General features: G+C 40.9%; 6 protein-coding genes and 1 long non-coding RNA gene across 8 annotated transcripts in view; 5 read left to right on the top strand and 2 right to left on the bottom strand.

Moving 5' to 3' along the window:
• Positions 1-33,922: 33,922 nt before the first annotated feature.
• LOC120572932 (butyrophilin subfamily 2 member A2-like) lies at positions 33,923-40,668 on the bottom strand. The gene is made up of 3 exons (XM_039822462.1): positions 40,541-40,668; positions 35,191-35,538; positions 33,923-35,063 (listed from the first exon to the last, which is right to left on the bottom strand). Exons 1-3 carry the CDS (start codon positions 40,587-40,589, stop codon positions 34,966-34,968), a joined length of 495 nt encoding a protein of 164 aa, XP_039678396.1. The 5' UTR covers positions 40,590-40,668; the 3' UTR covers positions 33,923-34,965.
• A 21,350-nt stretch (positions 40,669-62,018) lies between these two features.
• LOC120573018 lies at positions 62,019-77,298 on the top strand. Its single transcript, XR_005641592.1, has 4 exons — positions 62,019-62,039; positions 67,022-67,117; positions 68,961-69,056; positions 76,590-77,298. It is a non-coding gene; the product is annotated as an uncharacterized LOC120573018 (long non-coding RNA).
• A 4,867-nt stretch (positions 77,299-82,165) lies between these two features.
• LOC120572618 lies at positions 82,166-84,094 on the bottom strand. Its single transcript, XM_039821939.1, has 3 exons — positions 83,645-84,094; positions 83,016-83,114; positions 82,166-82,831 (listed from the first exon to the last, which is right to left on the bottom strand). The coding sequence occupies exons 1-3, from the start codon at positions 84,032-84,034 to the stop codon at positions 82,166-82,168; spliced, it is 1,155 nt and encodes a 384-aa protein (XP_039677873.1). The 5' UTR covers positions 84,035-84,094.
• Positions 84,035-86,712, top strand: LOC120572617. The gene is made up of 6 exons (XM_039821938.1): positions 84,035-84,565; positions 84,752-84,836; positions 85,385-85,503; positions 85,606-86,019; positions 86,110-86,326; positions 86,528-86,712. The coding sequence occupies exons 2-6, from the start codon at positions 84,797-84,799 to the stop codon at positions 86,710-86,712; spliced, it is 975 nt and encodes a 324-aa protein (XP_039677872.1). The 5' UTR covers positions 84,035-84,565; positions 84,752-84,796.
• A 479-nt stretch (positions 86,713-87,191) lies between these two features.
• On the top strand, positions 87,192-88,860 carry LOC120572860. 2 transcript variants are annotated; one of them, XM_039822368.1, is made up of 4 exons: positions 87,192-87,398; positions 87,506-87,659; positions 87,739-87,848; positions 88,361-88,860. In XM_039822368.1, the coding sequence occupies exons 1-4, from the start codon at positions 87,201-87,203 to the stop codon at positions 88,460-88,462; spliced, it is 564 nt and encodes a 187-aa protein (XP_039678302.1). In that variant the 5' UTR covers positions 87,192-87,200; the 3' UTR covers positions 88,463-88,860. The 2 variants fall into 2 exon arrangements, with proteins under 2 accessions (XP_039678302.1, XP_039678301.1); XM_039822367.1 differs by having other exon boundaries at positions 88,357-88,860.
• Positions 88,861-102,124: 13,264 nt separating this feature from the next.
• Positions 102,125-105,133, top strand: LOC120572824 (low affinity immunoglobulin gamma Fc region receptor III-like). Its single transcript, XM_039822290.1, has 6 exons — positions 102,125-102,200; positions 102,512-102,547; positions 103,859-104,122; positions 104,202-104,444; positions 104,517-104,738; positions 104,845-105,133. Exons 1-6 carry the CDS (start codon positions 102,170-102,172, stop codon positions 104,955-104,957), a joined length of 909 nt encoding a protein of 302 aa, XP_039678224.1. The 5' UTR covers positions 102,125-102,169; the 3' UTR covers positions 104,958-105,133.
• A 4,277-nt stretch (positions 105,134-109,410) lies between these two features.
• LOC120572848 (high affinity immunoglobulin gamma Fc receptor I-like) overlaps positions 109,411-111,839 on the top strand; it is a 2,561-nt gene continuing 132 nt past the window's right edge. The window contains exons 1-5 of the mRNA XM_039822342.1: positions 109,411-109,605; positions 110,759-111,022; positions 111,102-111,344; positions 111,417-111,569; positions 111,676-111,839. The exon at positions 111,676-111,839 is cut by the window's right edge and continues 132 nt beyond it. Of these exons, the coding sequence (XP_039678276.1) occupies positions 109,575-109,605; positions 110,759-111,022; positions 111,102-111,344; positions 111,417-111,569; positions 111,676-111,788 (804 nt within the window). The 5' untranslated portion in view covers positions 109,411-109,574 and the 3' untranslated portion in view covers positions 111,789-111,839. The remainder of the gene's footprint in view (positions 109,606-110,758; positions 111,023-111,101; positions 111,345-111,416; positions 111,570-111,675) is intronic.

The raw sequence follows: 111,839 nt of genomic DNA, 5'->3' as shown, positions 1-111,839 counted from the left end.
TGAAGAGCCCACAGGCATTGCCATCTTTCTGTCTTGGGAGACCCTGAACATCAGAAATACAGTAAGACAGTGTACAACATTCAGCGCAGCTTATTCATGGAAAATAAACAACAAAATATGTAGAAACCCATTTACTTTGATGTCCTTGCTGTAGATCACAGTCCATTCTCCTGGGATAATCCTCTGCGCAAGATCACTGCAATTAAAGTACTAATCAGCATTTTAAGTTCCAAAATCAGATCTAACTAAATTTGTTGGGGCTATTGCAGTATTTAGGTGTATACTTTATTTCTAGCCCAACAAATTCCATATTTGACATTAAAGAGTCAGTTTTGAAACCCTTATACTGCAATATTCCCAAGTACATGAGGATCATTAAAAACCCAAGGTACCATCCCCAGAAAGCATTCATTCAAGGATTGGTAATGACCAGGCTGAGAACAAGGGTTTAGTAAATGGAACTGTAAATGTGATAAGGAACATACCACAGCAGCATGCTTATTGAACCACTTAATGTGGTCAGGAACAGACCAAAAGCACCTAGAATAACTTTAACAACTTTAAATCCAAAACGAATGTATTGAACATCTGAACTTTATGCCATTGAAACCTGCAAATCTGAATGTATCGTTGATCGCCAAAGCCAACTGAGGCTTCCGGTTGTTTATGGAATAAGGAGTCTAGGAAAAGAATGTGTCTCTCTTTCAGCTTCAAAACCTGTACACATATATTTTTAGGAATTTTAACGTAAAACAATGTAATATAATTTCTCAAATTAAAGATAAAAAGGTTTCTATAAAGAATAAATTAGTTTATAATAAATCAGTGCAAAAGTAATGGTAATAATAAAACTGCAGATGCACACAGAGCATGTAGTGTCTTGGTCAAAATCCTTGTTTGCCAAATCATTCTGAAAGACAAATCTTGAAGAAATAGAAAAGCAGAACAGATCTTATATTTAAAAAATAAATAATAATATATGTTAATAATAATAATTATAATAATATATTTACGGGGAAAGACATGGTATCCGGACAATGTGGTGGTAGCCATGTTGGTACCACATAGCAATCCACCGTATCCACGTCCTTTTGCTGATGGCACATATATAATTTAAATTAAACATGATTTGAAATTCAACTAAGTTTGAAAGACAACATTTATCATTGTATGCTGTATATCTCAAACTAATTAATTTACTTATGACTGTGCTATTTGGGTGACTATCTGAAAACAGCAATTTGCTATCTGTATGGAGCATAAAATAAACAAAATATAAACACAAGGCAAAAACAGTGTGCTATACCCAAATAACTTGTTAAAGTTGTGCTTACTGTGGCCTCCAACTCCTGTGCCAAGCCCAGAGTCAAAAAGTCTCTGCGTTGCAAGGTAACTTGCTGCTATTTAGTAAACTGGTTTCGTATAATTGTTTCATCTGGATTTTTTTTGGGGTCCAAGACATATTTCCGCTAGAAAACAGTAACACACACACACACACACACACACACACACACAAATGAACAGTAACACACACACACACACACACACACAGAGTACCAACTTTGTGTATGTACAGTATGAAATCAAACCTACCATATTGTTTTGTAGTGGACTAGGTTTCAAACCCCAGCATGATCTCTGTGGCTGTATGTCACACAGGGAAGTTTCCCTTTCGGGAGTTGGTCCTACAGGTTAAAGAAGTAAAACAAGATTATTTTTCAAGCCGAACAAACTGAAACAAACTGTATCTGAAATCTGTTTAAATGAGTCCTACCAGCAAGATTTCTTGTGGGTTCCAATGCAGTCTGTGAAGCTAAACAAAGCAATCAACAGTAGATCAAATACATCCTGGACTGGATTGTGACACTAGGCTACATTTTAAACTACTATTATACATATTATAAATGTTACCTGCCACTGCCTTCCCAAGTGTGTCCAGTGTGATACTGACATTCCTCACATTTCTTTTCATCTTCTCAATGGTTTGTCTCTCTTTTTTTTCATTGTGGTGATGAACAATGTTTCTCACCAGAAAAATGTGAGCTGAAGGCGACATATTGTTGATGAAATAATTGTTCTTCCGCATCTTTGCGAAGAACTGTTAAGCTACTTGGCTGTTTAGCTGACCTGCAAGCTCGGTACAAGTTCAATCCTCCTGAGCATGTCCTTCTCATCCTTGCTGTTACTTTCATGTAGCTTGTCACACAAGACATGATGTTGAGAGGATTTGGTAACCGGATGACTGTCATCTTCAAAGTTTTCAGTGTTTGGCTCCAAAAGCTACGGAAGGTGGATCTTCAGTGTTCGGTCCTTGGCGGCCTGTATGTTCTCAGGGGTTGGAGGTGCAAGACGGCCTTCATTTGGCTGGAATGGTGGATTTTCTGGCACTCTCACATTTGTGTGGTTTATATGACCTTGTGCAAAGTCATAGACTGATATATTGGGCATATGTTTCCACGACAGAAGCATATCTACAAAGTCTCTAGGGCCTTCTACTCTGATGTTAAACTTTAAGCTGTACAAAACACCGCAGGGACACATGATGGCAGCCAAACCACCTGGATGAATAGTAAAGGATTAAACCATTAGAAATAAGAAGTATATGAATGTAAAGTTAATATGTATTTACAGGAATGACCAGTGATAGCATAAAACTGACAAAGCCAGAAAAATGTAAAGCTGTCAACTGATTTGGGACGGGATGCACACAAATGGTAATAGAAAGGGAGAGGAGAGAGCCGCTCAGTGTGTCAAAGGAAGGAAGTCCCCCGGCAGTCTACAACTATACAGCGTAACTAAGAGAGACAGGTCATAAGGAGAGGTAGCCTGTTCGGGCTTGGAACTCTCCCCTGCCGGATCGGGGTGTGCTGGCCTGCCTCCCTCTGCTTTTATTATATTATTAATCTAACGACTATGAAGAGAAGCATGTGGGCCTGGTTTAGGCGGGCGCTGCAACTCCTCACTCCCTAACTATAAGCTTGATCAAATATGAGAGTCTTAAGTTCATTCTTAAATGTGGTGACAGTTTCTGCCCCCCGAACCCAGATTGGGAGCTAGTTCCACAGGAGAGGAGCCTGATAACTAAAGGCTCTGGCTCCCGTTCTACTTTTAGAGACTCTAGGTACCACAAGTAACTCTGCATTCTGGGAGCGCAGTGCTCTAGTGGGACAATTTATTAGGAGGTATTAGGAGGTATTAGGAGCTCTTCTAGATATGATGGTGCTTGACCATTTAGAGCTTTGTAGGTCAGGAGAAGGATTTTAAATTCAATCCTGGATTTTAATGTGGGGGTTGTAATGTTGTAGGTTTGTGTGTTGGGTGTTGGGGACTTCAAAGTGGACAGACCTGGTTAGGCTAAGGTCATAAACGGTGTGAGTGCAGATGGTGTAGTAAGTGTGTAATGTGATCCAGGCATGGCTGCAGACAAATGGAAATTTGAAGTGTATAACTTGAAATAAAATGTGACCTTTGTCATAAATGTTTTTTACTGTTTCTCTAATTTATGAACCTCTTATTTAACAGGTCATGCATTCACAGTGGCTCTGCGAGCCTCCTCTCACACCATGGGTCATCCTCACACCATCTGGACAAGTGTGTTCAGCCCACTGCACATGCATGGCTGGTGTTGCTGAATCATGCACCCATGTTGGAGCCCTGCTCTTTATGGTTGATGCCTGTGTCCGGTTGAAGGAAAAGGCCACAGTCAATGATGAACCAGCCAACTGGATGCTGCCAAGCAGCATCAACAAAGTCCATCCAGAGACACAGCATCGACTTCACATCTGCTGCTGCCACACGCAGGTCTCTAAATAGCAGCACTGATGGTAAGACCCACACCAGTCCTCCATTGAGAACACGTGCAGCCAAAACAACAAAAAAACACAGACACCAACACTGGAAGAGCTGGAAATATTCTACAGGGATCTCCATAACACAGGCACAAGATCAGCCATTTTGAGTGTGCTACCACAGTACTATGAGGAATTTAGAGACCCTATTCTGCCCATCAAAAGTTTACAGACCTGTCAGCGTTGCAGAAGCACTACCAGGCCATAAGTGTCATCGCTTATGTGTCAGAGGAACAGGCAGTGCAAATTGAGAGAAGGATGCGGGGACAGCACACCTCGTCACTTTGGTTTGCAGCACGGGCAGGCAGAATCACGGCCTCCTAAATGCATAGTGTTTATGCAACAGACATCAGCTCACCAGCTCTCTCCACCATAAAGAGGGTTTGTTACCCTATGCGCGGGCCCGGAATAGCAGCCACTAGTTGGGGTATCAAACATGAGGAGAGCGCGAGGAAGGCATACATCGACCAAACAAAAGAACAGCACATAAATCAACAAGACTGCAAACTTGGTGGGTTTTTGTCAACCCAGCCTTCCTACAAGTAGGAGCATCACCAGATGCCATTGTGAGTTGCACCTGTTGTGGGAAAGGCTGCATTGAAGTGAAATGCCCTGCAAAGTACAAGGACTGCACAATCCTTGAGGCATGTTCATTAGATGACAACAACTTCTGCCTGCATGTGGTTGATGGTCAGATGCACCTCAAGAAGAACCACTGGTACTACCCACCCTTCGGATATGAAAGAAATTACACCCTGGGGTGTAATGACAATTAGATATTTCATGGTGTGCGTGTTTATACTGAGAAAAAGTCTGTGCCCTTGCAAGTACATTTGAGGGTTTTTCGATAAAAACCTCAAAACAGTCCACAATGGCGGCCACATTTCTTCCGAACGATTCCATGAACTGGTGTGGCATACTGGCCAATAAACTTTCTCTGCTTGGCCAGTACACCAGTGGAGACAGCCGTGAGTACATCACACTGAGAGTAAGGTGAAAGGCATTACTGGCTGTTGTCCTGTGCACCCGACAGCCAAGGTGCTGTATTGGCAGGTCTAGTCTGAGATATGGCATGAGACTGAGTAGAAGTGTCTGAAACATTACATAAGTCGGATAAATATTTTAAATAGCACAAAACAACAAAATTGTGGTAGGCAGGGGTTAAATTGGGATTTGTTATGTGGGGCTCTCCCTAGGGTGGTCCACCAGAATAAAAAAATAAAAATAAACCATTAAATGGCACTTTCTGGAGAGTTTTGTGCTAAGAAATGGAGAAATTGAGTCTTACATGATATGTGCAAAACTGCAAGGTTAAGAGCCTATACTTTGTATTGTTGTAGTATCAACAGGTATTAGGGCATTTAGTATTTCCATTACTGTTAATCAGTCATCACTTGATTACACATTGTATTACCTTGTTATGATATAAGAAGTGACCCATACAATGTGCCAAACAAAATGTGCCACATGAAGAGACAGTGCAGCATCAGCTGAGAAGATCTGGGTCTGTGGTGACCAGGTCCACCTCACACAAACTTCCTTCTCCCAATCGCTCTCTTTACTACAACACACACACACACGGCACTGAGTGGGGCTCTCCGATGCTCAGAGGCGGGCCGTGGCCGGCTCGGAGCCCTGCTGCTGGAGGAGATGCGACAGCGAGAACCGGTTCAATGACTTGGTCAGCGACATCAACTTGTAGCGGCCGGTGGAGCTTCCGAGCACCGGGCTTCCACCGCTGCGAACGGGGTTTTTAGCTTTAGGAGAAGGCATTTTATCTGTTAATCCTACTGACGTAGACACTTTGGCGTTATCTGCAGCGCCACGTTACATCCCGCAACGCCCTGCTGCGATGGTCATACGCACAGAGTAGTCAGGATCCGGTATAGGAGACTGCACTACTCAGCATGACACGATGTGCCCTGCTATGACATGAACTTCCACGATGACCTTCGAAGTCACTGTTCCATTATCTTTAATGTGACTATTATCACCACTGTTCATCACACCCCCAGCCGGCCCATCAGACACCGCCTACCAAGAGTCTGGGTCTGCCGAGGTTTCTTCCTAAAAGGAAGTTTTTCCTTGCCACTGTCGCAATAGCCACTGCTAATGCTTGCTCTTGAGGGAATTAATGTAATTGTTGGGGTTTTGGAATTTATAGAGTGTGGTCTAGACCTACTCTATTTGTTAAGTGTCTCGAGATAACTCTGTTATGATTTGATACTATAAATAAAATTGAATTGAATTGAATGTTGTTGACCCGCGGCAGGCGACGCTAATCTGTATTGTCGCCCAAAAAATTATCGGACGAACGCGTCACGTCGGTCTGGTTTCTCCAGAAATTCAAAGCCAGACTGTCTCGTTCAGAATATGATCTCATATTGTACTAAAATAGTTCACCGAAACGTTTTTCTAAAAACATCTGAAGAGAGAAATAGGCCATGCAGTTGCTGAATCTTTCTTCATTTCAGATCAACAAAGGTCAGTTTAAAAGATTTTCTTCAGATTTTGAGAGACTCTAGTCACCTCATTCCGCTCGTCATTTCCGGGTGAGTCCCAACTGCCCTGCCTCCAACTGAACATGTCAGGTCGGCCAAAATGAAGGACAACGGCTCCTCAGACTGACGATGGCAGGTTAGAGTGTCAGGGCCTTTAAGGTTGGGGAGGGCCAGGCCTCCCATGTTTGTGGTGTGTTGCAGGGTGGAGCATTTAAGCCTGGGTTGTTTATTATTCCAAATATACTGCCGAATTGCGGTATCAAGTTTCTTCCAAAAATGTATTGGCAGGGGTAAGGGGATCATTGTACTTAAGAAATTCGCACAAGGAACTATGTTCATTTAACAACAGCAATCCTGGACCATAGCGATGACAGCAGCGCAGACCAATTGGCTAGATCCCTTTGAACACTACTTAGTATATTGTCATAGTTGTCCTGGACAACTCGCTGTATTGATGCGTGAATGGTGATGCCCAAATATGTAATTTTGCTTTGGGTTGGTATTGTATCACTAATAGCTGATGTCACCTTTCTGTTGTTCAACAGAAGAAGATTAGATTTATTCCAATTGATTTTATAGCCAGAGATGGAGCCAAATTCGTTAAAGATCTTAAGGATTTTTAGAACAGGGTCCTCAAGGTCAGATATGCACAGCAAGATATCATCTGCAAATAACGATATTGAGTTGTTATTGGATTTAATCTGGACATTACATATTTTATTTTGCCTTATGGCCTGGGCCCGTGTCTTAAAGTTTTATGGTATGATTGCGCTTGGTTTCTGCGTTTGGAGAGGCATCTCAACAGACTGGAGGTCCAACACTGATTGTTCACTGTTACATTTTAGTTGAATTTAAGTGTCGGGGCATCCCGCCACCATCTGTCTATTGCGTATCCAAGACAGCTGTGCCAAAATTGGATTTCATAAGGGCGGATTGTTAAATTGTTACAATGTAATTTAAAATCTACTTTAAAAATAAACATATATGTTTATTTATTATGTTTGTTTTGTCCATATGTGCTCGTGCTGTGTTCCCCAAGTGGTAGGCCAGGTCTCAGCTGCTACAGTGAGTTTTTTTTGCCCTCCCTGGCTCGAATGTCAAACTCCGCTCAAAGCCGGCCCGCCCCCATAAAGCGAACTAAGCGGCTGCTTGGGGCCCCCAATCGAGTATTGTTTTTTCTCCTTAACATTCGCCAACGTCCCATCTGGGCTTCCGTAGTTCTGAATGGGCCCAGCCCTCCCCCCGCGCGTTTGCCATAGAGTTACACAAACAACATGGCAGCGACAGTGGCTAATATTAATTATTTTCTTAACTAGTCATTTCATTACTTACTTAACCGTAATCTCCGCCGAAATGACCGGCATCTCATGGTGCTCTGTACCCGGCTCAAAGTCACCTATTCTCGGATAACTGAACCACCAGCTACCGCTGACCTGATGGAGCACCATGCGGGGCACCGGACCCGTTGTTGAGGAACTTTATTGCGGCTCAACACATCTACTAAAAGCCGCTGATACAACCGAGCTGTGACGGAGGTCTGTAGCGGCTTAAACATCTAGCAATCGCCGCTCTGTAGCACGGAGCTCCTCTTCAATGTTTGTTTTTTTACCGCTAGTTACTACCATATACTATTAATATCAATAATATACAGTCTATGGTTACTACGAAGGAGCTTGCTACAGTTATGCTACACTCATGAGACCATGGCATGTTAATGTACGTTACTCAGCAACAGGTGAAAATAGGGGCAAGGTTGCGCGACTAAAGTCAAAATTAATTGAACTTTTAGCGAGGAACGAGAAGTGAATTACCTGTATGTGTGAAAACAGCTTAATCTCATCTGTTTAGTTGTTGTTGAATATATAGCATAATTATATAATTTGTTGAATATATAGCATAATATAATTTTGTTTTAACTTTCACGGAGGGAAATACCAACGGTAGGGAAAACACTCAAACCAATATATATTTACATAAAGTCAGCATGAATAATCATCATGGTATACATGCCCCGTGTTGTGTGTGTCATTTATTTGTCATCTGCAGATTGATTTTAAGTAGAGGGAGAAAAATCGATTTAAACCATGAATCAGATTTTTGTGAAAAAAATCAGGGATTTTTTTGAGGCCATATCGCCCAGCCCTACTTCCTACTAACACAGAGTATGTCAGGCAGACCCACAGCTGACAACCATGCAGCTAGACTAACTGCTGTGGTGGAGACTTGGGGACTGGGAAAGTTACTTCATGTGTTAACAACAATGTACGCAACATTGTGGTTGCTAACTCTCCCAGACGGGTAGACTTGGACTTAGTCGGCTGATTGTTAACGGTTAATAAGCGGTTAACACGGGTGGGCTATCGGTCAGGAAAAAAAATCTAAATATGCATCCCTATTAGGATAAATAGATGTAATATTTTACTGGAACATAAAGTCCTGTGGGATAGAACGTGTTGTTTGGCCCTGAAGCCCAAGTAGTTGCGTGAAGTCACTACCTTAATAAGTCAAAAGTTAGTTAATGTTTGCTTGAATGTTGTGCAATGGAAACACCATAAAATGTCTCAAATCAATTAAATATACAAATTTGTCAGCAAAACAGCATGTGACGTCATTACGCAAAAATTTTTTATTTACTTTAAAGCCATTGGATGAAAACACACTTTCACCAGCTTTACTTGCATACGTTTTTTTTACTGAACATCAGATAATTTGATTGACAAGTGGATGGAAACTTAGCTACAGACACCAGTTTGATTAAGTAACAGTAACTTGAAAACTATGTAACCCTCATATTATGTTAAGGGTCAATTTGACCCATTTGCGTTTTTGTGTTGACCAAAATACTGGTTAACCTATCTTTTTCTCCATGAAATTGTATGACATTTCCTCATTTAGGGTCATGAACTTGTTCATAAAATCTGGACACACTGATGTGTAGTGGAATGTCTGTTCAGAGTTTGTATACAAAGATGATGTTGCGGGTCATTTTGACCCGGAGACTTTCAACACCCATTTAGGTGTGTGTGTGTGTGTGTGTGTGTGTGTGTGTGTGTGGGGGTGTTTGTGTGTGTGTGTGTGTTTGTGTTTGTGTGTTTGTGTGTGTGTGTGTGTGTGTGTGTGTGTGTGTGTGTGGTGCGATGCTATTGACGATCCGGATTGTGAATTTTCCTATGATGAAGAGGATTCAGGGGACCAGTCTGGTGTAGTATACATTAGCTGAAAACAATGGGCAGCAATCATCCTCAACATGGACAGCTAAAGATGCTAACATAAAATGGTCAACATCAAAACACTGACGCCAAGGCAGACTGTCATCAAGATGACTCCAAGCCCCACAAGATTTTCTGCCACACTAGTTGATGATATTCAATCACCATTTCATCTCTTCATATCCCAACCAATAGATAGGATCATAGTGGACATGACCAACTTGCAGGGGAGGTGTGTATTTCAAAAGAAATGGAAGTCACTGGATCAGATTGACTTGCATGCATACATTGAAATCCTAGTCCTCTTGCGTCCGCAGCATCCACCCATGCTCTGCAGTGCCACGTTACATCCCGCAACACCCTGCTGTGATGCTCATACGCACAGAGTAGTCAGGATCCGGTATTGGAGACTGCACTACTCAGTATGACACGATGTGCCCTGCTATGACATGAACTTCCATGACTACCTCAAAGTCACTGTTCAATTATCTCTAATGTGACTATTATTGCCACTGTTCATCACATCAGCAACCGGCCCCGTCAGACACCGCCTACCAAGAGTCTGGGTCTGCCGAGGTTTCTTCCTAAAAGGGAGTTTTTCCTCGCCACTGTAGCAACAGCCACTGATAATGCTTGCTCTTGGGGGAATTACTGTAATTGTTGGGGCTTTGGAATTTATAGAGTGTGGTCTAGACCGACTCTATCTGTAAAGTGTCTCGAGATAACTCTTGTTATGATTTGATACTATAAATAAAATAAAATTGAATAGTATTAGCTGGAGTGTACAAGTCAAAGGGAAAAGCAATTGTCAGTCTGTGGAATGATGAGAGTGGAAGGCCAATATTTCTAGCAACAATGTCTTTGGGAGTCAATTCATACAAGCTTGGGTGTTCCGCAACACCAGAGCTGGTCGAGTGAAAGAGACAAACTAGCTGAGATCAGAGATGTATGGGATGAATGGGTCAAAATTGTACCTGTCTTGTACAATCCTGGTCCCCATGTCACTGTAGATGAACACCTTGTTCCATTCAGGGGGCGCTGTCCCTTCTGACAGTACATGCCCAACAAGCCTCCCAAGTATGGCATCAAAATATGGGCATCCTAGGATGCCAAATCTAGCTACTATGCATGGAATATGCAAGTGTATACCGGAAATATTTTTTTGGGGGGAAAAAATGTTTGTGATGAGGAAAAAAAGTTTGTTTTGAGTGTATTTGCACTGTACGGGTCATTTTGACCCGTAACATCATCAATGTCATTTTTTTTCAACATAATACGAGGGGTAATTTGCTAATGGAAGAATCTTGGTCTTACCCTCTTCTTTCAGCACTAAAGATATCAACGTGATCCCCTTCTTTCACCTACACAACTTAGCTGAAATCAGGTCTTTTTATCCAGCTCATGCAGAGATCCCTCCCAACTGGCCACATACTGTACAACCACACGGTCTGGACCCTTTTGGCATGAGGAGTGATATTGGTTAGGGTATGCTAAGCAGAAGCAAAAAAAACAATAAAAGTTTCATAATTTACTGAATGACAGTCAAGTCAAAAGACATGCAAGTTCATTAGAGACTCTCAAAGGTGTGAATGCATTTGTCTGGATGTGCCCTGTGGCTGTGACAGAACACTGACTACGTTTACGTGCACATAATATTCTGGTTTTTACCCTTATTCCGAAAAAGATGATATTCCTCTAAGCTGTTCACATGGCTAATGACATTGAATATTCCACTAATATTCCCGTTTACATGCAGCCGTGCAAAATATGTTTTTATCAAAGTGTTCCAGTGGTGGAGGACTTGTTGGAGCTGTGTGAACACAGCGTCCCTCTTTCATTCCTTCAACCAGCTTTTTGAAAAATTTGTGCACATATCCAAAAACATCCATGACATCCAAGTCTTTGATAATGTTTAAAAGTTGCTGTGTTTCTCCTTCTTATCAGATCTGCAGCCCTGCAAACTGTTGGCTAATTGGTTTGTGTACAGTAACCTTAGCAAGGCATAAAGCTGACCATAAGCCGTAAACAGGCAAGAGGCCTCAAACTGGGTGTAAACTACGGGAAAACCCCCAAATGAGACGCATATTCTGAATGCGCTGTATTAAATGTCCAAAGAATGTCTCTAAAACCTGAATAATACCAGAATATCACACACATCTTAATCTAAACATGCTGTATTCGCAAAACGGCCTTATTTAGAATATCCAACTGGAATATGCTGTTTACATGACCTGCATCAAATTCGGAATATTGTCGTATTCGGAATAATAGTGAAATATTGGTGTGCATGTAAACATTCTCAGTGACTGTCCAGCTGTGTTACACTCTTCTCCATTAATCTAGATGATACTGAGATTCTGATAACAGCTGTTCACAACAAGTTATTTTGTTAATTTTGAGGTGTGCTGTTTAAAAGGCCATAAGTTTTCTTTTCCCTAATATCTTCTGACGTGTGAATACAAAATAAAAAAAACAATTTCCTCAAAAACTCAGGACACGTGACGATATAGGAGGTGGGCTTTACGTGGTGTGTCTGGTTAGACACTAATGTGCTGATCTCATATGACCAACATTTCAAATGGAGGAGTCATCTCTGCAGCTGCTGCTGGGTAAATTCAACTTACTGTTTCAGGGTTTGTCAGTTCTAAAACATGTCTGCTGTTTTGAGAGAAGCAATTAAAGGACTGCAAAGACTGAATTCAACGACACAGAAATAGAGATATTGTATATCAGAATACTTTGTGTGTGTGTATACATACATATATATATATATATATATATATGTACGCCCTTGAAAACCAGATGCTTAATCTCAAGGGGGTTATCCTCCTAACAAAAATATATATATATATATATATATATATATATACACACACACAGATAATATATCTATAAAGCTAAGACAAGAGCACTAACTTTACTGAACCCTACTTGGAAATACGGCAGTAAAGAGCACACAATAAGAAACATTACTACGAGTGTTTCAATTGTTTACAATGTGCAGAGCAGTTTTTGTGTTTGTTTTACCTTTGGTGCGTGCATGTCTGCTCAAATTCAAAATAGTCTTCATTTTCTAATTTCTATTTACTGAAACGGCTTTTCTGTTACTGTGGTCCAGTTTGGGAATAAAACACAAAACATTAAATGTCTGCTTAAATATTATCTTTTTCTTCATAATTAGGATATCCAATATCATAATTGTGTTTCTGTGCTTTATGACCAGAGTTGTTTTGTTTCTGTCTTGCTGCATATTAACTAACCTAAGGTTCATTTCTCTTTAGTTGTGACTTCACTGCTGAGCTGCACAACAAACCAAGGTCAGTAAACAGCTACGTGCGTGGTCTGACCAGCTTCCAGTGGTACAGGAAACAACAAAATAAAAGATCTATAACATTACAATACAAACTTTACACATAGAGCAATACTGTGTATTAGGGTCATTTACACAAGTTCTTTAGCTTTCAAATTTGTAATAATTAAATACCAGAATTAAAAAAATGTTCTCCTGGGGGAGCATATCCCCAATCCCCCCTAGATGACTTTTCTGGCCTGGGCTAAGCCCCCAATGTTTTAAGATCCTAACAACGCCTCTGTTGCTAAAGTTTATAAATACAATAAAACAGTTTTTGAAGGCAGCACTGTGCACAGACTGGACAAAGATAAAACTGATAAATGTAAAGTGACTCAGAACCAGGGCTGCCAGAGAAAGAGGAAGAAATGGCTTCACAGGAAATAAAACAAGAGTATCACACATGTAGCTAGATATTCTGCTGTGTTTGACACCAGATCACCATTACAGTTCAGTCGTAAGCAGACATTGAGAAAGTATTATGAGCAATGGTGAGATAATCTGCAAAATGCAAATCATTTTAGAACTATAACTCTGTCTTTCTGTCCCTCCTTCCTCCAGCCTCTCTGACTGTGAGTCCCAGCAGCTCTCAGATGTTTAGAGGACAAAATGTCTCTCTGAGCTGTGAGGACGACAGCTCTGCTGGATGGACTCTGAGGAGGAACACAGCCAGAGAAACCAGGACTCAGTGTGGAGATGGCTGGGGAAGATCTGCTGGTTCTTCCTGTAACATCGACTACATGTTACCATTGGACAGTGGAGTTTACTGGTGTGAGTCCAGAGAGGGAGCAACCACTAACAGCATCACCATCACTGTCACTGGTAAGATCAGACTGTGGAGTCAGTATTGATGAAGCTGTGTGTGAATGGATGACATGCTGTAGTTTGTCTCTGTGTTGAGGTGGACCAGTGATCCTGCAGAGTCCTGTCCTCCCTGTGATGGAGGGAGAAGACCTCACTCTGACCTGTAAAACAAAGACGTCCTCCAACCTCCCAGCTGGTTTCTATAAAGATGGCTCCTTCATCAGAACTGAGCCTGAACGTCACATGACCATCCACCATGTTTCCAGCTCTGATGAAGGCCTCTACAAGTGTCTCATCAGCAGTGTTGGAGAGTCTCCATCCAGCTGGGTCTCTGTCACAGGTGAGCAGGTTAAAGGTCATCATTCATCTTTCACACCTACAGTTCGGTAGACTTTGTGCGATTTAGGGGCATCATTTTTTATTTGGTTCTGTTTGTGTTTACACTACACTTTGTCACATGCACCAAACCTGGTCTTTGAGATGATGATGATGATAATGATGATGATGATGTGTGGTCATTGTAGGTTATGGATCTGAAAGTTATCGTCACTTTAATCATGTATACGTCTGTAAATTGTGCACAAGGTGGAAATTGCATGCTAGTTAATGCATTGATTTTTGGGTCACTTCCTGTGTGTGTCTGATTGTGTTCTCACATGAAGTGACCGAAATCTTGAGCACAACAAACATAGACCTCTGTATTCAAGCGACCAGAGTTCTGTTATTTGGTCTGCACCAGAGTTTGAATAAGCTTTCACACCGCCTCAAACTATCTATCCAAGGAAACGCTCCAGGGTTGGTTAACACGGTTGGTTAACACGGTGTGGAAGCAGCCTAACACACCGTCTGATATTAGATATTTCTACCTCTAACTAGACCAAGGGAATTCACTCAATTACAAACATGATACACAACATTGAAGTTAAAAGTCTAATGCTTCACATAAAAAAGAGGAACAGTGAAATAGCTGAACGTGTTATCTACTTACTTTTATTTCTATGCTTTTAATTAAATATTTTTGTGTTCATTTTAGGGAAACCCACGACTACCAGTCCTCCTACAACCTCCACCACTACTTCCCCTTCCCCCTCCAGTCCTGGCTCCTCTCTTCCTCCCCTTGTGTTGTGGACCGCTGTTACAGTCGGTGTCCTGGTTCTCCTGGTTCTCCTGGTGAGACGATGCATCCGTGGGAAACCTAAAGGTTAGTCTCAATAAAACTCATTTTGCGCTGCAGTTCCAAATCAACATTTCCTATTGATATTTTCAATTTCAGAATTGAAGTGTTTCTTCAAGTCAAACGTCTCTTAGTATTCTCATGAATCACTATTATGTTGTTGACAAACCATCCTCACCACGAGGGCCCTTTAGCATGCTCCAGAGCTTTTGATCATATCACATAATCTTCCTCATGTTTCCATCTTTACGGATGTCTCTTTAATGATAAATTTATTTCAGCTGAAGTAGAAGCTGGAGATGATGACGTCACATACAGTGATGTCACAATATCACGTAACCTGCAGCAGCCAATCAGACGGAGCAGAGGTAAAGATGTTTTTATTGATTTTCAGAAGAAAACCATGTGTGTTCTTGTTTGTCCTGAGAGGATTTTTTGGGAAAAGAACATTTTATAAAATAGGGATATTTTAACAGTCACATTGTAAGGTAGATAATAGCGTGTGTTGTGCAAGTTATGCATAAACTATATTATGACCCAGAACACCCTGGAGGGTTAGGTGGCGTACATAAGCTTTGCAATTCCGTCAAAGAATGTACCGGTTTGTCTCCAACGATCCCCACGGTTAAAAAGTTTCTGTTGAGTCAGGACGCATATACTCTACACGCTCCTGCATTGAAACATTTCCCAAGAAATAGGGTGATGGTTAATGGTAACGATAAACAATTTCAGATGGATTTGGTCGATATGTCTAAATATTCTGCGGAAAATGATAATGTGCGTTATTTATTGACATGTATTGATGTGTTTTCTAAATATGCATGGGCAATATGTCTTAAAAAACAAATGTAGCTCTGTTGTCAAAAATGCCTTTAAAGAAATACTGTGTCAAGGCTGCATACCTGAAACTTCAAACAGACGAAGGAACAGAGTTTTATAATGAGACTTTTCAAAAATTGATGACTCAATATAAAATTCATAATTTTTCCACATCGAACGAGACAAAAGCAAGTGTGGTGGAACGCTGCAATCGCACTTTTCAAAACCAGGTAAAGATTGATTTTCAGAAGAAACGTGTGTGTTCTTGGTTTATGTTCTTGACATGGACATTTGGGGAAAAAAGTGAAAAAAACATTTTATAAAATAAGGACATTTTAACAGTCACACTGTAAGGTTTATTTTAGTAGATAATAGGTGTGTTGTGCTTGTCATGAGAGTCTGGGTGTTTTGTACCCTGTGGTTAACACCTCTAACACCTCTAACACCTCTAACACCTCTAACAGCTCTAACAGTTCTAACAGCTCTGTGGTCGTTCACTTTCCTGTTTCTCATAGCAACCCTTCAGCTGAGTCTGGGTCTGTTCACGCTTCACTGCAGTACTGTTAATAAAACAAAAATCATATCAATAAACTATACATTTGCAGATGTACATACCTTTTTATGTTATGATCAATAGATCTAAAGGTAAGAGAATATGTTCATATAAACAGTAAAATACCGTTGTTAAGGAAACCTCAGGAGCAGCACGACATATATTCACATATGTGAAGAAGGTTCTGGAGACTTTGATGACTTCCACAGAAGCATTTAATCAACTCTGGATGAAGGAGAATCAGGAAAACAGTCCAGTTAAACAAGGATAAAGTGTAATGCCTCCCAACTCTGAGGGTCTGTGAGTCTCTAGACCTCGTTCTGACCTTTCAAATCTGGTCTGAGTGATTTGATCACTAGTAGACAGCTCTAGGTGTTTGTTCCCACCTGGCAGCAGAATCTTTTTCCAAATGCTTCCTGATTGACCTCATTTCCCCACTCTGTATGCAAATAAACACGCACATCATTTCCATTTAAGCACACATAGACATCAAAAAGGGCTGGAGCAGCTTCCTTTCATCTTCCTACAGAGAAAGTGACATTTTTAAATAAATGATAATAGGCATTTATATTCATGACAGCTTTCCTGTCAAACAAATATATTTATTGAACAAAAAATGTAAATATCAGGTCGGGAGATTTCTTAGTTCCAATGCTGGCTGGCCTCCCTCTCCCCCTCTCTCTTCCTCTCTCTCTTTCTCCCTCTCTCTTTCCCTCTGTCTCTCTCCGTCTCCCTCTCCCTCTCTCTCCCTCCCTCTCTCTCTCTCGCTCCCTCTCTCTCTCTTTCCCTTCATCTCTCTCTCTAATAATAATTTTGATCCATACATTAATGTCTTCAGGTAATTCAGTATTCTGGCGGTGTGAAGCTGAAAGTTATCTTGCTCGTGAAACAAAAATTATCTAAACAACTTGTTTAAATCATGCCTGCCGCGCATGATCTGATATCACCAAGTAATTAACAGTCCAGGATCAATGACAAAGTTGTTTGCCCTGGATTAACATTATAACCAACCAATCAGTGGCACGTTTTCAACATCTTCAACGGAGTTTGTCTGTGGAAAAAACACAGCAAAATTAGTTGGAACCTCATCTGAAATTTACAAGTCCTCGAATAGAGTCTTGAGAGAGGAAAATTGTGTGAGGTCTGCACGTTCCCACAAGGTAATTAGATAATTAAAAAAAGCAAAAGGATATCTTTAAGGATATACTTTGAAATGCACTAATGGTTAATGACACTTTTCATTACATAACCTTTCAATTCAATTAAATTTTATTTATAGTATCAAATCATAACAAGAGTTATCTTGAGACACTTTACAGATAGAGTAGGTCTAGACCACACTCTATAATTTACAAAGCCCCAACAATTCTAATAATTCCCCCAAGAGCAAGCAGAGCGAGAGTGTCGAGGAAAAACTCCCTTTTAGGAAGAAACCTCAGCAGACCCAGACTCTTGGTAGGCGGTGTCTGATGGGGCCGGTTGGGGGTGTGATGAACAGTGGCAAATAATAGTCACATTAAAGATAATGGAACAGTGACTTTCACACTTACCAGACATCCTTGGAGGTTTCCCACAGTTTTCTGAAACATAGATTTGAGTGATTAAAATAAGGTCTGAACAAGATAAGGATGAATGTCACTCTGTGTCGGTCCAGGATGTATGTGATGCTGTAGTGGTCCTGGATCAACACTTAATGACAGCACAGAATAACTGACTGTGATTGTCCAGGACAAACAATAAACAACAGTCCAGGATGAATGTGATGCTGTGGTGGTCCAGGATCAACACTTAATCACTTGCAGCTAATTGTAGCATTGCACATATGAGTTGCTATTGCTATCAACTTTGATTAAAACACACATTGCTCATTGATTAAAATCACAAACACAAAGTGTTTTGTGTGTAATGTTAGTTATGCAAAAAACGTCTACAGACTCACACAGGCTTAGCATGAACATTTTAATAGTAAGCTACCTTTAGGCTAGTTCATACCACCACTGATAGCACACTAGCTGGTCATGCTAGGTAACCTGTTTTTCATAGGATTAAAGTGGTTAGCCTAATGACAGACATTTCCATCTTGTTAAGAGATAGAACTGGACAGTGATATTTTATTTCTTAGCAATATCACACTTGGTAGCTCAGCCCTTTCCAATTTAATAACTGCTAGCACACTAGCTGGTCATGCTAGTTATCTTATTAACTTGTTTAACCTAGCTACACATCAACTCTATAATGTTTTTGAATACGTTAAAAACTCTTGGAAGTAGGCTAAATCTTACCTGTTAAGCATGATAGTGAAGCATCGGTGGGAGCTCTGGAACAGGCGTCCGTTACGATAATGAATCTGGCATACTTCTTTTTTTTTTTTTGAATTTGCCATCACGTTGCACTATTAATGACATCACAATCAAAACGTGCCACTGATTGGTTGGTTGTAATGTTAATCCAGGGCAAACAACTTTGTCATTGATCCTGGACTGTTAATTAATTGGTGATATCAGATTGTGCTGCCTGCCGCACCCAACACAATGCCAAACAAAGAAAGGGGGATTTAGAAGGAAGTAGGAGGAGCGCCAGGAAACAGCTAAGAGCAAATCTTAATGCATGGTTAACACCCTGGTACCAGCAGCAACACACAGAAGACACAACTCAGGCCTCCACTGGAGAGAGACGAGCAACAACTGAAAGACAGGACGAGGCTTTAGAAGCTGACGAACCTGACACAGATGATCAGAAATTAGAATTAAAGTGATATATTGCCATGTGCAAAATAAAGTATTGGTGAAACTATGTCCCTCTCCCTGGTGCAGTCAGTTCAATTCAATTCAATTCAATTATATTTATAGTATCAAATCATAACAGACTTATCTGGAGACACTTTACAGATAGAGTAGGTCTAGACCACACTATAAATTCCAATGCCCCAACAATTACAGTAATTCCCTCAAGAGCAAGCATTAGCAGTGGCTGTTGCGACAGTGGCAAGGAAAAATTCCCTTTTAGGAAGAAACCTCGGCAGACCCAGACTCTTGGTAGGCGGTGTCTGACGGGGCCGGTTGGGAGTGTGATGAACAGTGTCAATAATAGTCACATTAAAGATATTGGAACAGCGACTTTGAAGGTAGTCATTGTAGTTCATGTCATAGCAGGGCACATCGTGTCATACTGAGTAGTGCAGTCTCCTATACCGGATCCTGACTACTCTGTGCATATGAACATCACAGCAGGGCGTTGCGGGATGTAACGTGGCACTGCAGAACACGGGTGGATGCGGCGGACGCAGCAGGACGCTCTCTTTTCTTAGTTCTCGTCAGAACACGTGCTGCAGCATTCTGGATCAGCTGGAGAGTCTTAAGGGACTTATTTGAGCAACCTGATAGTAGGGAATTACAATAGTCCAGCCTGGAAGTAACGAATGCATGGACTAGTTTTTCAGCATCGTTTTGAGACAGGATATTCCTAATTTTGGCAATGTTATGAAGATGAAAAAAGGCTGTTCTTGAGGTTTGTTTTAGATGGGCGTTAAATTATATATCCTGATCAAAAATAACTCCTAGATTTCTGACAGTAGTGCTGGAGGCCAGGACAATACCATCCAGAGTAGCTATATCTTTAGATAATGAAGTTTGGAGGTGTTTAGGGGGGCCCAGCACAATAACTTCAGTTTTGTTAGTGAGTTTAACATCAGAAAATTGTAGGTCATCCAGGATTTTATATCTTTAATGCATGCTTGAAGTTTAGCTAACTGACTGGTTTCGTCTGGTTTGATTAACAAGTATAATTGGGTGTCATCCGCATAACAGTGATAGTTAATAGAGTGTTTCCTAATAATATTACCAAGAGAAAGCATATATAAGGAGAATAGAATTGGTCCCAGCACTGAGCCTTGTGGAACGCCATGGCTAACTTTAGCGTACTTGGAGGGTTTATCGTTAATGTTAACAAATTGAGATCGATCAGAGAAATAGGACTTAAACCAGCTTAGTGCGATTCCTTTAATGCCGACTAAGTGTTCCAATCTGTGTAACAGGATTGAATGGTCAATAGTGTCAAATGCAGCACTAAGATCTAGTAAAACAAGAATGGAGACAAGTCCTTTGTTTGCAGCAGTTAGAACGTCGTTAGTAATTTTCACCAGTGCTGTCTCTGTGCTATGATGATTTCTAAATCCTGATTGAAAGTTTTCAAATAAACTGTTGCTATGGAGAAAATCACATTACTGATTAGCAACTACCTTCTCAATGATCTTGGAGAGAAAGGGAAGGTTAGATATAGGTCTATAGTTTGCTAAGACCTCAGGATCAAGGGTGTTTTTTTTCAGAAGCGGTTTTATCACAGCTACTTTAAATGACTGCGGTACATAACCTGTTAATAGAGACATATTGATAATATAGTAGTGAAGTGAATAGTAGTGAAGTGTTAACCACGGGTAATGCTTCTTTGAGTAGCCTCGTTGGGATGGGGTCTAAGAGGCAGGTAGATGGCTTAGCTGAAGATACCTTTACCATTAATTGTTTAAGGTCTATAGGATAAAAGCAGTTTAAGTATATGTTAGGTCTAGTTGTTCTTTCTAGCGGTCCTGCATTGAAAGGTGAACCGTTAGAAGTTGAGGGCAAAAGGTGATGGATTTTATCTCTAATTGTTATAATTTTATCATTACAGAAGCTCACGAAGTCATCACTACTCAGAGCTTTAGGAATAGATAGCTCACTAAAGCAATGACTATCTGTCAGCCTGGCTACAGTGCTGAAAAGAAACCTTGGGTTGTTCTTGTTTTCTTCTATTAATGATGAGTAATAGTCTGATCTGGTATTTCTGAGGGCCTTCCTATAGTTTTTCAGACTGTCTTGCCAATCCAAACGAGATTCTTCCAGTTTAGTGGAACACCATTTACTTTCAAGTTTTCGCGAGATTTGCTTTAATTTACGAGTTTGGGAGTTATACCAAGGTGCAAGTTTCCTTTGCTTCATCGTCTTCTTTTTGAGGGGAGCAACAGAGTCTAAAGTAGTCCGTAGGCAGGCTGTAGCACCATCTACACAATTGTCAATTTGAGAGGGACTAAAGTTTACATAAACTCTGTTTTATTAAAGCACGGTAATGAGTGTAGTGCTGTTGGAATGTCTTCCTTAAATTTAGCTATAGCACTGTCAGATAGGCATCTAGTGTAGAAGCTTTTATCTAATTTCGTATAATCGGGTATTAAGAATTCAAAAGTAATTAAGAAGTGGTCTGATAATAAAGAATTTTGCGGGAATACTAATACATCTTCAATTTTGATGCCATATGCCAGCAGGGCTGGACTGGGACAAAAAATCGGCCCTGGCATTTTTGGGCCAGGCGGCCCACACCCACCGTGGTTGGTCAGACAAATTCCCTGCAGACAGTCCTCTTAAAATATGCGTGCGTTCCATTAAATGAGTTGCCTAGTGTTCAGCGTTCATGTTATCGTTTTGGATCCTTCAAGAGGGGACTCAAGACTTATCTGTTGATCTTACACTTAAATAGGTTTAAATAGGTTAGGTTACCTGACAGCCACTAACTTTAATGTTACAGCCAAACTGCTTGTTGTCGTTATGACGTGACACACTCGAGCGCGCACGAACACGAACACACACACACACACACACACACACACAGCCTCCCTCCCTTCCTGAGAGTCCCTGTTAATTTGCCTACTCCTTACCACATCGTCATCTACTCTCTCTTCCATCTTTTCCTCACTCGCCTCCTCCTCGCCTTCTTCCCTGACATCGTTGTTTCTGCTTCTATAGCCAGCCACCTCTCCTCCTCTACTTCAGGTAATGCTGATGTTGAAGCAGCTACTACAGACCCAAACATGTCCGAAATTTTTGAGGAATCCGCCTGTAGATTCTTAATCTTTTTCTCCTCTAATTTCTCTGCACCTCCCTTGCACTTGGTGGTCGTTTGTCCATTATAACGTGAATGCTAAACTTCCAGCATCACTATTACAGCTCACGTCTCAGGTCCGGGAGGCGTGGCCATAGTGGGATTCGTAAATTTGCGGCCCGGAGTGGGCAAGGGGTTTCCTGGATTTCATTGGGTCAGGCCAGTGCCAATAAAGAAAATTAACCAATGGGCCGCTGTGAGTTCTTTATGGGCCGGCTCGGCCAAAAAATATAAAAAGGCCTATTTATATCGGCGATTCGGCCCAAAAGTCCGTCGGCCCACCGGGAAAATGCCCGGTATGCCAGATGGCCAGTCCAGCCCTGGGTAAACATAGGCCTTGTCAAAAACAGTTTTTCCCACTTGTGTGCCAGGCATAATGTTGCCTATTCTTTTTTATTTTTTACAGTTAAAATACAATGAAAAATGCACTGCTGTGGACGTTACTTCATTAATGTGTTTACTGTGTTAAGAATGGGAGTAGGGTTCGGTTCGGTTCGGGATTCGGCAGAATCTTAACCAGTAGGTTCGGTATTAGGCAGAACCCAAAAAATCTGGGTTCGGTGCATCCCTAATTTGTATCTTCTTATCTGCTGAGCGGGACGTACTACGTCACTTCCGGAGTTTTCCGCGGATTCGTTTAAACGTTATTATGGTACATAACTTACTGGAACAAAACTGAGCAAAGTGTTGTTGCTGGTGACACAATCACTGACTGTGGGGGGTGTTTTTTCTTTCGTCGGTATTTGACGGTAAGTGAATAACATGAATGTCTATCTGACGGACCCCCTCATCGAAAAATAACGTCAAGGGTACCCCTATTTCGTTGAAACTTGACGCCAGGGTTCCTTGACCATGCGTCATACATTTGACGAGTAGGGAGTGAGACTGTGTTGGAGCTGTTCCCTGCTGAACTGAGCATGTGTAAAGAAAGAGAAGGTGCTGTGCTGCCACCTGCTGGCTGTCTGACTCTACTGATATGATGCTCTCATCCAAAGAGAGGTTTACAATCAGCATCTTATAGACAAATGTAAGACTACGTAAGTATAGTGTGTGCTTTCAAAGTGCACATTTGTGCAGGAATGTGCAGTTACTGCCCAGGGGTTATTAAAACTTAGTTTTAATACAAAAATATGTGCAAGAGGGAAAATAGTAAGGATGGGTGACCTGGCTGTGTCACGTCGTCTGATGGCTTCTATGTTTTGAAAAATGTAAAGCAGTCTGGGGTATGTTTATTTTTGTTTTTTTTGGAAAAAAAACATTTTTTAATATCAACTGTAATCATGAGCTGAAAAACAGAACCTGGTGGTTTCTATGACTTTAAAACTTTAAAAAGACTTTAAAAAGAAAATTGACTGAATGTTCACCGACTAGAGAATCACACCTCAGACCCTCTGCTCAGAGCTCTTTAACTTATGGATTTTTATTCATTCATTCAGTTAATTCATTTCAGAAACACTGGAGCAGAAAACAGAAAAGCGACAAAACTCAGAAAGTTAAACTAAAATGACCAACAACACGCAACAAACATTATTAAAGAAGCATGGCAACTACACGGAAAAACAAACAATACAAGCTTAACAGCAGCACCACACACACACACACACACACACACACACACACACACACACACACACACACACACACACACACACACACACACACACACACACACACACACACATAAACATGCACACACACACACACATCGTCTTCCGTGCAAAATGTTGGAGTATCGCGTCAGATTTATATCATATCTCACGAGCGCAATAAAACATGCTCCACAAACAAATGATATAATTTCATGTGCGCAGCTATCATTTTTTGCGCACTAATTCAACAATCGAGGGTGAACATGCAGCTGCGAGCGTGAATCTTAACATAGGAAGAGGCACATGCACGTATAATACTAAGCAGCACGCGCAGACATTTATTTATTTCTGTCTGTCTCTCTCTCTCTGTACACTGTCTCTCTCTCTGTCTGTCTCTCACTCTTTCTGTCTCTCTCTCTCTTTCTGTCGATCTCTCTGTCTCTTTCTCTCTCTCTGTGTCTTTCTCTATTTGTCTCTTTCTCTCTCTCTCTGTGTCTCTCTCTATCTGTGTCTGTCTCTCTCTCTGTCTTTCTGTCTGTCTGTCTTCACACTTTAGTAGCTTATTTACATTAAAGGTCCAACCTAACTCCCAGTGTATTTCCCTAAGTGCTGAGAGACTAAACTACCACCTCCTCCCGCTGCGGAAAGATCATGGTCAAACATTATTTGCCTATCGCAATTTAGCATAAAAGTATCATAAAATCTGCCGAGAATTTGCAACATGCAAAGAAGCCGCCACTCGACACACACTGGACTCCATCTCAGAGACGAGTTGACGTGTTCGGAGACCCATCCAGAGACCATCGGGGGGGGGGAAGGTGAGTGGTCCTTCATGTCCAATATTCAAACATTTATTAAGGCTCCAAGAGAGAAAAAATACAAACTTTAGACCAGATGATTTTATCAGCAACTAAACCTTAAATGTGACTCGACAGCTGAAGACACAGATTCTATCTCACCGTACATATGGTCAAGTCTGGTGTCAAAAGTCAAATTAAAATTTTGGTGCTTTTATTTAATGCTTTTGATGCTTCTTTTCAACGTTTTCTTAAATTCATGCTCAATAAACCTAAATTATATTATATATAAACATTGTATATACATATATTTACATTATAATTATTTTTTGAGTTAAAAAGGCAGAAATTATGAGTTATTTTGACTAGTAGTTAAGATCAAAGGATGAGTGGATCACAGACTGGTTGATGTCAATGTTTAGTCACAATACCGTTTTTTTTATAATATTTTTTTGGGCTTTTCTGCCTTCATTTGATAGGACAGTTATGTGAGGGGGAATACATGCAGGAAATCATCACAGGTTGGATTTGAGCCCTAGACCTCTGCGTCGAGGCATAAACCTCTCAGTATATGTGCACCTGATCTACCCACTGGACCAACCCGGCCACACACGATACTGTTTTATAACCGTTTGAACATGTTTTTCAAATGTTATAAAAAATGTAATGAAACCAAAATTCAATTAAAGTAATCACTAATTTTACGTGCAAAGAGCGTTGTATCGGTTCCATACAACTTTCATACATGTATCCATGTTATTTTTGGCCATTTTGGTTCAAAGAATCTTTCTGATATAAAAAAACTTTGAAAACGGGTCAAATTGTCAAAGTTTGTCAAAAAATACTTGTGTTTAGGTAAATTCTCTATGTATGAGATAAACAGTCAGGAACCAGAATATAAGCTTTAAATTGTTATTTTTTTTTTAGGCAAACTATGTGTTCAAAACGATTATGAATTTTGACAATTGTGACTAAAATAAATCTGTGATTTTGTATTTTAATTTGATCTCAAATTGGTTGATAATGAAACTGTTTTAGTGTCATTTTTAAAGGGACTTTCCCCCTCAAAATCAATCATGTTTTTCTCTTACCTGTAGAGCTATTTATCAAGTCAAGTTTATTTCATCCATAAAAATGGAAATTTCAATGCTCATACCCTCCTAAATGACCATAAAAAATATAGCATAAATACAATACAAATTGACCATAAATAAAGTACAGAAATGATAGAAATGTACGTTTAAGGAGCTTGTTGTGCTGTCTGATAGTGTTGGTGTTGGAGATATCGGCTGTAGAGACATCTGCCTTCTGTATTTTTTTGGCGCTTTAGATAAGATAAAATATACTTTATTGTCGCCGAAGGGAACTTTAGTTTGGACTCTGTCCGTTCCGCAGCTTTACAAAGACGACACAAAATACAGAAAATAAACATCTCTCAGCACTGCAACACAACATGCTCTCATATACATTAGACAGGTCCCTATATATTAATGTTCTCATATACATTAGACAGGTACCTATATAGTAATAGTCTCATATACATTAGACAGGTCCCTATATAGTAATGCTCTCATATACATTAGACAGGTCCCTATATAGTAATGTTCTCATATACATTAGACAGGTACCTATATAGTAATGCTCTCATATACATTAGACAGGTCCCTATATAGTAATGTTCTCATATACATTAGACAGGTCCCTATATAGTAATGCTCTCATATACATTAGACCGGTCCCTATATAGTAATGTTCTCATATACAGTAGACAGGTCCCTATATAGTAATGTTCTCATATACATTAGACAGGTCCCTATATAGTAATGCTCTCATATACATTAGACAGGTACCTATATAGTAATACTCTCATATACATTAGACAGGTCCCTATATAGTATCATATCACGTTAACTCATCCTTTCAGTGGCAGTTTTTAATTGAACAACCCTGTCTGCTGCATTCTCCGCAAGAAGGGTAGCACAGCGCTTGCACAATGAGATCTTGCAAAACTAACATATTGCCCAACCCCAATAGCCTACGTATTGCACGAATGACAAAATGCATAACTCAAATAGCCTACATATCCTCCTGAGACCCAGCCCATTGACTTATGTCCACTGTAGTGGACATTTGAGTTTCATTCCTCTCCTTGGAATCTTTTGTGCAAGTCTCTTAATTCCTGCTGTACTGTACAGAGGACATCCTGGGCTTTTCAGTGATGTTATTTGATTGGATGGGAGGCCGGGAACCGCCTCTATCTTTCAATCCAAAATGGACAGCATAGGAACAAGCACATTTTATGGAAAGATAAGAGATGAGTCAAATATTGTTTGTCTATGGTTTTGTTACTATGATAATCATATATTTTCTTGTTCATTAAGGTGTTAGGAAACATATATTGAGTTCTGATAGAAACTACATTATGTATCTTTTGAAAAATTTGCCATTTTATGAATGTCAATTATAGTGGACATCAGGACTATCTTCATGTAAATAATGACTCCACATCTACCAAATTTGTCTGTTTTCGTACTCAAATGATCCTGTTGTCCACTACAGTGGACATTCTTTAAGTAAATAAAAATAAAAAAAATGAAATTGTAGCATGTTTTTTTTAACCTTACACAGGTATGGAATCACAAAAAAATATGATTAGGAAAAATTTTTTTTTTCCTTGGTTCTCAGGAGGGTATTGCACAACTAAAATATTGCACAACCCCAATAGCCTACGTATTGCACAAATGACAAAATGCATATCTCAAATAGCCTACATATTGCACAACTAACATATTGCACAACTCAAATAGCCTACATATTGCACAACTAACATATTGCACAACCCAAATAGCCTATTTATTGCACAACTAACATATTGCACAACCCCAATAGCCTACATATTGCACAAATGACACAAGCCCAGTTCCTTCTGGTTCCTTTATATTGGAGAGAAGGCAGGCGTCTCTACGCCCACTATCTCCAACACCGGGCAGCTCACACCAAAACTATCTGGACTGATCTAAAGCTTTACACCCAAGGGCCCTGACACACCAAACGTGTCCAGGGGTGGGTAGGGTTTTGGCTTCCCACGATCAAATTTGCGTGATCGAGCAATATTTAAAATGCGTCATTCCGTTAACATAGAACGCTCCTTATCAAAGTTTTTGCAAAGCCAATCTAGCGCTCCATAAACCACTGTCTGATCACGTGCCTCCATGAGCCAATCAGAGTTGTTCCCTGCACCGCGCAGCTTAGTTTCTAGATGTAGAGACAGTCACAGAGGACAGAGTAACGTGAGGAAAACTCCACAACAGGTAGCAGTCGGTCATCATAAGCCGGTCACAGTGTTTACCAGTTTACCAGTAAAGAAAAGCAGTTGTAATTAGCCTATGTGACAATAAAATTAGTTTGGTTAAAATCAACAAATAATCGTGATAATTAATCGTGATCTCAATATTGATCAAAATAATCATGATTATCATTTTGGCCATAATCGTGTCTACGCCGTAGCCTGACGTCACCTCTCGAAAAATGTAACTACACGTTACGGCGCTCGGCCGTGGCTTGGTAGCGTTGCATTTCCCCCCAACTGATTTCCTGGTTCTCCTTCTCCATAAACATCATGAAATCAAGGAGAGGGTTAAATTCTCCTGCTCCAGATTTCCCACCATGGTCAAAAAGAACAGGGGAGACTCTTTGGTTCTCTCACTATGACTCTAGAGTCGGTACTCACTCTGAAGATAATCACCGTCACTCTCTCACTACACACACACACACACACACACACACACACACACACACACACACACACACACACACACACACACACAGCGCACAAGTATAAATATCAGGCCACTTACGTAGGCTATGGCGGAAGCTCTACGTGGAGCCTCTGCATGACGGCCTTAAGAAACGCAAATGTTGTTGTATTACTCTGATATTTATCCATATTTCTTATCATGCACCTTCCCCTCCCTCTGCTCCTCTCCCTTCTCCCTCTTCTCCTCTCCCTCTGCTCCTCTCTTTCTGCTCCCCTCCCTCTGATCCCCTCCCTCTGCTCCTTTCCCTCTTCTCCTCTCTTTCTGCTCCCCTCCCTCTTCTCCTTTCCCTCTGCTCCTCTCTTTCTGCTCCCCTTCCTCTGATCCCCTCCCTCTGCTCCTCTCTTTCTGCTCCCCTCCCTCTGATCCCTCCCTCTGTTCCTCTCTTTCTGCTCCCCTCCCTCTGATCCCCTCCCTCTGCTCCTCTCTTTCTGCTCCCCTCCCTCTGCTCCTCTCCTTCTGCTCCTCTCCCTCTGATCCCCTCCCTCTGCTCCTCTCTTTCTGCTCCCTCCCTTGCTCACTCTGTACTTCTCACACACGCCAACTCAAAAAAAGCATCTTCCACCAACGGCACCCTGGACCTGTTGTACCACTGCTTTGACGTTCCCTCCACGTTCTTCATCTCCGTCGCCTTTACCGCCACCAAATTCCTCTTTCTTCGCTCCTCTTCTTCCCTCGTCCCCCGCGTTGCTCCCCGCGGCGGCACGCGCAGCGAGCCACTTCCGACATCTTCACCTTCCACATGGCAGCCGTGGAGCTGATCAGCGTGTTGGGCTGCTGTTTCTTCTGTTGCGTGTTTTACTCAGATCTCCCACAGATGAAGATCGGGTTTTTCCGCGGCTGCACATTGTTTTCCCCCGGACAGACTCTGTTTCACACTCTCACCCGCGTGGAGCGCTACCTGGCTGTCGTTCACCCCGTCACCTACCTGGGGCTGAAACAGTCGGGGGGGGGGGTCAGGATCAGAAACATCAGCTGTGGGTGCGTCTGGCTGCTGTGCTTTGGGTGGAGTGGTGTATTATCTCTTTATGTGCCCACGTTGCCCGTAGTTCCATTTCTCATCATCTTGGTTTTCCCCTTACTCAGCGTCTCTTTCTATTCTCTGCGTTCTGATTCGTCCGTGGCCGGGCAAGCGGGCGGGGACAGGGAGCGGGTGGACCAATCGAAGCAGAGGGCTTTCTGCACCATTGTGGCCATCCTGGCTGCGCTGTTGCTGATGTTTGCGGTGTATCTCTGTGGCTCTGCGTTGTACGCTGCGTCGCTTTTGAGCTACGCTGACGGCTGTGTTGCGATGTCGTCTGCACTCTGGTCAAATCTGCCCAGCAGTCTGGTGTTACCGCTGCTGTTTCTACACCGACCAGGGAAACTAGAGGGTTGTTCCAACGCTGAGTGAAGGCCAGTTCAGACCAAAGATTTGTGAGGTTTTAGAGCATTGCATGGCAAACTTGCAGCGGTCTGAATCGGCCCGTCTCAGATGATTTAAACAGATAGAGATTCAGAGAAAAGGTTTTCTCAGTTTCATCTCTACTAGAAATGCAGCTGTAGTAATATCTCATAATGGCCCTTAAGAAGGTGACTTACCTCCTTTTTGGGGGGACCCTTAAGGAGGTGACTTACCTCCTTTTTGGGGGGACCCTTAAGGAATTGACTTATCTCCTTTTTGGGGGGACCCTTGAGGAGGTGACTTAACTCACAAAACATTTATTCTTCCATTCCTTCTGAGCCTGGTGTCTGTTTCCACTCAGCTGCCCAGAGCAACGAATCAGCTCATTGCATTTTACTTTGAGCTGGGAATTATGCTGATATAGACCTACTGCTCAGGGTACATTCATATCTCATATAGCAGTGTTTCTCAAATGGGGGTACATTGGAGTACTGCAGGGGGTATGAGAACTTTTTTGCAAACTTCTCATTTAAAAATATGTCATGCATAATTCCTAAAATAATTATGCTGTAATACTGAATGAATTAAGTGATGGATTCTGAACATTTGAAATGTAACATTTAACGGTTTTTCAGTAACGAGGGTGTTGTTTAGTAAATCTATCACTGCTGACACTGTATTGTTCCTCTTTATATCTATGTAAAAATGTTTTGCGCTGGTCACGGGGTACTTGGCTTGAAAACACAATTCAAAGGGGGTACATTATCGAAAAAAGTTTGAGAACCCCTGTCATATAGGATGTGATGGCCTAAGCCACATGGGTTAAACCGCCAGCAATGGTAATATGGTACACAATTTTACCCCATGCTTTTTAGTACACATTGATTAATTCAGTCACACTTTAAATAATTTCAACATTGAAGCAGACACCTTGCACTGTTTGGTTGATTAGTAATCCACATTTATTTCCTATAGCTTTATATGGTTTAAATGGAATATACTTTAATCTATTGAAAGGTTTTGTTGTATTAATCATTATTTTGTTGTCTTTGTTACCATGCTGGTGGAGAGGTCCTTCCTGATGCAGAAAAGGCGTGGCCAAGGGTGAAGGACTGTTATATACTATGGCCTGCCAATTGGGCCGTACCATCAAATGCCATGCTGGAGGGGAATTTAGGTTTAGGTTGGGGTTTATTTGTATTAGTTTCAATATGTGTGTTCAATATATATCTATTTTAGTTTCCCCTGTGTGGTTATTTGGTTTGGTCCACTTATTATATATGTTTCCTGTTGTTTCATTCTGGGGAGGCAGTTTTTTGTTGTTCACATGTATTTTTTGTTATACTTATTTTTGGTTTAAGTTATATTGAGTTGAGTTATTTTTTATATATTAAGTTCTTGGTGTTATATTGTTTTGTGCACTTTTTGGGTAAATAAAAAAACACTTTTTCTAACAAACCCCTGTTATCCTAATTGTCTTACTGCTTGGTCCCTGACATAGGGTATCATCAATAGCCTATTTCTTAAATGTATAAAAAAGAGAATGAGCGATGTCAGAGGTTTGCATGGTGTGGCGATGAACAAACACTGAATTATCAGAGATTCTGCAGCTCCCTTGTAGTGTTACAAAGAGAGAACGTTAGTTCAGGGACAAAAACGTGAAAAAACAGCCTTCACTGTGGTTACAATCAACTTCCAGTCGCCTATGTGTTAATTTTCTTCCTGTAAATAGTCTATATTCCTGTAGGCTACTGTGTGGGACAAATCTGTTTAATTACATCAGATTTACATCAACAATTACATCACTGCCTGGTGTCTATACGGGCTTCTAAGGGACGTGTGAAGTAGAGACCAGATGTGACCTGGGGCCTCATTTATAAAAACCTGTCACGCAAGAAACAGTTGCGTGAAGAAGGGTGAAATTTGCCGTCGCAACATTCCTCGCAAAAGTCGGCATTTATAAAGAATTTCCACGCGTAAAAATGTGCCCAGTTTTCCGCAACCTTTTGACCGTGTGTGTGATCGTGCGTAATGCTCCCGAGGTTTTTGTAGACTGCGTTTTAGTGACCTCCTTTTGATTGGTTGGCCCGTTTTTCCGAACCCAACCCAGTTTTGGTTTTCCTGAACCCAACAATCACGTTTTATTCCAAGCCGTGAAATGCCCTGTGTTTGTTTAATGTGTATCTGTGTGCATGTATGTGGGTGTGTGTGTGTGTCTGTGTCTTTATGTGGTCGTGTCTGACTCTAGGTGTCTGTGTGTGTGTGTGTTCCTGTCTGTGTGTGTGTGTGTGTGCGTGCCTGTGTGTGTGTGTATGTGTGCGTGCGTGTATGTTGTTGTGTCTGATTGTAGGTGTCTGTGTTGTCGTGTCTGCGTGGAAATGTTGTCTTTCTGCACCTGCTATTCCCACACAAAGTTACCAAATTGTTACATTTGAAGCACTTTCACCTGTTCTTATTAATTTCTAAGAAATAAGCACCAATAATGATCAAAAATCTTGTTTATATTTTTTACGTTTTCAATAATTGAATTTCCTTGTTTTCTCACAAAAAATCTGATCTCAAAGGGGTAAATGGCAAATATGAACCATAAATGATGTATATATCATTGGTAACTGAGCTAAATCTAACAAGTATTAAGGCTGTGTAACATTACATAAGGGTTAAGGCCTCCAAACAGGATTTAGTTTGGATGTTCTACCTCTGTTAGGAGCACATCCATCTCACAATCACTGAATCGTGTTTTTTTTCCCCATTTTTCCGTTTCATGATTGGTCATCAAAGGACTCTTTACAAGGCTGGAATATTCATTGACTGATTAACATGGACCTTATTAGGACAAATATGGAACGACCTTGGGAGGAGCGTGAGGCTCGTGCATGACCACATAAGGTAACGCACGTCCGTATTTATAACGAGAAGAGTGCGTACCGGTTATAAAACAGAATTTTGTTTTTGCGTACGAAAATTCTGACTTTTTGGCGCACAAAATCTTTCAGAATAGAATCTACGCACAGTTTTATAAATGAGGCCCCTGATGTGATATATCTTAGTGTACGGCAGTTTTCTTCTAATCAGCCACAAATGACACATAAGAAAATGAAACTTAAATAAAGGCCAAATAAATTTATTTTATTTTGAGGTCTGAGGGTTTAGTCTGACTAAAGGTTATGTCCTTATATGGCATTAAGTGTCTAAGTCTACAATTTGGTAGCATGGCATCTACTGTAACACATTTGGGATCTAATGTCATTGTATTTGATTTCAAATAAGATAAAATGGTAAATCTTATAATAATTATTAGTATATTTGGTTTTAAGTTTATAGTTTCATGTTGGGTCTATTGCAGCATATTATGCAGTTTCTAATTTAGGTGGTGTCTAAATATGTTATATCTGTACCTGTTATTTGTCTAATTATATACAACCATAGAAATAAAATGGACACAAGCTACGACTTAGCAGAACATGAGCGGAGCCGCTCTAAAGCTCCGAGGGGAGCTGCAGATTCTCTGTTATTTTGATCAGTGTTGGTTCATCTCACTTTATCTTTTCATTCATTAAATAAATATTATTGATTATAGAACAGATATGAATGTGCCCATTGACCAGTATTGGCTATACCAGCATTCCCAGCTCAAATTAAAATCCAACGAGCTGATCCATATTGTGGCGTTGAGCTGGGCAGCTGAGTGGAAATAGACCCATTACTCGGGAACGGAAGAAGAAAAGTTTTGCGAGGGAACGCAATAGTAGTCCCCTAAAAATATATCGCCCTGACCCTCCCGGGGCTCCGTACCCTTGCAATGCAACGAGGGAAACATCTTTTGGCATGACGAGACCATCCCTCCTACAACAACCTGCATCTTGTCCATGTGTTGTCCACGTAGACAATCACGTGTATTTGAACTGTTTGCCTTTCCACAATATATATATATATATATATATATATATATATATATATATATATATATATATATATATATATATAAAAGGGAAGTTTACGTTACTATACGACACATGAGAAAGTAATGTTACTGAAAAAACATGTTGGACAAAGATCTCTTCAGCTGACACCAATGTTTCTGTCAGAATCAGATCTTAGTCTCTCAGGATTACTTCGTCCTGTACACATTTACATCAGGTCAACTGGAACTTCAATATTAGGGTTGATATTTGGAGAGGCTTTATTTATGTTCAAAGACTAAAAAATGCACAAAAATGAATATATAAAACTAACAACTTGAGAATCCAAATGTAGCAAAATCAAGTATTTACCAGAATAAGATAAAAGAGTAAAACAGTTTAAAGCACATTAAGGTATCTGATTGTTAAAACTGAGTTATCAACTTCCATCATGTCTTTGATCATTATTATTTCATCCTTCCATTCATATTAAATAATTATCAACTGATTTCAAAGATCATCACTTTGGTATAATTCACATTTCATAACATTTCCTTTGTCAAACTTCATGTAAATCTACTTCATAGATAATAATACTGGTTAAGGTCTTATTTAGAGACAGACTGGTCCTCTATGTCCCCCTGAGATATTCTGAGCTCCATCAGATGATTTCATAATTACAATAACAACAATATTCACAATGTAATCAACTCCTCAGTTTAAACTATTCAAGGTTAGTTGATATTATATCATTAGCTGGAAATATATCATTCCAAGCAACACAAGCCTTTATATGGCCGAGCAGAAAACAAGCATTTAGAATCCCCTCCATATAAACAGTGTTCCCACACGTAGGCTAATGTGTGGTGGTCCGCCTCACTATCAACACGGGCCGCCGCACATTGAGTTTCGTTATTATTATGGATTTTTTTTTTAAATGCTATTTAAAATACATTCTTCTGCATTTCCTTTCCCTGCTCTCCTCCGTCTCTCTGTCACTTGGGACACACACACACACACACACACACACAAATTGCTTCCTAATCTGTGGGAAACACTGTAAAATGTATTATTACCAAAACACACAAGCAGCTGACATGTTGAAGAGCTCTTTACACCTGATTAGAAGATATCCATCTGCTGATATTTACAACTAAAGAAACATTTCCTTTTAGAAGCTTGGGCAAACTGATCAAATAGCAGATCAGCACATGACTTCACACCCACAGCAGTAATGAGAATCATGTTGTATATACAGCACATGAGAAAGCTGTCAGGTGTAAAGAGCTTAGACCTTATGTCTTTTCTACATCAGGACACCAACCACTGCAACAAAGGTACAAGAAGCAGAACACCTGCTGCCAGTCCATGGTCTCGGCCTCCAGGAGAGGAGTTTCTATCCTTAGAACCTGAAGATAATAAAACATATGAGTCAGTAGATGTGTGGATAGTGGAGCAGCTTTCATCCTCTCTGATGTTAGAAACTGCAGCTACAACCTGATACTCAGAAAAACTCACTGAGAGAGACTCACTCACCTGCTGATTCTGTAACCTGCAGACGGACTGTGATTGGGTCGATGTCGCTGTCTGTAGGTGTTGAATTACTGGTTGTAACTCCACACTTGTATGTTCCAGTGTCGTTGCTGCTCACATTCTTCAGAATTAAAGACGCGTCTCTGCCTTTGAGATCTCTGTCCACCAGCTCCACCCTGCCCTTAAAGGATGGATGCTGGTAGGTTGGATCCAAGCGTCCATTTCTGTATAAGAGGACGGTATCTGGCTTCAGGTCAGGTCGTGTCCACTCTACAGCTCTGATGGAGGAACCAGCAGCCTGACATGGTAGAGTGGCATTATGTCCAGGATGCACTGTTACCTCAATCCCATCTGAAAAACAATAATAAACAATAGTAATGAAAAGTCATGGTATTTCAAAAGACCTCCATCATTATTACTATTATTACTATGATTATTTTAATTATAATAACTAATATAACTTATCTTCTAGTTGTAATTCTAATTGTAGTTATCTAATTTTACATTTGTCAAAATGTATATCAGATATTTAAAATAACATTCTGGATATCTGAAATTATAATTATGACTAGCTACAACTAAACTGTATCTGAAATTGAAGTTCTTCTTCGTAAGAATTCAAAAATAATCACTTTATCCGCTATATATATACAGACACACATAACTCAGGATACCCCCAGGATCCTCCAACTTAAATTCAAGGATTTTTAAGACCTTTTTAATACCATTTCAAATGAAATACAATGCCAACATGGTACCCATTCCGACAGAAGTATGAGGGGAAAATGTCATCTGTATCAATTTTAAACCCTAGAAAATAATTATGTACAAGTAGGCTACTTGAATTAAATAAGACATTGTATTTAAAGTATCAGTCATATAATACAATTTATTGGATTATAATATATTTTTGCCAGAAACATTATGGGCGCGGTGTCATATTAAATATATTATAAATAGTTTTTCCGTGTGAGAAATACAATGTGTGGCGGGACTGCGTGACAAAAGACCGAAATGAGTGACTGTCACGCTCAATGTGTGACACGTGAGAGCCCTGGTTTACTTGCAGCTCTGCTACAGGAGCAGCGAACCTTTAACGTTACCTGCTGGTCACATCGTCTCTAAACAGTCCGCTCACCGTGAAGTCCTGCACGGATCAACAGACGTTAGAGTCCGGCAGCTGCTCGCTCCGTTTGTTATAAGACGCACCGAGCAGATTAATGGAGCCACTCGGTGTTTGACTAGCTAATAAGCCGTTAGCCTGTTAGCTTGAGCTTTGTCTGAAGGCGCCGAGCGGCCAGCCAGACTCCGCCACACCCGACACATCCCGCACATCCTCCGCTCAGTTTAACCGCTAACCCCCCGTACCGGTCAGAGAGGCGTGTTTACTTTGTGTATCGGTCCTCCGGTGCGTCCAGAGACGGGCTCCGGTCAGTTTTAAATTAGCCTACATTAGAAACAGTTAATTTTGTTAAGGTATGAACTTAATCGTAGGAAAGGCAAAAAAAATATAAGACCTTTGTAACAAAATCCAAGACTTTGTATACCAAATTCAAGGCTTTTAAGGCCTTAATTTGAGATTATCAAATTTAAGACTTTTTCAATGCTTTTAAGACCCCGCGGGTACCCTGAGACGCACACACACACACACACACACACACACACACACACACACACACACACACACACACACACACACACACACACACACACACACACACACACACACACACACTCTAGTCTAGTGCTCGGTCTTGCTCCAGATTCCGGGAGATTGGATCTCATTTGCGGGCCTGTAACTCCATCTAAATCCAAAACCACTATACCTAGACTAGACTTTTAAGACCCCGTGGGTACCCTGAGAGACACACACACACACACACACACACACACACACACACACACACACACACACAGCTAGACCTAGTGGTTTTCAATGTAGACCTTGTTCAAAGTTGTCATCATATGAAAAAAAAAAAACAGTGAAGTCTCCCTTTATCGCATTTTCCGAAATAGAATGAAGCTTTCACAAATCTCAAACTGTGTTTTTAAGACTCTTTGGCCTCTCTGGGATAATGTAGTCCTGATTTGACAAGTCTAGGTGTAGTGGTTTTGGATCTGGACCTGGTCTTATGTGGTCTACATGTGAAGAAAAACAGTAAAATCTCCCTTTATGGTGTTCTCATAAAGACAATAGAGCTTTCACAAATCTAAAAGTGTGTTTTAGACATAATTGCAAAGGCTGCGATTTGGTCACATGACTCGCGAGAGCAATCAGTCTGCACTCCGCAGAGAAAGCATCAACTTAGCACGGTAACGCTACGCTGTACCTTGAGCAGATTTCTGTCATTCAAATCAACTCTGAGTTGTAGTTTAAAACTTTTACAGCTGTTTTAATAAAATTAAGGGTTTCATTCGGGCTCGAATTAGCTCTGGTTAGCGGTTAGCTCCAGTGAGCTAGCTCGTTATAAAGATATGGAGAGGAGGAGATGCCACTAAGAGGGGTAACAACCAGACTCTGATAAATGATGTTCGGGGAGCTTTCACAGCGTTGTGGCCGCCTTGTTTCAACGGTTTTATATACAGTACAGTTAATCCCACGATAAGACCACCAGCAGCATGCTACTGCTACCGTAACCAATCCACATGTTTACATATGTTTATTACAGTAAATAATTAAATAATCTAAATACTACTAAGTGTGGTAAAGGCACATATTTGTTTTTATATTTCTGCCATCTGCACTTTAGTTTGTGTGATTTGTTTCTGACTTCCATATGAATGTTTCCACCAGGCTGGTCAGTGCTCAATATACTACTGGGACTGAAGTAGTTAAAAAAAAATGTCATTCATATAAATTCATGCATCACCTAATGTCATCATCACATACAGGCCTGGGGTCTCATTTATAAAACTGTGCGTAGGATCCTTACTATAAGTGTACGTACGCCCAAAAGCCTAAAATGGCGTACGCCGAAAAAAAGTCAGATTTATAAAACCGTGCGTACGCACACCTGTAAGCAATGTTCCCTTTATAAATCACAGATTGACTACAAGTGTGCGTACGTGGATCAACCTCTTATCCCGCCCTGTGCACGCCCATTTTTAACCATAAATAGTCAATGTAAAGCACCTCGTGAATGCTGATCAGTATGTTAATGACCCTGGCAGTTGTTCTTCGTTACACCGAAACATGCCGAATCATGACGACTGGTGGAGAAAAAAATAAATTGGGAATTGCTGCCAATTGAATTATAATATCGGCCTGTTGTCGCACAGTGTAGGGAAACCGGATCTATAGACTACATATATTAATAAAATCTTCCAAAACAGCAGGCATTACGGCACTCGGGGACAGCTTCGATATACCAGACGTATATAATAAGATTTAACAGAACTATATATTATATCCAAAGAAGCTTTAGTGATGAAGTTCAAGATTTTATATAATATTTATTTAAAAAATACTTTTCATCTCCAGTCCTATCTGTATTAGTGAGAAGTGGCGCTGTCCTGAGTTGAAAAACTGGAAAGCCAATGGTTGAGGCACGTGTGCATCACTTAAAAGTGTCCCCTGGAAACACTTCCGTTGTGGTGTGGGCTATTTGCACGTGTTGTCTTATTGTTGCGTGCTGTAGTTTATTTGCCTCTCAGGGCCACCGTACCATAACATGCGTACGCACAGTTCAGAGTTTGCGTGGAGGACCGCACGTTCTCCCCAGTCAAGTTTGTTTTTTATAAATCACAACCTTTGCGTGGGAAGTGGCGTACTCACGTTTTCAGCCCCGTTTTGTGCGTACGCCACGTTTATAAATGAGAGCCCAGGCCTCCAGGAAAGAACAGTTTGTTCAATCTATCTAATCATGTGTTGTTAATACTATACAATGATTTATTGTTTGTCTTTGTTGAATAATACAGAAGACAAAGATCTTAAAAAAACAAAATCGCATATTAAATTGCAATATTTTTGAAAAAAATTGCAAATTAGATTATTTTCGAAAACATGATAAAGTAATAGTCCTAAACTGTTTTTCCCTATTTGTCATGACTAAATCTTTCTACACACATGCTTGCAAATACAACTTCAGGTATCCCATGATAAAACATGTTTTCCCTTCCCTACAATGCACTGCGCACCACCAAGCATTTACTTTTAATACAATACATTTAAACAAATAAACACTACATAAAATATGTTTATGTTTGACATGTTTACACTATTCATCAGTAACCTATTGTTGCATTTTACCTTAAAACCAAAACTTTCGATTCATTCCATATATTTGAGGAGATAACTGCATATGCATGTGTGTTTCTGTCTGCCTCACAATCTTCAGAATAAACCCTGCACATGACGCACATGTATGTATCACTTATTTTGTTCCTCTAGAAACAAGAATTCTAACTTTTATTCCTTTGACCAAGAGAGAGGAGTCAAGAACAATGCCTGTAATTAGATCCTCTCTACAAACATGTAGGCCTAGCTGGTGTTTTGACTCAAAATGCAGGTCTATTTTCAGTTACATATTTGACCTAGGTTTAGGTATATTTGCTTTAGCCAAGAGCTTGACAACAGACTGAATGTTGGTGAATATTTTGACCTTCTAATTGCATACTGTTTCCCTATCATGTGACATATGAGAAGCATATGACTTCTGGTAAGTAGAGGCTTACCATTGGAAACTACTATAGCAATCAGAATTTCAAAAGGCCCTTTTATTGAATTTTGGTGAATATTTTTCAGAGAAAATTGTTTGCCAATCTACCAAAACGGTAATTTGTCGACGGTCCCTTACACAGAACCGATGATGAAGTGCTATGAAGCTTTATTCCTAATAAAAGAATTTCCTATAAAGAAGGGAAAGTTAAAATAAAATATCATGTGAATATCAAACGTCCGGCCAACTTCACCACGCTACTTCAGGAAGTAGACCGAAAGTCTATTTATTTACTTTAAACATCAGATAAAGTGATTCTTTTCTCTAATACAGATGATGCTTAGTACATAAAGTAGTCATGTATAAAGATGTAACCGATGTATTTCTCCATGAGACGGCTATGTTAGTTAGCTAACGTGAGCCAGCTTGCTGAGGCTCAGTTCCGCATCCTCTGTATTAGAGAAGAATCACTTCCTCCGATGTTTATAGAGAATAAAACAGATTTCCAGACTACTTACTGGAGTTCACCAACTACACACAACATATACAAGTTCATTATCGGGTGTATTATTTGTGTCCCAGTCAATAACTGCTCTTGGGAAATGTGTTAGACCAAATGTAGCTACGCCCATGACGTTAAAACATTTAATCTCTAACGTTACATAAACCTTTTATCAATCAAAGCTGATATTTACCTGAAGCTGCTCCAGAGAGAAATAACAACAGGACCAGAAACGGAGCCATGAGAGCTGAGAGAGAGTAGATCCTCCGTTATAACCTTCACAGATGAAAGAAGAACCGTTATATTTACAGAGGAAGAGGAAGCATCACTAGAGGAAGTTCTGTGAACACGGTAGTTTTTTTTATTTATCTCCCCCTGAGCTTCAGGACAATGATTACAAGAGTTAGTTAAACCACCTTTTGACATTATTTAACATTAGAAAACTGATGGGATATCAAATATAGACTGATGTACCAAGTACATTATATACACAGTAAACCTCTGATAATTAAAATTTGCACACACAAATAAATATCATCCTGAATTCACAAAATTCGTTATTTATTATTGCAGGGACTGCAGAAGATCCCATTTTTAAATATCTATAACCCAGAAACAGGAGAAATTATTATTATTATTATTATTATTATTATTATTATTATTATTATTATTATTATTATATACACTCACAAATGAGTGAGTTATAAAAGACTTAAATAAACTAAACTGGTTTAAAAACCATTCCAGTCCAAACCATTTGAACAGGTGAGGATGAGGCTTGGTCTAAAACATTTTTCTTAAGACTCCTAACACTTTAGCCTCATAAACATGAAGAATAACACCACCATTATCTTAGTGAGTGATGAGAACATCACTCACTGACGTTTTCCTAAACAAGTTCTGCCTCTGATTGGCTAGTACTCTTTGCCATCTGGGTCAGAGCCAATTAGAAGCAGGATGTCTCCTGTGTGTAAGGGGAAAGGGGAGGGACAGAAGGAACAGGCAAGACAAACTCCTACGTTTAAATAACATGTAGAAAATATCTGCTTGACAACTTATTATGGAGCTGTGAACAAGCCCAAATAAGCATCTACACTTTAGAAACCCAAAAAAGCCCAAAAAAAACGCGGCCCGCGACTACCAACATTTGTAAGCCACTTTACAGAAAAAACAAGCCCAAAGTCGCTTATAATAAGCGGACTTGGCAACACTGGGAAAAGGGAGTGTGTTTTGGTTTTCCTGCGAGGTGAAGGGATGTCCCACCCTAATCTGCCTCTGTAGGTTTACCTTCTAAATGCCTAAACATAACCAATCCAATCATTGAGTGCAAAGAGTACTAGCCAATCAGAGGCAGAGTAGGGCGGGACTTCTTTTCTTTTTATGTTTATTGGTTGTGGCTAATTTATGCTGGATTATGGTGCGTTCCAGACACAATTTTTAGCCCGTAAATTACGACTTCAAGTCACGACTCACGACTTTGTAGCGTTCCAGGCAAAGTTACGACCGTTATGACAAGTGACGAACTGACAAACCGATATGGCCAACCGTGCAGCATTTATATTTTTATGTGAAACTTTCTATTGCCAAAGGTGCCGGATCCTTGTTCAACTGAGCGAAGAGGAGGAGGAGGAACTGCGCATAAAGTAATCAATGAAGCCTCCTTTTAAAAAAAAAAAAGGGGCGTTCCCCGTAGGTGGGCGTTTTGCCAGCTGTTTAGTTTGTTGTGTTAGCGTTAGTGTAGCTAGTCTTGAATGATGTTAGCAGCAACTGGAAGCTAGCTATCTTAACAATCATCTTACTGGATCCATCATTAAGATAAGTGTACTTCTTCCTTGTTAGGATGACAATAACATCAACTATCGCTTACATGATTTTAAGCGTACATCCACAGTTGTTGTTCAATGATATTCAAAACACGAACTGGTTGTTATAGCTAGACTAGCTAGGCCTGGCAGCACAAGCAGCGTACGGTGCTACCAAGGTCTCACTAACGATTACTGAGTAAACGTTAGTGAGACGTTGGTACCTTGACCTGACCAGACAGTCAATCTGAATGTATCTGACCAGCTTGTGTAAGCGAAAATGTTAACAGTTCAAGTTTACAATTGCAACCTTGTTTTGATGCTCTGCTTCAACTGTTGAACACACGCAATATACACACAGTTCAATAGTCAACAGTGAAGACCAATAATGTCATTCTACAGTAAAGTGAATGGCCTAGCTCCTAAAAGATTAATCACATTATGATAATTTTACTATTCTGCCATTAAGCCTGTTTCAACTTACTTTTCAGAAATGCAATTGTTCAATCTGCTATGCCTAAAACAATATTGAAGACTGGTGTGGAATGGGAGCGTCTCTTCATTATGGATGAGGGGACTTTTTACCGACATCTCCGGGTAACCCATGCCCAATTTGATTATTTATTGGAGGTCCTGAGACGGCAGGGTCTGGACAGAGAACAGAAAGAATTTGAGATTCCCCTCAGGCAAAAGGTAGGCCTGCCCGATAAAGAATGGCTGTTTGAAGCATCCTGGCATTTTATTCTAATAGCTATACCCCAATTAAATACATAAACTATGTTTCTCCCTTTGTGGTTATTTGTTGAGGACCTACATTCTTTATTTACAGGTTTCTCTTTTCCTCTGGTACCTGGCCAACCAGAACAGCTTCCGAGAGCTCTCGGACAAATTTGATGTGTCCCAGTCATCTGCACTCAGGTAGTAGGTTTAGATATTTTTTACATTTACAAAAAAAAAACTCTATCTCTCTCTGTCAGTGTCTGCTGCATTCAGGGCGATGTGTGGCATTAACAACATCATAGGTACATTATTATTGCTTTTACTAATCCTCAGGGGATCGGGAAATTTTACATTTTCACAACTGTAAGGTCATTAACATTGTGCATTGCAGGGGCCATAGATGGTTGCCATATCAAGCTACAGCGGCCACCTGTAAGAGGAGGGGACTACCTCAACAGAAAGGGATATTATTCCATTGTCCTCCAGGGGATTGTGGATGCAACAGGGAAATTCTGCGACATTTTTGTAGGAGCACCTGGTAAGTGCCTATTGAATCCTGTGACTGCCATGCACCAGTATACTGGAAGCACTTTCCTTCTAGGCATACACAACAATTAACCACTTCTGACATTGATTCAGGCAGGGTTCATGACTCCAGGATCCTCAGGAAATCCACCTTCTTTGAGAGGTCTGGTGAAAAAATGGAGGGGTTAGTATTTTGTAGCGTCTTGGAGAATACTGATGCTGTTTGCTACTTCAAATATACAAGTATGTAACTTGCATACCCTCCATACATTTCCCACCCTAACCCTGGTATAAATAAAATCTGTCCTCTTATCTTAAGGTACATGCTACTAGGTGACAGCGCCTACATCAGTCGGGAATACCCTTTTATCGCCACATCAAAGCGGGACAACGGTGCCCTGACCATCCAGGATCAGCAGAGGAACACTCAAATAAGCAGAGGACGCGTTGTGGTGGAACAAGCGTTTGGCAGGTAATACTATGTCACGGCTCATAATCAAACTCGCAATCTCAGAAACACACTCTCAAACAATAAAGTCACTGACCTTGTCCTCCTCTATACTATATTTTGACAGGGTCAAATGCAAGTGGAGGAGGATTAGGGACCTACAGAACACCAGGCTGGACGTGGTGGTCATGCTGATCATGTCAGCCTGCATGCTACACAACCTCTGCGCTGGACCTGCCGACGATTTGCGAGGACCATCCCGCTGGTTGCCCTCGTCATGAGGATGAGAACCTTTAGAACTTTTTACAAAAGTTAATTAAATTCAATATATGTTCCCCTACTTCCAATGTGCATTGTGCTTTTATGTTACACCAAAAAGACAATAACCACAAATGTATAAATATAAAATTAGATTTAATGAAGAATTAACACAGAAACTCAAATGCTAGTTAAACAAACAAGTCAATAAATATAAATAATAATAAATAAATGTTATGTGTTATGTTATTAATATTTATTGTTCGTTATTGATGTTCAGGTACCCTCTCATAAAATCCTCCAACAACTCATTATGTCTCCTATCTCTTGATTGGTCTGAATTTGTAATTGCTTCTGCCAGTGTATCTGTGTGCCCCCTTGCCCCCCTCGGCCTTCGTGCCAGTGGTGTGGTGTGTTGGTCTATCTATCTAAAACTTCAATCTCATGGCCCCCCTCCCTGTACTATTGTTGTTATCTTTAATAGCCTTATACCCATCAATAAGTTTCTGCCACTTGCGTGCCACTTTTCCAGAACTACATTGTAAGTGGAATTTTTCTGTCAGCTTTGTGGCAATCTCCTCCCACAATTTTCTTTTCCCCCTTTTTCCTCTCTTTATTTGATTGTTCAGATCCTGGAGGCTCTTGGGGAGCTCACCCCCATCTGATTCCAGGTGATCCCTGTGACAGGAAAAACATTAAAAACAATTAGAAAGTCTGATTCAAAATCTTTTGAGTTTGAATTTGAGTTTATCAAGTAGTACATAAGATCAGCTACAAAAAAATCAACAATAGGCCTTTAAGATGGAAACTTCTCTGTATACTCTTATCTATTATCTTATCTTATATATTACATGCCTCATCTGCTAAATGCGAAATTTGGTGCTTTCTACTGAGATAACGACCTCCTGCTCTGACTCTCCTGGATTGCCGGGGGCCTGTTACTGCATCACTTGTGCCTGGGACTGCATCTTCACTGTTGATTTTTGTGGCTCCCTCTACACACTCCACAGACACACTTTGTGCCTCCAAGTTCACTCCTTAATCAACAATAAAATGTAACTGTCAAGAACATCATGCATATGTGTCCCAAGTTTTAAAGATATTTGTCGACTGGTTATTGCATGATTTCTAATAGACATGTTATGGCAAGAATGAGACTATATTTTCAAGCTGCAGTGTTTTGTGTAGAAAAAAAGAAAGACATTTATTAGAAGTCGAAGTGCAATAGGCAGTCGACAATCATTCTTATTCAATACTGTCACTATTAACAGGATTGCTTTAACAATAATGACAACTTTAGGCAGGTTCCCCTGTTATTTTCACACAGTGTAGTTTAACAAAACTTACCAGGTGGGAGATGAAGAAGAACCCTACAGGTATTTGCCTCATCCAAGAAATAAAACCCCTGGGGGGACTGATATAATGGAGTCATCTGGGGCTGGGTTTTGCCCACACCAAAATACCCTCGCATCATCCAGGTAAACGGTTATTGACTGAAAGTAGGTTTAGTTACTTTTATGTACAGCAGATTTGTGCGTCTGATGATAAAATAATGACATATGGTACACCGTCAAAGTTGGCAAGCTAAACATTGTGCTGTTGGCAGGCTTCAGGTTAGGCTACCTAATGTTAACGTTACTGTTACCGTTACCACACGGTAACGTTAACGTTAGGTAACGGCCGCTACCTAGGTTACCTAACGTTAACGTTACCGTTGGGTAACGGCCGCTACCTAGGTTACCTAACCTTAACGTTACCGTTACCTAACGTTAATGTTACCTTTAGGTAGCGGCTGTTACCACACGTTAACGTGAGGTAACAGCAACCTAGGAAGCGGCCGTTACCTAATGTTAACGTTACCGGTTATTTCAATTTCTCACCGTTAATCTGCGGCGTCTGTACAGTATCAACAGGGGTCGCCATTGTTGTTTATGTGTGTGTGACGTCAAAAACTGGAACTGGGAGTACAACCATCTGGTACCAGTTCACGGGTAGTAAGTATATATAAAAAGGCTCCATTACCTTGTACCTCACGTTATGGCTCCGTAGCAGACGGTTTTATAACAATAGGCTAACGATTGGGTCATAACCACGAGACTTACTGTCACACAGTAGAGGAATTACCGTATAGTACAGGAGAAGCTCACAGGCAGTTTGGACTTCCATTAGCTGTTTAGGTTTAATTACTAATGTTAACTAGCATGTTAGTGATCAATAATTAGCCTGTGCCTATGTTATCTCCTTACATATACCTACGCTCTCCGTCTCTGTAAGATTGGGAATGATTGAGATTTCTCTCGGCACAGCTACCAGAAGACTTCCAACTTTCAGACAGGTTGCTCACGTCACATCTACGTCTTCAAGCTCAGTTGGAGGCTGCTCAGTAACGCTCAGCCAGCACCGGGAAAGAGACTTCTAATATCATTCACTGGTCTCTGTCTAGAGACACGGGATCTATTGGTCCATTATATATAATGTCTATGGGGGGGGATTGGTTGGGGTTAGGCATTTGACCTTGAGTGGTTAAGGTTAGGATAGCCGATTGGTCAGGGGATAGGACCTGTACAAATCAGGTTACGTTACCTTGTGTAAGCATGGACACCTGCCCAATAGTAGCTATTAAAGGGCGGGTCTTGGTGTGGCCATAGTGGGGAAAAAAATATCACTGCCGGGGGGTAATAGACATAAGCCGCTTTCCGACTGGAGGGATTTTGCAGTTCCTAGAACATAAAATGACTAGAACACTTTTAATCTCGTGTCCTGACTGGACCAATTTGGGGATTTTTAAGTTCCTCTGGCTGCAGTTCCTGTAACTCTTCCAGCTCCTACTTCAGGACAGCAGGGTCTTTTCTCTGTTCCGTTCTCAGCATCGGGACCTATAGGTCAACCAGGGTCAGGTTTCCGGTACAGACAGATAACAACGGGACAATTTTAACAGTTCTCCCCATCTTATTCATCACTAAATTCACTTCTGACAATGCTTTAGGTGAGAAATTAACTGTTTAGATTTCCAGCTCGTCGCTTGGCCAGTCCTGCTCAGAAACCCCGCTGTAAGCTGGAGGTCTCTCAGACCAGACACACACACACACACACACACACACACACACACACACACACATACACAGACACACACACACGCACACACATACACACACACACACACACACACACACACACACACATACACACACCCGTGTCTCTTCGGGAGACTTGTTTAAATTATGACTATGCTATATACATTAGATTTATTATTTAGTTCATATTTGTTTTGGTGTATTTGTTTTCTGATTTTAACGCTATAGAGACCGTTGCCGTGCTTGCGTCCCTCCCTTACCCCTCCTAATGAGAATGAGGACATACGTCATGGTAGCTTGCTGTCACATCACGATTTGGCAGGGGTTTGAGCCCGTCCACCATTTTGCAGGCGGGTATGGCTGCAGCATGGAGCGTCCCATGTCATGCCGTCCCGCCTGGTGCTGTCCCCGAGCTTCCACGTTTCAAAATAACAGCTCGCGTCTGGAATAAAATACTTTAAAATACTTAAAAAAATATCTCTTACTTTTCAAAGTAAAAGCTTCCCCGAGCTTCTACTTTTCAAAGCAAAAGCTTATGATGACTATCATGCTAATTAATTAAATACTTTATATATTTGATGTATTTTTTACAGTAATAAACAAAAACAGTAACGGCAATAATACAAATTAATAAAATACTTTAAAAAAAAATATGTCTACAAGATAAATTCAGACTATTATACTTGAACTAAAAAAATAATTCTGGCTGCAACCTGGAGCCTCCCGTCTCATGCCCTCTCGCCTTGCAGCAATGTCTGTCCCAGTGAAGTGTGAAAACAATATAGAATATAAAAAAGCAGTCTTAGAAAGAGTGTAACATGTTTATTTTTGTATTCTTGTGTGTGCGGGGGCCTGTTTCACAAAAGCAGAATATATAAATCCAGGATAACTGATAAAGCGAGGCTTGACCTAGTCTAATCTGTGCATCCTGGCTTGGTGCGTTTCACGAAGGCCGAGCCAGGCTGAGGAGGAGAGACTAGGTCGAGTCAGGCTGAGGAGGAGAGACTAGGTCAGGCTGAGGAGGAGAGACTAGGTCAGGCTGAGGAGGAGAGACTAGGTTGAGTCAGGCTGAGGAGGAGAGACTAGGTCAGGCTGAGGAGGAGAGACTAGGTCGAGTCAGGCTGAGGAGGAGAGACTAGGTCAGGCTGAGGAGGAGAGACTAGGTTGAGTCAGGCTGAGGAGGAGAGACTAGGTCAGGCTGAGGAGGAGAGACTAGGTTGAGTCAGGCTGAGGAGGAGAGACTAGGTCGAGCTGAGGAGGAGACTAGGTCGAATCAGGCTGAGGAGGAGAGACTAGGTTGAGTCAGGCTGAGGAGGAGAGACTAGGTCGAGCCAGGATGAAGTAATTCAGGTAGACTCGTGTCCACGGCTTTCCTCAAAAGACCGCGAGGTCGATCACAGATTTACTGATGCCAAAATGGAGAATATGCATTTTACATACTTTATACAGAGTGAGCAGCAGCTTCTTGTGGAAGTATGATGACGTGAAACACATTATTTGTATAAAAAGAAAAGAATAACTGAATGCGTAAGCAGCCTAAATATATACATTAACTGACCACTGCTCTGAATGTAAACCGTCATAATCCTACCATTCAAGTATTAGGCTACTAATCATTTGCACAAATTAACTGTAATTGTACTCTTTACCTCAAAAGTAAGCAAAAGATAATCATACGCAGGAAATTTACCATAACGATCAATTTTCTATAACGCTATAAGCGAATATAATGCGTAAATATCTCTTTCACTCTGTTCCTCCCTCTCTCTTATAGGCTAAAATATTAATTTCCTAAGACTTAGGAAATTAATATTTTAGAGAACCCCTGTCCTAAGTCATATTAACTTCCACTGCTCTCTTTTAATGCAAAGTGTACAAGTGTTCGTTTTTGCAAATGACAGTGACTCATTGAATGGTTTCAGTTAAGAGCAGTAGTTCATAAATGTATATTTTTAGATAAATCATTCAGTCTGTCCGCTATTATCTGCCATGCTTTTTCTAATGTTTTTTTTTATTTTAAATTTTTTATAGAGGACGAGTTTCCTTCTCTACATATTATATCCTTTTCTCCCTCGTATATATGGACAAGACAGACACTGAAGACATTGGACCCTAAAATCTAGAAACTATAAGATAATTAAGTGATAAATTCTATGCATACGGAACAGAGAATATTCATCAGTTATTTCCACCCAGCAAAATATAAGGTCAAAAACCTTTGGGGTGTCCTCTCCCTGTTGTTACATGAATGTACAGTAGCCTACATCACTACAGAGTTACTGGTCCAGTGAACTAAGACTATAAATTGGGAGGATTGTACAATTAGGTTATGTTCTTAAAAATGTACAATTATAGTCTCTAAAGAATACAAAAAAAATGTATCAACTAAAATAATTTAAGGTGCATTGGTCCACTATAGAAACACACATGTACAGCACTTCATATATTTCCCTTCATCACTGACTTCATTTAAAACACATTTGAAATTGTATCAGCCTTTTCTAATTATCTCAACAACTGTCGTGATATATTCATTAAACTTCTAACAACAATATGAACAGCAGTCTTCATACAGCAATATAACAGTAACAATGACTGTCCCATGAATAATGGTCACAACTTTAAATAATAACAGTACTTAAATGAAAAGCAACATGCACCTGTTGTATTTTAATCCAAGCTGATAACAATAGGGTAAAACCACTGCTGGGTGATCAGAAAAGGCTCCAGGATTAATAAACCCTGGCTGTTAGCCTGGTCAGGAGCAGGCTAGCTATAGATAGATTAAATCTCCATGGTAACTTAGGTTCCTCTGCTTTTGTGAAACCGAGTCAAGGCTAAATTCATCCAGGATAACTGGGAAATCCTGGCTTAATCCCTTATCTTGGTTTTGTGAAACAGGCCCCCAATCCTTGTTATCCCTCCTCAGGAAATACTGCTGTTAGTTGGCAGAAATGGCTGCAGAATCCAGGGTGGGGATCCTCAGAATATATCCCCCACAGGTCACCCCGCCTTCCTCTTCCTCCTCCTGATTTGTAACCCTTCCGTCGGTATAGAACAAAAGCATACTTGCATTTTGCCATGATACAGTATTTAGATTAGTTTTTTTTGTTTCAGACAGTCTTTTTGTCATAAAGTGACAACTCAAACAGCCATCCAGTTTCAAAGCACATTACACAGTATACATACCCGGCATGCAGCTCTTGTATAGACAATAGCACTGGGAGCAGTTCAGCACCGAGTACATTGTCCGGAATTCTTTTTGGTAATTTGGAGGAGAACCTGCTCCAATTAGTCACAAATTATTTATTATTACAAAACTTTAGGATTATGAACTTTAACACTATGCTTGATGTGATAAATATGCTGCATTTAAAGTTAACTATGTCTCTGAACGAGGAACAGACTAGGGCCAAGGTCATCAGTGCCGTATCACCATCCCGGAGGACCACCTCAAGCAATATGTCTTCCAGACAACATCTTGGAATCTGCAAAGCATATCGTAGACGAATGTCAAAATAATTTCTATAGTATTTTGTTTGTAAGCATTGTAAATTCAGAAACATTGATGCTATTTTATGTCTCATGCTAGGGTAGTTTCTTTTTGACCTCAAGAATCCCCTCCTTGGTCAGGTCAACAGGTTCCTGAATGAACACATTTAACACTTATTTTGAGAATTCATTATGTAGACAGTTTGTAGTATTATGACATTAGGTATGTAAGGCATCAAGTTTACTTCATTCACACTAACCAACTGTTCAGGAGGGATTGTCGTAGGCCTGTTTGCCTCCTCCTTATCCTTATCTGCTATTATCTGTACACAGACAACAATTATTTAACCATCACAGGGTGCAAATAAATATTTAAAAGTCAGTAAAAAGTATGCATATGAAGTGGGAGGTTTGGATCCAAAAATCTTTTTTAAATAGGGCAGCGATCCGCCTACACCCTTTACATGACTTCTTGTCTCAGACTTATGTCATCACAAAATCCTTTGTCCAGGCTGCTGGCTGGCTCTCTCTACGGCATGTAGATTTTGAGGAAGTCTCTGGATTGGTGTTTTCTGCTGTCCCATGTTTTAACTGAGGGAATGCATCTTGAGCTTTCCTCTTTTCGGATCTGCCAGGCTAATAATTTACCACTTTTATCCCCATGTTCATAATACTGTTGTTTAGTTCTAGCCATGGCATTTTCAACCACCCGAGTGGTTAGCATGTTGGATTCAGTCCTTTTGTTATTTAGCAGATGAGAAGTCAATTCATTTTGAGTCTGAAAAAGTTCCTTTTCAAGTTTCCTAATCTCTGATTCAAGTGTATTGGTCTTCAGGATATATTGTTTTTTTTCCTTTGATGCATAACTTATGGTTTCACCTCTCAAGTAGGCTTTAAAGGATTCCCAAACAGTGGTGGGCGAGGCGGTTCCTCTGTTAATGCTTAGAAAACTGTCTATCTTGTTTTTAATAAGTCTAGTGTAATCTCCGTCAATAAGCAGGTGTGTGGGGAATCGCCGTAGTTGCTGTTGAAGTAAAGGCTATTTCAGGCCATTTACTAAAGTAGTCCACGAGGGTGATTGCAAATCTGCAGTCATAGGTCCCACGTTCAAACGGACTCACAATATCCATAGCCAAATGCTGAAAGGGGCCCTCTGGGAGCTCCACAGGCTGTAAAGGGGCCGGAGAGACTTTGGCTGTTTTGTCGCATGACTGACAGATTTGGCATGATGACAGCACACTGTGGACCAGGTCATCCATGTGTGGCCACCAGTAAAGTTCTCTCAAGCGTTGTTTTGTGCGCACTACACCCAGATGACCTTCGTGCGCCAGATGTACCACTTTCTCCTGAAGAGACTTGGGAACCAGCAGGCGTTTTCCACGGAAGACAAGCGGCGACTCAACAGCGAGTTCATGCCGCACCAAGAAGTATGGCTGTATATCCCTTGGGAGAGCATTCTTCACCTTAGGCCAACCGGAACGGCTCACCTGTTGCAGCTGTGTAAGTTCAAGACAGTCCTCACATTCAGCTTTGAACTCTGAAATTGGCAGTGCAGCAAGAAGTGGAGAAACCTCAGCTATTTCTGTGTATAGGTCGTCCTCAGACTCCATTTCATTGTTGGAGTCGTCAAGGGGAACACGTGAGAGGCAGTCAGCCAACAAATTCTGACTACCCAGCCGGTGCTGCATGTCATACTGGAAACACATCAGTCTAGCTGACCATCTGGCAATCCTCATGCCAGCTTGGTTCATGCCTTTAGTGTTTAGGAGAGTCATGAGTGCTTGGTGGTCAGTTCGGAGTGTGAATCGGCATCCCCACAGGTAGGTACGCCACCTTTCCTCTGCCCATACACAGGCTAAGGCCTCTTTTTAAGTAGTTGACTACTTCCTCTCTGCAGCTGACAGCGTGCGAGAAGCGAAGGCCACAATGCATTCTTGTTTATCTGAGTGTAAATGAATCAGTACAGCCCCTAACCCATAATTTGAAGCATCTGTAGTAACATAGGTAGCATAAGTAGCTAACATAAGTAGCTTGGAGTCATAGACAGCCAGAGCTGGGCTCTTCAGAAGCATCCTTTTCAGTTCCATGAAGCTCTGGTCTGCTGCGTTATTCCACTGTAGCTCGGCCTGTGTGTTAGTTCTGAGTAGCTGTTGCAGTGGCTCCACCATTGTAGCATAGTTTGGCAAGAATTTGCTGAACCAGGAAGTCAGTCCTAGGAAGGAGCGTAGTGCTGCCATGTCGTTCGGTGCGGGGGCTTCAGCAATGGCAGTCAGATGATCTGGGCTTGGGCGTAGCCCTTCTTTGGAAATCGCATGCCCCAAAAAGCGAATGCTGGTTTGACCAAACAAGCTTTTGTCAAAGTTGATCTGAAGGTTTGCATCTGTAAGACGCTGAAGGACTGCTCGCAGGTTCATGTCATGCTTTTCTTTTGAGTCTCCGTACACAATGATATCATCCAAATAGTTCTGTACTCCTGGCAGGTCTTTCAGGATTGTCTGCATCATTTTCTGAAATGCAGAGGGAGCGGAGGCAAGGCCAAATGGGACTCGTGTGAACCTGAAGACGCCCTCATGCGTTATGAAAGCGGTCAAATTGCGGCTCTCAGCGTGCAGCGGTAGTTGATGGTAAGCGGAACTTAAATCAATCTGGCTGTAGTGTGTGGCACCTGCTAGCGTTGAGAACAAGTCCTCCATATGGGGAAGAGGGTAGCAGTCCATGATCACACTCTTATTTGGTTCACCAAGGTCAACACACAATCGTAGCCCTCCTGAATGCTTCCCTGCTACTACAAGGAGACTCACCCATTCAGAGGCATCCACTTGTTCCACAATGCATGCTTGGAGTAAGCGGTTGAGCTCCGCTGACACCTCCTCACGGATGCTCAATGGAAGACGTCTCAACTTTAGACGTACTGGCTGCACAGCACTGTTTGTCGGAACTTTGTGAATGAAATCTTTCACACATCCGAGTTTGATTTGGCATCTTCATTTTCATCCACGACTTTGCCTACAATAATGTTGACATTGAGTGCATTAATCAAGTCCAGACCCAACAAAGGTGATCCAGCTTTAAAACTGTAAAAGTCTGTATGAGCTTTGTTGCGTGTATCTGCTATTGCAGCAGTTGCTGACAGACATCCAAGCACAGGCAACTCTCCTTTAGCATAAGTGACAAGTCTGGCAGAATCACAGCCTCCTAAATGCATAGTGTTAATGATTCCACGAACTGGTGTGGCATACTGGCCAATAAACTTTCTCTGCTTGGCCAGTACACCAGTGGAGACAGCCGTGAGTACATCACACTGAGAGTATGGTGAAAGGCATCACTGGCTGTTGTCCTGTGCACCCGAATCAGACAGCCAAGGTGCTGTATTGGCAGGTCTAGTCTGAGGCGCATAAGAGTCAAGACGACAAGCTGGAAGGGTGAGAACTTCTTCAACCTACCTTGAGGCAGATATGGCATGAGTCTGAGTAGAAGTGTCTGAAACATTACATAAGTCGGATAAATATTTTAAATAGCACAAAACAACAAAATTGTGGTAGGCAGGGGTTAAATTGAGATTTGTTATGTGGGGCTCTCCCTAGGGTGGTCACCGGAATAAAAAAATAAAAATAAACCATTAAATGGCACTTTCTGGAGAGTTTTGTGCAAAGAAATGGAGAAATCAAGTCTTACTTGATATGTGCAAAACTGCAAGGTTAAGAGCCTATACTTTGTATTGTTGTAGTATCAACAGGTATTAGGGCATTTAGCATTTCCATTACTGTTAATCAGTCATCACTTGATTACACAATTTATTACCTTGTTATGATATAAGAAGTGACCCATACAATGTGCCAAACATAATGTGCCACATGAAGAGACAGTGCAGCATATGACAGTAGCAACAGCTGAGAAGATCTGGGTCTGTGGTGACCAGGTCCACCTCACACAAACTTCCTTCTCCCAATCGCTCTCTTTACTACAACACACACACACACACGGCACCGAATGGGGCTCTCCGATGCTCAGAGGCGGGCCGTGGTCGGCTCGGAGCCCTGCTGCTGGAGGAGATGCGACAGCGAGAACCGGTTCAATGGCTTGGTCAGCGACATCAACTCGTAGCGGCTGGTGGAGCTTCCGAGCACCGGGCTTCCACCGCTGCAAACTGGGTTTTTAGCTTTAGGAGGCATTTTATTTATTAATCCTACCGACGTAGACACTTTGGCGTTATGTTGTTGACCTGCGGCAGGCGACGCTAATCTGTATTGTTGCCCAAAAAATGAAAAAAGGCAGCTGATTGGATGAACGCGTCACGTGGGTCTGGTTTCTCCAGAAATTCAAAGCCAGACTGTCGTGGCGTCTCGTTCAGAATACGATCTCATATTGGACTAAAATAGTTCACCGAAACATGTTTCTGAAAACATTTGAAGAGAGAAATAGGTCATGCAGTTGCTGAATCTGTCTTCCTTTCAGATCAACAAAGGTCACTTTAAAAGATTTTCATCAGATTTTGAGAGACTCTAGTCACGCTCATCCCGCTACCCATTTCCGGGTGAGTCCCGACTGCCCTGCCTCCGACTGAACATGTCAGGTCAGCCAAAACGAAGGCCGACGGCCCCTCAGACTTACGACGGCAGGTTAGTGTGTCAGGGCCTTTAAGTTTGGGGAGGGCCAGGCCTCCCATGTTTGTGGTGTGTTGCAGGGTAAAGTATTTAAGCCTGGGTTGTTTATTATTCCAAATATACTGCCGAATTGCGGTATCAAGTTTCTTCCAAAAATGTATTGGCAGGGGTAAGGGGATCATTGTACTTAAGAAATTCACACAAGGAACTATGTTCATTTAACAACAGCAATCCTGGACCATAGCGATGACAGCAGCGCAGACCAATTGGCTAGATCCCTTTGAAACTACTTAGTATAGATTCATAGTTGTCCCGGACAACTCGCTGTAGGGATGCGTGAATGGTGATGCCCAAATATGTAATTGTTACTAAATGCTAAATGCTGTTACATTTTAGTTGAATTTAAGTGTCGGGGCATCCCGCCACCGTCTGTCTATTGCATTCCAAGACAGCCGTGCCATGATTGGATTTCATAAGGGCGGATTGTTAAATTGTTACAATGTAATTTAAAATCTACTTTAAAAATAAACATTATGTTTATTTATTATGTTTGTTTTGTCCATATGTGCTCGTGCTGTGTTCCACTAGTAGTAGGCCAGGTCTCAGCTGCTACAGTGAGTTTTTTTTTTTGCCCTCCCTGGCTCAAATGTCAAACTCCACTCAAAGCCGGCCCGAGGCATAAGCGAACTAAGCGGCTGCTAGGGGCCCCAAATCGAGTATTGTTTTTTCTCCTTAACATTCGCCAACATCCCATCTAGGCTTACGTAGTTCTGAATGGGCCCAGCCCTCCCCCAAACAACATGGCAGCGACAGTGGCTAATATTAATTATTTTCTTTACTAGTCGTTTCATTACTTACTTAACCGTAATCTCCGCCGAAATGACCGGCATCTCATGGTGCTCTGTACCCGGCTCAAAGTCACCTATTCTCGGATAACTGAACCACCAGCTACAGCTGACCTGACGGAGCACCATGTGGAGCACCGGAACTCTGTTGCGGCTTAACACATCTACTAAAAGCAACTGATACGACCGAGCTGTGACGGAGGTCTGTAGCAGCTTAAATATCTAGCAATCGCCGCTCTGTTGCACGGAGCTCCTCTTTAATGTTTGTTTTTTTACCGCTAGTTACTACCGTAGACTGTTAATATTAATAGTATACAGTCTATGGTTACTACGAAGGAGCTTGCTACAGGTATGCTACACTCATGAGACCATGGCATGTTAATGTGTGTTACTCAGCAACAGGTGAAAATAGGGGCAAAGTTGTACGACTAAAGTCAAAATTAATTGAACTTTTAGTGAGGAACGAGAAGTAAATTACCTGTATGTGTGAAAACAGCTTCATCTCACGCATCCGTTTAGTTGTTGTTGAATATATAGCATAATAATATAATTTGTTAAATATATAGCATAATATCATTTTGTCATTCTTTGACGGAGGGCGCCACCCCCCAATACAATGGTAGGGAAAACACTCAAACCAATATATATTTACATAAAATCGGCATGAATAATCATCATGGTACACATGCCCTGTGTGTGTATGTGTGTGTGTCATTTATTTGTCATCTGCAGATTGATTTTAAGTAAGGGGAGAAAAATCGATATAAATCATGAATCAGATTTTTTGTGAAAAAAATCAGGGATTTTTTTTAGGCCATATCGCCCAGCCCTACTTCCTACTAACACAGAGTATGTTAGGCAGACCCACAGCTGACAACCATGCAGCTAAACTAACTGCTGTGGTGGAGACTTGGGGACTGGGAAAGTTGCTTCATGTGTTAACAACAATGTACGCAACATTGTGGCTGCTAACTCTCCCAGACGGGTGGACTTGGACTTAGTCGGCTGATTAACGGTTAATAAGCGGTTAACACGGGCGGGCTATCGGTCAGGAAAAACAATCTAAATATGCATCCCTACTAGGATAAATAGATGTAATATTTTACTCAAACATAAAGTTCTGTGGGATAGAATGTGTTGTTTGGCCCTGAAGCCCAAGTAGTTGCGTTAAGACACTACCTTAAAAAGTCAAAAAGTGAAAGGCTATGAATCTGAAATAATTTAGTTAATGTTTGCTTGAATGTTGTGCGATTGAGTTTGAAAATGAATGGAAACTCAAATTCAAAGTCTCAAATCAATTCAATATATCAATTTGTCAGCAAACAGCATGTGACTTCATTACGCAACAGTTTTTTATTCGCTGTTGGATGGAAACACACTTTCACCAGCTTTACTCGCATACATTTTTTTTACTGAACATCATATAATTTGATTGACAAGTGGATGGAAACGAAAAAGATGATATTCCTCTAAGCTGTTCACATGGCTAATGACATTGAATATTCCACTAATATTCCCGTTTAGATGCAGCCGTGCAAAATATGTTTTTATTGAAGTTTCCCAGCGGTGGAGGACTTGTTGGAGCGTGTGAACACAGCGTCCCTCTTTCATTCTTTCAACCAGCTTTTTGAAAAATGTGTGCACATATCCAAAAACATCCATGACATCCAAGTCTTTGATAATGTTTAAAAGTTGCTGTGTTTCTCCTTCTTATCGGATCTGCAGCCCTGCAAACTGTTGGCTAGTTGGTTTGCGTACAGTAACCTTAGCAATGCATAAAGCTGACCATAAGCCGTAAACAGGCAAGAGGCCGTAAACTGGGTGTAAACTACGGTAAAACCCCCAAATGAGACGCATATTCTGAATGCGCTGTATTAAATGTCCAAAGAATGTCTCTAAAACCTGAATAATACCAGAATACACATCTTAATTTGAAAATGCTGTATTCGCAAAACGGCCTTAATCGGAATATCCAACCGGAGTATGCTGTTTACATGCATCAAAATTCACCTGCATCAAATTCAGAATATTGTCGTATTCGGAATAATAGTGAAATATTGGTGTGCATGTAAACATACTCAGTAACTGTCCAGCTGTGTTCCACTCTTCTCCATTAATCTAGATTATACTGAGATTCTGATAACAGTTCTTCACAACAAGTTATTTTGTTAATTTTGAGGTGTGCTGTTTCAAAGGCAGTAAGTTTTCTTTTCCCCAATATCTTCTGACGTGTGAATACAAAATAAAAAAAACTATTTCCTCAAAAACTCAGGACACGTGACGATATAGGAGGTGGGCTTTACATGGTGTGTCTGGTTAGACGCTAATGTGCTGATCTCATATGACCAACATTTCAAATGGAGGAGTCATCTCTGCAGCTGCTGCTGGGTAAATTCAACTTACTATTTCAGGGTTTGTCAGTTCTAAAACATGTCCGCTGTTTTGAGAGAAGCAATTAAAGGACTGCAAAGACTGAATTCAGTGACACAAGATATTGTATATCAGAATACTTTGTCTGTGTGTGTTTGTGTATACATATATATATATATATATATATATATATATATATATATATATATATATACATACACACACACACACACACAGCTAATATATCTATAAAGCTAAGACAAGAGTACTAACTTTATTTAACCCTACTTGGTAATTCGGCAGTAAAGAGCACACAATAAGAAACATTACTACTACGAGTGTTTCAATTGTTTACAATGTGCGGAGCAGTTTTTGAGTTTGTTTTACCTTTGGTGCATGCATGTCTGCTCAAATTCACAATAGTCTTCATTTTCTAATTTCTATTTACTATTAATATTTTTTAATAATAAAATATTATTATATTTACTATTTTACTCGGTGTGTTTGTGCATGTTGCTTTAATGCTTTAATGTGACTTGCACCTACGATACCACGACACATCCCTCGTGTTTGTAAACATACTTGGCAATAAAGCTTTTCTGATTCTGATTTACTGAAATGGCTTTTCTGTTACTGTGGTCCAGTTTGGGAATAAAACACAAAACATTGAATGTCTGTTTAAATATTATGTTTTTCTTCATAATTAGGCTATCTAATATCATAGTTGTGTTTCTGTGCTTTATGACCAGAGTTGTTTTGTTTCTGTCTTGCTGCATATTAACTAACCTAAGGTTCATTTCTCTTTAGTTGTGACTTCACTGCTGAGCTGCACAACAAACCAAGGTCAGTAAACAGCTAAGTGCGTGGTCTGACCAGCTTCCAGTGGTACAGGAAACAACGAAATAAAAGATCTATAACATTACAATACAAACTTTACACATAGAACAATACTGTGTATTAGGGTCATTTACACAATTTGTTTAGCTTTCCAATTTGTAATAATTATCGTTGGTGTTAACGTTTATGAATTTTTAAATTCCAAAAAGCCTCAATACACGTACACACACGTACAGACACACGCACACACACGCACACACACGTAGGCTACAGACACACACACACACACACACACACACAGGCTACAGACACACACAAACACGTACAGACAGACACACACACACACACACACACACACACACACAAAATGGTCTGCATCCAATCAGCAGATGTTTTGTCTGAAATACGTATTAGAACTATTGTTCTGCACCAGATTGACTCATTTAAATACCTGAATTAAAAAAAAAATCTCCTGAGGGAGCATACCCCCGAACCCCCCTAGATGTCTTTTCTGGCCTGGGCTAAGCCCACAATGTTTTAAGATCCTAACAACGCCTCTGTTTAGGACAGTGTTTGAGCGGGGGACGTTTATAAATACAATAAAACAGTTTTTGAAGGAAGCAGTGTGCACAGAATAGACAGCGAAAGATAAAACTGATAAATGTAAAGTGACTCAGAACCAGGGCTGCCAGAGAAAGAGGAAAAAACGGCTTCACAGGAAATAAAACAAGAGTATCACACATGTAGCTAGATATTCTGCTGTGTTTAACACCAGATCATCATTACAGTTCAGTAGTAAGCAGACATTGAGAAAGTATTATGAGCAATGGGGAGATAATCTGCAAAATACAAATCATCTTAGAACTATAACTCTGTCTTTCTGTCCCTCCTCCCTCCAGCCTCTCTGACTGTGAGTCCCAGCAGCTCTCAGATGTTTAGAGGACAGTCTGTCTCTCTGAGCTGTGAGGAGGAGGACAGCTCTGCTGGATGGACTCTGAGGAGGAACACAACCAAAGACAACAGGACTCAGTGTGCAGATGGCTGGGGAAAACCTGCTGGTTCTTCCTGTAACACCGACTACATGCACCCAGGGGACAGTGGAGTTTACTGGTGTGAGTCCAGAGAGGGAGCAACCAGTAACAGCATCAACATCACTGTCACTGGTAAGATCAGACTGTGGAGTCAGTATTGATGAAGCTGTGTGTGAATGGATGACATGCTGTAGTTTGTCTCTGTGTTGAGGTGGACCAGTGATCCTGCAGAGTCCTGTCCTCCCTGTGACGGAGGGAGAAGACCTCACTCTGACCTGTAAAACAAAGACGTCATCCAACCTCCCAGCTGGTTTCTATAAAGATGGCTCCTTCATCAGGACTGAGCCTGCAGGTCACATGACCATCCACCATGTTTCCAGGTCTGATGAAGGCCTCTACAAGTGCAACATCAGTAGTGTTGGAGAGTCTCCACCCAGCTGGGTCTCTGTCACAGGTGAGGAGGTTAAAGGTCATTCTTCATCTCAGGGTGCTTTCACACCTACAGTTCGGTAGACTCTGCGATTTGGCGGCATAATTTTTTATTTGGTTCTGTTTGTGTTTACACTAAACTTTGTCACGTGCACCAAAACCTGGTCTTTAAGATGATGATGTTGATGATGATGATGATGTGTGGTCATTGTAGGTTATGGATCTGAAAATTATCGTCACTTGAAACATTTATACGTCAGTAAATTGTGTGCAAGGTGGAAACTGCAGGCTAGTTAATGCCTTGATTTTTGGGTCACTTCCTATGTGTGTCTGATTGTGTTCTGACATGAAATGACCGAAATCTTGGGCACTTGTAAGACAACAGAGACCTCCGTATTCAAGCGACCAGAGTTGTGTTATTTGGTCCGTACCAGAGAATGAGCTTTCACACCGCCCCAAACCAAAGGGCGTATCCAAGGAAACACTCCAGGGTTGGGTTAACATGGTGTGGAAGCAGCCTAACACACCATCTGATATCAGATATTTCTTCCTCTAACTAGACCAAGGGAATTCACTCAATTACAAACATGATACACAACACTGAAGTTAAAAGTCTAAATCTTCACATAAAAAAGGAGGAACAGTGAAATAGCTGAACGTGTTATCGACTTACTTTTATTTCTTTGATTTTAATTAAATATTTTTTTTGTTCATTTTAGAGAAACCCATGACTACAATTCCTCCTCCAACCTCCACCACCTCTGGCTTCACCACTGCTTCCAGTCCTGGCTCCTCTCCTCCTCCCATTGTGTTCTGGTCCGCTGTTCCAGTCAGTGTTCTGGTTCTCCTGGTTCTCCTGGTTCTACAATACATCCGTAGAAACCTAGAGGTTAGTCTCAATAAGACTCATATTGCACTGCAGATATAAAATTTCCTGTTGATATTTTCAATTCCAGAATTGGACTGAAGTGTTTCTTCAAGTCAAACGTCTCTTTGGATTCTCATGAATCACTTTTCTGTTGTTGACAAACCATCCTCACCATGAAGGCCCTTTAGCATGCTCCGGAGCTTTTGATAGAATCACATAATCTTCCTCATGTTTCCATCTTTATGGATGTCTCTTTAATGATTACATTGATTGAAATTTATGTTAACTTTGGTTTATTTCAGCTGAAGTAGAAGCTGGAGATGATGACGTCACATACAGTGATGTCACCATATCACGAAACCTGCAGCAGCCAATCAGGCGGAACAGAGGTAAAGATGTTTTTATTGAGTTTCAGAAGAAAACTGTGCGTGTTCTTGTTTGTCCTGAGAGGATGTTTTGGGAAAAGAACATTTTATAAAATAGGGATATTTTAACAGTCACATTGTAAGGTCTATTTTAGTAGATAATAGCGTGTGTTGTGCAGGTTATGCATAAACTATATTATGACCCTGCACACCCTGGAGGGTTAGGTGGCGTACATAAGCTTCGCAATTCCGTCAAAGAATGTACCGGTTTGTCTCCAACGATCCCCATGGTTAAAAAGTTTCTGTTGAGTCAGGACGCTTATACTCTACACGCTCCTCCATTGAAACATTTTGCAAGAAACCGGGTGATGGTTAATGGTAACGATAAACAATTTCAGATGGATTTGGTCGATATGTCTGAATATTCTGCGGAAAATGATAATGTGTGTTATTTATTGACATGTATTGATGTGTTTTCTAAATAAGCATGGGCAATATGTCTTAAAAACCAATCTGGCCCTGTTGTCACAAATGCCTTTATAGAAATACTGTGTCAAGGCCGCATACCTCTGAAACTTCAAACAGACAAAGGACTCAATATAAAATTCATAATTCCACATCGAACGAGACAAAAGCAAGTGTGGTGGAACGCTTCAATCGCACTTTCAAAACCAGGTAAAGATGTTTTTAATTGATTTTCAGAAGAAAACTGTATGTGTTGTTGGTTTATGTTCTTGAGAGGACATTTGGGGAAAAACACATTTTATAAAATAAGGATATTTTAACAGTCACACTGTAAGGTCTATTTTAGTAGATAATAGGTTGTGTTGTGCTTGTCACGAGAGTCTGGGTGTTTGTTACCCTGTGGTTAACACGTCTAACACCGCTAACAGCTCTAACAGCTCTGTGGTCGTTCAGTTTCCTGTTTCTCATAGCAACCCTTCAGCTGAGTCTGGTTCTGTTCACGCTTCACTGCAGGACTGTTAATAAAACAAAGATTATATATATAAACTATGCATTTGCAGATGTACATACCTTTTTATATTATGGTCAATAGATTAAAAGTAAGGCAATATGTTCATGTAAACAGTATAATACTGTTGTTAAGGAAACCTCAGGAGCAGCATGACTAAGATTCACATACGTGAAGAAGGTTCTGGAGACTTTGATGACTTACACAGAAGCATTTAATCAACTCTGGATCAAGGAGAATCAGGAAAACAGTCCAGTTAAACCACGTTAAAGTGTAATGCCCAACTATGAGGGTCTGGGAGTCTCTAGACCTCGTTCTGACCTTTTCAAATCTGATCGGAGTGATCTGATCACTAGTAGACAGCTCTAGGTGTGTGTGTTCTCACCTGGCAGCAGAATCTTTCTCCAAATGCTTCCTGATGGATCTCACTTCCCCGCTCTATGCAAATAAACACGCACATAATTTCCGTTTAAGCACACATAGACATCAAAAAGGGCTTGAGCAGCTTCCTTTCATCTTCCTACAGAGAAAGTCTCCTTTTAAATAAATGAATATAGGCATTTATATCCATGACAGCTTTCCTGTCAAACAAATATAGTTATTGAATAAAAAATGTAAATATCAGGTTGGGAGATTTCTGAGTTCCAATGCTGGCTGGCCTCCCTCTCCCCCTCTCTCTTCCTCTCTCTCTTTCTCCCTTTCTCTTTCCCTCTCTCTCTCTCTCTCTCTCTCTCTCTCTCTCTCTCTCTCTCTCTTTCCCTTCATCTCTCTGTCTCTCTCTCTAATAATAATTTTGATCAATACATTAATGTCTTTAGGTAATTCAGTATTCTGGCTGGCAGGTTATCTTGCTCGTGAAACAAAAATTATCTTAACAATTTGTTTTAATCATGCCTGCTGCAAACAAGACAATGCCAAACAAAGAAAGGGGGATTCAGAAGGAAGTAGGAGGAGCGCCAGGAAACAGCCAAGAGCAAATCTTAATGCATTTTTAACACCATGGTACCAGCAGCAACACACAGAAGACACAACTCAGCCGTTGAAAGTGTTAAGGTCCCACACACCGAGACGATAATCGGCTGTTGGACAGTCTGGCGAGGTCGGGGACTCGAGTGTTCGGTATGTCTCGGCCTTTAGGCCTCCACCGGAGAGAGCAGCAGAGATCTCATGAGCAACAACTGAAAGACAGAACAAGGCTTTAGAAGCTGACAAACCTGACACAGATGATCAGAAATTAGAATTAAAGTGATATATTGCCATGTGCAAAATAAAGTATTGTTAAAATTATGTCCCTCTCCCTGGTGCAGTCAGTTCTTCTAAATATATAATTTACTGAAACTAGTAGCATAGAAAGCATGCCTGCTCTTGTGATGAACCTAGTGAATACTAAAGACCAAGGTCTCTGTGTGAACAGGTTATTATGTAGTAATGTGTTGAGTATTAAACAGTTGGGAGTGTAGAGGGAATTAAAATAAATGGCTAAGGAGGTTTGAGTTGTGTTAATATATTTACCATGCTGTTTAAAAAAGGGTTAGGGTTAGATAAATATATAATTATTTATTAATCATTTGCCCTTAATTTCTCCGGGAACCATCACCTTATTGTGGTGGAGAGGTCTGTATGTCCCTATGAACCTGAGGGCTGTGTTGTCTGGAGCTTTGTGCTCCTGGTAGGGTCTCCCAAGGCGGTGAGGGGCCAGACAAAGAATGGTTCAAAAAACCTTATGAGCCAATGAGGAAGCGGTAACGTTACCCTGCTCGGAGGAAACCCGGGGCCCCCGTCTGGAGCCAGGCCCAGATGGAGGGCTCGTCAGCGAGCGTCTGGTGGCCGGGTTTGCCACGGAGCCCGGCCTCACAAGCCCCTGACAAGCCCCCTGCTGAGCGCCGCTACGTTGGAGTTTACCCCGGTGGATGAGAGGGCTGCCTCCCTATGCCTGCCCGTTGGGGGGTGGGGACTGTGACTATTGTTTGTGCATATGCACCAAACAAGAGTTCGGAGTATTCGGCCGTCGTGGAGACCCTGAGTGGAGTCCTGCCTGGGGCTCCAGTGGGGGACTCCATTGTTCTGCTGGGGGACTTCAACGCGCACGTGGGCAATGACGGAGACACATGGAGAGGTGTGATTGGGAGGAACGGCCTCCCTGATCTAAACCAGAGTGGTTGTTTGTTGTTGGACTTCTGTGCTAGTCATGGATTGTCTATAACAAACACCATGTTCGAACATAGGGATGCTCATAAGTGTACTTAGTACCAGAGCTTCCTAGGCCAAAGGTCAATGATCGATTATATAATCATTTCATCTGATCTGAGGCCCTATGTTTTGGACACTTGGGTGAAGAGAGGGGCAGAGCTGTCAACCGATCACCATCTGGTGGTGAGTTGGGTCAGGGGGTGCCAATTACAGGGGTATCACACTTCTCAGCCTCCCTGGTAAAGTCTACTCCAAGGTGCTTGAAAGGAGGGTTCGGCCAATAGTCGAACCTCAGATTGAAGAGGAACAATGTGTATTCCGTCCTGGTCGTGGAACAATGGACCAGATCTTCACTCTCGCAAGGATCCTGGATGGAGCCTGGGAGTGTGCCCATCCGGTCTACATGTGTTTTGTGGATCTGGAGAAGGCGTATGACCGGGTCCCCCTGGAGATGCTGTGGGAGGTGCTATGGGGTATGGGGTGAGGGGGTCTCTTCTCAGGGCCATCCAATCTCTGTACGACCAAAGTGAGAGGTGTGTCCGGGTTCTCGGCAGTAAGTCGGACTCGTTTCAGGTGAGGGTTGGCCTCCACCAGGGCTGCGCTTTGTCACCAATCCTGTTTGTAATATTTATGGACAGGATATCAAGGCGTAGTCGGGGTGGGGAGGGGTTGCAGTTCGGTGGGCTGGGGATCTCATTGCTGCTCTTTGCAGATGATGTGGTCCTGATGGCATCATAGGCCTGTGAGCTTCAGCACTCACTGGATCGGTTCGCAGCCGAGTGTGAAGCGGTTGGGATGAGAATCAGCACCTCTAAATCTGAGGCCATGGTTCTCAGCAGGAAACCAATGGAGTGCCTACTCCAGGTAGGGAATGAGTCCTTACCCCAAGTGAAGGAGTTTAAGTACCTTGGGGTCTTGTTTGCGAGTGAGGGGACAATAGAGCGGGAGATTGGTCGGAGAATCAGCGCAGCGGGTGCGGTATTACATTCAATCTATCGCACCGTTGTGACGAAAAGAGAGCTGAGCCAGAAGGCAAAGCTCTCGATATTCCGGTCAGTTTTCGTTCCTACCCTTACCTACGGTCATGAAAGCTGGGTCATGACCGAAAGAACGAGATCCAGGGTACAAGCGGCCGAAATGGGTTTCCTCAGGAGGGTGGCTGGCATCTCCCTTAGAGATAAGGTGAGAAGCTCAGTCATCCGTGAGGAGCTTGGAGTAGAGACACTGCTCCTTTGCGTTGAAAGGAGCCAGTTGAGGTGGTTCGGGCATCTGGTAAGGATGCCCCATGGACGCCTCCCTAGGGAAGTGTTCTAGGCATGTCCAGCTGGGAGGAGGCCTCGGGGAAGACCCAGGACTAGGTTGAGGGATTATATCTCCAACCTGGCCTGGTAACACCTCGGGATCCCCCAGTCAGAGCTGGTTAATGTGGCTCGGGAAAGGGAAGTTTGGGGTCCCCTGCTGGAGCTGCTCCCCCCGCAACCCGATACCGGATAAGCAGACGAAGATGTATGGATTGATCCCGACTTGCTCTGACGTCACACACACGTGGGCAACGATAATCTCATGAGATCAAGGCGGGCACAGTTCTGAGACACAGGCAGCGCAGTTGCTTTTCACAGACTGCAAGACCCAGGCGGACCCAGGGCATGCTGGGAAACACCGGCCTCTCGGCTGATCTAACAGCTGATTGGTTCAGAATTGACTCAACATGATGACGTTTTTAAACTTTTTATTCATTTTTAATGCTAAAATGTATCAACTATTAAGTCCTTTTCTAATACTATGGAAAATAGTATTATTGATTGTAGTAAAAGTTAAATAATCAATGTAATTTCTTTTCCAGAGAGTGATCCTGCTACAATCTACTCCAGAGTGAGAACCGAAGACGTCTGTTATGGACAAATAGTGATCAAAGACAAGAAGACAAACAGGAAGAGAGGTACCTCTTCTATGGCTCCATCACTAGAATTGAACTTGAAACAGGGATGCTGCCTGTCCCCGACTCTGTTCAACATTTATATAAATGAATTGGCAAAAATTCTGGAACTTTCTACATCCCCTGGTATCACTCTGGGAGATACTGACATCAAATGTTTGTTATATGCTGATGGTGTAGTCCTGCTGTCCCCTACAAAAAAGGCCTACAACAACACCTGGATCTCCTGCACAGTTTCTGTCAGACCTGGGCTCTGACTGTCAACCTAAACAAACCAAAATACAGATTTTCCAGAAAAGATCTGGGAATTACAGTAAACATAAATAATGAAAATAAATACAGATCAATTAGAACATGTGAAAAACTACACATAGTTAGGTCTAAATATTATCAGGTAGTTTTCAAATTGGTGTGAATGAGGTGAGAGACAAATCAAGAACAGCATTTTATGCAATTAAAAGAAAAATCAAAAGACATTCTAATAAAAATTTGGTTAAAAATATTTAAATTAGTCATAGAACCCATCGCTCTATATTGCAGCGAAATATGGGGCCGCTCAGTAGACATTTAAAATTTACTGACTGGGACAATCACCCAATTGAGAAATTCCATGTAGAATTTTGTAGAAACCTTCTACACCTACCAAGATACATCCCAAATAACGCCTGCCGAGCAGAGCTAGGCCAACATCCCCTCCAAATTACAATTGAAAAAAGATCCATCAAATTCTACAACCACTTGAAAACAAGCGACCCCCATAGTTTCCATTACAAAGCACTACAATACCAAGAGAGAAACATAGAGAAAAGTCCCCTCAGTCAGCTAGCCCTGTCCATCAGCTCCTTCACCTCACAAACCCCTAGAGCCTCAGGACACCCCCCTCAGCTCCCTCACTTCACAGCCTCCAGAACCTCAGGACACCCCCAAACCATCCGGCCCAACCAAATCATCTGCAGACAACAACAGAAATACATGACCTATTGGAAAGACTCCTAAACATCAAAGCAAAATGGATTGTTACCTAGCCCTAAACCGAGAGTACACGTTAGCTGAATACTTGAGCACCATATGACAGAAAGACTCTGAGCAGGTACAGGCTGAGTGGACACAGTCTGGCTGTGGAAACCGGCTGCCACAGAGAGACCTGGGCCTGTTTCACAAAAGCAGAATATATAAATCCAGGATAACCGATAAAGCGAGGCTTGACCTAGTCTAATCTGTGCAGCCTTGCTGCGTTTCACGAAGGCCAAGCCAGGCTGAGGAGGATCGACTAGGCCGAACCAGGATGAAGTAATTCAGATAGATGCACGTCCACAGCTTTCCTCAAAAGACCTCAAGGTCGATCACAGATTTACTGATGCCAAAATGGAGAATACGCATTGTACATACTTTATACAAAGTGAGCAGCTTCTTGTGGAAGTATGATGACGTGAAACACATTATTTGTACAAAAAGAAAAGGAATACGGCCGCTGTAATGAAACAGCGAGAGAAAGCGACGATCACGGACCGACTGAATGCATAAGCAGCCTAAATATATACATTAACTGACCACTGCTCTGAATTGAAGCCATCATAATCATACCATTCAAGGATTAGGCTACTAATCATTTGAACAAATTAACAGTTGTACTCTTTGACTTAAAAGTAAGTATGTAATATAGCATATAACATGCACAACAAAGATATATAACACAATAAAGGAAAGGGGAAAGCCAAAAAGCATAATATGAGCTCTCTAAAAGTAATACTGATTTCAGTAGGAGTTTAAATAATCAGTATACTTTTTGCATAATTAGTAAATATAATGTACAGTCCTGATATTAATAATGATATGTCTTTTCCAGAGAGTGATCGTACTGCAATCTACTCCGGAGTGAGAACAACAGACGTCAGTTACGGACAAATAGCGATCAAAGACAAGAAGACAAGAAGGAAGAGAGGTAAGTCTGCTCTTCTATGTCTCCGTCACTAGAAACATAACACAAGTGTATATATGTTCATGCTGATGAAGGGACATGTCCCCCAAAACAACAGTGACTACGTTTACATGCAGAGTATTCAGTTTTACAGAAAATAATCAATATTCTGAATAAGCTGTTGACAAAGGAATGAAAATGAATACTTCACTAATATTCCTGTTTACATACATTACAGGCCAAAAGTTTGGACACACCTTCTCATTCAATGTGTTTCCTTTTTATTTTCATGACTATTTACATTGTAGATTCTCACTGAAGGCATCAAAACTATGAATGAACACATATGGAATTATGTACTTAACAAAAAAGTGTGAAATAACTGAAAACATGTCTTATATTTTAGATTCTTCAAAGTAGCAACCCTTTGCTTTTGCTGATAACTCTGCAAACCCTTGGTGTTCTCTCAATGAGCTTCATGAGGTAGTCACCTGAAATTGTTTTCACTTCACCGGTGTGCTTTGTCAGGGTTAATTAGTGGAATTTTTTCCCTTATTAATAAAAAAGCAAAGGGTGGCTACTTTGAAGAATCTAAAATATAAGACATGTTTTCAGTTATTTCACACTTTGTTGTAATAATAATCACTACATATGTGTCATTCATAGTTTTGATGCCTTCAGTGAGAATCTACAATGTAAATAGTCATGAAAATAAAGAAACACATTGAATGAGAAGGTGTGTCCAAACTTTTGACCGGTACTGTACAGCTGTTAAAAAACAGGATATTTTAACAAAGTGTTCCAGTGGTGGAGGACTTATTGGAGCGTATAAACACAGCTTCGCTCTTTCATTCCTTCAACCAGCTTCTAGATAAGGTCGGCTCATGTCCAAAAACCTGTTGATATCCACAGGGTTCGAATTATGATTTCATCTTTGTAGAGGTCTCTTTAAAAGAAAAACGTAGCCTATGAGCAGGCGCGTGTGTAGATAAATAAATAAATAGCCTACCACTGCACTTCATTCATTTGAGTTCAACGTTTATTGATACAGGAGTAGAGAAATTACAATAATAAACCACCTTATCTCACCCTGTTGATTTTGACCAGTTCTTCTTCTAAAAGGTTTAACATTTGCGAGCTCTAAAAATTATATTGTACTCCTGTGGTGGTGGTGAAGTACATACACAACAATGCTGCAATCACGATATGCGCCTAGCAGTAGCATACGCCTAATGCGTTCTTTTGGAAAACATGTTTCTTTTAGGCTGTTTATTTACATAAATATGTCTCGATATATTGAAGGAAAAAGTGTTTTATTTGTTATTTAAATAATGGTGCTGATGATTTTTAGAGACCCCCACTGGTGTAATATTTTACTGCTTTCATGGGAGCTCATCCTCTCTCTATGGGAGCTCAGCTCCCACTGACTCCCACGTAATTCGAACCCTGGATATCCAAGTATTTGATGTTTACAGGTAGCTGTGTTTCTCCTTTTCTTTAGGCCATGCATCTCTTGATGACGGAGTCCATTTTTAATCTTGGACTTTCACTGCACGTCGAATAGTTCTGGCCTCTGCTCTGAACTTGTTGAACATTAACCCTTACTTGGATAAAGACCATTTATTTGACAGACATTGTTGAATAATTCCTTTCATGATTTAGCAACTTATGGCTAATATAGGTCACTGAGTGTTCCCACCAACACCTGTTCCCAAAGCGTTGGCATGAACAGCGAACGTGTCCCACAGGTCTAGCGTACTCTGGACTGGCTCAGAGTTTTTTGTCATCTGGTGCACAGGGGCTTCAAGGGTACCAGCGTGAGGGATAAAACACAGATTACAGCCCATAAGTCCCAGACCACGGCTACTTTTAAACATTAAACTTGCACAGGCTTTTGAATATGAGCCGACCTTTTCTAGAAGCTGGTTGAAGGAATGAAAGAGGGACGCTGTATTCACACGCTCCAACAAGTCCTCCACCGCTGGAAGACTTTGAAAAAGTCCTATTTTACACGGCTGCATGAAAACGGGAATATTAGTAAAATATTCACTTACATTAGCCATGTAAACAGCCTTGTCAAAATGTTCTTTAGGAATAAGGGCAAAAACTGGAACATTTTGTATATGTAAACAGATTCAATTATGTGTTTTAAACAACAATGTGTGGCCAGAGGAAGAAGATATATCAGGCTTTGATATACACACAATACTTGTTAGATACCTTTGCTGTTGTTTTGAGTCTGAACATGAAAGTTATTGACAAAACAAAACATGTAAAATAACATCGGACTAATACTTAAAGGCGACATCAGACTAATAGGAATATTCATCCTGTCTCAAAGTAAGATTTAAGTTTGGATATAGAAGAGGAGACAGACTCAGCAGACCAAAGATGCTTTGTTTTCTCCGTCTCAAACTGACCTTTAATACAAAATAGCATAATGTTTTCCACTCTGAGTGTGAAACCACAGCAGCACCTTCCTCTTGTTGATACCAGTAAACTGACACTGGTGAGGTTTCTGTCTACCGTGTCTGCGAGCAGCTTTGTGGTCGCCCAGTTTCCCGTTTAAGAAAAAGGCCCTCTGCCCTGCTCTTCCTTTGTTCACAGCAGGTCTAAAACCTGCAGACATAAAGGCCATAGTAACTGTAATAATAATTCTACATTAACAATAATCTTACAGCAGTATAAATATTATTATAATCAGAGAGAGATCCAGCTGCAGTCTCCTCAGCAGGGAGAGGAGCAGAAGACGTCAGTAATGGACAAATAGTGATCAAATCAAACAGGACCAGAGGTACAGCTGCTCTTTATTTCTCAACTTTGATCTGAGCCAGTTTCCAGTCTTTATGCTAAGCTAAGCTAAGCTAACCACTGCCAGCTCTGTACTGAACATACAGAAAATACAACTGATAATCACCCCCTCTCACTCTCAGAAAGAAAGAGAATTAAAGCTGCAAGCAGCGATGACGGGCCCTCGCTTCTTGCCCCGGGGGGTACTGGCAAATGCAACATCACATGTAGACCACACATTCTAAGTTTCATATAAATCACAAAACCTTTGCCAAGATAGAACCGTTCATGTTTCCACACCCACCTACAGGAAGTTGTTCCTCCATAACTTGCGATATTTTGGCTATCAAAATTTTTTTGATAACCTTACCCAGTCGCGTCAACCGAATCCAATATCCAAGTTTTTGTGCAGATTGGACTCACGGCCCAGGAGGAGTTAGACAAAGTATGTTTCCCATATATCGCGATGTGAATAATTAATAAAAAAAATTCTAACAGCGCCATCTAATGGCCAATGCACTCTAAATTTGGCTTGGATGCTCAAACCCCTATACGGAAGAACTTTGTCATATTTGGTGTCAATCGGGAATAAATCTTGTTAAGATACGCAACTTCCTGTTTCGACAGCCCCCTGCAGGAAGTTGGTCCTCTGTAACTTGCGCATTGTGTTAGCTATCAAAATTCTTTTGATATATTTTTGTCATGAGGGTCCACCGAATCTACGTGACATTTTTGTGCAGATGGGGACTACGCCGCTAGGAGGAGTTTAAAAAAGTAGATTTCGCTCAAAGCAAATTAGCTAATTAATTAAAAAAAAATAAAACAGCGCCATCTAAAGGCCAATTGACGACATATTTGGCAAACAGCCTCATTGGCACATCAGGAACAACTTTCTTAAGTTTTGTGTCCATTGGAATAGCCGTTGGCAAGATATAACCACTCCTGTTTCCACTCCCACCTACAGGAAGTTGGTCCTCCATAACTTGCGCATTGTTTTAGCTATCAATATTCTTTTGATTACTTTTTGTCACAAGGGTCCTCCGAGTGTATATGCAAGTTTTCGTGCCGATCGGACTCACGTCCCAGGAGTAGTTAGACAAAATAGGCTTCCCATATGTCAATTTTTGATGATTAAATAAAAAAAACAGCGCCATCTAATGGCCGATTGCAGCCAACTTTGGCACAGTTGCTAAACCGGCCAGGAGGAACATCCTTGTCAAGTTTCGGGGCAATCGGAATAATTGTTGTCAAGATAACGCAACTTCCTGTTTAGACAGTAAGTTGCTATAACATGCGCATTTTTTGAACTATCAAAATTCTCTGGATAACTTTTCATTATGAGGGTAAACAGATACTTCCTGCAATGATTCAAGAAGATTGAAGTCACGGCCTAGGACGAGTTTGAAAGAATGTAAAACACCTGAAAAATGCATAATTAAAAATGGCCGCCTTCCGTTTGGGCGGAGCTAATGAATGTAAATGGGAAATATGTCTGCAATGATTAGAGCAATATGGGTATTAAATCTGGTGAAGATCGGAGCAACTATGTCCAAGTTAAGGCCTTCTACGCATTAGGGGGCGCTATGGAGCCCGCTTACAGATATGGGCCAAATTGCTGTACAGTCTCGCAATGCCCCCAGGTGTTTATGTGGGTGCCAATTTTTGTGAGTTTTCGTATATATTGAGGCCGTCAAAAATGTGCCCAAGGGCTAAAACCAATTAGGGGGCACTATAGAGCAACCGTACCACTTCCAAGCATAAATGTGAATTCAGATGAAAGAGTTTATTATTCTGCACATGGCTGCAAAAGTTTGAGAGTTTTCGTGCATCCTAAAGTCCTCAAACAAGTGTTCGTATAATGAAGATTTTTACACGAAAACCAAGATTTTGAAAAAATTTTAATTTTGTAATTTTTTCTAAAAATAGCTCAATGGAGTTCAAGATGAGACCTATGTTCCCTCAAAAGTTGGTATATTAACTTCTTACTTTTTCCGGAATTAAGGCGCACGTTAGGGGGCGCTATGGAGCCCCCTGGCAACACCCGAGGCCAAGCACTACAGAACTTTGCAATTTTCACCAGTTGTGACAGGTGTGCAAATTTTTGTGAGTTTTCGTGCATGCTAACGCCCTCAAAAATGCGACAAAGGACTCGGAAAAATAATAATCTGATGAAAAACAATAGGTTCCTTAGCACATTCAGTGCAAGGCACCGTTGGGGCCTTGCACTTTCGTGCTCGGGCCCTAATAAGTTGATTACAAAAGGACAAAAAAACTGACTAGGTTTAACTGCACATAATATTAATTTTTTGGGGCTTTTATTCTGAAAAAGACAATATTCTGACTAATCCGTTTACATGGCTACTACAAATGTAAATGGACTGCATTTATATAGTGCTTTTCTAGACTACTCAAAGCACTTTTACACAGCACTACAGGCACCATTCACACACACACACACACACACACACACACACACACACACACACACACACACACACACACACACACACACACACACACACACACACACGTGGCTGAGGTGGTCATACAAGGTGCCACCTGCACATCAGATAAACATTCACACACATTCACACAGGGATGTCACAATACCAAACATCTAGTAACTGGTGCCGGTACCACCAAGAGCCTGGCATCACCACACAGCCAGCGTACGGTAACGTCTTCCCTGACTTCACCTGGAACTCCCAGACAGCCATCATGCTTAGTTACGTCTGTTCTTATGACATCCATATTTACACACCAATGGTTCAACATCTGGAGCAAGACAGGGTCCAGTGTCTGGACCAAGGACACTTCTAAGCACCGATCTTCTGTCTTGTAGACGACAGTTCTACCACCTGAGCCACAGCCGCCTTGAATAACATAAAGCACCAATATTAACAGGCAGGAGGCCATGTCTCGCAATTGAGACACAGATTCTGAATGTGCTGTATACATGTCCAAAGACTGCTTCTAAAACCTGAATAATACCTACATATCACATGTCTTCATCGAAAAATACTATATTCAGAAAAAAGCCTTATTCTGAAAACCCAAATAGAATATGATGTTTACATGACATTACAATAGTGTAATATATACATTGTTTACATATATATCTCCACACGGTCTTTTAAAATGAGTCTTGCAGTCTCTGTCTCTTTTGTTTGTCCGTTATCAAAAACATGTTTGAACTTGCCGCCAAAATAAAAGCAGGACGTTTGTTGATTTTCCTCATGTTATTTAATGTATTTCAATTAAGTATTTTAACTTCCTTCTACTTTTTACTTATCTTCTACATTTCTGAGAAAAAATATTGTACATTTTACTTTTACTATTCTGTTTTACCTTTGAGATCAAACAGCACTAATGTGATTTGAAATGTATGCATAATATTTCCTCGACTTGTTCATGCACAGGGGCCTCATTTGTAAAACTGTGTGTAGGTTCTATTCTGAACGATTTCGTGTGCCAAAAAGTCAGAATGTTTGTACACAAAAAGATTTTTTCTGATTTATAAAACCTTGCGGTGCACACCGGTACACGCTCTTCTCGTTAGAAATACGGACGTGCGTTACCTTATGCGGTCGAGCATATGCACGAGCCTCACACTCCTCCCAAAGTCGTCCCATATTTGTCCTAATAAGTTCCATGTTAATTAATCAATGAATATTCCAGCCTTGTAAAGAAGCCCTTGATGAACAATCACGAAACGGAAAAATGGGAAAAAAACACGATTCAGTGATTGTGAGATCAATGTGCTCCTAACAGAGGACATCGAAACAAAATCCTGTTTGGAGGCCTTAACCCTTGTGTAATGTTACACAGCCTTAATACTTAACAGATTTAGCTCAATTACCAATGATACATACATAATTTATGGTTCATATTTGCCATTTACCCCTGTGAGATCACATTTATGATCATATGATCAATTTTGTTTTTTGTGAGAAAACAAGTAAATTCAATTATTAAAAAGGTAAAAACAAAATAGATACAAGATTTTTGATAATTATTGGTGCTTATTTCTTAGAACTTAATCAGAACAGGTGAAATTAAATACACTCGGGTCCAGCAGACCCGAACACATCATATATAATAGTTATGTGTTGGTGGGTGTACCGTGTGCAGTCATTGAAAATAAGTTATTTCTTACGTTCTTCACAGATAATGAGTTTGAGTTAGAAGAAATAATAAATAGCATCATTTTTCTTTTAGCAAACATTGAAAACTGTTCCCACAGACCTGAACACCATACAAGGGTTAAATAGATTTATTTGTTGGATATAAATATCCATTTTTATAATTCATGGATAGACCTTATTGAGTGTTACGGAAACTAAATTAAAATGTAGAGTGTGCTCATGCAAGGCTCACATGCAGGCTGTGCACTATGCATCCAGAGTACTTTATACATGTTATATTTTATGTTACCATCAGAATTCACAAAAACAGTCTACAAAACCTTGGGAGCGTTACGCATGATCATACGCATGGTCAAAAGGTTGCGGAAAACGGCACATTTTTACGCATGGAAATTCATTTCACCCTTCTTCACGTAACTTTTTCTTGCGTAACAGGTTTTATGAATGAGGCCCCTGGACTATGACCTTTAACCTGCGATGGTCTGTGGGCTTAAAGAAAACTACTGCGCTTATCTAAATGTATGAAGAGAGCCAAACCAGTCACTATTGAGAAACACTGATTGTCTGCTGATGGAGTTTGTCTCCAACAGTTTCTCATATTGTTTGCACTGTTTGTGATCAGAGCCTCCAGCAGATCCAGAGGTCCTCTACTCCTCACTGAGGAAGACCTGAACACCATCACACCAGTCCAACCAGTGGAGTCCAGCTGGCCAATCACTGGTCCCCAGAGACCCTCACATCTACATCTGTATAGCCCCGGTGTATTTGTCGGAGATTTTAAACCTTTGAAAGCACAAAAAGGTCAGTCCGTTCATCCAATCAAATGGCTTTAGAAGTCGCAAGGTAGAGGTACAAACTGTGGGGGGGGGGGGGAAATCACTCTTTTGCAGTTGCTGACTCGAGACTTTGGAACAAGTTAACACCTGACATTCAGACGATTACAGACGTTCTTTTGAAATCCAAACTTAAAACTTCTTTATTTAGAATGGCTTTTAATGCACAGTAGCCTTGCGGCATTATCTCTTTATTTCTCCTGTTTCTATGCAACGGTTTCAGATTGTACTGTATTCTATGTTTTACTCTTTTTATTGTACGGTATGTTGTTTTATTTTTGGTCCTTCGAGCACTTTGGATACCTGTTGGTTGCTGTAAAGCACTTTATGAATAAATGTTGAAGAACAACTCATATTTTAAGCATGTTTGCATTCTTTAGATGTGTTTTGTTCAAACAAATGCTTTTTATTTAAGTCATAGATTTGTTCCTCTGTAAGCGTTCATTACGTTGCACAACAACCAACAAATATCTACTGAACAGAGTCTAATTATAACAACTATTTGAAATGTATGAATGTAATATATACAATATTTATATTGTATTTATGAGCTTGTTTCTGTGCAGGATCAATAAAGTTTGGTGTCAGCGGTTTTGGTTCTGTGGGTTTCTGTTCAGCACAGAGAACAGAAAACAGGCTATAAACAGCTGCAACATCCACCAGCGGTTGGAAAACTTTACACCTACAGAGCAGAGGGTCTGAGGTTTGATTCTGTAGTCAGTGAACATTCAGTCAAATGTCTTAAGTTTAAAAGTCACAGAAACCATCAGGTTCTGTTTTTCAGCTCATGATTACAGTCTGATGATCTTTAATGAGCAGATATACAGGATGATGCTCTTCCACACCAGACATATTCACAGTTACACTCAGACTGCTTTACATTTTTCAAAACATACAAGCCATCAGACGACGTGACACAGCCAGGTCACCCATCCTTACTATTTTCCCTCTTGCACATATTTTTGTATTAAAACTAAGTTTTAATAACCTCTGGGCAGTAACTGCACATTCCTGCACAAATGTACACTTTGAAAGCACACACTATACTTACGTAGTCTTACATTTTTCTATAAGATGCTGATTGTAAAACTCTCTCTGGATGAGAGCATCATATCAACTGAGTCAGACAGCCAGCAGGTGGCAGCACAGCACCTTCTCTTTCTTTACACATGCTCAGTTCAGCAGGGAACAGCTCCAACACAGTCTCACTCGCTACTCGTCAAATGTATGACGCATGGTCAAGGAACCCTGGCGTCAAGTTTCAACGAAAGAGGTGTACCCTTGACGTTATTTTTCGATGAGGGGGTCCTTCAGATAGACATTCATGTTATTCACTTACCGTCAAATACCGACGAAAGAAAAAACGAATCCGCGGAAAACTCGGGAAGTGATGTAGTACGTCCCGCTCAGCGGATACAAAGGTAAAAATCAAGCCATTTCACGGCAGACAGCAGAAAGAGGAGCCGAACACGTCCCCCCACCCACCCCGGAAGAACTACAAGTGCTCAAGCTCTGTAACAGCTTCTGTGGCGTTTCTTATGGGAGTTGTAGTTTTAAAGTATATTGGTATATTTCTCAAGTAGAAGTTGGCAGTGTATAATTTTGGATACACCCTGGGTTTTTTGGGATGTCATCAGATTTTAAAAATTGAATCGTTAAATAGGTGAAAATAGCTTATTACCATATTTGACAGTGCTTACATTAGGTAAAATTTGGTGACCATATCTCCATGATAGCTAACGTCCAGAGCTTTCTAGAACAGCTGGTCTTATGTGTGTAGTACCTTCTATAACAGCTGGTCTTATGTGTGTAGCACCTTCTATAACAGCTGGTCTTATGTGTGTAGCACCTTCTGTTGCTAAATGACAAGCCTTCAAACATGGACTGGGTTCAAGGTTCAAGGAGTAATGTATCCTCTCCAGACTGACATATCTTACTCTCCAGAATGAGACCTTTCCAACGATGTGATTGCTATAGTCTTACGACAACGCTTTAATTTTTACACATCATGGTGACCACTTTGCAGGTGATAGCCTACTTTTTTGTCCCCAGAGGGATTTCTGCCTTGAGTTCAAATGCTTCACACATAACACTTGACATATTGTTTTATCATACAGCTGACATATATTACAATATAAAACAACATGAACAAAGTGATATGTAGTCAGACTGAAGCACATCACACAGCAACAATCTATTGCTCATCTTTCACAAACAGTGACAAGAGCAACACAACCATGCTTCATATCATGAAGCTATTGCAAACCCGCAATCTCAAGCAACATTATTGAAAGTCTTAATTGAGGTAGGTCCAAATTAGGCCTATAGTTTAGAAATGTTAAGTTTACCCATATCTTCTGCCAGAGGATAAGAGCTCATACTTGGCATGGAGAATAAAGATAGATCAGACCATATTATGTGTGCTTGCCTGGAGAGACTGGTTTCTATTCTTCTACACAACCTTCATGACAGTAATAATAAAAAAAAAATTTCATATTAATATGCTCTGTAATGCAGGATTGTATAACATAAACCATCTGATTCACAGTGGGTGTCTGCTCTAAATGATAACACACACTTTCTACACAATCTCAGCTTTTCTTAGACATGAGTAGGGGGGGCGCCAAGGAAAAAAGGTTGGGAACCACTGCTCTGACCCATGTCATGACCCTTTTCTCAGCTTGTGAAATGGTTGAATGAGATGTGTGAGTTTTGTCTTTGTGCAGTAGGCTGAGGTAGAAGTGTGCTAAAAATGCCAAAACACATGTTGTATATGTACACATACCCAAACAAAGCTATATACATCTTACCCTGTGAACAAAAACCTCAGCAACAATCTGCTTATCCTTTTAATTTCCTGAAAATGCTTCCTAAAACTAGTCCCTTCTTAATTTTGAAAAGGTAGTCTTTATTAAAGGCTACAAAGGTTAGGATGGCTACAAGCTGTAACCACGGTGATTGATATGAGGATCATCTTCTGAATATGATAATTAATGTTAGGCCTACCATAAATTGATATTTCAAAAAAGTAATTTATTTAAAACAACTAATAATGCAGTGTGATGTTAAATCAAACTAAGTCCCACACATAAATATACTCATGTGTTTCCCCTTTAGTCTTTGCTATTAATATTAATCAACTGCCAAATTAGAAAATTGCGTTTTTAAATAACTATGCATGGAAAATAAAACAAAAAAATGCTTCTCTTTGTATATAGTTTATTGTTTTTCACAACAGTACAATTCAAAACAAATGCAAATTAGTCAAAAAGCCATTAGGCTGTATTTCTAAACACTCAACTGTAGGTTTTTTATATAGTATATATAAGGCAAATCAAAGTGCTAAACATAAAACACCATTTTTTTATTATTAGTATTTTATTGAGTAAATTCTCACATACAACGTGCACACTACAAATTATTTGGTTCTTACCAAGATAAAAAAACTTAGATTTAGAAGTGTTAGATAATTTATCTTGTTTTAAGAGTGAATTTCTTATTTTAAGTGTTCAACTTTACACTATAATCTTAAATCAAGCACAATCTTATCTTTTTTGTCTCAAATAGGCAGGAAATCTTAAAATGTGGTAAATAACTGTTAAAATAAGATATAGTACATATCTCCCCCAAATTCTCATCAAAATAAATCTTGTTTTAAGATTCAGTAACAAACTCAAGTTGCTTGATTCAAGAGTCACACAAAAAGCATCTGAAACAAACAGTTTATTATTGCTCTGACTTCAAGTATGTTCCGACAATGTGAAAGATAAATTATACAACCTTCACCACAACTCATCAACTCATACAATCCATGGAATGTTTTGATGACCAATGTTTCTTAACAAAACAAGCACAAGAAACAAAACAGGAAACTCGATCAATGTATCCCTTATCGTTCCTCCATATTAATGTCTACTTCTGTGGGCAATAATATCACAAAGACTATATTTTATTGGCACAAATGTATGTTCCTTGAAACTAACTGAAAAATAAGAAATACAGTCAATGAGTTCATGTACATATTCTGTAGCCTGGGCAACATTGGGAACTGCCACCTCATATGCCAGCAATTCTGGACTCAAATTCAGTGTCTCATAACGCTGGTACTCAAAAGCAACATAAGAGGAATCAATCACAAAGATATCTTTTATCAGTCCGAACACTGGGAAAGCACCATCTACATCTACAATAATCATAGATTTTCCACTAATGTACTTATTGCCATTGAGGATGTACCATTTCACTGAGACAACAGATTGCATGATCTCTATCCCTAAAAAATCTTTGACTTTTCTCTTAACATAATCAATATTTTTGACAGCTGAGACAGGCCCGATTCTCTTTCACTAGCAAAATTGGATGCTCAATGCCTATTTCATTTTGACAACATTCTAGTAACTGATTGTGGTTGGCAAGCGATTTACAGACATTTTTGAAATTTAACTTAGAAGCCCACTGCTTAAAATAACTGTGCTTAGCTTCAAATCGCATACACATACTTCTAATTAAAGGACCAAGAGATATGATTTGGCTAGGTAGATGTAGCATGTAATGCTGCTTGGGTATTACATTGGCTTCAGAAAAAAGTTCTTTGAACTGATGCAGATGTTGCTCAATCATCCGTCTTAGCCGTAATACAGTTTCTAAAGAAATAACAGGAGCAAGGACAATTTGAACAATCTCAATTAACTTCAGAGTAAATTTGACATACTCATTGTGCATATCATTCAAAATAAAAGGTAGTATTTTTACAAGTATTAACATTTGTCCACATGACTGTTTTAATTTATTGTCATTAGCGCAGCTAAAGTGCTGACACTAATAGGACATGGTTTATCTCGTATATCTAAAGGTGAGTAAGGAAAATTTAGAATAGCTGAGTTAATCTCATCTAATTCTATCTGTCCTGACAGAATCAGGTTTTTTAATACAAGCTTTATCTCCATTGGTGCAACGCCTTCAAAAATTACATGCATTATATCCTGTGGCGTTTGTTTGATCAGGTCAAATGCTGGAACATCAACTAGTCTGCTTCTTCTGTTAATCCCGTAAGTCGTTTTGAGGGATGCTTTCAATGTTTCTGTGCTTGCTTTGTCTATTTCAAGACACTGCCTGATGTGCTTGTCCAAAGTTCTTTCAGCAAACCTATTCTCCTCAAAAATACGTTGCATATCCTCAAAGGAGCATTCACAATGCCTACATTTGCTATAAGCAAAACCAACACCTTGTTTAAACCCAGCAAGCTCATGTTGGGCAAGTGTGTCTCCACATATGGCTATCACAGCACCAAATAACTCAATTTCACCATTTGGGGTGTCAATCCTAACACCATTGTAAAGAAGTGTCAGATCTTTTAAGATTCTTTTTAGTATAACATCAACACCCCACTGGGAAATATCGTTTGCCTGGCAATAGCAAGAAGTCTTATTGCAGCCAACTTCGACCTAAATTTTGGATCAATATTCCCTAAACTATAATAAAACATCAGTAATTTATTTGCAGAGGCATGTGGGCCTAAAGGGTTACATATTTCAATTTCATCAGTGTAAAGTAATATTTGCAATGCATTTGGCCTTTGAGAATATAATGGATGGGATGTAAAAAGGGCTCCATCAGTAAAATCATACAAGAATCCCTCTCTACTTTTTTGTGGTAAAGTGTTCAACATGGTGAAGATTCTGGGATTGGTCAGTAACTGCTTGAGACTTTGAATAAGTGGTACATAGTAAAAACTTTTGCTTCTTAAGGCCATGACCCTTGAAAGACCACGCTTTACCCAACAAATCTTCTGGGACACTACAACTTCCTCTGGGTTGACTGGATTGAATAGTTCTCTGATGGTTTTATTCTGTCCATATGCTGTGGTTGAGAATGGATCCATGAATGTATCAAATGAAGCCAAAGCCTCATCTTGGAGCTGAGCAGTTGTCTCTGGATTCTCTTCAAACACCCTTCTGATTCTCTCCTTTAGCGTGTCAAGGAGAGCGGCTTGGTACTGTTGCACCCCTGAGATGACACTGTTGACAGTTCTCTGTGAAAATATTTAAAATTTTAATTATTTCTACACCCATATAATTATTCCTAACAGGCCAATAGTTTACATTCAAATATTGAAAGGAATTAATTATATTTTAATAAATATTGTTTCAAGGAATTATTCACAAATATGATATGAATAGTACCATTAAAGCAGTTGCCCATCAAGACAAATGTACCTGTGACAAGTGGCACTGTTCCCGGACACTGATGGTGAATGCTGCTGCAGATCTGGCAATATCAGGTCTGGTTCTGGATGTCCCAGCAACAGCTTCTTCCTTTAGAAAATGAGAAGTATACATATTTGTAAGAGTAAGTAGATGGACAGTCAGGACTGTTATTGATTTGACCTGTTTGACGAACACAAGAGGGGAAAAACTTAATTTTAATCCCACATTCACTTCACTGGTCTAGGTCCTGAGCAGCTCGTCTATATTCAAGGTAAGAGGAAGCATTGTTAAAATTATATTAACATGTTTTCGATCGGATAGCTCCAGCTATGTGCAGAGCGCACATCATGTATCGAGTTGGACAGGTATTGCAATTATTGTTGCCTGTTTCGCATTACGGAGATAAGTAACTTAGCTAGCATTCACTGGAGACAATAATATGAAAGAGAAAGTGTACATATATACTATTTACGTGCACACTCGCAGTGTGGATTCAAGGAGGCCACGCTTTGATTATGCAATTATATGTAGGAAAAAAGTAATAAAACACTTTACACAGGTCAGCATCACACAAAGAGCAAACTAATTGGCATGATAAGACCTCAGAGGTCAAAATAAATTGAATTGTGGAAACTTACGGACTCAAGGCGGCCGACAGCGTCAGGCTGTGGTGACGGTTCAGGTAGAGAGGCAGCAGGTGGGACACAGCTGGCCACACTGCTGGCCGCTGCAGGAGTGCTACAGCTGGCAAAAACTGAAACACCAAATGTTTCCTGTCCCAAAGACCGAGATGAAGGCGTCGTACTCCATCCACTTGGTGGGCATCCAGTCCTCAAATACTGAAGGTGCGTCCGTTTAATGTGGCGAAAGAAAGAGTTGAAAACTCTAAAGTCCTGTTCACATCCGTCAATACCACAGTAAACCCAAAAATCCTGGCTGCGACTGTGACTTGCATTAATGTGGCTAAGGAGTACTTTAAGAGTTAAAGCAACAAAGACGACACATATCATACACCTCCACGCCGCCATGATGAACCGTTTGCGCGCGCGATGTTGTTGTCGCGGGCGCGATAATACTAATCCCACTATGGCCACGCCAAGACCCGCCCTTCAATAGCATTTATTGGCCAGGCGTCCAGGAGAATGCTAGGTAACGTTACCTCATTTGTAGAGGTCCTATCCCCTGACCAATCAGCCTTAACCACTCGAGGTGAAATGCCTAACCCCAACCAATCGAGCTGCTTTGTAGGGCGGGACTTGGCTTGGCCATAGTTCTATGCGTCGCGGGCTAATGAAGGTGGATGGTGAGGTGGGCACTCATGCAATAATTTGTATTTATTATTTTAATACTACATTTCTCCAATTATATATGCGACTTCACTAATTTTAAAATGGTAAATGTTTTATTTTAAAAATATTTTCATGTTTACATACGATATTTTCTGCGCATCCTCAATTCATGTCCTCCATCGGACCCACCTCAATGACGTTAGTGATTTCGGTTCTCCGCTTGAGTAACGTTAACAGGCGTGTTATTTTGTGAAAGAACAGCGGCTCAAGGTCAGTAAACTTTATTGAATTGTTAAATATTACTTGCCAAAATCATATTGGTTATTGCTGTGATAGTTATCGTTTTTCAAACGTCGTCCACCTGGGTATTTGCTAAGCAAGCTAGCTGATGTTAGCTGTAACGTGCACTTTTGCATGCTAGCTAACGAGCTCTGTTTGGCTGTGGGTTTTTGCCAGGTACGGTACCGACTGTTAATACTTCCGGGAGCTGATGAATCCAGGATGGATATTTTTGACGATGTCACTCTATCGGTATTGGAGGGTAAGTCACGAATAAAGTTTATATTTGATGTATTTATGCTATTTATATATTCACTGCTGTACAAATAAAGCTTCTAATTATTACTATTTATATATTAGAGTGCACATTATTAGCTGAATACATTATTTGAAATTCAAAATTTTTTTGCTTGCTGGATTTTTCCTTAACCTTCATTTGCTGAACGAATTAAATTTCAAACATGCTTAGGATGAAAAACTATACATAAGATTCAGAATTATAAAGCAAAATATATGGTTGTGAAATAGAAATCCCACATTTAAGATAAAACCCCTTGTCATAAAAAAGTTAAGTTTACTTTGTTACAGAATAATAATATAATAATAACAGAATAAATATGTCTGTATTGAGTTTTTCTAATGATGTGTTTTGGATTATAGAAATAATAATAAAAACTGACAGCTAAAGAAAATCCAGTTAGTAATTTTGCAATTCATTATCTGATTTGTTGAGGCACCTCTTTATGTTGCTTGGTACTGTAGCTTGCCATTGCTTAATTTAAAGATAGGTATTTGTCATGTATCTTTCAGCGGCCAGTGTTGATGAGGAGGCTTTGAAAGGCCTTAGCCGGGATGACCTGAGGGATCTTTTTCCTGGCCCTGAACATTTTTTCAGAAGAAAGAAACTTTGGGATTTCATCAGTCAAAATGTAAACACAAATTGGAATAAGTAAAAATGAGTAAAGTCTGAATTGTACCATATTTTTAATGGTCCTAATGCATTTTATTTTCATTCTACATATTCCTAATAGTGTGAAAATACCACGGACCAAGATGCCAGCACTTGTAGTGGAAGTGGGATTATGCCCTCAACTAGTGCCATGCCACCATGCCAGCCTCAAGCCTCAACCCCCATATCTTCTGAGAAAACAATGAAAATGCCAGACCCTCCAGAGTATGTGGTGTACACAGATTCTGAGTTAGAAATGGTGCGTAGCCAGTACTTTGCATTGCTCTGCAATGGAAAGGAAAAGAACTACAAGATGTCAAAGGAGCTATGTTGCAGACTTGTAAGGAACACAATCACCAGCATGGTTGCAATCCTGCGTGCTAGTCCCATGGGGAGAGAAGTAAGATACCCCTCCAAATTGGAAATGAGAGCCATGTCACAGAAGATTGTCGACTATTACCCTATGTTACGTGATGCTGATCCAAATATGCCATATGTAAGTAATATTTTTTTTATTTATCTAAACCAAAACTGTGGGCAGGTCAGCAACAAGACAAACAACTTATCTAGCATTCTTTTACTACAGCTGACCATCTACACCAAAATGTACAAGCGACTCCAAAATATGAGATCCCCAAGGAAGAGGCAGGGCTCCGTACCACAAAGAGGAGTGGCCAAGACAGCTCTCTTCAGTGCAGACAACCAAGACATGGAGACAGATTGGACAGACACAAGCAACTCAAGTGATAATACTATACTTCTTGAGAGCAATGATGACATCAGCGAGGACAACTCCAGTGCAGGTGTGCAAATTCAGGGCAAAAAAATGAAAGGGTGCTGTCGTACAACTTGTTTTTGTTTAATCATGTAATGAAACTATAGTTGTCCACATTTGTTAAACCAGAGTTCATGGCTAGGCATGCACTGTGTTTATATCTGCCTGTTTTTGCTTGTCATCATGCTTTTAATTGTATTAAGAATGTTTTCATTATTTCCCAAAAAAGCATCCCCACTACAACTACCCTCCTCTGTGCCAAGGAAGCCAAAGAGTGGGACCAAAACCTTACTGCTGCCACCTGAATCAGCCTCAGGCTCCTCACCCAGGACTGTGATCGCTTTACCAACCACACCTGCAAAGGATGTTGTTGGTAAGTCCACCTCAGCACATCTCTCAGCCTGTTATCCATAATGGATAATGGTTTTCAGAGTGGCAAATCAGAGTCAAAACTTTTGGAGATTCAATTTAAATTATTTATCAATTATTTCCTAAGATTGTGGATGTTGATGAACACACTTTTTTTCAGACATGAATCAATCAACCCACTTTGTTGATATTGATTTGATTTGGGTCAGCAATTAATTAACGATGAAGCATTTCAAACATTCATGTATAGTTTTGTTTGTTTTAAATAACTAATTAGTGACTAGTTCAATCATTACATATCATTTGTTCAATCAGTACATATATATATACTTATTTTATTTCCTTTCCTCTGTTTTTCCCCCACTATTCAAACATAAACTTCTAAACATTTTTTACTGCTACTGTAAGTTTACCAAAAAAATCGGGCATTGTATTTTAACCATGCTTTATTTCCCCTGTGTTGTTGTTGAAGTGTTTACATTGAAATGTCTCAGCTCTGTTTTTTATTTACAGTCCGCCAGGACAATCTGAAGATGCAGGCTAGGCACTACAGAACCTTGAGCAACATGTACAATAAGCCCAATGCAAAACCCAATCACAACGATGTTGCTCAACTTTTGGACCTTGAGTTTGAGGCCAGACGGGCTTTTATTGATGCAGATGTTACAAGGGAAGAAGACCGACCTGCAAAAATCTTTGAGGCATATCCATGCTTCAAAGATGTTCGAAATGTATGTGTTTTTTTACTACCCACACTTGAATTACTGTCTATCTATCTGTATTCTAAATGTACAATGCATTGTGAATGGTTGAATAACTGTGCACAATGCTGTCTTAGGCAATGGATGAGCTGCGGCGCATAGTAGGTGGCACCAACAGCAGATATGTCGAGGAAGTCAAAGGAAGATGGGCAGACTTTTGTGCCAAGGTACAGTTCTATGGTGTGTGGAAGAAAGCCCTGAAACCCCCTTTCCCTTTGGATGTCCGTGGAGGTAAGTTGCTGTTTCATATGCAAATGTGTTGTTATTTATACCATATTCAGACCATTCAGTTCATCTTTCTATTCTTTAGTGGAGTTCACACTCGCCCTCTTCAATGCACTCCCATCCCTTTTCCCCTCACCAACTTCACCACCAAAGAAGCTTGGAAATAGCTGTGAGGCACTTCTTCATATCCTGAAGGTAAGAACATTTTTGTGTTGATTCCTTACTGTCCTCTTTGGTGTCTTATGTTCTCACATTGTTGTGCATGTTCAGATTTACAGTAACAATTCACCCTAAGTTCCCAATCACAGATATGACCTAATTTATGCAAAAAGGGGAAAACAGAAGTGCCTCTAGTGTCCCTCAAATGGTGTGTATAGAAAGGAATACCAAGAAGTGTTTTAAAACCTTTGATTAATTAATCCATTCATTCATTCCAGAAAAAATAAAAATATACCACCTTGCATCAGGTTGTATCAGTTTTTAATCCATTCTAAATTCCTACACCTTGATCAGTCAAACAAATGTTTTTAAAGCACATGTTCCCCGCCCCATTGTAAAGTAATTCATATTTATTTCTTCCAGTCTGATCATAAATCAGTATGAGTTTTTAAACGTGAATTTAATTTAAGAGTGTTCAAGTCACTGGTTGCAACCTGGTCATTTAATCTAAAAACTACACATTGGTCTTTTTATTCTGTTCCAGTCAGGCGAAGACCCTGGCCTGTACCTGGAGAAGCGTCCTCTCTCCTCCCCAGTTCTGCTTTCTGATGGATCAACCACCATCGTGGCTGTGGGTAACGTACCCGTGACCACCCTCCCGCAGGAAGATTTCTCAGATGGGATGTTGGTGTTAATGGCATACTACTACACTTTGCACTTAACCTATCCAAAATGTGTTGCAACACTCCTCTCTGTTATTCAAACAGAGGTAATTGGTGACACAATCCACGATCAAGATGCCACTAGTGCATACAAGAAAGCAATGGCTGATTGGAAATCTTTCATTGAGAAGTAGCTGAATGTCGAGGAGTATTTTGTCCTGTCAGTTGTTCTTGTTATTGTTAGTTGTGCCTACAATAGTTTTATGTATTCCGAAAGCTTATTACAGTGTCCCTTAGTTATTTGCCTAAATTACTCAGGGGTTCCAGTACTAGGGCTGCTCCCGATTAGTCGACTAATCAGTCGTTTTGGTCTTAGTCAACTTAGATTTCTTTAGTCCATTAGTCATGTTTTATGCTTTTTTCATGCTGAATGACTTATTTCCAAGAAATGTACGAGCACATCTCTGGTAAACACAAGAATTAAGGGTTGACATTTGACCTAACAGATATCACTGTGAAACCTACTTTGATTACTTTCATTAAGGCAGTTATTTGTTGTATTACACGTTTTCTGAAATGTTGTTTAAATATGCAAAGGAGGCATTATCTTATTCAATATATGCATCATTTTGCATTACGCTTTTCGGAGAAACTCAGATTTACAGTCTTTATTGTAAAGATTGATTGTAAAGATGCATAGCAACCCTGACACTGCTGATGATGTTAAGTGTTAAATAAATGTTGACAGCGCTTATAAGCCATTCTGGTTGTGATTTCTGTACCATTAAGATGTATATTCTAAAAATAAGGACAGGCTTTAGGTTTTAAGATGAAGTTAGCCTTGTTTCAAGATAAAACAGATTGCATTAAGACAGAGCTTAGTCATTCTTCACTAATACTGAGTATTCTTTTTCTAAATTGAATGTTTGTTTTTTTTACTAATTTTCAGCTACATTTGTTAAAAGTAAGAAAAATAAATATGTAATTGCTTATATTTAGTATATTTCACTTATTTTGAGGCTGTATAAAGTTAAAATTTAAGTGATCTCATCTTAAAACCAGAATTTTAGAGTTATATTTAGTGTATTTTACTTATTTTGGGGCTGTAAAAAGTAAAATCTTAAGTAATCTGATCTTATAACCAGCATTTTCGGCTTATTTTAAGCCTTCCAAATAACTCTGTAGACATGCTTATTTCTAGATTTAACAATCTTAATTCAAGAAATCTTGTCAAGTGAAATTATCTTGCTGCATGGACAGATAATTTCACTTGTTTTGAGTACCTTTTCCCTCAGATTTAGTGTTTTTATCTTGTTTTTAGACACCCCTTTTTTGCAGTGCAACATTCTCCGTGCATTCATGGACATCGGAAAAACGTTTTTCCGAGTGAAAACGTCACCATTCACGTAACGTCCTGTGGGAATCAGAGGAGGGAAACTGGAGCTGGATTTTGATAACAGAGTTCCCCAGTTGGTGACGCATTGTTGACAACTAACGTTTGATGGAGGCGACTTTGGTTCACTGAACATATTTCAATGATAATAAACTGTTTATTGTGGACAAACGCCTCTGCCAAGAAACATACACCAACATAACATGTTTCAAATTATTCATAAATAGGCCTATGTATAAAAAAACAACACATTATCCGTGTCTTTTCACGTTGGTTGTCCTGCAGATAACACAAACACACACTTGGCGATGTGCTGTTTGGATGCTCGCATAAGAAAACAGCAGAAAATCTTTTGTTATTGTGGCCTCCATGTTTTCACCCACCTGATGCTCTAGACTACGGCCAACCGTTGGTGGCAGTCATGCAAAAAGTTGTTATGCCAAACGCCAATATAACAGAAGAAGAAGAATACGCATACCGACCATGTGAACGCTGCCAGTCGGAAAAACAACGTAACCAGGGGGGCGGTGCCTGTTATTCCGAGGTGGCATGAACGCAGCAACTGTCTCACTCCCTACTCGTCAAATGTATGACGCATGGTCAAGGAACCCTGGCGTCAAGTTTCAACGAAAGAGGTGTACCCTTGACGTTATTCTTTGTTATTTGTCAGATAGACATTCATGTTATTCCCTTACCGTCAAATACCGACGAAAGAAAAAACACGCCCCCTCCCTTAACTCTTGGCAGAGGCATTTGTCCACAATAAACAGTTTATTATCATTGAAATATGTTCAGTGAGCCAAAGTCGCCTCCATCAAACGTTAGTTGTCAACAACGCGTCACCAACTGGGGAACTCTGTTAGCAAAATCCAGCCCGAGTTTCCCACCTTTGACTCCCACAGGACGTTACGTGAATGGTGACGTTTTCACTCGGAAAAACGTTTTTCCAATGTCCATGAACGCACAGTGTGTTGGAGCTGTTCCCTGCTGAACTGAGCATGTGTAAAGAAAGAGAAGGTGCTGTGCTGCCACCTGCTGGCTGTCTGACTGATATGATGCTCTCATCCAAAGAGAGTTTTACAATCAGCATCTTATAGAAAAATGTAAGACTACGTAAATATAGTGTGTGCTTTCAAAGTGTACATTTGTGCAGGAATGTGCAGTTACTGCCCAGGGGTTATTAAAACTTAGTTTTAATACAAAAATATGTGCAAGAGGGAAAATAGTAAGGATGGGTGACCTGGCTGTGTCACGTTGTCTGATGGCTTGTATGTTTTTGAAAAATGTAAAGCAGTCTGAGTGTAACAGTGAATATGTCTGGTGTGGAAGAGCATCATCCTGTATCATCATCCTGCTCATTAAAGATCATCAGACTGTAATCATGAGCTGAAAAACAGAACCTGATGATTTCTGTGACTTTAAAACTTAAGAAAATTGACTGAATGTTCCCAGACAACAGAATCACACCTCAGACCCTGTGCTCAGAGCTCTTTAACTTATGGATTTTTAATTCATTCATTCAGTTAATTCATTTCAGAAACACTGCAGCAGAAAACAGAAAAGAGACAAAACTCAGACAGTTAAACTAAAATGACCAACAACACACAACAAACATTATTAAAGACGCATGGCAACTACACGGAAAAACATAAACAATACAAGCTTAACAGCAGCGCAACACACACACACACACACACACACACACACACACACACACACACACACAAATACACACATAAGCACGCACACACACACATACACACACATCGTCTTCCGTGCAAAATGTTGGAGTATCTCGTCAGATTTATATCATATCTCGCGAGCGCAATAAAACATGCTCCACAAACAAATGATATAATTTCATGTGCGCAGCTATCATTTTTTTGCGCACTAATTCAACAATCGAGGGTGAACATGCAGCTGCGAATCTTAACATAGGAAGAGGCACATGCACGTATAATACTAAGCAGCACGCGCAGAGACATTTATTTCTGTCTGTCTCTCTCTCTCTGTCTCTCTCTGTATGCTGTCTCTCTCTCTCTCTCTGTATGCTGTCTCTCTCTCTCTGTGTCTCTCTCTATTTGTCTCTTTCTCTCTGTGTCTCTCTCTATCTGTGTCTGTCTCTCTCTCTCTGTCTTTCTGTCTGTCTGTCTTCACACTTTAGCACCTTATTTACATCCAAGGTCCAACCTAACTCCCAGTGTATTTCCCTAAGTGCTGAGAGACTAACCTCCCTCCTCCTCCCACTGCGGAACAATCATGGTGAAACATTATTTGCATATCGCAATTTAGCATAAAAGTATCATAAAATCTGCCGTGAATTTGCAACATGCAAAGAAGCTGCCACTCGACACACACTGGCCTCCATCTCAGAGACGAGTTGACGTGTTCGGAGACCCATCCAGAGACCATCGGGGGGGAAGGTGAGTGGTCCTTCATGTCCAATATTCAAACATTTATTAAGGCTCCAAGAGAGAAAAAATACAAACTTTAGACCAGATGATTTTATCAGCAACTAAACCTTAAATGTGACTCGACAGCTGAAAACACAGATTCCATCTCACCGTACATATGGTTAAGTCTGGTGTCAAAAGTCAATTTGAATTTTTGGTGCTTTTTTTTTATGCTTTTGTCACTTTTTTTCAACGTTTTGTTTTAAATTCATGCTCAATAAACCTAAATTATATCATAAATATACATTATATATTTACACTACACCTAATTTTTGAGTTTAAAAGCAGAAATTATGAGTTATTTTGACTAGTAGTTAAGATCAGAGGATGTTGAATGGATCACAGACTGGTTGAGGTCAAAGTTTAGTCGCAATACTGTTTTTATTTTATTTTTTGGGGCTTTTCTGTCTTTATTTGATAGGACAGTTATGTGAAACGGGGGAAGACATGCAGGAAATCGTCACAGGTTGGATTCGAACTCTGGACCTCTGCATTGAGGCATAAACCTCTGAGTATATGTGTGCCTGCTCTACCCACTGGACCAACCCGGCCACACTCGATACTGTTTTATAACCGTTTGAACATGTTTTTCAAATGTTATAAAATTTTTAATAAAACACCCAAAATCCAATGAAAGTAATCATTAATTTTACATGCAAAGATCATCATATGGGTTCTATACAACGTACTGTACATCCATGTTATTTTTGGGGCATTTTGTTTGTAAGAAACCCATATTTATGATATAAAAAAGTGTGTTAATACATGTGTTTAGGTAAATTCTCTATGTATGAGATAATAAACAGTCGGGAACCAGAATATGAGCTTTAAATTGTGATTGTTTTTTTTCTTTAGGCAAACAATGTGTTCAAAAGGATTTTTGAATTTTGACAATTGTGACTAAAATAAATCTGCGATTTTGTATTTTAGTTTTATCTCAAATTGGTTGATAATGAAACTGATTTAGTGTAATTTTTACACTAAGGGACAAAAGGGACTTTCCCCCTCAAAATCAATCATCTTTTCTCTTACCTGTAGAGCTATTTATCAGGCCAAGTCAAGTTCATCCATAAAAATGGAAATTTCAATGCTCATACCCTCTAAATGACCATAAAAAGATAGAGCATAAATATAATGCAAATGGACCATGAATACAGTACAGAAATTATAAACATGTACGTTTAAGGAGCTTGTTGTGCTGTCTGATAGTGTTGGTGTTAGAGATATCGGCTGTAGAGACATCTGCCTTCTGTATTCTTTTTGCGCTTTAGATAAGATAAAATATACTTTATTGTCCCCGAAGGGAACTTTAGTTTGGACTCTGTCTGTTCTGCAGCTTTACAAAGACGACACAAAATACAGAAAATTAACATCTCTCAGCAATAGCCTATTTATTGCACAACTAACATATTGCACAACCTAAATAGCCTACGTATTGCACAAATGACACAAGCCCAGTTCCTTCTGGTTCCTTTATATCGGAGAGAAGGCAGGCGTCTCTACGCCCACTGTCTCCAACACCGGGCAGCTCACACCAAAACTATCTGGACTGATCTAAAGCTTTACAACTAAAGGCCCTGACACACCAACCGTGTCCAGGGGTGGGTAGGGTTTTGGCTTACCACGATCAAATTTGCGTGATCGAGAAATATTTAAAATGCGTCATTCCGTTAACATAGAACGCTCCTTATCAAAGTTTTTGCAAAGCCAATCTAGCGCTCCATAAACAACTGTCTGATCACGTGCCTCCATGAGCCAATCAGAGTTGTTCCCTGCACCGCGCAGCTTAGTGTTTAGATGTAGAGACAGTCACAGAGGACAGAGTAACGTGAGGAAAACTCCACAACAGGTAGCAGTCGGTCATCATAAGCCGGTCACAGGGTTTACCAGTTTACCAGTAAAGAAAAGCAGTTATAATTAGCCTATGTGACAATAAAATTAGTTTGGTTAAAATCAACAAATAATCGTGATAATTAATCGTGATCTCAATATTGATCAAAATAATCATGATTATCATTTCCTGGCCATAATCGTTCCGTACCGTAGCCCTGGACGTCACCTCTCGAAAAATGTAACTACACGTTAGGGTGCTCGGCCGTGGCTTGGTAGCGTTGCATTTCCCCCCAACTGATTTCCTGGTTCTCCTTCTCCATAAACATCATGAAATCAAGGAGAGGGTTAAATTCTCCTGCTCCAGATCTGCCACCGTGGTCAGAAAGAACAGGGGAGACTTTGGTTCTCTCACTATGACTCTAGAGTCGGTACTCACTCTGAAGATAATCACCATCACACACACACACACACACACACACACACACACACACGCACACGCGCACACGCACACGCGCACATCAGGCCACTTGCGTAGGCTATGGCGGAAGCTCTACGTGGAGCCTCCGCACGACGGCCTTAAGAAACGCAAATGTTATTGTATTACTCTGATATTTATCCATATTTCTTATCATGCATCTTCCTCTCCATCTGCTCCTCTCTTTCTGATCCCCTCCCTCTGCTCCTCTCTTTCTGCTCCCCTCCCTCTCCTCCTCTCCCTCAGGTCTTCCTAACATCAGACATGTCAGCCAACTCATCTTCCACCAACAGCACCCTGGACCTGTTGTACCACTGCTTTGACGTTCCCGTCACGTTCTTCATCTCCGTCGCCTTTACCGCCACCAAACTCCTCCTCTTCGTCCTCCTCTTCTTCCTCGTCCTCCACGTGGGTCACCGGCGGCGACGGCAGCCGAGCCACTCGGACGTCTTCACCTTCCACATGGCGGCCGTGGAGCTGATCAGCGTGTTGGGCTGCTGTTTCTTCTGTTGCGTGTTTTACTCAGATCTCCCACAGATGAAGATCGTGGGTTTCTACGCGCTGCACATCGTTTTCCCCGGACAGACTCTGTTTCACACTCTCACCTGCGTGGAGCGCTACCTGGCTGTCGTTCACCCCGTCACCTACCTGGGGCTGAAACAGTCGGGGGGGGTCAGGATCAGAAACATCAGCTGTGGGTGCGTCTGGCTGCTGTGCTTCGGGTGGAGCGGTGTGTTAGCTCTTTATGTGCCCACGTTGCCCGTAGTTCCATTTCTCAGCATCTTGGTTATTTCCTTACCTATCGTCTCTTTCTGTAGCCTTTCTGTTCTCTGCGTTCTGATTCGTCCGGGGCCAGGGGAAGTGGGCGGGGCCAGGGAGCGGGTAGACCAATTAAAGCAGAGGGCTTTCTGCACCATCATGGCCATACTGGGAGCACTGTTGCTGATGTTCGCGGTGTATCTCGGTGGCTCTGCGTTGTACGCTGCGTCACTTTTGAGCTACGCTGATGGCTGTGTGGCGATGTCGTCTGCACTCTGGTCAAATCTGCCGAGCAGTCTGGTGTTACCGTTGCTGTTTCTACACCGGGCGGGAAAAGTAGACGGTTGTTCCAACGCTGAGTGACTTCAAGATGAACTCCAGTTCAGACCAAAGATTAATTATAAGACATCGCAGCGTTCTGATTCGGCCCATCTCAGCTCGACTCTAACAGATAGTAAATCAGAGAAAACCTTTTCTCAGTTTCGTCTCTACTAGAAAATTAGGGATGCACTGAAACCAGATTTTTGGGGTTCGGCAGAATACCGAATCCACTGGTTAAGATTCTGCCGAATCCAAAACTAAATACCGAATCCTCCTCCCATCCTCAGTCCATGAACACAGTAAACACATGAATGAAGTAAACAGTGACTGTCCTTCCTTTGCCGTACCTGAAGTTGCTGCATTCTGGCTGCTGTCTGGAGATTCCTTCATGCACAACTCGTATTCTTTTGGATGTTTCGTAACAAATGTTGTGGCCATGTTGTGTATTGTTTAGGGTCCTCGCCACCACGAGACAAATCAAATGACTTACCCCTCTCTTGGTGACCTTAAAGAAGGTGACTTACCTCCCTCTCGCTGACCCTAAAGAAGGTGACGTACCTCCCTCTCTGTGACACTAAAAAAGGTGACGTAGTTCCCTCTCAGTGACCCTAAAGAAGGTGACTTACCTCCCTCTCAGTGACCCTAAAGAAGGTGACTAACCTCCCTCTCGGTTACCCTAAAGAAGGTGACTTACCTCCCTCTCAGTGACCCTAAAGAAGGGGACGTACCTCTCTCTCGGGGACCCTAAAGAAGGGGACTTACCTCCCTCTCAGTGACCCCAAAAAAGGTGACTTACCTCCCTCTCGGGGACCCTAAAGAAGGTGACGTACCTCCCTTTTGGTGATCCTAAAGAAGGTTACTTAGGTGACTTACCTCCCTCTCAGTCAGGCCAGCTGACAGTCTTGCCTGGGCCCGGGACGAGATCTTTAGATGGGCCCCCTGCGCCCCGAGATCTCCTTTTTCCCTTGCTCTTCCTCTCCTCACATCTCTCACTGAAATTAAGTGTGTAATCAGTCTCTGATCCATCCTGCTCAGACTCTCCGACAGGGCAGCGGGCCCCCCCGCATCACTCTCTCTCTATCTCTCTCTCTCTATTCTCTCTCACGTTGGCTGCGCTGGTTCTTACCTTGCTCTACGTTGACAGTTCCAGCTTCACCGTCACCACCTTTTTTTAAATATTTGTTTAGAAAATCTCTAAGGCCTCTATTTTCTTCTTCTCTTTTCTTTCCTTTTCCGAGCTCCGGACTTGTGCTGACCGGACACTTCGAGCGTACTGAACTTCAAATCAAGTGACAATATCAAATTTTGATCAGTGGCCAAACCATTTTTATGTTGGGGGTGGGGTTCTTGACCACCATTTCCAGGACAATTAGGAAGAAAACAAATAAAACGCTTTTATGTAATTCAAATATTATGCTACATATTGTTTTCCACAAATAGGCCTATTTAAAAAAAATTATTTTTAATTATTCCATAATTTAATGAGGGCCCAGTTCTGGGCCCCCCCCTACTGTGGGCCCGGGACAACAGACCCGTTTGTCCCCCCCTATCGGCGGGCGTGCTCTCAGTGACCCTAAAGAAGGTGACTTACCTCCCTCTCAGTGACCCTAAAGAAGGTGACTTACCCCCCTTTAGGCAGCACGGTGGCTCAGTGGTTAGCACTTCTGCCTCACAGCAAGAAGGTTCTGGGTTCGAAACCAGGTCGTCCCAGGCCTTTCTGTGTGGAGTTTGCATGTTCTCCCTGTGCTTGCGTGGGTTTCCTCTGGGTGCTCCGGTTTCTTCCCACCATAAAAACATGCATGCAACTAGGACTGCAGTTGAAAATTAGCTGTCTGGCTAACACTGGCGCATTTACAGAAATGTTGATTAATGTGCATTGTCCTAATATAAATAAATAAATCTTCTTCTTCTTCTCAGTGACCCTAAAGAAGGTGACTTACCTCTCTCTCAGTGACCCTAAAGAAGGTGACTTACCTCCCTCTCAGTGACCCTAAAGAAGGTGACTTACCTCCCTCTCTGGGATCCAGTTAAACAGAATAGAATAGAAACTTTGGTAGGAAATATGTTCCAAGTCTCAAGTCACATAGGAATGTGGTTAAAACAACACACCCATGCACAGGGTAGGCGCTGTGGGCAGATCGTATTTGAATACACATCTTTTTGTTTTGAAGTCATTTGAATCTTTAGATGGATTAGACGATGTTGGTAAGTTGGAAATACATATTTTTTAGGAAGCTTGATCGTGATGTAAGAAGTTAATGTCTGTGTAACTTTTATGATTCAAAAGAACAAACAATTATGATCATCATGTTTTTCAACGTGCAAAGATCCTGAACAGTCTGACCGCTCTCCCAGTGATCACACCTTAACCACAACGAGATGAACAGCAGTGACTTTAAGGCGCGCCCCCCCCCCCCCCCATGACTCAAAGTAAACTGTTCAGTCGATTTGATTTGGTCATGGGCGAGGCAGTCGGACTCAATGACAGATCTGATTGGTGGAGTGCTAGACCTTGACTAGCGAATCAGTGCACTTATTTTAAAACACTTTACGGAAATGGCGTGCGGGATGAGCGTGACTAAGCCTCTCAAATCTCTTAAACTGACGTTTGTAGATCTGAAATGAAGACAGAGTCAGCAACTGCACGGCCTATTTCTCTCTTCAAATGTTTTCAGACACATGTTTCGGTGAACTATTTTCCTAAAATACGAGATCTTATTCCGAACGAGCCGCCATTATGGTCGGCTTTGAAATCCGGGAGCAGCCAGACCCACGTGACGCATTCGTCCAATCAGCTGCCGGTCGACGTCCCTGGTCCCTCCCCTTTTCTGCTTTGTAGTCAAGATGGCCCCCATAAAGTGCGAGTAGAGTCCATCGTTCCACACTGAACTTTTTGACCGTTTTTAGGGGGTCATCCTGGTACTTTCAGTGCATTGACTTTTTTTGCGTTATCTACACTATATGCTTAAAACTAAGTGTTTGAAGTGTGCAAGTAGTGTGCAAAGATTAACATTTACTAAATTGACTTTTCTGGACCTGTCATGTTGTACAATCTATATTACTGTTGATAGCTGAATACAACCGATCCATTCCCAGTTTTTAAAGCCAGTTCTGTTGATATCTTGTAATGAATGTAAAATCGCGATGCTTTTATGACGAATTATTTAAACTGCAAGTAATACATTCTTAGTGTTTTTATTTGTTTTTTTAGCTGTTGCTTGTTATTGTAAATGTTAAACTCTGAGTTAGGGCTTGTTGTACCTTACAACAACGCATCATATTTAAACCAAATGAACAAACCAGACTTAATGTTGTGTTTAACGAAAGCTCTCAGGTCTCACGTAGTAACTACTGACAGAATAAATAAAGACTTCCTGTGTGCCTGACCCACGTGTGTGTGTGTCTTTAATGTCATTCATGTTAGAGCTGTAATAATCAAAAGTCAAAACAGAACTCGGCCCGAGCCCGACGAGTACATTTTGATTGACAGCTTTTTTAAAGCTTGAACCTGTTTACAGCCGGACATTATTCAAATGTGTGCACACACACATACACAGCTCTTTTGCCTTTTATCAATAATTAGTTATTTATACACGTTTTAACATCATTTATTCGTGACTAACGTTGGCTGTCGGCCACTTCCTCCAGAGGCCAGCCTCCGTTTCACCTCCTCAGCATCACCTGACCGCTCATTTACCACGCAACCCCAAGAGTGCAACCCCAAGAGCGCAACCCCAAGAGCGCAACCCCAAGAGCGCAACCCCAAGAGCGCAAGCCAAAGCCCGGCCCGAGCCTGTGTGAAATTATAGAAATTAAGACCTAACCCGTTGGGTCCTGTCGGGTCCTGAATCTGCAGATTCTGTTTGGGTATTTAGTCTCTCATGTCTGGCTACACCACAGATGCATTCTGGGACAGGAGAATCAATCACTCTGGGTTGTTGACATTTCTTTAAACCAGTCACAATCATCCTGGGTCTCAGGAAGGAACTTGCTTTGGTGGAACATTAAATTATGTAAGGGTTAATGCCCGACGAGGGGTCCATTGTCAGGTATTAATGGAGGACGGTGAGGCATGAACCGAAGACCATTAATACCTGACAATGGACACCTCGAAGGGCATTAACCCCCTTATACCATGGTCACTTGCCAAATAACATATTTTTAAAACATTAGTTCACATTTTAATTAGTTTTAAAATCGAAATCTAAAGTTTATCCAAACAATAACTCTGTTTCCCTGGTTACACCTGACGGTTTGACTAATACCTGGAACAATCATTCCCATCCATCAGGTTCTTATGCAATGCAAATGTTGTTCTCTCCACCAGGAATTAGGAAGAACCTTAGATACGACTTGCCTCCCTTAGCAACCGGAGATATTTATATAGTCCGCTCAGCTGATAGAACACTTCAGTTTAGCTACGAGCCAGAATGCTAACGCTATGCTAGCAAGATCCAAAGTCAATAACATTGTGTACAGTTGGCAATCAGTAAAAATAATTTGACAGTATGTTGAATACAACAAGACAAGCTAGCTAACCAGCCATGTCATTGTCCCCAAAACAAAATAACGACTTTTATGAAGAATTTCATCCGCGATGTGTAACGTTACTGTCGGCTGCAGCGGCGCAGCCTGAAGCAGCGAGCTGAACAGTGAACGGGATGTGAGATAACGCTATTCACTGTGAAACAAAGTCAGTCCAGAGGGCCAGTAGAACTTACTTCTTGCAGCCTGTGTGTTTTAGTGCCATCCTGTGGTGTTCAGAGGACGATTTGGAAATAATAAATCCACATTTCCTTTTTGATTTAATGTAGCGCATTCATTTAGAACAGTAAACAGTCAGTTTCACCGAACTCCTTTATTAGGTGTCCTATATCACATTTTAATGGACACCCTGCAGCCAATCAGAATAGAGTATTCACCCAGACCATGGTATAAGTTAAATTAAGTCAACTGTTGACACAATCCAGTACGGTGAGCTATTTAAATCAGCTGATACATGGTTACACGTGCTGGTGTTCAGACAGAGAGAGAGGGGAGGTTGCTCTGTAATGACAGACAGTTTAACAAGCAGGGCTGTAAGACACACACACACACACACACACACACACACACACACAGAGGGGCGGAGCAGAAATTGTAAACTCAGCAGATTCCTCAGTTATAGACGCACAACATGTGATTTACTTTTTTCTTCCTGTGTGTATGTGTGTGTGTGTGTGTGTACGTTTCTTTGTGTGTGTGTGTGTGTGTGTGTTTGTGTGTGTGAGAGAGAGTGTGTGTTTCTGTATATGTATGTGTGTGTCTGTGTGTGTTTTCACTGTGTGTGTGTGTGGGTGGGTCTGGATAAATGCCGTCTTCCCGTTGACACACTTCTTGTTTTTTCTGGGTCACAAATGTAATATTGAAACTTTTTTCTTTTCCAATGATTTGATCGTCTTTTTCAACACTTTTGTTGCTCATCATCAAAAAGAGAGGTTATATTTGGGCCCCACCAGGTAGGGGGCCGAGTTTTCCCATGTTATCCTATGGAGACTGATGGGCTGTGAGTCGTTAAGGGCACTTATTTGGATGTGCAGTGGGACTGACCCACGTAAAAATCTAGTGAAATGACATTTCCCACAATAGAAACATGATATAAAGGGGAAAATGTACTGTTCTAGCTATAAAAATGGCAGACTCATCCACAGTTTATGATATTTCAGTAACCACTTCATACACGCTTCACAGTGACGGCAATGAGTTGTTAACAAATATTCACAAAGACGTATAGCCCAGCAACAATCTATCTAAAATAACACCTTTTGGGAGTACCATTCATGATATGCAGTAAAATATTCATGTTGTGGGAAGTTTATATGGCTTAAACTGTATGTTGAAACATGAAACATTACGCACGCTCCACTATTGCTGCAATAATTCCTGGACAGGTGTAGGTTGCTAGCGACAAAATATTAGCTTTCAGTGCGATCCGATCGCTTTGTAAATTACTTTAATTGAAGAGTGTTTCAACTATCCCCCTACAACCTCTAAATACAATTATGAACCTGAAAAAGAGCATAATATGAGCACTTTAAACAACTAGGTTTCCCTACAGATCAGTCCAAACTGAACATATTCGGAGCATATTTAAAAATCTCCAGTTACCCCTGAGTTTAACCCTTCCCTGGATAACTATGACCTGGATGACTGAGAACCTTCACAGACATCAGCATGTAAATTATTCACATTTCTGGAATGAACGTATGGAAATAATAATAAATAAATAATTAACAATATTTCATCACAATCAACAACAACGTTCATCTCTGTGATTATAAACTAACACAAGAGACCAACTGTCCTATCAACTGCAGGAGGGGAAACCACACGGCTGTTGCACCTCCAAAGAGGAAATGGTGGTTTTAGCTGCTCTGAGTCAAACATTCAAAGTGTTTGATGTCACATCACCAACAGGTACGATGGGACAAACATCTCTGCAATGGCTGATCTGTAAGTACACTCTGTTCTGTTATTACATTGTTAACTTCATTGTCTAAAACGTTCAGAAAAGGTTGTCACTTAACGCTGACACAACCATTAAGAGCAGAAAGTGACAACAGCTGCAGAGAAGCTGTAGTTAAAGGGTTAACATCAGAGCTTATTGGACGGAGCTGCAGCGTGTTAGAAAAGCAGAATAAACTGGTGTTAAAGCTGGAAGACGCTGAGAGTATTTAGTGTGGACTCCATCTTCTCTGAGCTCACAGTTGTTCTGTCTGTCTGCAGTAAAAGCTCAAACTAACCTGAGGTCCATTTCTCTTCAGTTCTAACCTCACTGCTGAGCAGCACAACAGACCAAGGTCAGTATGAACTCTGAGAACACTTTATATTAAAGTACACAGGGTTGCAGATATTCAAACAGGGATGGGTTCACTTTGTATGACTTCATTAGCTCAATAAAATGTTTTCAAATGAGCATTTTGTTTATTTCCTTAAAAGCAGCGAGTTTGAGTCATATGAGGTTTACGCCCGGCAGAGATGATTTGTTCCCCTTTCTATAGTTAGATGCTTAGAACTAAATTACTTCAAGGTTGCGACATACTAAACCACACAGCTTCCCTTTTCTAAAGTTGCCTCTTCACACTTAAATCCATCACAGTTAAAACGTCCATCAGGTGTCAGTCTATAGAGATGCAGCTTCTATTCCCATTCAGTGGTAAAATAACGTTAGCAAAAGTAGGAATATCCAGCCCAGTCTCACTGCAGTTCGTGAAATGTTCTCCTAATTTAATCTATTCATTTATGTATACAGACACGTTTATTTCGTTTTTTTCGTGATTGGTCAGCGTGTTTTATAAACTAATGTAATTCGATGGGAAGCATCTTTGGTGATTACAGCACGATTCTCGTCGGGCTACAGCAGAGAAGCTGGATACAGTTTTGATATTGTTGGTGTTTTTAGCCCTATAACTGCTGTTTTAGCTTGGTTGGGTTTAGGAAACGTAACATACGGGACATGATCCCCGGTCTCCTGGGTAAGAGTCCTGTGTTGTTGGACCCATCCACCCCCCCGATCAACCTCCTTATGCAGATTTTCTGGCTTTCATACTACTCACTACCGTAGTCACTCTTAATGCTACGTCATCTTCTCATTGACTTTACTTTGGCATTGTTTTCCAAAGAATTGTGCTGTGATCACGAAAAATGCTTCCCACTGAAATAAATTAGTTTAAGAAACTTGCTGACCACCATGGGGGAAAAAACTTAGATTAAAGTGTCTGTGCACACAAATCAATAGTTAAATTACGTGAACATTTCCCAAACTGCCGTGAGACTGGGCTGGAATATCTCCCCGTACAAAGTCAAACTGCCACGTTTCCACTGTCGACAGGATTAATGTTATATGATGATTTATTTACCTGTCATACAGATCTTCAACTGAACACAGTAACATGCTGGTTTAAAAACAGAAAAAGCCTAATTTCTGTTTACATGATGCATCACATTCATGGAAGTAAATGACCAGTTTTTGTCGGTTTTTTAGTACTCTCATTATACATGAGAGGTTACATTCATCACATAATTTAGGACACAAATATTAGGAAACAAGTTTGGGTTTCAGACTTTCTTCTCGGGGTCATTTAGTGTTTTCTAAACCCTCCTCCCTCCAGCCTCTCTGACTGTGAGTCCCAGCAGCTCTCAGATGTTTAGAGGACAGCCTGTCTCTCTGAGCTGTGAGGAGGACGACAGCTCTGCTGGATGGACTCTGAGGAGGAACACAACCAGAAAAACCAGGACTCAGTGTGCAGATGGCTGGGGAAACCTTGCTGGTTCTTCTTGTATCATCTACTACATGCTCCCATCGGACAGTGGAGTGTACTGGTGTGAGTCCAGAGAGGGAGCAACCAGTAACAGCATCACCATCACTGTCACTGGTAAGATCAGACTGTGGAGTCAGTATTGATGAAGCTGTGTGTGAATGGATGACATGCTGTAGTTTGTCTCTGTGTTGAGGTGGACCAGTGATCCTGCAGAGTCCTGTCCTCCCTGTGATGGAGGGAGAAGACCTCACTCTGACCTGTAGAACAAAGAACTCCTCCAACCTCCCAGCTGGTTTCTATAAAGATGGCTCCTTCATCAGGACTGAGCCTGCAGGTCACATGACCATCCACCATGTTTCCAGGTCTGATGAAGGCCTCTACAAGTGTCTCATCAGCAGTGTTGGAGAGTCTCCACCCAGCTGGGTCTCTGTCACAGGTGAGGAGGTTACCTTTGATTTCAGGAGTTCATTCATCCAGATATTCACCTGACAGCTGATTCTCTCTACAGGGAAACCAAAGACCACAAGCTCTCCTCCTACCTCAAGACCTTCTAAAACCTCAAGACCTCCTTCGACCACAAGCCCTCCTACGACAAGCTCTCTGCCGTCCCCTTACATAACCTCAGACCCCCTCCCCCTTGTGATCAGACTGGTCGTCCACCTGGTGGTGTTCTGTCCGTACTGCATCTCCACTTTCATCATGGTGTCTTTATTTCGACACAGGGCCACAGGTAACTCTCTCAACTCACCTGGTGTTGATGGATGACAGTTGTCTCTAACAGAACTCTTCAGCTGATCAATTATCTACATTTTATTTCTTACCTGCTCTGACTGTAGGAAATGGCCTACCTGTTGCCATAGTGATGAGCTCGCCCACCCAGGCTGAGGAGGGATTGAATGATGACCATGAGTATAACATCACCGCTGTCACCAGAGAGCATCACTTCTGATCTGATCTGAAAAAAAGCTGAAATATCCGTAGGTCAGAAACAGTTCCCCCGGATGTCTTGATATAATTATGAGTTAAAAAAATTCAATATGAAATTATAGCTTTAAGTTTGATTTGCTCCTTTACTGGCAGCCACAGCTATCTCTGTAACCCTGAATATTTTATATTATAAGAATAAAGCGCTTTTTTTTGGTAGTTTTTCATGAAATTGATCAGCGTTATTTTCTGTCTTTTACAGAGTTTGTATTTCAGTTCTCAGTTCAGTCAGTGTCTTTAACGTCAGCTCCCTATCACTGCTGAGAGTGGGAATGAGACGCTCATTGTTAAAATGTGTTTGGATGAAAGCATCATATCAGTTCAGTCAGACAGCCAGCAGCTGGCAGCAAAACACGTTCTCTTTCTTTACACATGTTCAGTTCAGCTCACAGTTCACTCTGGTGGCTCTCTCATCATAACATTTTAATGAATTCATCACTGAATTACAAAAATCTGAAAAGTATTTGGGTATACGTTCAGTTTATTGTCCCAAATGTTTTTCCAAAAACTGAGTGTCCCAAATGATGAGGGTCTTATTTGAGACAGGTTAGAGTATTAGGGTTAGGGTCAGACGTGGCCTTACCTGTGTTTCACACGTTTCAATTGAAACAGACACCAGCCTCCAAGGGGGGCCCCAACAGACCAGCAACATCCCATTCATTTTCTCCATAGGATATTGATATTGATTTTCAGCAATAATGTCTAAACCATCCAAGGTAGACTGACCACGAGCTAGGAGGTTGTGAAACGAAAGTTTCTGCTCCTATAAAAGCCACAAGGTATGAAATCAACCTTGCTATTTGCGATCTTCTTTTTTGCTGTTAGGATAAATGTTAGTTTGAGGAAAGGAATTTTAAGAGGAAATGAAACGTACATATGCCAGTGGTGCTGAAAAACGAAAGATATTGGAAAAAAAAAAGAAAAGCTTTATTCACTCTACCAAAAGTGACCTCTTTCTTTGGTCCAGCATCTGTAACCCTACTGGTGACAGCAGCGGCCAAACCCCAATCACAGGATGATAGCCAAAATACAGATTATTCGTCTTCAACTCAAACTGCTGGCAGTAATGATGACCAAACATTGTTAGTAGAACAAGAACATGACGATGAAGTTCCTACCGCTGAGACAGGTGAGGGAGATGCCAGGGAAAATGCCCGAGACTAATGTAAAGAGACAGAACTGGGGTGCTGGCCGGAGCATAATGCAGATGACCAATGAATTGATATTGTTAGGAGCTGTCCCGTTCAGATAGAGGAGTTTAACTTCCCACAAAGCCAATCACACCGCCGTTTTACCAAGGACAGATATTTCATGAAGATGAAAAATGGAGAAACGATACGCAGGTCATGGTTTGTGTACTCAAAATCATCCAATTCAGTCTTCTGTTTTTGCTGTACTTTATTTGGCAAGCGGACGAGTAGTCTCACTCACAGAGGAATGTGGGAACGTCTCACTCTCACACTCTAGGATCATGAAAAATCTAATACACACCGTGTCAATATGGACAGCTGCCGCGAGCTGGAGAAGCACGTAAAAACGCCCATTACCATTGACTATACCTATCAAGAAATGCAAATGTAAAAAAAAACGTTATGAAAAGGTTAATTGACATAGTCTGTCAACTTGCAGAATGAAACCTTGCTTTCCGTGGCCACACTCCAACCTACATGAATCAAACAATGGAAACTTTCTAGGTGTGGTGGAGCTGCTTGCAGAGTTTGACCCAGTGATGAGCGAGAATGTCAGACAGTCAGGCTGAGACAAAAGAGATTGCTGACCATTATCTGGGGAAAACTATACAAAATGAGCTGATCACTCTTATTGGAGACAAGACAGTGGAAGCAATAATACAAGGAGTAAAACAATCCCATTACTACTCTGTGATAACGGACTGCACCCCGGACGCTGCACACATAGAGCATCTCTCTGTGACACTACGCTTTGTCAAGTGCCAAATCGGTGCCGGGGCTACTGTTGGAGAGCATTATGTAGGTTTCCTACCAGTGCTTGACACATCAGGCGCAAGGCTAACAGATGTCTTCTTGAAGCATTTGGAGAAGTTAGGCCTGGATGTCGAAATATGCAGGAGACAGGCGTATGATAACGGTAGCAACATGCGGGGGAAAAATAGCAGTGTGTAGAAAAAGGGTGCTTGATATCAACAAAAAAGCACTGTTCATGCCATGTGCCAGCCACAGTCTAAACCTCGTCATTGTAGATGCTGCGGAGTCAACAGTGTTGTCTGTGAGCTTCTTTGGGGTGCTGCAACATCTGTACACCATTTTCAGCTCCTCCACACAGAGATGGGAGATTTTCAAGTCAAACGTACCACAGATGACTCCAAAGGCCATATCCAACACGTGATGGGAATGCCGAGTGGAAAGTGTGAAAGTGCTGCGCTATAAGCTTCCTGCTGTCAGCGAAGCTCTTCTCTCACTGGTCGATCATGCAACAAAAAAAGGTATGTACGAGTCGAGTGTGTGTTATTTTGCTTTGTGATAGACAGTCTCTGGTTTTAGTGTGTTAGGATAGCCTACCTATTAGGGTCTTTTTAACCTATTTAAAAACTTAAACCAGACACTGCTAGGATTATATTGTTTCAGTACAATGGACAGCCGTGCATGGCATTGTAAAGCATCACTATAAATTGTTGAAATTTAAAAAACAACATTGTTATTATCAGGTGACAGTGAGACTGCGTCTGATGCCAGAGGCCTTGAACAAAAGATAACGAGCTGGAAATTCCTGCTTACTGTCATCATCTGGTACACCATCCTACATGAGGTTAATCGTGTCAGCAAGCTGCTCCAGAGCCCACAAGATGGTATTGATGTGCTACAGTACGAGGGGGGATATGTTCTTAAATTCCTAAAGGAATACAGAGAATGGCCTTTCATCCACCCAGACAGATGCTAGAGACATCGCGGGAGAGATGGAGATGCCAATGGTCTTCCCCTCTACACAAGGCCAAAAACCTGAACGCCAGTTTCCGTACGAGCCCCAAAATATGGATCCTTCCTTGACAGTGACAGCCGAGGAAAAGTTCAGGAGAGATGTTTTCCTCCCACAAGTGAACTCTGCCATTACAGGCACATGTGAGCGCTCAAGTTGATGGAGACATTTCATGGTCTGTTTGGTTTCATTGATAGAAGAGAGGAAATGAAAAGGGCCGTGGAAAGTTACACCCTCAAAGAAAGCTGCACAAATGTAGAAAAACCCTCAGCGATGTGGACGCTGAGGACCTTGTGCGCGAGATCTCGGCTGGTGTCACTGCCGTGCCAGCAGAAGAAACCACTGGCCTGCAGATTATGAGCTACATTTACAGAAACAATTTAGTTGAACTGTATCCACACCTCAGCATTGCTCTCCGACTCATGATGACAGTGCCTGTGACTGTAGCGAGCGGAGAGAGGAGTTTCTCTCGCTTGAAGCTAATAAAAACACACCTGAGGTCAACAATGCTCCAGGAGCGGCTGTCAGCTCTCGCTCAGATTTCTATTCAGCACAAGCTGACAAAATCTCTGGACAAAGATGAACTTATCAGGGCATTCTCAGCACTCAAACACAGAAGGGTGGATTTCTAAAAAGGGCTCAGGTGAAATCTACGCCCACCGCCCAGTGAGCTGTCCATGGTGCTGAAAAACCCAGAGCCCATCGTTATTAATGATAAGTTCGGTTCAGTGTCAGTCAGACACTTTTTCTTCTTTGCTTTTGTTAAATTAGTATTAAATTGAGGGGTTGTTTGAGCTGTTTTTTAATAAAGTCAGCCCAGCGCAAATCAATTAAGCAGAGAAGTTGGTGTCCGTGAAAGGGGGAGGCTTATTCCAATGTAAAACGCTGTATAATTGTATATAGTTATAATCAAATAAAGTTGGATTATTTTTATGTTGAGCTGCCTGTTCGTGAAGCTGAAAGAGCATGTAATCAGCCCTCATACTCTGCTCTCTCTCTGACTGGCTAGTAGTCCTTACCTAGGTATTGAGCATGTGCGACTACCAACAAAGATAGAACAGAAGTGAGATGTCTCACTCTGTAGCTAAAACAGAGAGCTCAACACACAGGGTGAAAAGAGGAGCTGCAGCAATGTGCAGTACAACACAAATATGGTGTGTGTTTTGAAAATTAAACCATGTAAACCTTTTCTAATACAACCTCTAAATACAATTATGAACCTGAAAATGAGAATAATATGGACACTTTAAACAACTAGGTTTCCCTACAGATCAGTCTGAACTGAATATATTCGGAGCATATTTAAAAATCTCCAGTTGCCCCTGAGTTTAACCCTTCCCTGGATAACTATCACCTGGATGACTTAGAACCTTCACAGACATCAGTGTGTAAATTATTAATATTTCTGGAATGAATGTATGGAAGTAATCTTCATTAATGATATTTCATCACAATCAACAACAACGTTCATCTCTGTATTTAGAAACTAAAACAAGAGACAACTATCAACTGCAGGAGGGGAAACCACGCGGCTGTTGCACCCCCACTCCCATTCACAGAGGAAATTGTGGTTTTAGCTGCTCTAAATCAAACATTCAAAGTGTTTAATGTCACATCACCAACAGGTACGATGGCACAAACATCTCTGCAATGGCTGATCTGTAAGTACACTCTGTTCTGTTACTACATTGTTAGCTTCATTGTTTAAAACGTTTAAAACCGGCAGAGATGATTTGTTCCCCTTTCTATAGTTAGATGCTTAGAAATAATTCATTGAAAGTTTGTGACGTACTAAACCACACAGCTTCCCTTTTCTAAAGTTGCGTCTTCACACTTAAATCCATCACAGCAAAAACGTCCATCATGTGTCAGTCTATAGAGATGTACAGCTTCTATTCCCATTCAGTGGTAAAGTAACAACGTTCGCAAAAGTAGGATTATCCAGCCCAGTCTCACGGCATTTGTGAAATGTTCACCTAATTTAATCTATTAATTTGTGTACATGGACAGGTTTATTTAGTTTTTTGCGTGATTGGTCAGCGTGTTTTTTAAACTAATGTATTTCAATTTGAAGCATCGTTGGTGATCACAGCACGATTCTTTCTGCCAGTAGGCTGCAGCAGAGAAGCTGGATACAGCTCTGATATTATTGGTGTTTTTAGCCATATAACCGCTGTTTTAGGTTACGTTTCCATGACACTTGGGACAACAACGGGACGGTTGGGTTTAGGTACCGTGACACGTGGGACACACCCCCGGTCTCCTGGGTGAGAGTCCTGTGTTGTTTGACCCATCCACCCCCCCGATCAACCTCCTTATGCTGATTTTCTGGCTTTCATACTACTCAATACCGTAGACTCTCTTAATGTTATGTCATCTTCTCATTGACTTTACTTTGGCATTGTTTTCGAAAGAATCGTGCTGTGATCACGAAAGATGTTTCCCACTGAAACAAAATTAATTTAAAAAACTTGCTGTTATACTGGAACTGGAATATCTCCCCCTACAAAGTCAAACTGCCAAATTTCCACTGTCTACAGGATCAGTGTTATATGATGATTTATTAACCTGTCAGACAGATCTTCAACTGAACACAGTAACATGCTGGTTTAAAAAAAAAGCCTAATTTCTGTTTACATGATGCATCACATTCGTGTAAGTAAATGACCAGTTTTTGTCTGTTTTTTAGTACTCTCATTATACATGAGAGGTTACATTCATCACATAATTTAGGACACAAATATTAGGAAACAACTTGGGGTTTCAGACTTTCTTCTGAGTCATTTAGTGTTTTCTAAACCCTCCTCCCTCCAGCCTCTCTGACTGTGAGTCCCAGCAGCTCCCAGATGTTTAGAGGACAGTCTGTCTCTCTGAGCTGTGAGGAGGACGACAGCTCTGCTGGATGGACTCTGAGGAGGAACACAACCAGAGAAACCAGGACTCAGTGTGGAGATGGCTGGGGAAGATCTGCTGGTTCTTCCTGTAACATCAGCTACATGGACCCATCGGACAGTGGAGTTTACTGGTGTGAGTCCAGAGAGGGAGCAACCAGTAACAGCATCAACATCACTGTCACTGGTAAGATCAGACTGTGGAGTCAGTATTGATGAAGCTGTGTGTGAATGGATGACATGCTGTAGTTTGTCTCTGTGTTGAGATGGACCAGTGATCCTGCAGAGTCCTGTCCTCCCTGTGATGGAGGGAGAAGACCTCACTCTGACCTGTAAAACAAAGACGTCCTCCAACCTCCCAGCTGGTTTCTATAAAGATGGCTCCTTCATCAGGACTGAGTCTGCAGCTCACATGACCATCCACCATGTTTCCAGGTCTGATGAAGGCCTCTACAAGTGCAACATCAGCAGTGTTGGAGAGTCTCCATCCAGCTGGGTCTCTGTCACAGGTGAGGAGGTTACCTTTGATTTCAGGAGTTCATTCATCCAGATATTCACCTGACAGCTGATTCTCTCTACAGAGAAACCTACATCCACAAACCCTCCTACAACAAGCACTCTGCTGCCCCCTTACACAACCTCAGTGATCAGACTGGTCGTCCACCTGGTGGTGTTCTGTCCGTACTGCATCTCCACTTTCATCATGGTGTCTTTATATCGACACAGGGCCACAGGTAACTCTCTCAACTCACCTGGTGTTGATGGTTGACAGTTGTCTCTAACAGAACTCTTCAGCTGATCAATTATCTACATTTTCTTTCTAACCTGCTCCGACTGTAGGAAATGGCCTATCTGTTGCCATGGTGATGACCTCGCCCACACAGGCTGAGGAGGGATTGGATGATGAATATGATGATGTCATCACCGCTGTCACCAGAGAGCATCACTTCTGAACTGATCTGAGAAGAAGCTGAAATCTCCGTAGATCAGAAACAGTTCCCCCG

The sequence above is a fragment of the Perca fluviatilis genome, chromosome 14 (assembly GCF_010015445.1).
Source record: "Perca fluviatilis chromosome 14, GENO_Pfluv_1.0, whole genome shotgun sequence".
NCBI lineage: Eukaryota > Metazoa > Chordata > Actinopteri > Perciformes > Percidae > Perca > Perca fluviatilis.
Note: the sequence above shows the minus strand (reverse complement) of the source record. Positions and strands in the feature narration are given on the sequence as shown.

Coding starts and splice junctions, on each gene's coding strand:
- LOC120572932 (XM_039822462.1), bottom strand. CDS start 40,589: ATGGCTCCGTTTCTGGTCCTGTTGTTATTTCTCTCTGGAGCAGCTTCA. Junction 35,539..40,540: donor TCTCTCTGGAGCAGCTTCAG/GTAAATATCAGC, acceptor ATTGTTTTTCAG/ATGGGATTGAGGTAACAGTG. Junction 35,064..35,190: donor GCAGGTTACAGAATCAGCAG/GTGAGTGAGTCT, acceptor TATTATCTTCAG/GTTCTAAGGATAGAAACTCC.
- LOC120572618 (XM_039821939.1), bottom strand. CDS start 84,034: ATGGCGGCGTGGAGGTGTATGATATGTGTCGTCTTTGTTGCTTTAACT. Junction 83,115..83,644: donor CTGTCGGCCGCCTTGAGTCC/GTAAGTTTCCAC, acceptor CATTTTCTAAAG/GAAGAAGCTGTTGCTGGGAC. Junction 82,832..83,015: donor AACAGTGCCACTTGTCACAG/GTACATTTGTCT, acceptor ATATTTTCACAG/AGAACTGTCAACAGTGTCAT.
- LOC120572617 (XM_039821938.1), top strand. CDS start 84,797: ATGGATATTTTTGACGATGTCACTCTATCGGTATTGGAGG. Junction 84,837..85,384: donor CACTCTATCGGTATTGGAGG/GTAAGTCACGAA, acceptor TGTATCTTTCAG/CGGCCAGTGTTGATGAGGAG. Junction 86,020..86,109: donor CTGATCCAAATATGCCATAT/GTAAGTAATATT, acceptor CTTTTACTACAG/CTGACCATCTACACCAAAAT.
- LOC120572860 (XM_039822367.1), top strand. CDS start 87,201: ATGCAGGCTAGGCACTACAGAACCTTGAGCAACATGTACAATAAGCCC. Junction 87,399..87,505: donor GCTTCAAAGATGTTCGAAAT/GTATGTGTTTTT, acceptor ATGCTGTCTTAG/GCAATGGATGAGCTGCGGCG. Junction 87,849..88,356: donor CACTTCTTCATATCCTGAAG/GTAAGAACATTT, acceptor ATTCTGTTCCAG/TCAGGCGAAGACCCTGGCCT.
- LOC120572824 (XM_039822290.1), top strand. CDS start 102,170: ATGGGACAAACATCTCTGCAATGGCTGATCT. Junction 104,445..104,516: donor CAGCTGGGTCTCTGTCACAG/GTGAGGAGGTTA, acceptor TTCTCTCTACAG/GGAAACCAAAGACCACAAGC. Junction 104,739..104,844: donor ATTTCGACACAGGGCCACAG/GTAACTCTCTCA, acceptor CTCTGACTGTAG/GAAATGGCCTACCTGTTGCC.